We start from the raw sequence: 128,385 nt of genomic DNA, 5'->3' as shown, positions 1-128,385 counted from the left end.
CTCAGAGACACGAAGGCATTCTGAGATTTGTCCAAAAGGCGAATAAAGGCGCAGCTCAGATCATCCCGTGACGGCTGGTGACACCAAAGTATAACGTCACTCGCTACGGCATGTGCCACCCCGTCCTCCTAGAAGCTCTAGGATACACGCACCAAGATAATCGCTACGATCTTGACGTGTCTCACCAGAAATGCCGACCTCGATACCTTCCCCGATGTGGTATCTAGTGGTACCGTCCGTACCGATTGAACCCTTTCATTCATATCCGCCGACACGGGAGATGCCTGCAACTAGTCCAATGACAGTGGGATGACGATACAGTTCGCGCATCTCGCCCAAGAGCGGATGAAGCCGGCTATCAGACGTACGTCGCCCACGAGAATACGCTGTGCCAATGCGACGCAGGGAATATAGGGGGACTGATTCTATCGTATGTACTGGAACACTACACTACTGGTCGAACAACAAACCCCCCAGGGCGGAAGAGAGGAAAGGCTAATAATTTCTTTTTCCATTTGCTGTGTCCAGGAATCAAATGATATACCCGCTCGCGACCAACATCAGACAGTACCTCCGGGAGCATCACAGACCTGAAGCAAAGGCAAGCAGCACCGCTGCCGCCGCCTCAGCATACGAATATGCTATGAGGGAGACCGTGTGGCAAACCTTGGCGAAGAACGCGGACTGGAAGAAAGGATTCAAAGATAGCATGACCGGTCGCAACAAGACCCTCTCCATCCCGTGCCACTTGAGATATCCGGTCCAGGACAAGCTGTCCGCGGCGGACAAGCCTCTCGTTGTAGTTGACATCGGTGGTAATCAAGGCGTCGACCTTCAGCGTTTCACGTAGAGCTTTCCGAGAGCGCCTACGAGTTAATCCTGCAGAACTTGACAGAGACCTTGTGAGGGATATCGAGTCCCATGTCCCCGGGAATCCAAGCTATGGCGTATGACTTCTTGCCGCAGCAGCCAGTGAAATGTGCGCTTTTGTTGCTACGCTGCATGCTTGACCAGAGGTAAAGCTAACTCCGTATAGGGGCGCATATCTGAAATTGGTTCTGCATGACTGGGACGACGCCGCAGCGCGAAGAACCCTTTCCAACACCGCCAAATCCATGGAACCCCATTCCTACCTCTTGATAAAAGAGATTGTTCTGGCAGATACCAATGAAATCTTAGCGAGGGTTAACATGGACATCTTGATGTTTTTCTTATGCAACGGCATGGAGCGGACTAGAACGCAGTAGGCTGAACTTCTGGCTACAGTGGAGCCGCCATTGAAGCTGGTTGAAGTGTGGTCCGTACATAGAGATCAGTCGAGCGTGATGGAGACATGCTTGAGGGATGAGAAGCAAGACTAGGCCAGGTGTATTTGACCTCATTATTCTTATTAATCTCTGCATACGACGGCGTAGCTCACAAGACGGAAGGGCAGATGAGGGGGGTTGATGGAGAAGGAGGGGGTTGGGGGGGGGGGGGGCGCGTCGGAAACACCATCATTTGAGAGAGTACAGTACAATGAACAAAATGTACCACAACATTATTTGCTGGCAGTGGTGATCGTCAAACAATTCCTTGAAAGAAACTGGAAATGCATTTCTGTATCTACTCTTCTTTCAGTTTTCTTCACCTACCGAGGATCGATTCTGCGATCCCTCAGCACGGCCGACTGCACCGCGACTCCGGACCATCGGCCTAATGTCCGGAGTATGCTCCAGCATTGTTCCACAACACAACATAAATCTGTGTTACTTGGCTGATACCGTAAAGTCTACCCTGTGTTCCGCATTCTATTCAAACTCAGTGGATCAAAATGTATCTGCGGAACACTGTCAAACCTATTCTGATTGCTATTGCTTTTCTACATGTTACGCCGGGCATAACTGCAGGGCAGAAAAGCACCCTAGGTCAAACCCCACAGATGGGTTGGAACTCGTGGAACGCGTACAAGGCCAACATCAATGAATCGGTAACCGTTCAGAGTGCACAGCTCCTCACTACCCTGGGGCTGAAGGATGCTGGGTATGACTACGTCCTCGTGGACGACGGATGGGCCGACTACAATCGCACAGCGGACGGCTACCTGCAAGCCAACGCAACCTCCTTCCCCAGTGGAATCCCCGCTCTAGCGGAAGAGATCCATGCTCGGGGTCTGAAGCTAGGACTGTACGGCGACAGCGGCATGCTGACGTGTGCATTCCGCCCGGGCAGCTGGGGATACGAAGAGCGCGACGCGCAGACCTTGGCCGACTGGGGGGTGGATTACTGGAAATACGACAACTGCGGAGGCTACCAAGCGATGGCAGAGGCGCCGCAGGTCCGGTTTGGGATCATGCAGAAGGCCCTGCAGCTGGTTGGGCGGGAGATCCTGTATTCCGTCTGTGAGTGGGGGTATCAGTTTCCCTGGCACTGGGGTGGAGGTATGTACTGTCCCTATGTTCGCATGGACTCTACAGTGCGGGGGTGCGCGGTGGAATCACATTTTCTGATTGACGCACATTTGTCCTAGAAATTGGTCACTCCTATCGCATGTCCGGGGATATCACGAACCTCTTCGCGAACGAAACGGGCTGTCCCTGCAAGACCGCCTACTGCTTGAACACCGGCTACGCGAGCTGCTCGGTAATGAGCATCATCCGGAAGATGCGTGAGATCAGCCAGTACCAGTCCCGCGGGCACTGGATGGACATGGATATGCTCGAAATCAGTAACGCGGAGATGACGCTGTACCAGCAGCAAACGCACTTTGCCTTCTGGGCGGCGCTCAAATCGCCGCTTATCATCGGAGCAGATTTGTCCAAACTGTCCGACGACGCGTTGAAGGTGCTTACGAACAAACAGATCATTGCAATCAATCAGGATCCACTTGGACAGCCGGTCGATTATGTCCAGAGCGCCAGCTCCGAGGGTTCTTCGCAAGTGTGGGCGGGCAGCGTGGACAATGGATACGTTGTTCTCCTGCTGAATGAGAGGAGCTACGCACAGGAGTTGATGGTAGATTTCGAGACTCTCGGATTGCAGCTATCTCGAACTGTCAACGTTACGGAGTTGTGGTCCGGAAGGTCTCTAGGGAAGATCGGGTCATTTTCAGGCACACTGCAGGCGTATCAGACTCTTGTATTCCGACTATACATGTGAAGGACAATAGTAGAGCTCGAGGATTGTTAATTTGACGCACGACCTCTTGCTGCATCACTGACAACGACCCGTACCACGATCTGCGATGACCTCATAGGAGACTAAGCGACATGCTCATATTGTACTTTGCATACTCAAAATCACAAGAACACTTTTTTGACAAAGAAAAATGCTTGCTGTGATGGAGCTTTTGGGTTCAGCATTTCCTGGCACCATATTGTGTTAATGAGTTGAACAATGTGGGTTTGGCGAGGATATCGCTAGCTACATGATGACAACATCAGTCAATTAATGAATAGGGCAGCCATTTCTATACCATTGATAAGTAAATGCTTTCAAAGGTCACATAGTCACTCTTCACACGGAGAAGTAGAAAGGTATATTCATCGACTATACATAAGTTTTTGCCGCAAGATATTTCTTCTTGTATAAAATCTACTCGATGTGTGGCATTGACTTTCTCTAGCAAGCCATTACCGTAGTGGCATTTCTTGTCTCATCTTGTAGGTTAATATACACCCCATCGCAAAACAAACGATATATGGTGCTAAATGAGCACACCTGCATATGCAACCAATCTCTTGTCGGGAATTGGCTGTACCCCACACGAGGTTCATCCATCAGCAATATGACAGATCCTGATTCGAACAACTTCCAGGAATGAAACTCTGAGAGACTTTTGGCAGGTCCGTTTCGAAAACCTGGGCTGAAGGGTCGAGAATGCGATCAATGATGTGGATTGTTCCCTTTGTAAAACGGTTAATGCGTCGAACCGAAAAGGAGCAAAGCCAAACCAGCTGAGACTCGCCTTTGTGACTGAGATATCCTTTTCCACCACGGTGGCCACGTCGTTCAGGATGATCGCACCATCTTGAACCTGCGAACCGACATAGAGGTAACTTGCAGTCTGGAGTGCATTGTTGTCAGCTTGACGTAAGGCTCCATGGTTCGTGTGGCCTACTTGAAATCGTTGGTAGGTCTCATTGAAGCTACTAGAGTTGAGATTGGTGTTTGGCACGTAATGTGAGAGGAGCGTGTTGCCCAGCCACCATTTGCCCTTCCTGGTCAGATGTCAGTATTCTGCATAATCGGCCGAATTTCTTTCGATGGATTGAATTGACGAACGGAGTGGATTTGAATTCGTTGAAGTATGTGCCAGTATGAAGGGCGAAGGCATCGTTGTTCGGCGCGAAGAAAGTGAAGCTCCAGCTTGGTTCAGTATCAAAAGCCATCGGAAAGCCGCCGATTGTCTGCAATTCATCTGCGAGAACACTCAGATCTGACCGGGAATTGATGAACTCCAGAAGCGTAGTAACGTTGGGCGACTTGGGAGGGACATAGCTTCCACTAAGGCTCCGATAGCTAAGAGGGTCTGGGGTGGTGGCGAAGGCTCCAGTGATGATGGGGAGGAATAGGCAACTCGCAAGGCAGGGGAGTTTCATGGTGTCGTCTGCAGCGCTGTTTCTTGAGATGAATGAAGAGATAGACGTAATACCGGAGATAGTCATGCGCCTAACGATCGAACATGAGAACACACCATTATGCGCGAAATTGGATATGACCAACATGATATGCTGGGTTGTTCGCCGCGATACACGCAACAGACTCAGGTTTCCACCCGGCACTTCCCCTTGAGCAGGAACGGCGTAAAGTACGGCCCGCACTCCGGCTTCAGACTTGCATTAGGGCACCGCGAAGGTCAGAATAGTCGGGGAGCTTTTCTTCCAAAGTTCCGAGGAGCGACCACCATCCAGGGAGTGTAGAGACCACAAAGGGATTATTAGATCTAGAATCAGGCTACGCTCAGTTTGGTTCTCAGCAAGTAGAGCACAGGGCTCACTACCATGAAGGTGCGTATGCTGTCGTGAAATGCCCCTCCTTACCGGTATCTTGCACATTGACTCACGTTCTATTTTCTCACTGGTAGGAATTGCTGTTGAGTATATCCGCAATAGTCGCTCTATCCATCAGAGCGGCTCAATGTACGGTACAAGATGTGCCCGCAATCTTCGGGCCCGTACCAAATGTCGCGACGTTCTCCGGCGTCGATTCCACCAGCTACCTGAAAAAGCGACCGAGTGACTTCGTCCATCCCGGGATCTGGCACACTCACGATGACCTGGAACTGATCCGCACCAAGGTTCTGGCTGGTCAGAACCCGTGGGCTTCCGCCTACCAGCAGTTCAGCGCCGACAGTTACTCCCAGGCCAGCTACGAGATGCAGGGCCCAAAGGAGGTGATTGCCCGCGGGCAGACGAGCAATTACACCAGCTTTGCGCACGACGCGCGCGCGGCCTGGCAGAATGCGCTCATGTGGTACATCACCAAGAACGAATCCCACTGGACGCGCAGCACCACGATCCTCGACGCGTGGGGGACCAATCTGACCAACATCATCGGGATTGATCGCTCCCTCATGATCGGTCTGGACGGGGATTTGTTTGTCAACGCAGCGGAGATCATGCGCTGGGAGGGAAATTGGACCGAGGTCGGAGCCCGGTGGCAAGGGGGCTCGGGCTTCAGCACGCAACTGTACTGGCTGTTTGCGCGCCAGTCCGCGGTGGTCGGCCAGGCCAACTACGGCATGGTCAGCGTCAAAGCAATGCTCAGCTTTGCCGTCTATCTGGACGATGTGCAGTTGTATAACTACGCGATGAATGCCTTTATTCAAGACAACTGCGCTGGCATCTTCGCACAGTACAACGCCGAAACGGGCCAGTCGGTGGAGGCCGGTCGGGATCAAGGTGTGTATTGCATCAGCTACTGAGAGTTCCCTGCTGGTTTCTTTCCTTACCGATCGTGTCGAATAGGCCATACCATGTCAGGAATCGGGTAGTCGGCATACGGAGCCAGGGTCGGCTTGAGTCAAGGGGTGAATCTCTTTGAGGTAGGGGACAATTTGCTGTTAAAGGCCGCGGAGTATGCCGCCGAATACAACCTCAACTCGACCGTTACCTATGACCCGAAATGGTCACGCTGCGAAGCAGTCCTTGTCAACGGTCCCTGGGAGGCCATCTCGGCGGAGAACCGCGGCGTCAGCAACAAGATTCCGATCTGGGACCTTTTGTATTACCAATACGTGGTCAAACAGAAGGAAACTGCACCCTGGACTACCAAGGCCCAGGATTACGAAGGCTTCGAAGGGGCAGTTTCCAGCAACGATCATCCGAGCTGGGGTGGTCTTATCTGGGCGGCAGAAGCATGAGAAGCTGGCGGAAGCAGAGCGACATCGAATCGTCCCATCCATACGGAATCGGCTTTTTTGCCCTTTGGGAATTCTCAGTCCCTGCTCCAGTTGTGCAGACCAAGAGTGAGTGATTGGTGGAAAATTGTCCACGAGTCGAGTGATAAACACTGTAAGTTACATACTGTATCTAAAAATACTTGTTCTTTTAGGATGAAAATTCCTCCGGAGCGAACGGACTCCGGACCGGCGATTAGGCCGGCCGCTGTTTTCTCCCACGGAGGTGAAATTCTTCATTTCGATTGCCGCCTTAGCAAAGGTTCTCACAAGCCGAACTCTTAGCGAATATCATCTTTTTGATGCCAGTCTGGCGAGGTCTATTAGATATCTCCTGTATCTTTTGTTGGATCCCTCTATTGCAGAATATGCAACATAAAAATTTATTACATCAAGTAGACAAAAAGGACTGTACCTATGGACAATTTCTGAAGTAAAAGTTGGATAAGGAAAAATAAGGAATCGATTGATAAAACATGAAGAGAAGGAAATAATGCGGCAAGACTCTATAGGGAGGCAATAAATAAATAAACACACGTGGTGCTACCTGGGATTCTAGGCAATGTGGCATAGTTACCGGGCTGTGACAGTATCTGCGAATCATGCAATGCGGGGAAATGGCGGGGTAATGCCACCCGAACCCCGGGGTGAATGCAGCGTGAACGATTCTTGAACCTTCCCGGGTACCTGATACGATATCTCATATCTTGGTCTTCCAGGCAACAGTCTCTGTTGGCACCCGTGATAATGGCAGCCGACGAGGCCGATCAGCCAGAATTCGGAAAGGACAAGTCCCTGGCCTGTCAGTCATGTCGGCGCAAGAAGACGAAATGTGACCGGGAGCAGCCGTGCGCACAATGTACCCGCTTCAATACCATCTGTCTTTATGATGACTGTCGCTCGAAGCCGGGTTTGCGCGCTGGCGCCGTCGAGAGGCTGCAGCAACGGGTCGACACGCTGGAGAATATGTTTCTCGGCCAAGGCCTTCTCTGGCAGAAGATGTGGAGTGCGATGGTGAATGGCGTGTCGCCGAATATTCCCCCTCCGACCCAGAATGGTATCGAATCAGCAGGTATTACGGCGAGTCTGCAGCACTTATCCGAGGAGGTCAAGCAAAGGTTGCTGCAAGAGGCAGCAGGGACGGCTGACCCAGATGGCACTCAAATGAGGTCGTTGGGGTTAGAGCTAAGAACGGGAGGAAGAGAACACGAAAGACGAGAGGCCAACGACAAAGAAGAGCAAAATGAGGAGAGGAACAGCATGTCCCATCAGAAACCACCCGAACCACGGCCTGAAAAGCGCCGTAAACTGCATCTTGACGCCCCTCGGAAACAGCAGGCGACCGAGACGGTGGACGACTTGTCTGCCTCGCAGCCCTCTGCGCAGGGGCTGCTACCACATGCAGTCATGATGGAGTTGGTTGAATTCCATTTCGCCAATGTCCACCCCTGGATTCCCATCCTCCATGTCAGGAGATTTCGCGAGCAGCTATACAGTCCCGACGGTTGGCACAAGGCCCTGCCGATTTTACATGCAATCCTAGCCACCTCCATTCGCTTCACATCCCATCCTGCGGCTGGGAGTCTCCAATCAAAAGGAGAGATGGCGGCTGCTAGCCGCCAGAGAGTGATTCTCAACAGCATGGAGTCATTCTCGGTGGAGAATTTGCAAGCATTGGTGATTATTGCTTTCGATATAGTATGCATATGCTCATTCCCATTATATGTCAGTTCGTACTGATAACAGCTACCATGCAGATTGGGAGTGGTCGGGGCCCTTCGGCGTGGTCGGTGGTCGGCAGCATGACGCGCACTGTCGAGCAACTCCAGCTTAGTGTCGAGGATCGGGACGATGATGAGGGAAGAACAGCGAAGGGTGAGTATCTCATTAAGCGAATGGTATTTCTGAAACCAGCGCAACACTGGTGGCAGACCGAAGAGCGAAGACGGGTATTCTGGACTGTGTTCCTGATGGACAGGTTTTGTAGCGTCTCGACCGGATGGAACCTGAGCCTGACGAGCGCGGATGTTCGAAGGCGCCTGCCCTGCGAGGGAGCATTATGGCAACGGGAGCAAGAGCAGACCACGCCGTTCTTTGGCATCGCCAATCATTTCAGCCACGGAGCCAGCGGTTCAATATTGAACGACAGTAAGCACCCTGGGCAAGACTCCATCGGAGGGTTTGCCTACGCGATCGAGGCTACCGAGTCGCTGAGCCTGGTGGTCCACTTCTTCTTGCATAATGCCCTTGACATCGAAGACGTACAAACGACCAAGAAGTGGCTGCTGAGATTTAAGGAACTCGATTTACGGCTTGTGCAGTGGAAGCTGCTGCTGCCCCAAAAGTGGCAATCGGCTGCAGTTCTCAACGTGGACGGAATCATGGATCCGAATTTGACTCTGGCACATTTTACTCACAACACAGCACTTATTCTACTCCATCAGAGTATGGCCTATCCTCCAGCGCACTGGAAAGATTGTCCGGTGCGACTCCCGTCGGCAACTTCGCTCGAGACGTGTATCGAGGCGGCCTCAGAGATTGTAATGCTGGGTAGCCTGTTTCTCCAGCACTCCTCCATTCTTGCCAACCCGCAGTTCTCTTTCTGTCTATTTATTGCCGGACGAATGCTACTAGTACACTCTCAGCATGCCAGGCTTCCTGTCTCAGATCAGCTCGATAGTATCGTTGGGAGTCTGCTGGAGATATCCCGTCGGTGGGCTGGTCCCGGTGCCTCGGATCACCAAAATCTGGCGTCGGTGTTTGGCGAAAGGCTCATGAAAGCTCGGCAATTCATGTGCTGCAATGCGACATCACCCTCGACGCCCCTCGACATTCGACAAGCCGCTTACTCCGAGTCTGTGGATTGCGCCGAGGCGTCTTTGGTCGATGTCCGTGATCGCTGTGGGAATGGCGTCGGGACTTCCACGGGGTCATTATCACACGCTCCGCAGAGCTCTTCGGCTGAACCCCATACACATTGGATGTCGATTGAGACGCACTCCTTGCTTGGGGGTCTTGGCGAGCAAAACCGTGTCGCGAATCATATATCACCTAGCGACTTCTTTAATGATACCCTGAGCCTCGCATTTCCACCGCTTCCCCAATCGCTGCAGGTGCAATATGACCCGCTGGCGGAAATGCCAATGGTAGACCCTTCCTGCCTGAGCAAGGAAGCACCACTACCAATCCCTGCCCGACCTGCATCAGAAAGTTCTCAATTTTGGGACCACAATCCACATTAGACATGCCCTCGTCGGTCTACTCCGTGGCTCGTTCTAGGTAATGGGTCCGGTATGCCAAGGGCGTTCTGGCCAGCCGTCGTGGCACGTGAAAATGTGCATTTATCTATGTCTTTGGTCTAATACTTCGATGTACAGTATGGTTTAGACCTCCCATCGTCTTGCAACTTGATCTCTCCGTGAGCCAGTTTGGCCTAACTGCGGCCTCGTTCTAAAATCCATCTTCTTCATGATAACAAGAACATAAGATGGCTCATGCTGCCATCCTAAGACCCAGGCTTGACCAAGTCCAGTTCCAGTAACATATTTCCCAAAAGCATGAAGTAGTAGTCCGCATAGACCAATCCGTGATTTGCCCATCGTCGCGGCGCAAACTCATAGTTGTTGATTGTCGCACCGTCAAGAATCGTCTCTTTCGGCGGATGATGGGCCTCCCCCGTCTCTGTCCCGTCATCAACCACCAAGAAGCCAGATTCTTGCTTTGGCTGGTGCCCGGATGGCGCTCCATCCTCATACGTCTCAAGCTGCTTTTCCGAGAGTGAGACGGCAAAGCGAAACGTCGGGGGGTTCAGGCACAAGGCGAGCGTGCCTTGGACAATCTGCTTGACAGCTCCTAAGTAACGATCCGCAACTTCCTCCTTGCCCTGTATCCGGAAAGCTTTGTAGAGTAAGAGCATACCGCACGAGGCGATCATGGCGGCCGAAGTATCCCAGGGCGTTTCAGCCGTGACGGGAGCATGAAAGTCCCAGTACGGAACCCCGTCGGGCGGCAGATGCTCGATGAAATAATCCGCGAGCGCCTGCGCCGTCGCCAAGAAGGATGGATCCCGTGTCCAGAAAAAGGTCTGCGCAAATCCCAGGATCCCCCATGCTTGGCCGCGAGACCAGCAGCTCTCGTCATTGAATCCTTGGTTGGTGAATTTCTGTTTTGGCTGTGCGGCCATATCGTCGAAGTTTACCACATGGTAGGAGGAATTATCGGGCCGGATGTGATGCTGTTGGGTGGTGCGGGCATGAGCGACCGCGATGTCGAATAGACGGTGGTCGTTTGTCGCTTTCGCAACCCAGAAGAGCATATCCAGGTTGAGCATGTTGTCGATGATGACTAGAAAGTCCTCCGACGGATTCTCGAAGGCATAACGTTTGGTGATGCACGTGTCCCAGCTCCGGATCGCCTGGACTCGGGGACAGAACCGCCGCGCCACCGTGTGGGCGGCGAGAACGAGAGTACTGAAGGCGCGCGCGTCGTGCTGAAGCTCCCAGGCCTTGATTGCCCACGGGGCAATCATGAACCCCAGATCATGCGTCGTGCTCAGCAGGGCGTTTTGGTGCAGATTGGTAGTCCACCATTGGCACAGATGTTCGAGTTGCAGATGGTGGGGACCGGGGGTTCTCCCGCCGTCATGGCGGTGGTCGTATTTTATTTGCCGCTCGAGTAGCAGGTACAGAGATCCGGGGAAGAATCCCGAAGTCCAGAAACTCAGATCTCGATAAACATACCTCCCACCATCTCGACCGGTATATTCTGGGTAGAAGGTGGGTGGTTCTGCCTGCGGAAGCAGTTAGTCAGGCAAAGGCCAGCGGCAACACCCGCAATTTGCTTCCCGCGCGATATTAGGGCTAGTTCGGCCACTTGCCTTTCCCAAAGCCTGACTCGCCACATACCACAGCTTCGCGGCCACTGACTCGGAGAACAGACTGTCCGTCAATGATCTAGGTAGAGTACTGCTTATATGAGGCGGATGCCAGATGCCCTCGAGCTTTTGCGCTGATCCTGTGGATCTCTGTTGGGTGTCATCTGACTACCCTCGATTAGGACCGTGTCGTTAAGCGCCGGGGAGGTAAGATGGGGCATATTACAAACTCACCAGCATTTTTTTGTGATCAACACGAGAGAACATACACAGTTAGGTTTTGGTCCAGTCTGTGACGAGTAGATTAAATAGTGGATCCTATAGTGGCCCGGTCGTCGACTTTGCCGAGCTGGAGATCGGGTATGATTCCACTGACACTCACTTCCACGCGTTGCTCGTCTTTGCAAAGCGACTACAGAGTAAAAAAACTGTAGATATATAAATATCTAGGAATTGGGTACTTGCTCAAGTCTCGTGTGATCCAATGGGGAAAGGGCCGTTCAATGGTCCGGCGAGTGCCCGGATACTCGATGTCTTGGTACTCAGTAGTCGCCAAGAGAAAACCCTGCGGGACAAGTAGCGGCAGCTGCACCGAGACGAGCAAACGCGGCCCCTGTCCCCACTTAATTCTTGCTCCTTTTCTGATTCTGAATGCAGAGAGCTCAATAAACCCCTGCCGGTTCTGATTCTACAATGCAGTATCCTCTTCTTTCTGCACATCCGTCCAGGAAACGGCCCGTTTCATCTGCTACCAAAAACAAATCCGCGCGATAATCCCCAGTGCTCCTTTTCGCTCGGGAATATATAGGGTAAAAATGGTCAGGGAATTATCCTCACTAAAATTTGTAATCTCATCAAGCTTGAAGCCACCCAGCAACCTATAAGATCGAAGCTTGCATTGCATCTTCCTCATCGAGCTCATTTAACCTGTCTTTTTCTGGTCTCACACCCGCCTCCACGATGAAGCTGACGCTTCCGGTTGCCTTGCTGTCACTTGGTGTGGCATCAGCCTCCCACCATGCAGCATCTCATGCTTTGAGTCACGGAGCATCTCGCAGTACCGCCGCCACCTTCAACCATCCGGGCCTCCTTCATTCAGCCTCAGACTTCGAGCGCATCGTGGACAAGATCTCAAGCAAGACTGAGCCGTGGCTGACGGGCTGGTACAAGCTCAGCAATAGCTCCAACATTAACTTGGACTACACTCCGTCGCCCAAGACGACCGTCTATCGGGGGGCGGATGGGGTCCACTCGGAAAATTATGCCTCGCTGTTCAGGGACATCGCAGCGGCCTACGCCATGGCCATCTACTGGAAGGTCACCGGGAATTCGAGCTACGCAGATGTGGTGGTGAATATCCTCGACGAATGGGGCACCACCCTGACCAACATCTCCGGCACCACCGACCTCTATCTGGCCGCGGGCATCTACGGGTACCAATTTGCCAACGTCGCCGAGGTGATGCGCGTCTATTCCGGCTGGCCCGCAGCCAACGTCACCCGCTTCATCGACATGATGGTCGACGTGTTCTACCCGATCAATCATGATTTCTTGGTCAATCACCACGGCGCCGCCGTCGACCACTACTGGGCCAACTGGGATCTATGCAACATCGCCTCTGTCTTATCAATCGGCGTTCTAAGCGACAACCAGACAATGTACGACGAAGGACTGACGTATTTCAAGTCCGGTGCGGGGAACGGGCAGATCGAGACGGCGATCTGGAAGCTGTACCAGGCGGACGGGGAGACTCTGGGTCAGGGCCAGGAGGCTGGGCGAGATCAGGGCCACTCCATGTTGGATTTCGCTCTGCTCGGCCCTATCGCGCAGACGGCGTACAATCAGGGAACCGATCTCTTTGGATATCTGGATAACCGAATCCTGGCAGGGTGCGCCACGAGTCCCATTCCCCTTTCCTTCCCCTCGAAGGGTATCATATCTTTCTTCTTCTTTCATCAGCTAACAGGTGATCGTCCAGCGCTGAATACGTAGCCAAGTATAACCTGGGCTACGATGTCCCCTACACGACATACAATAACAGCGACGACGTGAACCAGACGGTCATCAGCAATAGCAGCCGTGGCGATATCCGGCCCATCTGGGAGCTCTTCTACAACCACTACGGGGTTCTCAAGGGGTTGAATGTCACCTTCACCGAAGCCTATCGCAACATGGTCGTGGAAGATGGTTCTGGTGCGGAGGGCGGTGGCGGTGATTATGGAACCACAAGTGGCGGGTATGACCAGTTGGGGTATGGCACCCTGATGTACACCCTTGCTTGAATATTGGTATAGGGGTGTTATTTTGCAATGTAATATGGAAGGCAAGATACCAGAGTGAACTAGCGATCTACCTGCTTGCTTCTGCTTGTGCAGCAGGTTCGTGTTGGTAGCGTGCATTGACTACTACTTATGAAGGTTCACAAGTGTGCAGTAGTCTGCAAGAGCCCAATCATGAAAGCGCGTGTTTTGGCCCGGGGCGCTGCTAAGAATTAGGGATAGGTCTGGGACGAGATACTGTATACTCGACAAGGATGCAAGTGATGAAAGTACCTCACATTTACTTCCTTTTCTTTTTCGTTTGTTGTTTTTCAAGCACATTTCTCAGAGTCTTAGCATCAGTCGTTAAGAGGTTCTGCTCTCTTTGCATTCGACCTAAAGATTTTAACAATCTATCGTCCATAACAATGTGCGCATCGACGCAGTACATGTATTTGTTGAAGTCGGAATGGAGTCGGATCAATATGTTGAAATAAGCCCTGCTGTAGGCACTACAGCAAGAACCATTACCAATAAATTTTGCTTACTCAGAAGTATTGAGTGTCAGAAGCAGATACCCGAATCATTCTCGCAATGATTATACATCCCAGTCATCCTAGTCCGGGATTTCCTCCTCAAAATACGTTTCCTGGACCTCCGCAAAGCCAACATCAGGTGCATGGGGCGGCGAGGGCATTCCAGTCCCGGCCTCAAACAGTGCGAAGCTGGCGCCGGCGAATACAAAGTAATTCTCGGGCGCGAAAGCCATCCACGACGACGATATTGCGGCCAACCATGTTGTCGGACCATTCGTACTCATACTGTACCCAAGATGGTAGCACAGAGGCTCAGCTCGAATGTGAATCGTCAGGTCGGATGGGATCGTCGACGAATTTAGCGGCACCTGGGTATACTTAGGCGCAAGAAGTCAGATGTAAGAAACAGCTTGGTGCAGTTCACCTTTTTCAATGCATACGCACCTGGGTCGTGCCATTCATCGTTAGCTTGGTGTAGATACACATTCCTGTCCTCTTTACACAGCCGGACACACCGATATCCTGGTGTTGCAGCTCACTCAGATAGGCGCTGATTCCGACAATCTCACCGTACCCGAGGCCAGAGGATGTTGGCAGCAGTCGTGCACTGAAGGTCATATTCAAGGATCTCTGCTTGCGTAAAATAGCAGCTGGGGTGTCGCGATGGCCAAACACATTCGGTCGGAGAACGAGGCCCCCGGAGCTACTCTTCTTGAGCTCAAAGTTCCGAGTATAGGGAGTGCGAAGTTGATACCAAGAAGGGTCGAGGATGCCTTCATCAAAGGAATCCCTGGACGATGATTCTTGCACATCATATGTGTCCGTCAAATTGCCAATTGGCTCACTTAGGAGCACTGGTTGCCAAGTGACTGGGGATAAAAAAGTCTCTCTGCCTAATGGAGAGGATCCATTGATCTTGCGACGTGCCAGGTACGCAATATAAGACAAGCCGTCCGGCGTATCGAAAATGGTACCGTGGCCGGTGGACTGCACCGTCAGATTGTCATAACCGTACTGACCGTTGAACAGGATTGGGTTGTTTGGGTTCAACTCCCAGGGACCCTCAGGCGACGATGAACGCGCTGTTGTCGCACGATGGAGATCATCAGTACCACCTGTTCCAGAGACAGGTCAGCTGCCAGGGGCGTTACGGATCTTCTCCGAGCTACTTCAAGTGAACTTGCCTTCAGCGATCAAGAGATAATAGACCCCCTCACGCCAGAACATTTCTAAGCCCTCCGGTCTCGCAGAGGGATTGTTCGTCATAGACCCATTCCATAGGGAGCGATACTGCCCCGTACATCGCCCGGTGCTGAGGTCGACCTCGCACTGGTAGATCCCCAGATTCTGTCAACGTCGTTATTCGGCGCCATCAGGTTGAGGTAGACCTTCTTGGAGACCGGGTCTTGAAACAAGGATGGATCAATCCCCCAGCAATCGGGCCAGATCGGATCGCTCCACGTCTTGAGATCCTCGGACACGGACCAGATCACGCGGGGCCATACACGAGCAACAGGGTCATAGGTCCATCGAGTCATGGATGCCAGGTAATACAGTCCGTTGATATATGACAATGTTGGGGCCCATGTACCTACACTTCTCAGCAAAAGGTCTCGGGCGCTGCAGGAATGAAACGGGGTTCAGCATGTATGAACATACCAGCCCCCGTAGGGACGCCGTACAACTGCACTTGGCTAGGTCTCGTGATTGCATGAGCGTACAACGTCCAATTACCGAGATCCGTGGATGTGTAAATTGGCGTACTTGGCCGATACTCCAAAGAAGAGGTGGTAAGAAAGTAGTTGCTACCAACCCGAAGAATCGAGGGGTCTGGGTTCCATCCTGGAAGAATCGGGTTCTTGAGTCCGGTGGCTACCTGAACAAGAAGCTGACTGACGACGAGCCGAACAAAATTAGGGCGCATTGTAACGAGGTGCTGAATAGGTAGGTCAGTGGTCTGGAATGTCGTGCCGGAGGCCTCTTTCTTTCAGACCCGGGATGAATGTAGTATGTCGAAGTGGCTTATATGTGGCGCTTCCTATATCTTTTCTCGGGGCTGGCGAAGGGGGAGGAGGATGGGAACTATCGGGGCAAGGTTCGCCGTTATTTTGCCTGCAGCAAACCCCAGAAACATGAAAACGATTTTCTTTTGTAAAACGAGAATCAAGAAGTAAGACAAGAAAGACGAGAAGAAATGGGGTACTAAGGGATAGAGAGAAGAAAGTAGTTTGAAAGGGAAAGAGGACAAAGCTATCGTTCTTTGAAGACAACTATTGAGTTTACCACGTATTATCCCATTGAAGATGTCGACTCGCCAGGTTTGTTGATCAAGGACTTCAGTATCAGGCTCCATCACTTCGAATCCTCGATTACCCCGAATACAGGAAAATCCTGACAGGAGTCTCAAAGGTATTCCAGTAGCACCATTACAGTCAGGGAACCGAGAGCGAATTATGAGTGGCACCATGCGTCAATTCCAAACGGAGGGCAAGATCGCCGCGAGCCCGAGCAACACCGGACAATCGGGGCAATTGCCGGTCGCTCCTCCGATCAGCGCTCTCGAAGTGCTCTCAGATGGCTTTGACCGTCCTAGTGAATTAACTACTAAGTTAGTACTCAGGAATACTGACTCAGCAATGAAGTCTCGAACTAATTAGTCAGGGATACTAAGTTAGCGAGCAATTAGATTAGAGATAGCAGATGTTGCCGTACTTATATAGCCGCAACATGGCTCCCTCCCAACGCGGCATTTGGCCATCCTCAGCCATTCATTACCATGTCCGCATCAAAGAAAGTCGACACTGGAGAGTTCACCCACCATGAGGTTCTCGACACGACTCATGAAAAGGTGACCCATACTACCCGTATGGAGAAGCTGGATCCCCACCCAACGAATTCGGCCATTGTGATCACCCCTGCCACCAACAGCCGCCTCTTCTGGAAGATCACTCGCCGAATTCTGGTAATTCAAGTTGTTACCTATTTTTTCCAATCCCTCGATAAGGGCATACTGAATTATGCGTCCATCATGGGCATCAAGACTGATACGCACTTGGTTGGGCAACAAGTAAGGGCCCTACCCCGTCGTCGATGTCATCTACTGAACATTCCTCCCAGTATTCTTGGCTAGGCTCAATCCTGTATTTCGGTATTCTCGTGGGCGAGTACCCACAGAACTTCCTTCTACAGAAACTCCCTGTGGCGAAGATGCTAGCCGTCAACGTTTTTATCTGGGGAGCCATCGTGGCCTGTTCAGCAGCAGCTACCAACTTCGCATCTCTTATGGTAGTACGGTTTCTATTGGGGTTCTTTGAGAGTTGCGTTCAACCAGCAATGATGTTATTGTAGAGTCCCACCGTTCTCATATGATCGACATTCGGTCTGAGCTAACAACCACCTAGGACATCGATGTGGTACCGGCGCGAGGAACAGTCTGTCTTAAACTCAATATGGTACTGCATGTATGGAGTGCAGCTAATGGTACGTTACATGATCTTACGCAGCTGATATATGGACCTGATCATGTCAAGGTTGGTGGCTTGCTATCCTTCGGGGTCTCCAAATTCCAGGGAGGGCCGATCTTCAACTGGCAGCTCTTATTTCTCATTCTGGGATGTGCAACATGCGTCTGGTCCTTTTTCATCGGCCTCTTCCTGCCCGACTCACCATACTCCGCCAAGTGCTATACTGAAGAGGAGAAGGCATTAATGATTGAACGTGTGCGGGATAATGAGACAGGGATTTCCAACAAGGAGTATAAAAAGTACCAGGTGGTGGAGGCTCTGACTGATCCGTTTGTGTGGTGCTGTGTGCTGATGATCCTGGTGGCCAATTTCATCATCGGGGGTCTGGGTGTATTCTCCAACCTCATCATCGAACAGTTTGGCTTCACGCTCCTCCAGACCCAGTTGCTGAATATTGCGCAAGGTGCATGGACGATCGGTGTCATGGTCGGGTCGGCTTGGACTGCCCAGCGAATCCAGAAGACTTGCTTGGTTATGCTAGTAAGTTTCAGTCTTGCCTGCACCTTTCTGATTATGCCATCTTTGTCTCAAAATCTTGACTGACGTGGGAATGCTCGAACAGCTCTGGGCAATCCCCGCCATTGCGGGCACCATCTGCATCCTTGTCGTGACGCCGTCCTCATCGAACAGCGGAGGCATGCTCATCGCCTTCTACTGCACGCAGTGCTTTCTGGCCGAGGGCAACCTAATTATCTCTCTGGTCACACGCAATATCGGGGGACAGACCAAGAAAGGCATCACCATGACCATGATTTTCATCGGGTGGGCGGTTGGCAATCTGGTGGCTCCGCAGGTCTTCCAAAACTCGGATGCTCCCCGATACCTGCATGGATTTCTGGCGCACATCGTGATATACGGTGTTTATGGTGTTCTGGTGGTGGGGACATGGTTGTTGCTGCTGGCTCGGAACCGTCTCAAGACTCAAGCTGCGCCGGATCTGAATCACGAGTTGGCCTTTGACGATCTGACGGACAAGGAGAATCCGAACTTTCGCTATGTGCTCTGATTCTCTGTCCAAGGTTCGGGGGTTGATAACCACCCTCTGGGGGACCTGTAATTTTTCTAGTTCCTAAAATGTGGCGTCCTGAATGCATCATAACGAGGAATTAGATTCTTTCTCATGAAATGGAGAGCAGAGCAGCGCATCTCGTTGTGAGATGCTTTCAGATGGAACTTAAGGATTGTGGTTTTTATTTGAAATCTAGATTGCCAATTCTTCAGGCTAGATGACACTGGATGCCACTGTAGACTCAGCCCTCAGGATAGAGAGCTAGTGCAGTAAGTTACTTCAAAGCGGTCCCAAGTAGATGAGCTGATCGCATGGGTGGTTGGAGGCCTCAGGCACAGGTTGATACCAATCACCACCCGCCACGAATCGATGCCAACCGTTGACGGAATGTACACACTATATCCTTTTACCCAAATACTTTGACATCCCCAGACTACTACTGGGCGAGAACAACATCCTCCTCGAACCAGGAGCATAATATCAATTTACTCTAACGGATTCTCTACAAGCTGGAGTCCACAGCCCACGGGAATCTAGAGACGAAGTGTCTTGACACCCTCATCAGTCATCCACAGGGTAGGATCACACCAATTCTGTCGGGCATACACGTCTGCATCTTCTGCGATCAGCCGCGATGTCAACCGGTAGCTAGCATGCGGTATTGCGGCTCCGAGCATGGTCTGTTGCAGCTCTTTCGCAGGCTGCGATGGCTCACTAGCATTGCCGTCATTGTCATCGCGTCTCTGCTCCTCGTCCTCCTGTCCAACATGGAAAACATCCGACCCACGAACCGAAGACCCCTGATCTAGTAGAAAGTGAATGAACTCCTCATGCTCCGCAAAGCCCACCCCCGCCTAAGCCCGCTGGCAGCGCTGAACAGCGGCGTGTGGCTGCGGGCATCCCGATCCTGCAGCGTCGCCAACGGGGGATCGTGCTGCAGAAGCCAGAGCAACATCTCCCGGTTCGCGGCAGCACACGCCTCGTTGATGGGCGAGAAATCCAGTTGCGTCATATATTGGTCCAGCGGCAGTTGCTCGGGGTTATTATACGTTGGATCCGTTAGGTAGATCTCGATGAGGGCGCGAAGGGCCTCCCAGCTGCCACACCCGGCCGCCACGAAGAAGGGGTGCCAGTAGGGGGCCTCGTATCCCTCCCAGAACACCCGCGTGTTGGGCGACGCGTGATAGAGTCGGAGAGCCGCGAGGTCGTTTCGCGCCACGATGCGGCCGCAGAGCCCTCCCCACCCGTCCTCGTACACTGGGGAGCCGTCGGTGTCATGAAACGCGAAGATCCTGTGGCGTTCGTGGAACTCGGGGTATGACATTGTGCGTCCGAGGTATGGATGGGAGGAAACAGTCAAGACGGCGAAGGGGGAGTGGCTGCAGGGGTAAGTGGGTGGGTTTTATAGGTTACCCGCAAAAACATTTTGCAGCGGGCTCCCGATGCGGGAAGGCGCCCTTGTGAGTGCGGGGAGACGTGGAATTACCTCAAGGTTATATTGCACTGTATTGCCACGTTGAAACCCTGAGACCATCCTACCATCCTCTAGGTCATTTGTGAATTATCTGTATATAGCATTGAAAGCATGCGGTGATCTCTCTTTCTCCCTCTCTTACTAGCGTAGAAAGCCAGCTCGTTCTCCAATGACGACTTCTGTCAGGTGGGATATATACAGTCAGCAGGTTTGCACCTAGTCGAGGTATCTAGAAAATCTTTACTTACTGTACCTTGATTAATTGTCGCCGATTTTAACTTCGTCCTGCTAGATCTAAATGCCTTTCTAGCCGATCTTGAGTCTACAAAAAAGAAAAGGTATCTTCGCGATGCGGCCACCACGGACTTTCACTCCTGTAGCACTGTGGCAATTCTTCTGATTGATGAATCAGATGCTACGAGTGTATGAGACAACGAACTTGCAGTACTGTAATACTAGTATCTTGCCTTTGATTTCCGCTGCCATTATTATGTCAACCGTGTGCGTACTGGAAGAGAGAGCTGCAGACTTCATGTCATCTGAGGCGTGTATACCCAGGTGGTGAAATAATATATATTCAGTATTGCTGCTCTTTAGATGTATAAATGATGGAGTATCGACCGAAATTCGAGGTGCTTTAGAATATCCGATGAGATACTAACGGTGATATTGCCAATGCTGAAACCCACTGGAAACTGGTAATCCATGTTTGTAGTGAGGCCAGCAGGGTACCTACAATACCACTGAGAGGCCAATGGGGGCAGGCGTTATGCTTGTATAGATGACTCAGCATTCTCATCGTGTGTGCACAACTGTCTGTGCGGGCCTCTGGATCCTCAGATGCATCCATGCTGAGAGATATGATAGTTCATGATTTGGCCACATAAGGCAGACACTCACATGTGATACCTTTTGCTATTGTTACAGGCGATAGTCACAGCAGCCACACAACTGACAGTCAGCACCTTTTAGTCTGTGCAATCTTCTTTATGTTGGAACACATGCAAGGACTACGAGCCGTGGCTGCATTCTCAGGGACTGTAACTCATGACGGAAAGAATTCTGTGGGAAACTCTCTCTGAAGCCTTAGAGGTGTCTGTAACCGACAGAATTGTATGGTGGGTGGTAGTCCAATGCTTTGGTTGCCCGAAATCTCAGTCAGGAGATCGACAGCCGGTCGTCAACGCCACAGGGATCGTCGCTCGCTCCATACCGTGGCTCAAGGGGGTTGCACAGTACTCCAGAGATCAGCCCTTCTCGACTTTTACCAGCACGAAGACGAAATCTTCAGACCGGGAGACCTGAACCAAATTTGAGATATAAAAGCCGATCTCTTGGATCTAGGAAAGTAAAGGGTGGGCAAATATCAATCCCAACGGCAAGACAAAGATTCGTTCGTCCAACGTAGCCTCATCTGGAACAATCTTTGAAGGCCGCTCCTTGAGACAATCCCTGCAGCTGCTCTCAGGTGGGTAAGACAGAGGCGCTCTCGCACTTACCGAGACTATGAATAACATCATGATGCAGACTGACGCAGAAGACACTGCCACAAGCATTGGCCACTTGATTATAAAACCGCCCATCTTTCCTAGTCGATTGCATTCGCTTTTACCTCTTGCTTAGGCAGGGCCCTCAGCGACATAACAATGAAATATCCTATCGCAGCTGTCGTGTCCGCACTCGCAGCCAGCGCTGCAGCTCTTCCCTTCCCCTCTTCGTATACTCTTGTCGCAGATGGAGGCTGGACTGTGGTCACCGACGGAAGTATGCCTCCTTCCCCTCCCATTCTCTAGCATCCGAGAGTCTTGTTCTTTATCTGACATCGGTCTAGCCCATGCCTTCATCGGCACCGGAGACATTGACAACTACCCCGTCCTGATCTGTAAGCTTCATCCACTCAATCTAACCCTCATCCGTTCCAACTACTAACCATGCGGATTGAGGAACAGTGAAAGGGGGTAACAACAACAGCAAAATCACCGGCGCAGCGCAACACCGCTCCTCCGCCGGCGTACAACATCTCTACGTCATGGGGAGTACGGACGCGCCCGTGACGCTGACGAGCCCCGACGCCGATGCCCCCAGCGGTGCCGTCGTGGCGGGATTCGGGGTCGACAATCAGAATTACCTGACAGTCAACGGAAAGAGCAGCGCCTTCGGGGTGGATCCCAACTCGGGCCAGATCAGGGAGATCTACCATCTGGGGAAGGGATCGGACTCCCAGTACCAGCCGATTTCGTTGTGGGTGAAGGAATGCAAGGGGTGTTAGGTGGTGTTGCATTGGCATTGTTGGGGCGAGAAGGCTTGCTGTGGCGGTGTGGTTGTGGACAAGTAATTTGTGGGTAGGACACTGTGGCTTTGAAGGGTGATTTTGGTGGCGTTGTGACATTGTGGAATCATGGAGAAGAATGCGTTTACTGTGTATGGCTTGGTGGATTCGCAAGGGTTGGTTGATATATTGTATTGTACTACGTCGATGACTGCCTTGAAACGCTGGCTACACGGGCTTAAGATGGTCTCTCAAAGGGCAGTCTTTGGTTTAATGTCTGATGTAAAGATTGTTGACTTATGTAGAGGATCATAGTCTTAGGAAAGAGTTATTCGATACTATACACATTCTGAAAGACGGTGGCTGGTGCTTGATGCCTTAGTTTATAGGCACCGAGGCCAACAGGTTGATCTCGTGATCTGCCGCTCCTCCTCCTCCTCCTCCTTCTCTTTCTTCTGGCTCACTTTCCCCTTCCGCTATCCCATTCAATCCACTCATCTCACCCATCGCATTAATTCCATTGACCATCTGTTTCACAATTCCGTTCACCAGCCCATTCGCCATATTTTCCCGGGGCTCAGGTAACGGGATGACAGCCTGTCGCGACGTGAGCTGCGCCTCTGAGGGCAGCGGGGTGTTGACATCTTGGCGTGCGATAGCCTCCACCTTGGCGCACAGCTTCTTCAACGTCTTCTCCGCGAACGACTGCGACATGGCGTGAGTCGAGAAGATCATCTCGATCCGCACCTGCGAGCCCACCGGGGTGGCCAGAATCGACAAATCACAAGCATCGGGGGCTGGGCAGATGAATCCCGGGGCACATTTCAAGGTTCCTTCCATCGAGACCGGCTGCGTGGGATCCTCTTCCGTCCCGAACTCCTGGTACTGGAAAACCGAACTGAATCGCGTCCCGGCAGGCCAATCAGTACACAGGTCAATAATGTGCTGGAAACCGAGGGACTCGTGTGGAATCGTGTCGGTCTGCTGTTGCTGGATCATCTGCAGCAGCTCGAGGACCGTGCGCACAGTCTTCATGTCCGCACGGACGGGCACAATGTTCAGGCACGGTCCCATGACGGACTCGACGTTGTCCAGGGCGAGGTTGCGACCCGACACCATGTGGCCATAGACCACGTCCGATGTGGCGGCCAACTCTCCCAGCACCATCGCCCACGCTGCTTTGATCACCGTAGCGGCGGTGATGCCATAATCCTTGTATGCGACCAAGGGGACCATGTCAACGATCATCGTATTAAGCACGTTTGTGATGGACGGCCTGGTGTGTTCGACCACCGCGGTCATCGCGGATCCGGCCAGCATCTGTCGATAGAAGGCCTCGGCGCCCTCGTTGGTGAGTAACTGCATGCGCACGAAATCGGCGAACTGGGGTCTCTTCGCAAGAGACTCGCCTCTGTAGGCGTTGCGAAGGTCTTGCATCAAGAGCGGCATGGAGGAGCCGTCGTATTGCCCGTGAGAGATCCGCATGATCAGACGGTGTCGGATTGCTCCGTTCTTAACCACTATGAATCGAACAATGGGTTCGCCTAGATGTGGCGGCCGAGCAAGATCTTCACGAACAAGTGTCTCGGATGGGTCTTGATCATCCTGGATATGGGACGTGTACTCGGGGATTACTGAACGCAGCACAACTTGCAGCAGTTGCGAGCCAGACTTCACAAAGACCGTGCGAAGAATTGCGTGGTGTTTCAGCAGCTCCTCACAGGCCGTCTGCAAGCGTCGCAGGTCAATCGGCCCGGTAAAATCGAACACCAGGTAATTGCTCCAACCGCGGGTCTTGTTGAGCCCACCACCAATGGCAAGCGATTGGAAGTCGGTGACCTCAAGCACGTCCTCGATGTTAAAGGCAGGGCAGTCAACTTGTGGCAGCACGATCTCGTTCAACAGCTGATCCTTGGTGCAGGACTTGAGCGTCGAGAAAGGTTCGAATGTCTGAGGTCGCTGTTGATGCGACAAGGTTTCTGCAATAGCACTCATTGCCTCCAGAGTCGGGTGCTGAAAGACGGTGGCAGTCGAGAGAGGAATGCCTTGAGCACGAGCCGCGGATGCTAGTCGCATGGCCGTGATCGAATCCCCTCCCAGCCGGAGGAAATTGTCATTAAGGCTGATCTGCGCGGCCGATGTCTTGAGAACCTCGGCCCAGAGTTGCTGCAACGCAAGCTGCATCTCTGTAGTCGGGGGTTGCGCCTCCTCGGTTGCCCCCGTGTATTCGGCCATTTGTCTTTGAGTCATCTCGCTACCACATCGGATCAATGTCTTGCGATCTGCCTTGCCAGAGGGTAGTTTGGGAATGTAGTTTACTGGAAGGTAAGCACTCGGAATCATGTGCATTGGCAGGAAGTCGGCCAGCCGGTCCTCGAGTCCGGACACTGCTGTCACATGGCGGTCGCTCGGTGGGGGAATAATGGTGGTAGCAGAGGAAACTTCTTCAATGGGCACGGGAAGAAATGCCACCAAGCGAGGCTGGCTGGAAGCATCCTTAGGAGAGAGGATGTCAACGATGGCGTCCGGCTTGTTGGGTAGGCTTTGCTTGATGCGATACTCGATTTCGCCCAGTTCTATCCGCTGGCCCCGCAGCTTGACTTGGGTGTCCTTGCGGCGCTGGAAGCTCAGTGTACCGTCGGGATTGTAGCGTACCAAATCACCAGTCTTGTACACCACCGGAGGCCGTGTAGTATCTTGCTTATTGAGCCACCTCGGATTCTCCACGAAGGCAGCTTGTGTCTTGGCTGGCTCTGCGAGATATCCCCGACCCACGTTCCAGCCTTCCATAACAAGCTCTCCAACGCTTCCGACCGGCACCAGTCTGTGGTGATTGTTTGGCATGACGACCCAGGTGGCTCCAGAGCATGCCCGCCCAATGTTCCTTGGGCTTGACTGGCTGGTGATCTCGAAGTTACTCGTGCTGCAGACACAGCACTCACTGGGGCCATAAGCGTTCACCAGTCGAAGTCGATGGGCCCAGGTCTCGATGTGCGATTGAGACATCGCTTCACCGGCCAGGATCAGTGTCTTCAGTGACGGGACATCATCGGGGTCAATGAGGTTCACAAAAGACGGGGTCAGAGCGGCCCAGTTGCAGTTGGTCTCTCGGATTGCCTCAGTCACATCGCGCTTGCGCTGCTCCTCCGACGCCACGCACACGCAACCGCCGACAACTAACGTGGTGAGGGTCTCGACTAAGCTAGCGTCGAAGGTGAAGGAGGCAAATTGCAGCGCGCGAGTCTGGTCATCCATCAACATCGTCGATGCATGGGTTGTAGATGCGGAGGCGTATGCACCGTGTTGGATCACCGTACCCTTAGGCTCTCCCGTACTTCCAGATGTGAAAATGACATAGGCGGAGTTCTGAGGAGTGACACTCGTCACAGGAAGACCACTGATGGCAGGCTCTTCCGGTGTGTCCGCAGAGAGAACCACTACATTGTATTCGGGAACCAGAGATAGGCACAACTCGTGTTGCTCGGGTGAGCATACAATTGTCTTCGACTTGAGTTTCGTGATCATCAGCTGGATGCGACTTTTAGGCTGTGACGGATCAATGTTCAAGAAAGCACCACCAGCACGCATGACACCCAGCATGGCAGCGACTGGCCACCGGCTCTTTTCGAAGCAGCAAGGCACAAAGTCTTCAGGCTGGACATTGAGCTCAGCAAGGCGATGTGCCAAGCGGGCAGAGTGGTTGTCCAAGTCCGCATAGGAGAAGGAACCATCCCACGAGCAGACAGCTTCTTTGCCAGGCTGCTCTGCGATGCGCTCTTCGATCAACTGATGGATGGTCTTATGGACCGGAGCCGGAATGTCTTGGTTCCACTGACGGATGCTCTCTTCATCCTTGGCACTGATGAAGGTGAGATCGTCCAACTTGGTGTTTGCATTTGAGGTGCAGAACTGCTGAAGGAGGTGTTCCAGCTGAGCAAGGATCCGCTGGACGTAGTCGGCTGCGATGAGACTGGAGTCGAAGTGAGCGGCACACTTCACTCCCTGGGTCTGCAAGGTGCATTCCAAAGTGAGGGTGTATGTTCCGAAATTGGCGTCAGCGTCCGACACAGCTGTCAAGTCCGGCTCCTCGACGGTAGCCGACTTGTCCTTGGCGGGCTGGACAACCAGCAGCGTCTGGAAGTCACAAGCACTGGCTGCCTCTGTGCTCAGCCGACCGATGTTCTGCAGTCCCAGTTGCTCAAAGGCAATCATCTTCGCGGCCTCAGCCTGCAAGTTGCCGACAAACTCTTTGACTGTAGTGCTAGCATCACTGGGAACTTTAACGCGCACCGGGACGGCAGCAATTCCCGGACCGACCAGACGATCGATGTCCGGCACAGGAGCATTTCGACCAGAAACAATGTTTCCAAACACCACATCCTCGGATTCGGAATGGGACCCGATCAGAATCCCCCAGGCTGCACGAATCATCGACGCCACCGTAATTCCCGGCAGGTTGTCCGTGCGAGGAAGAGTCATCTCGTAGATCGAAGTGGTGTCTGCCACCGGTTGCTTTGCGGTAGAGACAGTGCACGGGAACTCGTTCCGCATCGCGCCAGCGAGATATTGTTGCCAGAAGTCGTTGGACGCCTTGGCGTCGGTCTGGACCACATGGTCCATGAATGCCTTGAAGGTCACATCTCGAGCCGGCCGCTGACCCTTGTATGCCTTGTCAATACGTTCAAAGACAAGATCCAGTGTCCAGGCGTCGTAGACAGCGTGGTGAGCGGTCCATACGAAGATCCATCCGTGCTCCCCAGGAGCAAGGCCGTAGCGGGTCAAAGCATCTCCTGCCCCCATAGGCTGCTTTTTGTCATTTGCCAAGTACTCCTCGAGGCTTTCGCCAGTACGCCAGTCAATATCCCCCCGGATCACAGCCTGTAGCGATACCGACTGCTGGCGGTAGATGATGCGCGTCCGCAGGATGGGGTGTGCGGTGACTACGTCCTGGCATGCTTGCTTGAATCGTTCCAGGTCAATGTTCGGACCGAGAGCAAGAGTGTGCTGCGCCATGTATACTCCATTGCGACTATCCGAGAGCGCCATCAGACCTTCCTGCATTGCGGTGCAAGGGTACAGGTCCTCGATAGCTGATTTGTCGACGCGGCACTGCTCGGCTGCAGCGTCGAGCACGGTGTTGAGATTCTCGCTGGTGTCAAGCAAGGAGAACGGCACATCCTCGAATGGCTGGATGCTGTCGAGCAGAATGGATGCCTCTGCCATATCGTCCAGACTTGGATGGGTGAAGACATCTGCCACACTCAATCCGATATTCTCACACCCGCAAAGGTTCACGAGTTTCATGGCATCGATGGAGTTGCCACCCAGCTGCAGAAAGTCATCGTCTGCTGAAATTGATTCTCCCTCAACCTGCAAGACTTCAGCCCAGATTTTGCGAAGCGCAAAGCCAATCTCGGTGGCAGGCTCCCGGTGATTCTTCTTGGTGGCACCGGTCAGCTGAGCAACAGTCAACTGTGAGGCGAAATCACTGATCGCCTTGCGGTTGGTCTTGCCGGATGGGGACAGTGGCATATGGTTCAGCTTGACCATTGTCGAAGGAACCATGTACGCGGGAACAGCAGCAGAGAGTTTGCTCTTCCAGCCTTGGGTCAACGCCTCGAGATCCTCCGCTGATGCGGGGTCGGGAGTCTGGAAATTACCATCAAATCCCTTCCTGAGTGCCACAAAAGCCGCAAGCATGGGTCGATCCTGCTGATCGACGGGCTTCACAAGGCCCACTGCAGTCTCCGTACCGCGGGGCAACGCCTGGCGCAAGTGGAATTCCACCTCCTCCAGTTCAATACGCTGACCGCGCAATTTCACCTGCATATCTTTGCGTCCGACCAAGTTGATCTGGCCGTTGCTTCCCAGTCGCACCAGGTCACCAGTCTTGTAAGCCCGAGCGGATGACGCTGCGCCCCGAATATCCTTCAGCCATGAAGTGTTCGAAATGAAGACAGAAGCCGTCTTCTCCGGCTGATGGATGTACTCTCGTGCTAGCACGGGACCTTCAACCACCAGTTCACCGGTTGCACCGAGCGGAGCCAGTCGATTGTGATTGTTGATGTCGGCGACCCAAGCAGCGACGCCTGTACCCCGACCGATCGTTGAGCGTTCGACGGTTCCCGAAAGATCTCCCGTCACGCAGACGGAAGCTTCGCTTGCCCCGTACATGTTCAGCATCCGCACTCGACTGCGCCACGTGTCGAGGTTATCCTGTTGGACTGGCTCGCCGGCCAGGAGTAACGTCTTGATATCCGGAACGTCTTCTGGCTTGATGGATCGCAGGAAGGAGGGTGTCGTGCAGAACCAGTTGGCTCGGAGTTCACGCATCGCGGCCGTTGTTCGACCCAACCGGTCCTCCTTGGAGGGCACACAGACACAACCACCCTTAACCAGCGGGGTGAACAGCTCGAAGGTGTTGACGATGAACGTATAGGCTGCGAATTGGAATGTGCGGGTGTCGCTGTTGATGTTTAGCGGTTCACTATGTGCGCTGACACTAGAGCATACCGCGCGGTGTTCATGCACGATCCCCTTTGGCTTTCCGGTACTACCGGAGGTGAAGATTGCGAAGGCAGCATCGCGCGGACTGGCGCGCTTGGGGACGTTGGGGCAGGGAGGCAGGCGGTGGATGAAGTCTGCGTCCACGGCGATGACTTGCGACACATTCGGCGTCACCATGTCCACATAGCCCGGCGCCGTAAGCACCAGGTTGGCTTCTACTTCGCTTATGATAGTCCTCAGACGGTCTATCGGCTGGGCGGGGTCGATGCAGACAAATGCGCCGCCGGCCTTGAGAACTCCCAACATGGAGACTACGGCCCAGAGGGACTTGTCGAAGCAGACGGGCACGAACACCTCTGGTCCGACGTTCTGGGAAATGAGGAAGTTGCCCAGTCGCGCAGTGTAGTCTACCAGCTCCGAATACGATACGGACCCATCCCAGCATTCCAGCGCCGTGCGATCCGGGCAACGCTTCGCCGCTTCGTCGATCTGTTCATGCAGACAAGCATCGATGGTCGGAGACACCGTCGCATTCAGCTCCTGGAATCGCGTCCAGGAGGACGGACCAAGAAGATCCACCTCTCCGATTGTGGTATGGGGTGCGTCGCGGATCGCCGCTGTCGCTTTCGCAACCGCTTCCGCAACTGCAGCGGCGATGCTGTCGCCGATGGCCTGCGCGGCATAATGAAGGGTCACTTGAAGCTCTTCTGTTGCATCGGTGACTATGAGTATAAGGGGAAACTAACCAGTCAGCAGGGACGATCGAGTGATGAATCGAGGAGTCGGTTGACTTACATGAGAGGGATCGACTTCGGCAAGGTGTGGTTCCTCAGTCTGCGTCGACTTCCAGACGAGGGTATTGAATGATCTGCTCAAGGCCGCCCAGTCCTTGAAACTCTGGACGATTGGTACATCCTGCGCCGGCTGTTGAACCGACGGCTGAAGTTGCGCCAGAGCAGTGTCGCCAGGGATCTCACCGTGGCACACCGCGAACCCGAAGGCATCGGCCACCGTGCTGTCCGCCAATCCAAAGGAGAGGACATCACTCCCCGTGTAATATCGTAGTACGATCGTCCAAGCCTCTAACACGGCCTCAGTGGAGGATGCGCCCGCGCGCACGGAGATAGACTTGAACCCCGGCGCATTGCGTTGGAGATTCTCGGTCGGGAAGTGGCACAGTGCTGCGTCGAAGGCACCAGGCACGATCTGCAACATGACTGCGCGCGTCAAGTGGAAGGAAGGGTGGTGATTCGAAAAGGATGAGAGGTATTAGGCAAGCCGCGCTTGCTGATTACATATAGCTATAGGTGGTGGAAATGGGCGGTTGTTGAAGCGACAGAGGTTGATGTGATTATGCAGGGAGGTAAGTTCGAGCGAGAAATTGCGACCGAGAGAAATTTGGGGAGAACAGCATGAGCTTCAGACTTTCGCAGCTCCAGATTGACAAATGTTTCTTGTGGTTGATGATTTGCGATCAGTAGGTCACTCGCTGATTGACTGATAAGACAGACACGTGCTTTCTTTTCCAGATCCGGCTATGCTTCCGGCTGTGGACACACAGTATGGAGCTGAGTGTGCTGCCGTACCTGAGCATCAACCCTGGGTCCCATTCATTGCCTCGGGTAAGTCTGAGCTGGGGCTGACTCTGATCTTCTGTCTCCGCTGTAGCATTGGTATGAGTATGTGCGTGAGGATGTGGATGTAGTGGTGGCAAGACGTGTTCAGGGCTGCACTGGCTGTAAGGGCTGGTAAGACAGCTGGCAGCTTGTGTTTCGATACGGTCATGACAGTGACGGTGACGGTAAGCGATTAGATAGAGTTCTCTCATCTTCTTCATCTTCTTCATCGACCCGCAGTGGATCTCATCGTGGCCTTGGCGCAGGCTACGTCATGGGCCAAATGCCCTGGCAGGGGAGAAGCTTGGACTTCTGCTCATCTTCCAACAGGGTCGCATAGATTACTGTTTGAGTACTCCGTCTACGCTAGAGATATGCCGAGTCTTCGGCACTTATTCAGGATCTAGATGACTGCATTGACGGATGTCTCGTCTCTGGTTGCAACGTTCATTGTGTGCTGTCAGAATAGTTCTATGATGGTGCATGAGTGAGTTTGGAGGGCTCTCTTCACTGCTGCTTCGTTCTGTCTTCATGTTTGTGTTGATGAAGAAACAGACCGACAAATTGCGTGTAGAAGAATCATCCATGGAAGAGTCTCGGGCATAGATCGGGAAGTACCGTGGATTCGGGACAGGCTGCTTTTTCCCGATCGGGAAGTTGATATTCTTCACTGGCACCCGCTGCGGCAAGGAAGCTCCACTCTTTTTTCTTTTCTGTTTCTCAGGATTGATTTCCCCTTCCGAACCCTTCCGCCAAACTCTTCATCGTCAATCGCAGTTCTGCTATTTCTGGACATCGTGGATATCCTATACTTACGGAGCATACGTATTCTCAAGCGACGATCGGCACAGCACCCACAATCTCCTGGACCCTGCGCTGCACTCCCTTCCAGCCTTCATGTCAAATCAACCACCGGTACTCTATACTTTCTAGATGTTTAGTGTCTCGACACGTATCTTCCTTCTCCGGCAGTGTTCGGACCCTACTCTCCGCTGAGGGTCTTTATCCTGGGTTTCGCGAGGCATCCAAGATTATGATTCCCTGTGCAGTGTGGTTTGGGAAGCTGCCAAGCGTAGAAATGGAGTCTGTAGAGATGATCCGTATAGACAGTCAAAATAAGTAGTACGACCCTGGCACTCATCGACGGTGACAGGCGTTATCGCGGTTGTTCTATCATTGTCACCCCTTTGGTTATTGTTCTTACTGTTGTCTTGTTCTTCCGTCATCATGAAGGATACTGAAAGCGTGTTGGTGCAGACCAACATCGATCGACGGACCTGCCATCGTGTAAAGCCGATGCAGGTCCTTGTTCTGGGCCTCTGCCGCACGGGAACACTGTGTAAGTTTGTCACATCCTCCTGCGCAATTGCACGGTTGCTTTCGCATCCCCGTGCGATACTATCCCCTTCCGACAAGCACTAACAGAACCCCAGCAACATGGCTCGCCCTCCAAGAACTCGGCTACGAGACCTACCACATGACCTCGATCATGCAGAACCCCAAGGACGCCGTGCTGTGGACGGAAGCCTTCCGCGGCAAATACCACGACGGCCGCCCCTTCACGCGCGCCGACTGGGACCAGCTCCTGGGCCACGTCGAGGCCGTCACGGACTTCCCCGCCGCCGTCTTCGTGGAGGAGCTGGTCGCCGCCTACCCCGATGCGAAGGTGGTGCTGACCCTACGCGACGTCGACGCCTGGTACGCCTCGATGCAGCAGACCATCATGGCGCAGACCTACAGCCCCCTCGCGACGCTCCTGGGGTGGATCGACCCCGAGAAATTTGGAGAGGGCAACCGCATGTGCCGCCTGGGTTTTGACGCGATGTTCGCCGGCGACTTCGCCCGCAATGGTAAGCAGGCTTTTCGCGAGCATTACGATCGCGTCCGAAGCGTCGTGCCGCGCGATCGCCTGCTCGAGTGGAACCCTGCCGAGGGCTGGGAGCCCCTGTGTGGCTTTTTGGGGAAGGATGTCCCGGCCACGCCGTTCCCGCGTGCGAACGAGAAGGCGATCTTTCAGAAGAAGTCGGCGGCGGTGGTACGGAGTGCTTTTGGGAGGTTCTTGAAGAAGATGACGTGCTACGGGGTCGGGGTTGCGGTGGCATATTTGGTGGCTAGGCATGGGCGCGAGGTTTGGTTGCGTGTGTCGCGGTGGGCGTAGTTCGGTTGGGGGGTGTCTACAGTTCGTTGTGTATATTCTAGGCTGGTGCGTCTTCTGTCGCTTGGGATGTATGTACATAGATAAGTTTGTGTTTTATAGATCATGGATATGTAATCTTGGTTTCTTGGGGACGAACCGATCGATACCCGATCGATTTTTGCCGACCCGTTCTTGGCCTGTGAGGATCGGCGGCAATCTGAGAAGAATCAGCATGAGAAAAAGCAAAATAAGACAAAGAAAAAAGTAGAATGGAAACGGGAAAAAGAAAATATATCTCCGGCATGGAAAATGAAAAACAATTAGGGTCTCTTCTTCTGGAGTTGATGTCATTAACGCGGGCACTATGGCACGCTGCATCTATATGCCTGATGTTGGATCAGTCCTTGTCCACTGGTTTCTGCTCTATGCTACCTTTCTGCGGTCAAACTTGATATTGATATGCTATATCCTGAATCTGGTAGTATTCTATGTCAAGTAAACTTTTCAAGTCATCAACCTTGGACAGCTCTTTCGCGGGTACTCCGCTGGAACCCTGTTTCAATCAGTATTCAGGAAACATGGTTGCGTTGACCCTGATCCGATCGGTCCCACCTACTGTATCTGGGGAAGATCACCTCGAGGCCGAGATCCATCGATCGTCGAACCGGTGGATAGGCTGTACGGCCAGTGTGGAGACGACTGACTCGCGGCTGGGTGATAGCATTTCTTGCGGCACATGGCGGATGGGAAATTGAATGTTGATTGAATGCGACCGCAAAGGACTATTCAAACTGCTATCTAATTTTCGCAGTTACGGTGGGTATAGAGTCTTGTAGTCCACAACTCAACACAATAAGTAACTGGTTTGTGGATAGGTGATCTCGAGACGAAACAACCTTGTAGTGGAGCCCCGCCGGTGATGTCAGGGCTCTGCCCGCGTCTTGCCCTAAGTGGTAAACAGCAAAGACTGCCAATGTCAAGGATCATGACTGGCCATGGAACGAGGGTGGAACTCCAGGAGAATGCCTGAGTATCATTATCTTCCGTGTTCCCGCATCTCGATCCTGATTTATGCCGATGGGTCCTGTCGATCGATCCGCTGATCGTCGGTACTAAAAGACTAAAAGGTGGAGCCCGGGAAAGAGCACCGGCAAACCGGTTCGTTTGACTCGCACTCCAGGGTATTCAGGAGAGGAATTGATCAAAGCTGCCCCAGTCAGTCTTTCTTGGCTTTACTTTCCCTTGTCTGGCTGTTCGCCTACCGTCACCGTCACTACCTGCTTCTTCTTTCCTCTAACCTTTCTTTCTCTCAATCTCTCTCTTCCACTCTCTCTTTCACTTTGCCTCATCACCTGCCCCTCTTTTTCCACACCCTGTCTTTCTAATTTGTTGACTCGAACACTTCAACTGACTCTTGCGCTCCATTCCCACTGATACACTCTTTCTTTCCGGTTTCACTTATCCATCATCCTTGCTTCATTACACATCATTATGCGCTTCGCACTGTGGTCCGCTGCCCTCTTCGTCGGCTGCATGGCTGCCCCCATGCTTCCGACGCACCCGCTCATTGTCCGAAGAGAATTGACAGAGGTAAGGATCGCTGGGCTGCGTCAACCTGGAACCGGGATGGGTCTGCTCAAACTAACTTTTTGCTCATCATTACTGCATAGAATGGTGAAGTGGTAAGTCAACCCTGGTGCATGGTTCGGTGTGTCTCGGGGGGTTGGAGCGGCTGACAAGACGTCCAGGATGTATGTATCTGGATCCACTGATGTGGTAACATTATTCCATTGCGCGTGCTGACGGTTCTGTGGTTTGCCCGCCTCAAGCCTGTAAGTTCACCTACCGGTTTGGGAAATGTTGATGCTAAATGGTTGTCTAGGTTGTATGTTGTTCTTGATCTTGTATAACTTTGTTGACTGTGCAGTGTAAGACTGATTGCTGGGATAGAATGTGAGTCTCCCTTGTTGCTACGGTTTCAATGCTTCGAAACTAACTCTGGATCAGAATGTATGCTCTTTGATTTCTCTGGATAATGTTTGAGGTTGCTAATCTGTGCAGGGCGTGAGTACTCTTGTCTCGACTTGACCTAAGATTCTGCTGCTGAGAACTTGGTACTTGCCGGCTTGTAGACTGTAAGTTTAATTCGTTCTTGCTCTTTGACATGACTGACACGAGCAGGTGGTATGTATCCTCTTTCCCGATGATGGTTGACCTCCACTGACGTGGATCTTTCCCTGTCATCAGAACGTGAGTTTGCCCCTCCATTCTAGAACCATCCCAAGCTAACGTACGCAGAACGTGAGTCTCCTCAATCTCTTCATTCGAGTGGCTGATAGAGTATCGATACTGATATGGAAAACAGAATGTAAGTTGATTTTCCGCAGTGCCATCTTGTCCACTAATTATGTTTAGGTTGTGAGTTTTCTTGTCCTACCAAACAGCTGATTATCCAAATCTTACTTTTTCATCACAACGCAGAGCGTAAGTCTCTTCCCACAACGTATCGGTATATACTAACATTAAGCAGCTTGTGAGTGCCCTAACTGCACAGCTTTCGGCATTTGCAGATGCTAACTCTAAGCCTCTCCTGGTGATTAGCTGGTAAGTCCAAACCAATGTTGGAAGCTTGAATGAGGTCCCCGCTTACAAACACCAGAGCGTAAGTCCCAAGTCATACTGATGAAGAATGGCTAATGCTGAGTGCATATCCCCTCAACATAGTTTGTACGTATCCCACGCACCACAGGAAGATCCTACTAACCCGGCCAGTGTGTAAGCAAACCCCACCTACAGCCCACCGAACAGCATTAACGCATACCCCCGCGACCAGAAAGAAAAGGTAAGGCCCCTATCTCGCGTCTTCGGTGCTGCCTATCTGCGTGAACGACTCAGGGATAACCGATCAGCGCTAACCGATCAGCGCGACAACGACGAACCGTTGACCTCCGATGGCGACGTGGACCCTGTCAATGACGGCGAGGTCAACAACAACATCTCGCTGATCCGGCTCTGCTAGACGATCGTCAGTTTCCGGCCGAGAGCCTCCACGGCTTCCCGAGGGTTCAGCGAAGGGTGGACCCTAAGCCGGTCGGGACCGAGTCCCTCTGCACTCCCTCCCACTTGCTATCGTGTGGTTGGAGGTCGCTTGGAGGGGCAAGCATGGCACCGGGGACGAATTGGGGCTTGCCGACGAGGACTTGCCGAGCCATGGGTTGCTGCGGTGGATGGTAGTTAATAGGCTGTCCCCCGTTGGATAGGGCATGTCATACGATTGCATTCTTCCCGTCTTTATCCACTGTGACTGTAGATCTAGCTTCGGTATATCCACGTAGACGTTGGGATCCATGTACTGTACGTAGATATTGCGCTATGACGCATGCGAAACTTGAGATCTTGTTTCGTGGCTGCGTGAGGTGGTGCTTTGATGGTATGGAAGAGATGAGGTTCTGGTGCTGGGTTGGTGTCTGGGTGGGATACTGAAGCTCATTCGCAGAGAGCATGACCATTCGACATCACCAGACCCGAATCATCGTGCCCGCCGCACTTTGTCTGTTGTCGCCGGCTTCGATGAGGCTTTGGGAAATACGAACATCCTCAAGTCTACGTGCGGGTATGCCCAGAAGCAATTCGAGGCCACACGATTCATAAACCGGTAGACATGTCTACACTGATAACAAGTTTATGTAGCAGCTGCTTCCTCGACAGAAATTTATACCCGGCTCATTCAGTACACCACAACACATACAAATCACTTTTATCACGACATTATTTTGCGCGCAAATGATTCAATTCAGCCAATCTTTATTATATATTACTACTGACGAACAAAAGACACCATACGCCAAACAATTCAACCCGGAAAAACGTTTACTGCTTCCCAGCCGTTACACGAGCCCGACGCTCGCGCACAGCATCGGCCAGCGAGCGCAGTGAGGATTCGGTGGTCTCCCAATCGATGCAAGCATCCGTGATGCTGACCCCCTTCTCACAACCTTCCAAACGCGCGACCGGCTTCTGGTTGCCCTCCTTGATGTTGGACTCAACCATCACGCCGATGATGCCCCGCTCGCCCTGCCGGAGCTGCTCCTCGATGGTACACAGAACCTTGGGCTGGTTGCGGTGGTCCTTCTGGGAGTTACCTGGACGCTTGTGTTAGCGGGATCATACCTTTAAGATAAGGTTTGACAGGAATCTAGGGACCTGAGTTAACAAGTCAATCAGACATACCATGAGAACAATCTACCATAACGACCTCCCGCTCCCCCTTCTTCTGCAGCATCGCCTTGGTCTCCTTGACGCTCGCAGCATCATAGTTGGTCCCACGGCTCCCGCCGCGCAAGATAACAAACCCATCAGGGTTTCCGCTGGTGCTGGTAATGGCGATGATGCCCTGCTTGGTGGTGCCCATGAAGTGATGCTTCCCGCGCATCGACTTCAGCGAGTCAGCCGCGGTGCCGACAGACCCATCGGTGGCGTTCTTGAAGCCGACGGGGAACGACAGCCCCGAGGCCAGCTCGCGGTGCAGCTGCGACTCGGTGGTGCGGGCCCCGATGGCGCCGACACTGATGAGATCGGCCGTGTACTGCGGGGAGATGGTGTCGAGCATCTCGCAGGCGACGGGCACCCCCTGGTCGGTGATGTCGGCCAGCAGCTTCCGCGCGACCTTGACCCCCTTGTTGATGTTGTACGAGTCATCGACGTCCGGGTCGTTGATCAGCCCCTTCCACCCCACCGTTGTGCGCGGCTTCTCCAGGTATGCCCGCATCACCACGCACAGGTCCTCCTGCAGCTCCGCGGCCAGCGCCCGCAGGCGCGCCGCGTACTCCAGCGCGTTCTCCGGGTCGTGGATGCTGCACGGCCCGACGAGCACGAGCAGCCGGTCGGACTCCTGCCGGATGATGTTGCGCGCTTCGATGCGGCTGTTCAGCACGGTCAGCAGGGACTGCGCGCTCAGGCCGATGTCGTATTGCACCAGTTCAGGCGGGGCGAGAGGGGTGTATTTCTCCACTGGAATGGGAGGGGAGGTCAGAGATGATTACAATATTGGGAACAGGAGATCAATTGAAAGGGATTGGGGCTAGGCTACTAACCTCGGACATCCTCAGCGAGCTTCTTACGCAGAAGGTCGACGTTGGTGGCATCCAGCACGGGGGTGGACGTGAGGCTAGGCATTTTGATATGGATATATATGGTAAGCAAAGACGAAAGGAATGTTAAGATTCGAGCGCTAGGTAGAGGGAAACAACACAACACTGGGACAATGGGACAACGAAAGAACAACAGTCACTGGGTCTTCTTCACAACTGTCTGGAATAACGCCATGTGCTATATACCCTGCTGAGGACGCCGACTCGACTTCCCTGCTATCCCGTCTCTCCCCCTCTCCTCAACCTTCCAGTCTCACCGAACCTGAACAGGATCTTTTTCCGTGTCAGCACGGCTCGTGAATGTCAGACCTCCTGCGAGCGTATTCTCTGCCGCGACTTAGAAGAGAGGGAGAAAAAAGTTTGATTGGAATACTCTATCGTGATTGTCTCGGTCCACATCCACTACGTCGTCGAATCGTCACTGCACGAACAACTCCGAGCGATGAACGCTCGGACTCCATTACGTATTGCGGTAATGTCTCCGTCAACCCACCTCGCACGGAGAACAGCTGAGTTAGTTCACAGCTCTGGGAGTCTGGGATTGTCGATCAAAGTCAGGTTCAAATGGAGGAAGCGAAAGGTTTGAGTCTTGGTTGTTTTTCCCGCAGGGTGGGAGGAATCAGGAAGCGTCGGGACGTGCTCCGATGATCGTCGTGAATACACTCCCGGAGTGGGTAGCTCTTGAGCTCTTCATTTTCTGTGTTGGAAGTAGGCATGATTGTGGTGGGTTGCAGTGGGTTCGCAGAGTGGAGGGAAGAAGATCTCGAGGGTTGATATCGCCTTGGATGGATGGTAACGCAGTATCAGACATTACATACCGAGATCTGGTTTCATACGCAGAGCAATACGAATGGTACCGCGTCAAAATTACCGCTGGACCCGCCCGACCCGCCGAAGCTAAGCCCGAAGAATGCAAGATCGCCCGTACAGCCGCGCTCCGATAAGCGAAATTTTTCGGAAATGCTGAACCTGTACCTTCACAAACCCCCCCTGCTCATATCCATGGGTAACTCCACGCGGCTTCCGGAAGCATGCAATCAGAACCCATGGAACCACCATGCCATCGTTTCACCTGCGATCTATGGGCTGAAACACCTCGAGTTGTTTGTTGTTGTTCGTGCTGCTCCACGCGAGGAACACAAATACAGATACACACACGGAAAACACACGGGTTGAGCCGACTGGGTCTCTCTTCCCATTGCTGATCATGACAATTTGCCGCTGGATGGGTCAGGAACATCTGAATCTGACCAAGACGGAATGGCAGAGCACGCAGACCCCACCGCCCACCGTCCACAGCCCACGTCAGGATGATCGAACATCCACCGCATCGATACAACCCAACTCAACAGGGCTCTTGCACTCGGAGACCCCCTGTCTACCTTTCTCGCGGCATCACCATGTTGTCAAACATCCGGCACTAGGTTGCTATACCCACACTTTCCGATCGAGGGTTCATCGCCCTTCATTCTACATGTAGACTAGCCGCCTCGAGATTTCACTAGTTCTGATGCTCGAGACTGCCGGTTGGATCGAGGACGATGAACTGGAGTTCAGCTCGGGGTCCTGCTTTTCCAGCTTACTGGGTCAGGTCCCAGCGCGGCTGCTTCGCTTCGGGCTCCTCCCACGGAATTTCCCCAAAGGGGATATGATAGAGTCCGTAAAGATTCGTCGATGAGAATTGTCGTAGATGCAAGTGACGAGCCCCAAACCCTGCTACACATAATAGCATTGTTGACCGGGTCTCTCCCTTTCCTCACTGTTCTTGATCGTTTTCTCAGTTCCCCACGCTATCTTCCTACTTGCATTCTCAATCTCTTGCGCGTCGCGTTTGCTATTTGCGTTTTGTGTTCTCCCTCCCCCTCCAGCCTGTCAGACTTTTTCTCTTCCTGCTGGCTCTTGCTTTTGTCACTCTTTTTCTGTCGGATTTCTCCTCCTTGAACACACAATGCCGTCTATCGTCCTAGATGATGCTGACCGGCTACGTCAGCGTTGGACGGAGCTGGTCACAGACGTGACCCCTTCACACCTCCCTACGGGTCTTTTTTCGAAACGTCAGACCAAGACTCCCGTAGGGAAGTTAGACGTCGACCTCGATGCATCCCTGATGCAAGCATGCTCTCAGGAGCACGATGTGTCTCCCTTGAACCTCGTCCAAGCGGCATGGGCTGCCATGCTGCGCTTGTATTCTGGCTGCGATGACATTACATACGGGGGCATCGGTCTCCAATCCTCCAACTCGAAGCAGCAAGTGACCGACGCGGCTCTGTGCCGGGTACGGCTGGAGTCAGACGTATCGATCCTCTCGATTCAACAGCAGACCCTAAAAGAAGGGCTGCAAAACGCAGAGCTGCTGCTCTCCTTTCCAGAAGCCTTGCAGGTCCTCACCAGTCTTGACCCAAAGCCGTGTAATACCGCACTCTGGCTGCGGGACTCTACCTCCAAGGCTGAAATCTCTGAGAATGAGATTGTCGGTGACAAGACTGTGTGTCTCTTCTTTGAACCATAGTTCTGTTCGGTTGCTAACTTTCTCTCGCTAGTTTGACTACGTCCTACAGATCGATCCCTCCTCATCCACCCTAGACTTAATATACCACAAACCTACGGTCTCGCAAGCCCAGGCCGAATATATCGCTAATACCTTCGCCGATATCTTACATAATGTCTGCTCTGATCCCTCCAAGCCGGTGTCCACTTTCTGCCTCCCCAGCGAATTGGACGCGCTTCAGATTGGAGCGTGGAACCGCATCCTTCCGAAAGGGAGTGCCGTGTGCGTTGACCGGCTGATTGAAGAGGCCGCACAGCGCACCCCCAATGCCCCAGCCATCTTCTCGTGGGATGGCCAGATGACGTACGCCCAGTTCAACCAGACCGCATGCCGTGTAGCCAACTATCTGGAGTCAGTCGGTGTGCGTCGGGGCCAGCTGGTTCCAGTCTGTTTTGAAAAGTCCCGCTGGACCATCATCACTATGATCGCCTTGTGGAAGGTCGGTGCCGCCTGGGTCCCTCTAGATCCACGACATCCCCGCCAGCGTATTGAGACGATTGTCCAAAGCGTAGAGGCCACGACGGTCATCACCTCCGAGGCCAACCAGGCGCTCTTGGCCGGAATCGCCCCGCAGGTGATTACAGTAGACGCCGCTCTGATCGAGAGGATTGAGACGAGGTCGGATGTCGAGTTCGAGTCACGATCGCGGCCACACGACATCTCCTTTGTCATGTTCACGTCTGGAAGTACCGGCAAACCCAAAGGTGTTGTTCATGAGCATGCGTCTGTGGCTTCGAGCGCCCTCCACCATGGTCCTGCCATGAACATCAACAAGGATACACGTGCCTTGCAGTTTGGTGCCTATACCTTCATCATCAGCACTTTTGAGATCTTCACCACCCTCATCTTCGGTGGATGTCTATGCATCCCTTCTGATCACGACCGTCATACCGATATCCGTCCTGCCCTCCGCTCCATGGATGCAAATTGGGCGATCTTCACCCCTAGTTTCGCCCGGTCTCTCGAGACAGAGGATGCTCCTACCTTGAAGACACTCATCCTGGCTGGTGAGGCAGTTGCCCAGGACATTATTGACCGATGGGCTGCCGTCGCTCGCTTGATCAACATCTACGGTGCCAGCGAGTGCTCTGTGTGTATGATCGGACCCATGGTCACGGACACCCCGCGCAGCTGCATCGGCCGAGCCGTCGGCGCCCTCTCGTGGATCGTCGATGCGAACGACCACGATCGGCTGGTCCCCATTGGAGCAGCTGGAGAGTTGATTATGGAGGGTCCCACCCTGGCGCGTGGCTACCTAGCCGACCCCGAGCGCACCCAAGCGGTCTACATCAAAGATCCCAAGTGGGCACAGCAACCGGGTATCACCCGTCAGTTCTACAAGACAGGCGATCTTGCTCGCTATGGCGACGACGGCAGGATCCATCTGATCGGCCGGAAGGACTTGCAGGTCAAGATCCGTGGCCAGAGAGTCGAGCTGACCGAGATCGAGGCGCACATGCGCGCCATCAATAACCAGGTCAAGACTGCGGTGTCGATGGTGCACCCACAGGGCAAGGCCATGCTGGTCGCCTTCATCTCCAGCCAGAGTGGCTTCGGTCCTGAGTTCCAGCACCCATTCCATGCTACGCCTGCGGACCATGCCGAAATTTCGAGCATCGCCTCGCAGATAAACAGCGAGCTTGTGCAGAGACTTCCGCCGTACATGATCCCTTCTGCGTTTATCCCGCTCACGTACATGCCCCTGACAGCCTCAGGTAAGACGGACCGACGCATGATTACTACGTTTGGCACCGGTCTGTCCTTGTCGGAGCTGGCGGCCCTCGCTGGAGGCGCGGCAAAGTCCACACGCACCATGCCTTCCACCGCAGATGAGAAGCAGCTCCAGCAACTATGGTCCGAAATCCTGCATTGTCCGCCCGAGGAGATCGGCGTGGAGGACAACTTCTTCCATCTGGGCGGTGACTCCATCGAGGCGATGAACCTGGTGCGGCGATGTCGAGCCGAGGGTTACCAGCTCCAGGTCAGCGACATCATGGATAATCTCGTGCTGCGCGACATGGCCAAGGTGATGGTGCCGGGTCGCCCCTCGACTGAGCTTCCCCCTGCACGTCCCTTCGAGCTTCTCGGCCAGGACGAGGAGAGCATCCGCTCGGAGATTCAGGTTGCCAGTGGATTCAAGGATGCAGAGCTGATCCAAGATGCGTATCCTTGCACACCGCTGCAGACTGGTTTGATGGCTCTCTCGGCCAAGATCTCCGGATCCTATATCGCCCGCCACACGCTTGAGTTGCCGGCGAACCTGAGCGTCGATCGCTTCAAGGAGCTGTGGGAGATTGTCGTCGCGAACAATGACGTGCTGCGTACGAGGATGGTGGAGACGGACCGCTACGGCACCGTGCAGATGGTCTGTCGTGACCGCATCCAATGGGGCTACGGTAGCGACTTGGAGCAGTATCTCCAGGCTGACGAGGCGATCCCCATGCATATGGGCGATGCTCTCACCCGACACGCCATCGTCGAGTCTGCCACAGATAAGATCTATTTCGTCTTGACCATCCACCACGCCATCTACGACGGGCTCTCCCTGGAGATGCTGTTCAATGACCTCCTGGACGCTCTACAGGGCAGTGTGCCCCCCGCGCGTCCGCAGTTCCGGGATTTCGTCCAGCACGTGGTAGATAAGAACAACGACGAGGCGACGGAGACGTACTGGCGTAACGATCTCGCTGAAGGCGACTTGATCGCGTTTCCCACCCTCCCCTCGGCTATGTATCAGCCTCTCGCCAACGAGTCGCTCATTCACAACCTCACGATCCACCGCAATGGTCCCTCTGACTTCACGACCGCAACTCTGATCCGTGCGGCCTGGACCCTGCTCCAGGCCCGCTACTGTGACTCCCCCGACACGGTCTTCGGCTGCACCGTCAGCGGACGCAATGCATCTGTGCGTGGTGTTGAAGACGTGGTCGGACCGGTCATCGCCACGGTGCCCATCAAGGCGCACCTGGAGCCCCAACAATCCGTCAATGACTACCTCAAGGCCATCCATGCTCACTCGGTGGAAATGACCCCTTACCAAAACTACGGCCTGCAAAACATTGCCCGCGTCTGCGACAATGCTCCCTCGGCGTGCAGCTTCCAGACTCTGCTTGTGATCCAGCCCGCCAGCTCGGTGCCCGAGGCCAGCCTGATCCAGCCTTTCTCGGCCCCGCGCGCGAGCTTCAGCACCGTAGCCCTCACGCTGGAGTGCAGCCTCTCCGCCGACGGGGGAGTTCTGGTGCACGTCCACTTCGACAACGCGGTCCTGCCCCGCGGCCAGGTCGAGCGCATCGTGCAGCAACTCGAGCATGTCTTGCAGCAGCTGGCGCAGGAGCCTGCCGGCCGCACGCTTGCCGACCTCGAGCTGATCAGCCCCCGCGACATGAGCGATCTCCTACACTGGAACCGCACGATCCCCGAAGCCACCGAGGACTGCGTCCACAACCTCATCGCCAAGAACACCATGGTGAATCCGACCGCCCCGGCCGTGTGCGCATGGGATGGCAACCTCACCTACGCTGAGCTCGACAACATCTCCTCGAAACTCGCCGCCCACCTCATGAACGCCGGCGTCGGGCCCGAGGTGTTCGTGCCGCTGTGCTTCGAGAAGTCGATGTGGACGATCGTCGCCATGCTGGCGACCATGAAAGCGGGCGGCGCGTTCGTGCCCATGGACGCGTCGCAGCCGTCCAGCCGCATGCAGCTAGTCGTCCAGGAGGTCAACGCGCATGTAATGCTGTGCTCGGAGGAGCAGCTGGGCCGGTGCCCGGGGCTCGTCGAGAAGGCGATCGCCGTCGGGCCGGGGATGGCGCAGGCGTCGATGCCGCAGATGTCGCAGACCCCCGTGGCGCCGTCCAACGCCGCATACGTGATCTTCACCTCGGGCAGCACGGGCACGCCCAAGGGGTCGGTGGTGGAGCACCGCGCCTTCTGTACGGGGGCGCTCGCCCACAAGGAAGGGTTGCAGATGGGGCGGCGCGTGCTGCAGTTTGCGTCCTACACGTTCGATGCGAGCGTGCTGGAGATCCTGTCGACGCTGGTGCAGGGCGGCTGCGTGTGCGTGCCCTCGGAGGCCGAGCGCCGCGGCAACATCGCCGAGGCCATGACTCGCATGAACGTCGACTGGGCGGTGCTGACCCCCTCCTTCGTCAGCACCATCGACCCGACCACCGTGCCCACCCTGGAGACCCTGTGTCTGGCCGGCGAGGCCATGACCGCCACCCACGTGGCCACCTGGACCCCTTATGTTCGCCTCGTCAACGGCTATGGCCCCAGCGAGTGCTGCGTCTGCAGCTCGTCCAACCGCCGCGTCATGCCCGGCACCGCGCCCAACGACATCGGCACCGCCGTCGGCGGCGCCTGCTGGGTGACCGACCGCGACGACCACAACAAGCTGGCCCCCGTGGGCTGCATCGGCGAGCTGCTGGTCGAGGGTCACACGCTGGCGCGCCACTACCTCAAGAACGCGGAGAAGACCGCCGCAGCGTTCATCCCGCGGCCCGCCTGGCTGCCCTGGTCGCGCTGCGACCGGCTGTACAAGACGGGCGATCTCGTCAAGTACGGCGCCGACGGGTCGCTGCAGTTCATCGGCCGCAAGGACACGCAGGTCAAGATCCGCGGGCAGCGCGTCGAGCTCGGCGAGATCGAGTACCACCTCTGCCTGCCGGCCGCGGTCTCGCAGGCGATCGTCTCGTACCCCAAGAAGGGGATCTACGCCAACAAGCTCATCGCCACGCTCGAGCTGACCGCCACCAGCGACGGCGACAAGCTCGCCCCGGTGGCTGGTCCCACGCTCGAGAAAACCGGCTTCGACGTGCCTGCGCTCTCTCGGTCCATGAGCGAGACGCTCCCCGCGCACATGGTGCCCGTGATCTGGATCGTGGTTGAGAAGATCCCCAGCTCGTCGTCGACGAAGATCGACCGCAAAGCTGTGGACACGTGGCTGGCACAGCTGCCGGAGGACTTCGCGCCGACGATGGGGCTGAAACGCAACGAGCCCACCGTGTCAATGCTGCGGCCGGACGAGGGCAAGGCGCTGGCGATCAGCAACAAGATCGCCAGCCTGGTCAGCCGCGACGACAGCAGCAGCATCCCCCTCCAGGGCCACGACTTCAACATCGCCTCGATGGGCATCGACTCGGTGCAGGTCATCAGCCTGGCCAGCTTCATCAAGCAGACCTACGGCGTCAAGGTCGACGTCTCGCGCATCCTGGACGGGCAGATGACCGTGCGCTCGCTGGCCGCCCTCCTCGACGCCGAGCTCACCGGCACCGCCCCGGCCTCCGCATCCCCGGCCTCCACTTTTGATGCCATGAAGGAAGCCACCGCGCTCATGAAGTCGATCATCACGCGCAGCCCCGTCAAGAAGACCGTCTTCGTGACCGGCGTCACGGGCTTCCTGGGCACGCAGATCCTGCGCCAGCTGTGCGATCGCCCGGATGTCGGACGAGTCATCGCGCACGTGCGCGCCGCGACGCCCTCCGAGGCGTTCATCCGCGTCAAGGACGCCGCCGTGCGCGCGCAGTGGTGGTCGGACTACTACCTGACCAAGCTGGACGTGTGGGCGGGCAACCTGGCGCAGCCGCGTCTGGGTCTAAAGCCCAAGCAATGGGCCTCACTCACCGGCGAGAGCCCCAACGAGGGCGGGCTGGTGCACGCGATCGTCCACGCGGGGGCGGCGGTGAACTGGAACGCGGGGACGGAGGTGCTGCGCGCGGCCAACGTGGACTCGACGGCGGAGCTGATCAAGGCGGCAGTCAGCTCGCCGGCGCGGCCGCGGCTGGTCTACGTCTCCGGCGGCCACCGGTGGCACCCGGACGAGGACGACCGGGAGATCGCGGCGGAGGTGGCGCACGCGAACGGGTACGCGCAGACCAAGTACCTGTCGGAGCTGCTGGTGAAGCAGTTCGCGGCGCGGTACGCGAGCCAGTTCGCGATCGTCAAGCCGGGGCTGATCCTGGGCACGCCGGAGGAGGGCGTGGCCAACACGGACGACTTCGTGTGGCGGCTGGCGTCGGCGGTGGTGGACGCGCGCTGCTACAGCCGCGACGTCGGCGAGTCGTCCTGGATGTTCGTGACCAGCAGCACCCGCGTCGCCGAGGAGACCATCCACCAGGCCTTCTGCCCCGCCGACGCCATGCGCACCGTCACCTTCATGACCGACGGCATCACCGAGCGCGAGTTCTGGGATATCTTCCACCACGAGCTCCAGTACCCGCTCCGCGCCGTCGACCATGCCACCTACCTCGAGACCCTGCAGCAGGCGATCCAGCGCGACGCCACGGGTCATCCGCTGTGGCCGGTGATGCAGGTGTTCGAGGCGATTGACGGCCGGCTCGGCGGCGGGGATGTCCTGCCCGATGCCAGTGTGGTGACTCCCTCGCAGCGCCAGCATGTCAAGGCTACCGTTCGCCGGAACGTGCAGTTCTTGGTGGACGCGGGGTTTATTGCTAGCCCCACGGGCAAGAAGATGCGGTATATGGCGGAGAAGGTGTTCCAGCGGTCGGGGAATGTGTGGGAGAATGTCAAGGGGATGGTTAATGGACTAGCTTAGGATGACAGTCCTATAGGATGGACTGGAAGGGATTGTAGTGTTTAGTGTTTTGTATGATAGCGTGATGTTTGGAGTATTGGGTACTTGGGATCTGATTAGGATAGCACTTAATGTGATTTTGCTCGTTCATCCTTCGTTTTCCGTCAATAGTCAGTGATTCCACTACATACTCAGACTAGACTTGAACATCAGGTGGAGCAGCTGAACCTCCGTGTAGGATGTTAGCTCAACCAATCTCGCATCAACCAGCCGATCCATCGATGGGTAGCGTCGAATATTGCCGATCAGGGCTAAGCAGGAGGAGGGAGGGTATAAGAAGGCGCATGTCCCCAGCCTGTCTCTTGTTCTTTTTCCTCTCTCACTCCTCCACTCAGCCCTAACTTCCCCTTCCTTCTCACCACATCCCCCCCCCAACCACACCCACGACCACAACCACACAACTATAAACCCAACCAACAGCCTCACACAACACACCGCAATTCTATCATCACAAACAATCTCCGACAAAAGCAAAATGGACATGTTCGCCCCCGCGCCTCCACCGCCCACCGCCCTAGGCCGGTACCGCACGCTCTCGTCGACCGCCGGCATCCGAGTCTCCCCTTTCCAACTCGGCGCGATGTCCATCGGCACCGCCTGGTCCGGGGGTCTGGGCTCAATGACCAAAGAAGCCAGCTTCGCGCTGCTAGACGCCTACCTCGCGGCCGGGGGCAACTTCATCGACACGGCTAACAACTACCAGAACGAGGAGTCGGAGCGGTGGATCGGAGAGTGGATGGCCCTGCGCGGGGTACGCGACCACCTGGTGGTGGCGACCAAGTACACGGGGCTGTACAAGCCGCCCAACCCTGCGCCTACCCCCTCCTCCCCCAACCAAGAAAACACCAGGGAGAGCAGCTACCACCCCTCCTACCCGAAGATCAACTTCGCCGGCAACCACCGGCGCAGCCTGCACCTGAGCGTGCACGACTCGCTGGCCAAGCTGCAGACCAGCTACCTGGATATCCTGTACGTGCACTGGTGGGACAGCACCACCTCCATCGAGGAGGTGATGGACAGCCTGCACATGCTGGTCCAGCAGGGCAAGGTGCTGTACCTGGGGATCTGCAACGCGCCGGCCTGGGTGGTCAGCGCGGCCAACACGTACGCGCGCCTGCAGGGCAAGACGCAGTTCAGCATCTACCAGGGGCGGTGGAACGTGCTGCACCGCGACTTGGAGAGGGAGGTGATCCCCATGGCGCGGCGGTTCGGGATGGCCGTCGCGCCGTGGGATGTGCTCGGCGGGGGCAAGTTCCAGTCCCCCCAGGCCATGGCCGCGCGAAGGGAGAATGGGGAAGGGCTGCGCAGGATGATGGGGAGCGGGGAGCAGAGCGAGGATGAGGTGCGAATGAGTGAGGCGCTGGCGAAGGTGGCGGCCGAGTTGGGGATCGAGTCGGTGACCGCCGTCGCGTTGGCGTATGTGCTGGCTAAACATCCGAATGTGTTTCCCGTGGTCGGCGGGAGGAAGGTCGAGCATCTCAGGGATAACATCCAGGCGTTGGAGGTGAGGTTGTCTGATGAGCAGATCCGGTTCTTGGAGAGCGTCAAGCCGTTGGAGTTGGGGTTTCCGCAGAATATGCTGGGTGAGGAACCCGGGGTTACGGGGAGGGAGGGCATGTCACTCGCTAATGCGGGGGTGGTTGATTTTGTCAAGTTTGAGAGGCCTGTGGGGTATGCTCAAGTTTAGGGGACGGTATCTTGGTTGCTGGTAAGGCACAGTGTGTCTCATATAGGTAATCATGCTAGTATACATAAATGAATTCGTCATTCTCGCGGTCCGTCAAATCCATCAGCCCCTGCTGGCCGGTCTCCTCTGTCGACATAGGCGCGTTATCGTCCTCATTCTGTGCGCCGCTCCGCATCGACAGATCCTGCAGTTTGGCCGGCTTGCCATTCTTCACGCGCCGTTTCTCCTGCATGCGGTTCAGCACCACCAGGTTGGCCCACTGCATCAGCGTGACTCCCACCAACGCCACAAAGATCCCCAGACACGCCTTCAGCCCCGGCCGATACGTCGGAGCATCCTTGGCATCAAACAGCAAGGGCCCGATGATGTTGCCCGAGGAGGTCGCAGCATTGAACAAACTCATGCAGACACTCTGCTTCGTCGTGCCACCGGTGTTGGAGACAATCCACGCCACGATCAAGGGATTGCCCCCGAACAAGAACGCCAGCAGGTAGAAACCCGCCATGAGCGCCCCGTTGGCACTGCTATCCCGGGGCAGCGCATACAGCATCGCCAGACCGGCGACCACGGGCAGCACCAGCGCCGCCAGGATGACCCCCTTCATGCTCGCCTTCTGGGCCAGGTAGCTCGCCAGCAGGATGATGATCACCTGCACCGCGCCGAAGGGCATGTTCAGCAGCGTCACATGGTCCGTGCCGAAGCCTAGCCCCTTCAGGATCAGCGGGCCGAAGACGTTGGTCACCGAGGCCCCGATGTTCAGGAGCAGCGCCAGCCCGATCCAGAGGTAGGTCTTGGGCTCCAGCACCGCTTCGACCAGGTGGCTCATCTTGTACTCCCGGGTGCCCGTGCCCGTCTGGTTGGCGCGCAGCCGCTCCACGGCTTGTTCCTTCTCGCTCTCGGTGAGGAAGCGGGCCGTCTCAATGTCGTCGTCGAGGCGCCAGTAGATGATCGGGCTGGTGACGATGGTAAGGAGGCCGACGAAGAGGAAGATTCTGCCCGCATTTCTTGATTAGCATTGCTAGTTGGATGCAATGGATGCAGGAGGGGATCTCACATCTGCCACCCCTTCAAGACATCGGACTTGATCTGACTCAATCCATAGGACAGCGCAGCGGCGATGACGGTCGCCCAGCCGTTGGTGGAGTAGAATGCCGCCACGCGGATCGGCTGCTCGGCGCGACGATACCATCGAGCCACAAGGATGGAGAACAGTGGCAGACAGCCAGCCTCAAACAGTCCGAGGAAGAATCGCGCCGCGAGGAGCTGGCTGAAGTTGTGGCACGCGGCCATGCAGGTCTGAGCGATGCCCCAGCCGAGACACAGACTGGGCATGAGGATCCGGGGTCGGACCTTGACGATGACTATCAGGGGTCAGTTATCACCCCCCAGTTTTTATTCGTTGTACTCACGCCAAGAAGAACACGGCTGCCAGGCCAGCTGGGCGATGGGAGCGATCGACCCGATCAGCGAGTACTGGTTGCCCGTGAGGTGCGTGTCCTCGGTCATACCGTAGGTGGCCCCAAACCCCAGGACGGTCTTATCCAGAATCTGCAGGAAATACACCCAGACCAGGATGGTCAGGATGGCCCAGTCGGTTTTGCGTTTGATTCTCTGGCCATCCTCTTCGGTCAGGGGGATGCGCGGGCGAGGAACGGGGTCAAAGTCGGGAGATGCAGGGTCAGAGCCCTCGATGTGAAGAGCAGCAGGCTTAATGTCATTGTCCATGATGTCGGATGGAAGTATGGATGAGAGAGAAATCTGGGGAAGGGTGGGGAGGGGAAAGATCTACCCCATATAACACCGACAAATGCGGGAAGATTACTAGTCCATTCAGCAAAGTGCCACCCCCACGGACCTGATGAGCTGGTGGTACGATAGGAGCCCTTGCCGGTTTGTAGCAGAGGTCGAGTCGGACACGGCAAAAAGTCAAGGCCAAGCAAGGCCCAGGCAAGGACCGAGGCAAAATGGGCCGACTTCCCCGCTGTCGATCCCCCGTCATTCGATTTCCATCTGCCTCTGGTTCTCGCCCCCCCCCCCCCACCGTTGCACGGGGGCCTCTGGGTTTAGCCTTTATATGCCTGATAGCCAGGAAATTCAAGGTTCCTAGCTTGTTGGTCTGTTTGTCTGGTCAGGTCAGATGATGATGATGACGACGGTGCATCTCATGCAAGGATCTGCTTGTCCCTCACTGGATGCGAGCGCGGTTGCATCAAGCTTGTGGCTTGTGGCGAAACACCAACCCCCACGTCCACGACTGACGGAGGGTCCAAGCGGCCTTGCATCAGATACTCTCCTCATTCTCTTACTTCTCACAAAAGAAGCGATCACAGAAAGACAGATAAGCTTGTCTCTCGGTACGGCGGGCTAATGCACCAGTAGATATTATCATAAACCGATCATCATCGGTATGGTCCCATGACAGGCTCTAGAACAAGATGAGGCGGTCAGGTTCTTATGATGGCAACTCATACCGGACCTCTCCAGGACCCTCCATCTCCGCGGGTACTGATGCACGCGAGTATTTGGGATTCTTCGAGAAAGCCGGTAACTCATGCGATGGCCCAAACTCGCTCCTCGTATCCATCGGGATCATTGCCTCTCGGCTAGCTACCTTCCTACGTCGCCAGAGCAGGTACCAGGCCAGTCCGATCGCCAGTAACAGCGCACAGCCCAGACCCACTCCCACTCCCACTCCGATCTTTGCTCCGGTACCCGACCCCGAAGTCATCGCGGCCGGGGTTGTGGTCTCTGCCGAGGCCGATGCGGCGGTGACAGCCGCTGATGCAGTCAACGCCACAGAGGGGACGGATGTGGCAGACGTAGATACTGCCGTTGTCGTTGAGGTTCCGACTGCTGTCGTGGTAGTCGTACCCGCAGAGATATTGAAGTAGTGGCTGGCGAACACCCCGTCCCAGTCTTCCAGGTCGGTCGCATCGCGGATCTGAAAGAAGAAGACTACGCCGTCGCTCAGGTTTCTTTGCGTGCTGACCACCCAGTCGTAGCTGGTGACCCCGCTGAGATTGGCTGCCGTTGATAGTGGTTAGCATAATGACTACGGGACTCATGGCTGTCAGGTTGCGTACTTTGAAGCCACTCGTAGTCGGAATTGTCATTCTGCCAGAGCATCAGGGAGAGGTATTGGAGGCTGGTCGCCCATCGGAGCTGGACGGTCTGTTCGAGGGTGTAGACGGGGTCCTCCGAGTAATCGTGGATGGGGCCGCCGGTCGGAGGATTGTAGAAGATCCCTGCCTCTGCTCTCGCATGATTGATAAGGAAAGTGTATAGGCATAGGTAGAAGACGCATTTGACCATTTTGCTATGCTATAGGGTGGTGATTTACTCGGAACGTTGTTGCGAGTGTCTGATGCGTGGCTTCTCCCGTCCCAGGGAACAGAGTGAGTGAGAGAGAAGGATGCAAAAGGAGTCATACAGTGAGAGCGGGGAACTCGCTTGACCCCAAAAAAGGGCTTATCATTGCTACAGAGATCCCAAGGGGATGGTTCACCAATGATTACTATCGCTAGTAAGGTAAGAAGTGTCGCCATACCAACACATCGTTTTCTCTGTTGCTATTTTGAGCCCTTTCTCAGGGATAGTTGCATTGGAACGAATCACAGGCATAGTGTGCTGGGCTGAGGGCCGTTAGCACAAACGGTGGAGAAGTCTGACTCGCACCTCTAGGGGACTCCATCATGTTTTCTCTTTGGAGACATCACAGGCAGGGCAAGCCGACACAATGTGACCCTTGGGATGCGTGATGACGGGATGGTTCGACCGGGGTTAACGAGGTTAGCGCTAAAGCGCCGTCTGTCACTGGCTGCAACCAACCCTAACCATGCAGATAAGCTGCGCCGCCATCTTGGCCATGGACTACAATTTGGTGGACGTAAGGCCTGTCAGTGTCGTTATCGCGCCTGTGCGTTCGATCCGCATGGACTGTTGCCGCCCATGGCTCGACCAGCTGCCTGATAAAGGCTCAACCCTCGAGGCTCTCTTACCTGAGAGACATGTAGGCTAATTCGATATTCACCATCTGTTCAATATGCTTTTGGCATCACGACAGTGCCTCTGCCTCACCGCAGCAGGCTGCATTCTCTTGATCATAGCCACCTTGTACCGATATTCCCCGATCGCGTCCTATACAAAGCTAGAACACTCAGCTTCACCCTCGTCCGATGCTTCACCAGTCAGTGACGCAGCCAACTCGACATTAGGCGTAAGCCGTCCTTCTCCTATACACAGGACCAGTAAATGTTAACCTCAGACCAGTTCCAAGCGATCTTCGCCCTCTCCGCCGGCCCCTCCTGGCGAACACGAGGCCTCCTCGCCGCCGCCAACCTCACGGGACTAGAAATCACCCTCCCTCCCCAACCCCCCATCTCCGCCGCCGTAGTCACCGCATTCCAAGCCCTAGGCGACGGCACCCACCCAACCCAAGGCGCCAGCAAAGCCTGGCTCGCGCACCTCGACCTGATCAAACACATCCACCAATCCCGTCTGGACACCGCCCTAATCCTCGAAGACGACGTCGACTGGGACCGGGCCCTGCGTAGCCAAGCCCCGCGGATCGCCGCCGCGGTCCGCAACCTCACCCACACCCCGCCCACCGAGGACAACAACAACGACGCCCCCTACGGCCGGGCCTGGGACCTCCTGTGGCTCGGCCACTGCGGCGAGTTCTGGGAGGACAGCATCGAGACCGTGGTCTTCGACGACCCAGCCACAATTCCGCACGCGCAGTACTCCGGCTGGGCGAGGGAGTATATCGCGCGGTTGCCGGACCGGCGGCGGGCGGTGTATCGGTCGTATAATCCGGTGTGCTCGTTCGCGTACGCGCTGTCCCGCGACGGGGCGCAGAAGGTGCTTGAGCTGGTCGGGGGCGGTGGGGATGAGGCGTTTGATATTGCGGTTATGCATCATTGTCGTGCGGGGAGGCTGGAGTGTCTGTCTGTCGTGCCGGAGGTGGTGCATCAGTATTTCCCGGCGGAGCGGTTCGGGGTTAAGAGCTTGGTGGATGTGGGGAATGGGGAGGTGGATGGGCCGGGGAAGGGGGAAGAGGAGGGGGAGGACTTTGAGGCGGTGATGGGGTCGACGGAGAATATACTGGAGAGTGCCAGGTGTTGGGCTTTATGGCGGCAGACGTGTTTGAGGCTGTAGGTTTCGAGACTGGATATGGAATGTATCGGATACATGGCTGTTTTGGGTAGGGAAAAGAGAGGTCGGACCCGCGGGGTTTATACTGCACCTGGCGCATCTCGGAGTTGACCTCCGATGATTTGGGCGAGTGCGCTGTGTCATGTATGATAAGGTGTGTGAGTACTGGTTGTATAGTACCCTCTTCCTAAAGCTGTTGGGGGTGAAACGTATGTGGGTGCTAAATTGTGCCGAAGAAACGCCCTGACGGGAACAAAGATATATATGTGGACCCCGAGGTTTGACCACTGATTGACAAAAACCAACGGGGAAGTTTTTTCTGGGGGATTGGACACTTCCTGTACACCGAGTCAAGTCTCCAAGAAGCACTGACTGGATTTAGAGATAGTGAGATAGGGAAAAGGCTCGCTATGAGTTGATAGAGAACGGTTCTGTCGTGAGGTTGTGACTGCTGGTTCGAGGTGAAAAGATTTATTGTTTAGCCAGATATACATTAAGATTGAGGCCACTACCACAACAACAGGTGCTGTGGTCTAGTGGTATGACGTCACGTTGTGGCCGTGCCAGCCCCGGTTCGATTCCGGGCAGCGCCACTTTCTTTTTTGCTTTGTATTTGTTTTGCTAGCAAAATTCACTGAATGCCGATGTATTCGTGAGTAAACAAACCCATGATCTAGAATCCCACCAGATTAATCTCCAAACGGATTCTCAAACCCCAACGTCTCGCCCGCATTGCTATAAAGCCCCGCCGGCATTGGCCAGAAGCGCAACTCCATCCCCTGCACAATCGCCCGCTCCCTCTCATCCAACGCCGTAAAATACCACTCCTCCACGCAGTAAAGCAAGTCCCGTATCTCCTCGTCGAACAAAGCATTGCTCGGTCGGCCCGCGCGTTGGACTTCTACCTGAAAGCAATACGCCGGTTCACCCCACGGCTGCTCCTGACCCCCCGCTACAAATAACCCACCCCTCCGCGGACGCCACGGTACATAATCACAATCATCCTCCTCATCCCTCTCAGCGCCCAAGTCCCTGACCAACCCATCCACCTCCGGAACCATGCCCTCGCGCACAGCCCACAGCCAATGCATCGACCGCTCAACCGCCCAGTCCGCGAACGCCGCCCGCTCAAGCGCAGCATTCTCGGGACACAGCTCGTACTCCTCCCCGAACTCATCGACGACAAAGTACCGCCCACCCCCCGCAAGGAGGCGCAACCGGTCCGTCAACGCACTGATCGTGCGCGCGACATGATCGAGCCGGGCGCGCACCGCAGACGCCACGACCGGCCCATCACACAGCGCAACCGGGCTCGTGAACTCGTACCCGCCGTCCGTGGGGGCCACCATCCCCACGAACCACGGACGGTATTTATCCTTGACCACCTCGCTGCGGATCAGCGCGGCCATCTCCTCGGGCGTGCGGCGCCCCAGCGCGACCAGCAGCGCCGCCTCCCACTGTCGGCGCTGGGAGCGCCAGTCCCGCAGCCGGGCGTGGTAGGCGTCCGCCGCGGCGGTGAGTTTGGCTTGGTAGTCGCGCAGGGCGTTGCGGGCGACGAAGAGGCGGGTCCGCGGGTCGGTGAAGGGCGGGTGCAGGAGGACGTCGTCTGCGGGCAGGGCCTCGCCGCCCGCCTGCAGGAGGCTGTAGGTGCTGGAGTGGGTGTTGGGCGCTAGGTAGACGGGCTCGTAGGCTTGGTTGGTCAGGTAGTGGGCGTCGAGTCGGTGCGGGGGCAGGTCGCGGCTGAGGCCGACGCGGATGCGTTGGGGTGAGAGGTCGTCGAAGGCTGGGATTGCTGGGGGGAGGGGCTGGGTGCGCCAGGTGAGGAATTCATTTAGGGTTATGGGTTATGTGGGCTTGGTGGGGGAGGAGGCGGATCGGGCTGATGGGGAGAGAGCTGGTTGTCGAGGGGGGCCGCTTGCCTGCCATTTTGATATGCGAGATTACCAAAAATTGCGATTGTTGAAGAAGGCGGATGGTGGACACGGAGGTGTTGGTGCGCTGAGAAGGACTTTAGGCTTGTGAGAGGAGATGGTGGATCGCGATAACAATATTGCTGGAGAGAAGAGTAAGAGGGGAGAGCAGGTATCTGGAACCAAACTGTATGTAAGATTCAAGTGAGAGGATTATGGCGAGAATCAGAGCAACGGAAAGAAAGCCGCGAGCCAGCAGAGGAAGCCTGGGTGAAGAATGGCTGTTTCGACTCGTTAAGAAGTAAGATCTCGACGTGCCCTTCTCTTGACCCAAATAACCCAGCCCGCAGAAATGCCTCTGATGCCGATCAGGCTCTGGGGGCTACATTTTTGGAAGCGAAAGAGTATAAAGCCGGAGATTTCAGATCAAGCCTGAGGACCAAGCTGATCTCGATCATGAGATGCCTTGGCTATTCGCAACAGTCAACAAATCATCCGAGTCCTGACTATGTGAGTGATGCATTGGGTAACGATGCGAGAAAAGACACTAATTCATCTAGTAAGCTACCACTACAAACAAACAAGAAGTATAGACGTGGCTGATGCATCCACCAGGCTGAACACGGAACGAGCAGAAGCAGGAGCAATCTCAAACAAAGGTATAGTACAGCACCGCGACTAGCATCCACAACATAAGCATTCCACGATCTCGAAGCAGCACTCGCAAGCCTCCTCGCAGAGAAAACAACAGCACATGGTCAAAAGACTGAGAGCCGTTAGCCAAAGTCAGGTCAGCTCGGGTCCAGGTCAGCACATACCAGGTGGTGAGACACCCACGGTCCTTGGACTGCGACTGCTCTTGCGGGGGAGCATACTGCATTTGCTGGGGAGGTGGGTATTGACCACCGGGAGGTGGGTAACTAGAAAGATCTCATTAGTAACAGATTCGCCTAGTAGACTCGGCTACTCCTCTGCTAACGTACTATCCCTGTGGTGGAGGTGGCGGTTGTTGTTGACCGTAGTATGACATGGTGGGTTTTATGGGGGGATGTGAGCACCGACAACAGGAAAAAAGCTGGGACTGAGCCGGGGGATGGGCAAAGGGCAGTAAGCCCGCCTATTATTATAATTCAAACGAGCCCGGACAGCCTAGGCAGAAAGGATTGGCATTTGCCCAAGTCAGCCCTGCCGAGAGGAGAAATCAAACTGGTTCCTCTTGGCCCTGCAGTTGTCGCTGGGGGGTGGTTCCACCCTCCCGGTTGCCATTGGGCCCAGGGACAGGGTAATCGTCGACAGTAATCAATAGTCGGGAGCCGATGTGACGGAAAGAGGAGGTTCAGTCATCCTCAATGGCAGCGTTGGCGCGTGGGGAGGTTACACGTTGGGAGTCCCAGAATAGATAGGTAACACCACACGCCGAGTCTCGAATTGCTTTTTGGGCGCTTGCATTGTGATCGTGGCGGCTGGGAAAAAGTCGGCGTATGCGACAACGACTGGACAGATTAGCCATCTGGGTGCATGAAGTGGATTTGTGCCAATGCTCTATGGTGTTTGCCAAGCAGTCCCCAGCAGTCGTGAGGGTCTCCAGGGTCATGGGAGCAAGAGGAATCGGCGGCCGCGGAGCGAGATTGTGGATGAAGACCGTCAGAAACGCCAAGACTGGCGCTTCGCCCCTTAAGGCTGGACTGGAGGAAGACATGTTTCCGCCCCTCTTCAAGCGCCAATTGGCAATGCAGCCAAGAAGGACTTGCTGCCTCGAGTGTGGACAAGGGGGGGGGGTTGCATCTTGCATGCAGAAATAGTGCTGCCTAGTAGATGGGCCAATCTTTACAAGACGCATGACTATTTGCCACCATACATCAGCTTGGGCTTGTAGCTCAGTGGTAGAGCGCTCGCTTCGCATGCGAGAGGTCAGGGGTTCGATTCCCCCCAAGTCCAATCTTTTTGGCCCTACGCTTCCTTTTTAGCTTCCTTCTCGGCTGCTGTTTAGCGACTGGGCCAATAGTGTTGTGGTCTGGGGCCGGCGTGGTTGCGCCCTTCCATGGTGTGTCTGTTTTTTGCCGCCTTCTTCCAGAAACGACTTGGTGGCGTCTCTCTACGGCCAGCCCCATTCTAATACACATCTTTGTTGCCAAGTGACCTCTAGAGCTATGTACAATCCAGGGACTTTCAAGACCCCGTAGTTACGCTGACCGCATATCACAACCAAGCTCGCCATAAAAGGACGGATTTCAGTGTGAAGACATCACCCACGACAGCCGCGCGATATGCATCGATGAACCTCAGTACCACCATCCACCACAGGCACGTGGCTTGACAGGCCGCACGTAGCATCAGCTTCGGACCGTCAATCCGTGCTACTCAGCCTAGCCAATCCGCTGCTTTCGCCTCACCCAAACCTCCTGCTCGGCAGGCCCCGCGGCCCCCTCCTCCGATGCCGGGGGATCCCGCAATTGCACCTCCCAAACCTTCAACTTGTAGTTGCCACGGTCTGCCTGCCCTGAGAACAGATCGAACGACCACCCGTGCTTGGGACAGTTGATGCCCGCGCTGAGAGTGACACCGAAATCCTCGATATCAAAGACGCTGCCCCAGGATAGTGGATATAGGGCGTGAGGGCATTGCTGGGGGGTATATATGCATCAATGCTTGCTGGTCTACACAACACTCTTAGGATCTAGAATAAAGAAAGAAGGCTTACATGATCAATGGCGTGGAATTTGCCCTTATACCGAAAGACGAGGACCTGCTCGTTGATGTTGCCCGGCATGTCCAGGTCCGCCTCGACGGGGGTGTCGGACGGGCACTCGTCCGTGGTGGCCGTGGTGGCCGTGGTGGGGACATGGAATGCCTTGCAGCTGGCTTTGATCCGCGACTTGGCATCCTCGGAGTCGACGTCCGGGAAGTCGGATGTGAGGCCGACCTTGCGCCAGGTGGCTGCTGTCTGTGATGGTCGGTGGAAGGGGTTCATTGCTGGTATGGGATGGGAGTATAGTTGGGAAAGTGACAATTGAAGTCGATGTGACTCGCTCGCTTTTTCGCGCCTGCCGGGGGAGGGGGGAGGGGGGAGGGAATTTCCGAAGGGCGATTAGTCATCCACCTGAAGTGTTTCTCCGCACCCCACATAAATTTCCCCAGCACAAGAAAGAGGGCTGTCGCATTCCTGTGGTGGTGTTCGGGTTGGATCCAATTGAGACTCAATCCGATATCGGGCATCGCCAGTTCCACTGTAGCAATCGCAAATACTTTCTCGTTCAATACACATACACAGTATAGCACAGGTCCGGCCGGGAGACGGAAATCACAAAACAAAGCTGAGGCAGGTCCAAGCGCCAGACCATACGCTACCAAAATCAACCCGGAAACCACAAACATCCATAGCCCCTATGACACGTCAAGAGACGACAGACAGGACAGGCACACAGCTCAGCGGATGCTCAGACACATGCCGTCCTTGAGCGCCTTGATCATATCCTTGGTCAAGGGATCCTTCTTGTTGAAGCTCTGCGCCTTGCGCTCGGCGGGCGAGTAAGTGGTGATATCCAAGGAGTCTCCACCGATCGACGCCTTGCCCCGGCGGCCCGCCCCATAGGCAGTGGCCTTGTTCTTGCGCTCGTACGCCTTGAAGCCCGCCGCCCAGCCCCAGGGATCCTGGGCGGCTGCGGGGAGTTCCACGTTCTGCTCCTCGGCCTCCTCCTCGGCCTCCTCCTCGGCCTCAGCGATGATGTCGGCGATGTTCGACGGCCCGTACATGATGATGTTGTGCTTGGCGCCGTAGGCGAGCAGGTACGGCACAAAGTGCTCCCCGGCGTAGGCCTTCTTTTTCTCCTTCTTCCCCTCTGGCGCCTCGATGAACCAACCCGTCCGAGCGCATGGCGTCGGCTTCCCGCGCGACCATCCCCATGACCCAGCCGAGGTTGCGCACGTGGGCCAACTGACCCTGTTGCTCGAGTTCTACCAGCACGCTCAGGAACATCAGCTCGAGGATGATTATGGTCTCCCCGAAGAGGCCGCCGTCGTCAATTCTGGCAACTGATAAGCACCGCCCATAGCATTTGTATCAGCAGAGAGTGAGTCCTACCCAACCATGGGGTCGAGCGAGTCGGTGTTGAACAGCAGGGCGAGCGCCTCGCAGATGGCCCACTGCTCCTTCCAGTTGCCGGCGGCCTCGTGGAAGTCGAGCAGCATGTTCTGGGCCACTTCGATGGCGCCGTAGCCGGCGTGGTCGTTGAAGGTGTACATGTCAAAGGCATCCGGGTTGCGCAGATTCAGCATCTCCTGGTAGGTATTCAAAGCGCTGCATGCCGGCGCGCGAGATGGTCCAGCGGTGGTCGGGATGGTCGGCCGCCGGCTTGCGACACATGCAGCTCTTCCCCGCGTCGCAGTCGGTCGTAGGCTCGTCGTTCTCGTTCTCGCTGTCCTCCTCGTCGTCTTCGTCCTCTTCCGCCCTGGGGACCCGGCAGATGCAGATAAACTCGTAGGGGTTGGGCTTCTGCTTGATGAAGAGGTGATAGGCGACATCGGCATTACCGGAGGCGGAGACCGCGGCCCAGCGCTTGTTGCGCGGGATGTTAGCTGTTTCGGATGCCATTGTGTGTTGAGGTGAGATGAAAATGAGATGAAATGAGATGAGCTGTGGAAGGAATGAAGATGGGATGAGAAATGGGAATGGGGGGGGTGAATGGTAAAATAAAAGGAAAAGGATAGAATTTGAATGTGTTGAACGTGATCATCGATGGATTAAATTCCACCCATGATAAGTTAACTAGGCGTGTTTGTTTGTCACAACGCGCGCGGGACGCGTTGTTTGCTTGTGGTGTCGTCATTTACCACCTAGAAAATTAAAGAAACCTCGGCACCGTTAAGTTACTGTCCATCACTCATGTTTAGTGCCACTTTCTGCCGTGTCTCTACATCCTGCACTCTTTCTGAAGCAGAATCATTTGTGCCGGAACTGACTTTGTGGCAAAAGTAAGGGAGTCTTTGACAGGCATGTCATGGGTGGAGCGCTATGTGGGCCCCTGTCAGATCACCTTCTGTACAGTACGCGGTATGCATCCTCCCTACCTGTCGATCAAAGGCCTCGGAAAGACCGGGAGTGAAGACTACAATCAATTCCAACCGTGATATCGAAGGAGAGATGTGAATGGAAGGACCCCCCAGAAACCCGTGCCCGTGGATGGACACTGCAAGAAAGAGGCCCGATTAGGTAAGCTGGCTCTTTGCGCACGGCCAATCATGGCCCGAGAACTCATTTCCTCAGCTTTGACTGACTGCATACTTCCAGCTGAAGAACAACCACTGAAGAGCCTGTTATGTATGTTTCTGGAACCTATAGAAACTGCTTGTCTCCAGACACAAATCACTGTTGAGGCTTATTGGTCTGTGACCAAGTAAGCGGATGTACTGTGCAGCAATGCTACCCTGTACCTCACTTATCTCCGACCCAGCTGCCCAGCACAGCATCAGATACCCAATGATCAAGAGCGATGGATGTCTCGAAACTACGGACCTGAAGGCATATTGCTTGAGATGATACTACGTCAAGCATTACAGTACAGCGATTCGAACCAAAGACCTTACCAGATGAAAACATGTGTACTGAACAGCAGACGACCGCGTATATCAAGAAGTTCTCCAGAAGAAAAGATTCGGCAAGCATAAGATACCAAAGCTATGAATTCAGAGCCGATAACTTGATTACTGCATCGAAACTAGTTTCCAACTGCCCGTGAGTCCCTGGCAGCGACCCGTCTGACGGACACAATCCCTACTGTGCAATCAGCTGAGCAATGTCTACATCCTGTTTGTACGTGCAGTCAGCATCCAGTCAGTGCGGTCACAGGCGAAAAATGCCACCATACCTTCTCGTTGAAATCGTCTCGTCCCGTGTAATACCGATCTAGGGACTCATAGGTCATTGTCGGCATACCAGGAACCAAAGCAAGGTCCCACCCCGCAGATATCGCAGCTGCATCACCGCCCTCGCGCACCCTCTCTGCAAGCTGCGCATCCGACGGCACGTTGAATGCAAAGCGTTGAAGAATTTCTTCTTTCTGCTCTACGGAGCCCCGCATCCAATCCAAATAATGTGGCTTGTTCGGCTCGTCCATCTCCTGTCGACCCCCACGACGCGAGACATTGTCCGCGACCAGCACGGACTTACCAGGCTTCAGCAGCCCCAATCTCTCGGCCAGCCAGAGATCAGGGAGATAGCGATCCTTGAAGTGATCGAGGAAGAGGACATCAATCCCATCGTCGAACACCCCTTGACTCATCAGCCGGGCCAGAGACAAATGCGCCGGGGCCACCAGCAGGGTGATAAAATCCTTCAACCCGGCCAAGTCGATCAGAAGACTTGCAATGGCTGCGTTGACGGGGTTGATCTCTAGACTGAAATAGTGCTGGCCTCCGGCTTGGCGCACCGCGTGGCCGAACAGAATGGTCGAATACCCGACGTACCCGCCAAGCTCGACCATGATTTGCGGCTTTCGCTCGGCAATAAGCGAGGAGACCACGGCGCCTTTCTCCGGGCCAATGTGAATCAGATGGGACTGCTCTCGGGCGAACCGGTCAATCTCTGCCAAGACTGCTGCCGGGTTGCCACGGAGGGAGGTCTCCAGATGAGGCAGGGAGAAGATGTGTTGCAGGAGAACGAGCTCGCGGCCGTCCTGTTGCCACGCAACTATTTAGCTCCTGCTGCTTGACTGTGACTGGGAGGTAGGTGACATACTTCACGGTTATACCTGGGATTACCCATCTCGGATGCTTGAATTTATGCTTGATGCTAAAGATCGAAGGGAGTGTCCTGCGGAAAAAAAAGGTGATTACATGCCTACTGCATTCTGGACCACAGCCGACCATTTTATCCCTGGAACGCCCGCCCCGATATCCATGGTCCTTGGATTGTATGATTCCTATCAGATTACTGCCGAAGTCCGAGGTCTTGGCTCTCGCAAACCGGTATCGAATCGGGGCTAGCGTGGCGGTAGAAACCCGATGGAACCGGGTAGGGCTCAAGTCAAGCCCTAATCAGATACATTCTTTCGCAGACGCCTTCATAGGACAATCACATTAAATAAGCGCCGAGCCATGCCGATTTTGATAATCTGATCATCTGATAAACTCTGTTTCTTCGCCATCGTTTGCATGCGTGCTACTCAGCCTTGTCGAGATGGTTTTTCCAGGCAAGCTAAGCTCCGGCTGTGTACTCTGTCGGAAGCGAAAGGTCAAGGTACGAGGGAACTTGTTCCTTAGTGCTCTACATTTTTTCGGCAATATTTGTACATATACTGACAATCAAGTCCAGTGCGACGAAGGCAAGCCGGGCTGTCAGCGCTGCAGCACGCACGGGGTCTCTTGTCCAGGCTATCCCGACTCCTTCGCTTTCCGAGGATATGAGCTTGCGCAGGGAAGCACTGCCGGGAAGTTGAAAGTCGTCCGAAACGCGAGGTCATCTCCCTCTAGCCCACGTGAGCTGAAGCAGAAGAAGGTCGACTCCGCGAAGATGCAGCCAAGAAGCACGATTGCTTCAATCATTCCAGAGGACAGCGAGCTGATGTCACTATGCTACTTTCACCACCACCATGTGCTGAGAGTCCAGCGATCGCCCTGCGAGGGCCATCTGGCCTTCTTCCCGGACCTCTTCCAAGAGCGGGGCAACGATCCGTGCTTCAAGCATGCCGTTCTCTCGGTGTCCTACCTGACGCTCTTCCACAGGGCGCGGGTGCCCAAGTTCCAGATCAATGCACGAAGGCACTATGGTGTGGCCTTGCGGCTGTTGAATCAGGCGCTGAGCTTCAGCCAGGCGCAAGTACGCGATGAGATCTTCGCCGCCTCGTTGTTCTTGAGCATGTTCTCGGTAGGTAGGCCTGACAAGGATATACAACGAACACTGATACCGAACGTGACTAACCGAGGACCTGGCTAGGATTTGAGCGGGGAGGGTGCGACGACAGGATCCCTGAACCCCCACATCCCCGGCATCTACTCCCTCATGCAACTGCGCGGCGTCCCGTCGAGAAGCAACAAGTATAGCCGGCGCCTCTGCGGCTGGGCGTACACCCAAATGGTGAGTACCAACGCGCCCTCCCGTTGCAACCAACAGAGCACGCCCTAAGCCCACCCCGCAGCAAGTGCAAGCGATGATCCGCCGGGAATTCCGATATGCCTGCATGCCGCCCTCCTTCGACGGGATCACCCGCCCGTGCACCGTGATCCGCTCCTCGATCCTGACGGGCAAACTCTCCGACTTCTGCATGCAGGTCACCGTCGCTCGTTGTCGCACGAGCGCCTCGTCCCCGATCCCCGCCGACACCCTGCACGCGCTGCTGGTCCAGGCGTGCACCCTGCTGATCGAGCTCCACAACTGGCAAGCCACCATCCCCGACCACTGGCGCAACCAATATGAGAATCCTACACCCGCACCTACACCCTCGCCGCTCTCCGAGCACGCCGCCGCCGATTCTCACAGCACGTCCGAATCCAGCGCGCGGGATCCGTGGACCACCTGCTTCCTAGCCGGGGTGCAGGCGGCCCAGATCTCGTTCTACCAGCAGTTCCTCGACTGCTGGGAGGAGTGGTGCTTCCTGCAGGGCCGACACGCTTCCCTACCCGAGTTGGCGGTGCTGGGGCTTCCGGATGATCCGGCGATGTTCCTGCTGGATGGGATCGCGTATCTGGTGGAGGTGATCTGCGCGACGGTCACGAGTACGCTTGGCGGTCTTGATGCAGAGGCACGCCACCGATTCCGGTTGCATGAGCATGCCAAGCTGGCCAATGGGTATACGCTGCTCTGGCCGATGTGGGTGGTCGTCAACTGCCCCTTCGCCGACCCGGATCAGATCATGCTCTGTCGGGCGGCGATTGAGTGTGTGGGCTCCACCATGGGGTATAAGCTGGCCTTGCATTTAATTGAGCCGGGCCGTGGGGGTGGGCTGACTCCTGACTGAAGCATGGGTCTCACTGTTCGAGAAGGTAAACGGTATCCTATCGGATACCTGACTGGTTGCTTGTGCACCCGACTCGGCGGCCTGGAGACATATTACCTGAATCCTAATCATACTGCTCCAGTCAAAAAGGCCTACGGGTATAGCATACGCCGAGCTGACTGACCTCGACCTCAACACGCAGTAATCCCCATTGAGCATGTCTTGTACAAAGATATGACCGCAGCTCAGTACGATGGTGAGAAGTTTTGTCGCACCCAGACACGGCAGAAACTGGAGTTTTCTACAATCTGCTTTGATCTACACGAAACACGATGGCTGTCCTCGAAGGGATCAATCACAATGAATCCGCCACAATTCCCGATCCGCATTGTTTCGATACGCGGTGCGGGTATGCAGCATGGCCGTGTTGTCGTTGACAAGCACATCGCCCACCTCCCACGCGAGCCGCAGACACACCCGATAGTCATACAGGAGCCGGTCGATGATAGGGATCAGCCGGGCGCCGCCGTCCGCGGCGTTCTCGATCGTCACCACGCAGGTGGAGAACTTGGTCTTGCTGGCGTCCCACGGCTGGTGCCAACGCAGACAGGGGCGGCCGGTCACCGGGTGCGTGACGAGCAAGGGCAGCTGGTGGATCTGGGCGTCCCAGAAGCCGTCGTTGTCCATGCCCCAGGTCAGCGTCTGCAGCTGGTCGACGGTCCAGGGGTGGGGCAGGTGGCGGAGAAGCAGCCGCGAGCTGGGCCAGAGGGTGAATCCGTCGTTGGGGGAGGTCACCTGGCAGGTGAAGAACTGATACCGGGGAAAGGCCTGGCGCCGCTTGGTCGCCCCGGTGACCGGGTCGGTGACGTGCTCGAACTTGAACATCCCGTCGAAGTGCATGGGCATCGCCTCGCTCGACTCGACGTTGTTGTTCAGCTTGTCCACCCGCTTCGAGTCCTTGACCTTCTTGATGATCCCGTGCGTCCACGGCAGGACCTCCCCCAGCGCCTTGGCGGATTCGATGAAGACGGCCTCGTCCTCGGTGCGAGCGAATCCCCGGCAGAGGATGCGAGAGAAGTGGTGGGAGAGCTGGCGGACCTTGCGCATGGGGATGGACTGAATGGTGGGGGCAAGCGCACCATTCTCCATGGTGGGACGGATCACGAGCCCGCAGGGGTAGAGATTCTCGAACTGCACGTTCAACCCGTCTTGCGTCTAGTCGAAAAGCTCCGAGCGCTCCCGGTAGCAATACGGCCGGCCGTCCCTCTAGACGAGCTCGTAGGTGTCGCGCACCTGGTCGGCGTGCGCGGTTCGGTAGGCGCCATTCAGCCCGACCATAACGCAGGCATGCCACGGCGTGTGGCCAGTCGAGCGCATCTTATCCTGTGGAAGCAGGGAGACGGACAGCTTGCGGCTGGCCGTCGACTCGTGGATGGAGAGGCGCACATAGTTCCCGCGCTGGGCCTTGTTGGCGGAGGCGTAGATCTGCCCGCGCGCAAGCATGCGCCGCGCCGTCTGCGAGATCTCTTCGGCCCGCGCCCGTTTAGACTTGGCCAGCTTCCGGCGATGGGCGAGATCCTTGGTCAGGAATTTGAAATACCCCCGATACGTGAGGAGGAGGTCCATGTCTGCTTTGATGGCCTCCCGGGGATCGAAAGCGGGGTCCTGAAAGCGCAGGGCGAGCTCGCGGCGCAGGCAGGATGCATGCGCCACGTAGAAGAAGTCTTTCGTGGATCCGGGATGCCCCAGCAGGTCGGCCAGGCGAATAAATCGAATCTGAGCATGATAGACACGATGATCCCGCCATCAACTTCTCCCTGTAAAATGCGCAAGGGTTAGACTACCACCCTGCCAGATGTCTCATTCCATGCCCCGCAACATCTTCAATCTGAGAGCTACTATGCACAGATAACACCCCAAGAGATAAATCCCCTCGTCCAGGACACGGTATCAGTGGTAAAACCCATAAACCACACTTCTCAAGCTCCCTGGCTTCAATCCTCCGACATGACCGTACCCAACCCCCCAACCGATACGATGTCCTCGTAATCGGAGGGAGCAACGCCGCCCTGGTGGCCGCCCTCTCCGCCCACCAAGCCGGAGCACGAGTCGCCATCTTCGAGGCGGCCTTGCAGGCCGCGCGCGGGGGCAACAGTCGCTTCTCGTCCGGCATCTTCCGCATCCCGCACGACGGGCTTGACTCCTTCAAGCCCCTGCTCCACCCCAAGGCCGCGGCCGACGTAGCCTACTGCCGCATGCGGCCCTAGATGTACCGGGGCGACGTGGAGCGCACGAGCAAAGGGCAGTGCGACCGCGCCCAGCTGGCCGTCATGCTGTCTGGCGCCTTCGAGACGGTGACCTGGATGTCCCAGACCCTGGGGGTCAAGTGGCAGCTGCCGCTGGGCAAGTTCTTCGACCGTGAGAAGATCATCCGCGCGCAGGCGACGGTGGACATGCCGCCGTGGGACACAATCATGGCGATTGGCGAGGGAATGGGGCTCATGGCCGACCTGTGGGCCGCCGTGGAGCAACGCCCCGAGATCACCGTCTTCCACTCCGCGCCTGTGGCGGATCTAATCGCCGAGGGGGACACCATCCGGGGCCTCCGCGTGCGCCACCGCGAGACCACCGCGGAGTATTTCGGGCAGGTCATCCTGGGCTGCGGCGGGTTTGAGGCGTCCGCCCGGCTGCGCCGGCAGTACCTGGGCGAAGGGTGGGATCCTGTCTCGCTGCGGGGCGGTCGCTTCAACACGGGGAGGATGATGGAGAAGGCCGTGGCGGCCGGGGTGGGCGTGGCCGGCCACTTTGGGGGCTGCCACGCCACCCGCATGATATTCACGCGCCCAAGATGCTCGACCCCTCGGACCGCGACAAGATGAGCCGCTACAGCTTCCCCTACTCCGTGTTAGTCAACACCGAGGGCCGTCGCTTCCTCGACGAAGGGGAGGACCATTTCAGCCTGACCTACGCGAAGACCGGCGCCGCCATCGTCCGCCAGCCCCAGGCCACCGCCTTCCAGGTCTTCGATCAGAAGACCCTTCACCTGCTCGAGCCGCGTTACGCGACCTCCAAGCCCATCCACGCCGACACCCTGCCAGAATTGGCGCAGAAGATGGGGGTCGATGCGACCAATTTTGCGGAGACGATTCGCCAGTACAACGCCGCCACGCCCCCGGATGCGGTCAAGAAGTTCAATGCTTTCACCCTCGATCATGTCTCTACAGGCACTGCGCTGGCCATTCCGAAGAGTGACTGGGCTCTGCCCATCAACCAGGGCCCGTTCGTGGCCTATGGCGTCACGTGTGGCATCACGTTCACCTACGGCGGGTTGCGCACGGATGATGCGGCGCACGTCTTGAATGAGGAGGGGCTTGTCATGCCGGGTCTCTGGGCGGTTGGAGAAATTTCTGGGGGCTTCTTCGCCTTCAATTATCCGGGGGGCTCGGGTTGACCAAGGGGGCGGTCTTTGGGAAGTTTGCCGGCGAGGCGGCGGCTCAGAGGGCGAAGACACTCCATGCGCCCCGGTGTTTTCCAGTACGAAAAGCCCAGTTACATGAGTATGAACACTGCCAAGGAGGATTACACAAAGTAACAGATCGGGGAAGCGGCAGCTGGACTTCACGATTGCGTATGAGAATGATCTGCATGAGATGAGTCGATTCTCGGAGATCCGTGGGGCAGATCCACCCAGCATGACTCGCTGTTTGCGCGGTAACCAAGATTTGTTATCAGCTGAACTACCCCACCATCGATCGATTTCTCAGATGACGTAAAGAACGCAGATCCAATTCAATTCTAGCTCAAGCTGAAAACTACATGAAGTAGAAAGAGCCAGTCAGCTCCTGACAATGGGGAGAGCCCCACGAGCTGAGAACTTTACTCAGTCGGATTGCCCACCCAGCCCCTCCACCAAAGCCGATGTGATAAGACGACAACAAGATCGATCCACATAACGTGGCTGGGCTAAGCCGCAGCTGAAAGCTTACGCTGTATTCCCCAAATGCTTCTATAAATTGAGCTTCAGGCGAGGTTTCTGCTTCCGGTTTGTTGCCAGCATCCCAGCACATCCATCAACCCCAAGACCAAGACCAAACTTAGGATCTATATCAATCAAGACCATATTCGAAGCCTAAGACTGCCACAAAATGCCTCTCAGAGTCCTTGAAGAGTACGCCTGAGCTCACCCTCCCCTCCATTTACTCGCCTTTGACTGACCTCCGTCTCGTCTTTTAGTCCCGGCGAAGTAATCGAGGCGATCAACGAAACCCCGAAGCCAGTCGTTGTACATTACTGGGCGCCCTGGATGGGGCCCGAAACGCCTTTCCTTCCAGTCTTCTTGGGGGCGGATGAGAACCGGGGAGATGAGATTGACTTGGTCATTGTGAACAGTGGCTTCATTCTCCCGCCGCATTCCCCCGACGAGATGCCCTTGACGGTTCTTTATAGGGGCGGGGAGGAGGTGGAGACTGCACCCTTTGATCCCGACCAAATCCAGCAACTTATTGATAATGCGTGAGGGATAGGGACTGGAAGGGTCTTGTTGTGCGTGAATAGAATCTTAAGGAAATTGCATTTCATTTTAAAAACACATTCAAGGAATACACCTATGGTTCAGCTTGAGTAGAGCAGGGAAACAGCCTCTGTATTCACATTACAGCGCTGGAATAGCCCTCGGCTCACAAGGGGGGGGGGGGGAAGCCCTATGCCGAGGCCAGTAAAGAGGAACACAGACATAAAAGGAAAGAGAGTAGCCAGCGGGGCAGAAGAAAAAAGCCCGATTATTCCGATAGGAGTCAGTACCGATCAGCGAGAAGCCGAGCTTGTCATTCTCGTCTACCGCCCTGCCCTGAGCGCCAGTGAGGTAGCCGGTCCCGAATCAAGGCATTCAGGCGGCTGACTAAATGCCGTCAAAGTGCTGAATGTTCTTGGTTGGTCAGTTTTACCAGGATGGACCTAGAACGAGGATGACGTCGCAAATATTGGCAAGGATGGAGAGTTCGATCAAGAGGCAAAAACATACAGCAGAAGGGATTCGCTGGTGGTCACCCACCCAACTACTAACCTCCCGGCGTGTGGCTTAAGTACGGCTGAGCGGACGGGAAGCCCTGTTTTCCACACCCTGTGGTCGTATGTACTAGCTTAAATAAAGGGAGGAAAAATATAGCCCTAATGCAACGAGCTTGCCAGAGCCAGTCGCCTCTAAAGCGGATGATGTAGTATCAAGGAAGGGTATTTATCTGAATCTTAAAGGTAGTATTGAATTTACGAAAGAGAAATCAAGTCAGCAAGGCCAGCCACGCCGCACCCATCACTGAAACTGAGCTCCAGGAGGCGGGATCCAAAGCGGGTTCCGGCGGCACCGGTGCTTAAATTGTGTCAAGAGGTGCGTGATCTGAGCAGATTCCAGCGCAACACTGTACGCGTGCCCCTGCCAGCGGCCATTGACAGGGGCGTGCAGGGCCAAGGGGTCGGCGGCCAGGCGCTTCGGCTCACGGTCGCGGTACATGGCGTAGAGCCGACACTGGCGGTTGACGAGCACAATGCCCTTGAAATCCAGGGTCCGCCCCGCCGTGGCCGGAGCCAGACTCTGGAGGTGCAAGAAGCGCTTGCGCCCCGGCCCGGTCTCCTCCGGCACCCCCGGACGGGTGTCCCCCACCATGGTGAAGAATGTCCCGGAGCTGGGGGTCGAAATCTCGACGAACTCGTTCAGGACCTGGTTCTCGTCGTACGTGTTGGTCGACCACCCCCGGAGGTAGATGTATCCCTCCGCGCGCGGGAAGACCGAATCCAGGATGGTCATCACTTGGTCGAACAGGGTCGGCAGTTGCGGCTGCGGCTGCTGTGGCTGCGGCTGTGCCATGGCTACGGTTTTGATATAAGTGATAGATGACTCAAAAAACACTTAATAGTCTCGTGCTTTGTGATGTCGATCAGGTAGTCTTGTCACAGAGGCGGATGGGGATGATGAGACTTCCATATAAAATTACGAGATGTGAGACGTACTTATATGGCCTCGAGGGCATCAGAAAATCTCGGAACTCACTGCATGCTGGCTCTTCAGCACACGGAATACTTCTGTTATGCTAAAAGAGCAATTGGAAGTCCCCGGTCACTTAGCTACATAGGATGCAGTAGATTTCCATTAGCGGTTATATGGGGAGATTTCATGAGGTGTTCCATAAGATGCTGAGACATGAAAGCAGTGGAGAGGCATATGCCGCTGCCGACACTCAATGTAGATATGTACCATTTCAGCAAGACACTGCGTAGCCGGAGACTATCAGAGGTGTATGGTGGGTGTCGCAGATGAATGGCATAATAAAGCATCCGGCTCATAATACTTGCATGTCTGGTAGAAGCGAGTGTTATAGATAGAGGCAACCATGGGAGGGGGAAAGAGATTGGAAGCTTGCACTTGCAATCCTCTGATATCTCCATGCGAGCAGGGTGGATGAGGATGATGGACGGCCTAGGGCTTGGGTTTTGCCTCTTTCGCCGGTAGGGCGAATAGATTTGATTTCCACCTCACATGGTCATAGTCACTTTAGTTACTACCTACTTACAATATACCACATATCACGTTCAGTACGCAGAAATACTATATCCCGACACTCCCTCCAACCGCAACAACAACTCACTTCCCCTCCGCATGCACGAAAGTCAACCGCCCCGGTTTCTCATCCCCGTCCAACTCCTCCATGATCACCCCGGCCCGCCTGCGCGCGATGAAACCCTTGGTCTGCGACCCCGGTACCAGCCAGGGTTCATGCTCGAACAGGGCCGTCATCTCCTCGAGGGGCCGTAGGGCGGTCTCGGGCAGCACCAGCCAGAAGAAAATGGCGTTGGTGAAGTTACACACACAAAAGACCACGTAGAAGCGCCACCCGCCGATGTTGTCAATGGCGATGTCCGTGACCTGGCCGATCATCGTGTTGAAGGCAAACGAGGTCATGGTGGCGATGGAGACCCCCTTGGAGCGGGTCTTGGTGTCGAAGATCTCGGCGCAGATGATCCACGTCAGGGGGCCGACGGTCGCGCTGTAGGAGAAGTTGTAGCACCAGGTCATCACGATGAAGGCCCAGCTGGCGGAGGTGTTGTTGGAGACGCCGGGCGGGAATTTGGCGATGAGGATGGTGGGGATGACCTTGATGATGAGATTTGTTAGCGCGGTTTATACTTAAATCTGTGTCTTCTTGGATCTGTCGCATTGAAGAGATAGTTGGTGGAAGGGGGCGCATACAAAGAACAGGCAATTAAACAAGTTGCCAATGATCTGGGGCCAGCGACGGCCCGTCTTATCGATCATCATCATGCAGCAGAACTGAGCAATGATGGCGATGATGGAGCTGATGCCTTGATACTTGAGAGTGTCGTTGGCGGCGATGCCGATCTGCTCGAAGATGGTCGTGCTGAAATACTGGATGGCGCTCACCCCTGTCATCTGGGCTGCAGCCTGGATCGAGCACGCCAGAAACAGGCGGCGGAAGCAGGACGGGTCCGTGAAGAGCTCCTTGTAGGATTTGGCCTCGGCCTCGTGCTCGTGGGCGATCGAGACGGTGATCTGTTCGTACTCGGCCTGTACCCAGGCGTCGGAGGTGTCGCCTCGGGCGTGGAGGCGAGCCAGCGTCGCGAGGCCCTCGTCCAGTCGGCCATGGTCGATCAGCCAGCGAGGCGACTCCGGGAACAGCAGGATGAGTGCGGCCAGAAAGACGGCCGGCACCATCTGGATCCCCAGCGAGACGCGCCACTGGCGGGAATCATCGTCCGCGAAATTGATGAAGGTGCCCCAGGAGATCCACGATGCAACCAGGGAGCCCACGCCGAGCATCAGCTGTTGGAGGGATGTGATCCGGCCACGAATGTTCGGATGGGCCAATTCCGCCTGGTAGATTGGGACAATCATGACCAAGATTCCGACTCTTCAACCCATGAAAGAAACCCATTCAGTCAGCTCATGCAATTCCTTGGACTTTAAAGATATGCTCACCCCAGCCCTGCGACGGCTCGACCAGCGTACAGATAACTCAAGCTCTGCGCACCTGTCTGCAAACCTCTGTTCCCGTTAGCCTCCTTGCTATGGTCCAGCGCTGCTCAAAGATCGCGTACCCGCCCAGCAAGAAGATCAGGGCTCCGACGAAGATGGTCCATTTCCGGCCGGCATAGTCGCCCAGTGAACCGGCAAAATAGGCACCAAAGAAGGCGCCACCGGTGAAGACGGAGGTGACTGCTCCGCGTTTGGTCGCGTCGGCGTCAAAGGCATTGATAAGCGAGGGACTGGTGAGTGCCTCGGCGATAACACCCAGATCATATCCGTACAGCACCGATCCCAGCGACGCAAAGACACACACCAGAAACTGATACCATTTGGGAGGGAGAGCCATGGTGAACCCGGGCCGTGCGGACAAAGAAAAAAAAGCAACAGGAAAAAAAAAGCTTGACTGTGCCACATTAATTCCTCCCCGATTGTCAAGCTTTATGCAAAGGTCTTGGTGGTGGAAAAAGAGGGGGAAGAGGAATCCCCCGCAGGAGTTTTTCCCTTTTGCACTCTGATGCGTCTCCGGGATGGCGCCTGAGCCGCCGAAGGTGGCGTGGTGTCGCTCACTCACACGCCAGCCTTCATGAACCAACGCCGCTGGCTTATCAGAGTTAAGCCTTGCGGGTGGCTTTGTACAATAACTGCTTGGTCCTATGCCGGGGCCCCAGAATTTCACGCCCCCCTCCCCGCCGGAGTCTGTCACTGTTTGTTTGTGGGGTGATTTGGGGAACTGAGTCATTTGACTGATAGGTTATGAAGCGGCTTCGCTCATTCGCTCGTCATCATGGTGCTTGCCACGTCCCTCCAGATTATGGTTCATGGCATAGTCAAATCATAACTCTGATCTGGATCCATTATGAGAACCGAACCTCCCCAGCTGTTGGCGAATTTTCCGGGAATGAAAGGCCGGTATACGTGGTGAAGTTTTGTCATGACGCGGAGAGGCCCTGCAATACATTTTCTAGTCAGGGACTCGAATAACACCTGGTATCATGATCGGTAAGACAATAATCGTTCAAGGTGGGACATCAATCACGGTGACTGTGGCTGAAGGTGGCGTGGCTTGGCCCTGAAGAGTATGAATATGTCAGCGGGAAGGCCGAATGCCGGGCGGGCAGTGCCGGACTTAACTATGGAATTAAATAGGGCTGAGTCGGCTGAAGCCGGAACGGCCACGCGGCCTCTGCCATTCCACCCATTCGACCTCAATCTAGACTTTCAAACTGTGGACACAGCGTTAGTTCGGGGAAATCTACCCGGATAATCTGGTTGGCTCTATCCAAGAAACAAGCGTTCTTTTTTCATGGTACGTGGAACGCGCCCGCGCATACACACACACACTCCCATCCACAATTTCACACTCAGGCACACCAACAAGATAATGGTACGCGATCTCCGGGACGTCGAAGCGATTTCTACTGGTCTGGATACCCTGAATGACCTGGACAAAGAAAAGAAAAACCAGAAAAAAAAATAAAAGAGGAAGGAAGAAACGGACGAATGAGTCAATTGAAAAGTATGTATTCCAACTATGAGATCTATGGTATGGGTATCGCATCTACCGGTGCGACGCGGATGTAGCCTAGTTGGAGTGCTGCACGGGGGGCAACAGCGCGATCTTAGAGTCCAAGCTGAATGTGAAGGAGTCGGAGGAAGAGGACTCCGACGAGGAGGAGCTGGTTGCCGAGAAGGAGGACTCCGACGAAGAGGAAGACTCGTAAGAGGACGACGAAGAAGTGGCCGAAGAGGAGGCTGACGACGCTGATGACGACGTAGACGAGGCAGAAGAGGAAGAGGTAGAGGTGGAAGTGGAGGACGACGAGCTCGACACATAGACATCGCCCACGGAGTTGACGGCATCATCGGTGAACATGTAGTTATTGGCGCAGTAGAAGAAGGCGTAGCGTGTCACAGAGGACTGGGAATCGAGCCAGGAGACCGCCTCATCGAGGAAGCTCACGGTGGTGTCGGCGTCGGAGACACCGCTGGTGTCGGCGCTCAGGCCGAATTCGGTAAGCCAGACCTCGGAGATGTCGTAATCGGCGGCGGCCTCGATGGCTTCGTTGACAAAGGTCTTGAGTTCGTCGACCGAATCACCGTACCAGTGCACAGCGAGGGCGGAGATGTTGCAGCTGGAGCAGTCGCTCATGAAGCTCTTGAACCAGTCCAGTCCCTCGCCGCTGCTAGTGGAAGAGGTCACGGCGGGACTGACTAGCTTGGCGCTGTTGGCGTAGGGGGTGATGTACTCCGCGTAGAGTTCCGCCGCGGTGGCAGCGGTCATGTCAGCCTGCGACGACATGTCGGGCTCGTTGAAGCCCAGGATGTACGAACTGCCCGACGAGAGTGCGGTCTCCACCGCGTCGGTCCAGCCATCGACATAGTCGGAGCCAGAGCCCCAGAGCATAGGGACGTAATCCACGCCCGAGGGCATGTCGCCTCCCATAGAGCTGCCCCAGTTGTACGACCACGACACGGTACCAGCCTCGTCGTTGGTCAGGGTGCTCACCAGGGTAGCATCATTGTACGCAGCACCGCGCTTGCTCGTAGAGCGCTTCTGCAGGCTGGTTCTCCGAGTTTGAACCGGGAAGGCAACAGCCGAAGCAGCAAGCAGACCAGCGGTCAGAAGATGGGCGAAAGAGGGCATCTTGCGGACAATAATTGGACAGGGTCAAAGGATTGAATGAATGGGTTCTCGAATGAGAGATAGGACTGGGAAAGGACTGTTTTGGGACAAATGAATGACCTGACGCAGTAGAAGGAAAGACTGGGTGCACAGCACACGATGCGAACAAGGAATGAATGAATGATGAATTCAATTGACCAGGCGATGGAGGCATGGGTGATGAAGCAGGGGAACGTGTGTTATATAGGCAAGCGAGCTCTAAGTTGGCAGGTAACCGCCGGTCGCCCGGCATTGCGGCCATGGACGACGGTGCCTGAGTGGGCGCATGGCTGAGAATCTAGAATCGGTATACCAACTGCTGACAGCCCCGCTGCTGCGTAAGTTAATGATGGCCGCCTATCCAAGCCCTAACCGCGAGTGTGGGGTGGTACTAGGTGTGGTCAGAGGACGCACTAGCAACTAGTCACTACCATAGACAGGCTTATGCCGTACTGACGGGCATAGTACCCATTGGCTTGAAAGTTGACGCCGGCTCGTTGGATCAATTTTAGTCGTCGACCGCAGCAGCCGGTGGATCCATGGCGACGTTGTCTTCATGGCTGTGGTGGGTCTGTCACTAGTCCAGAACTCTAGATCGGTCCGAACAATGGACGGAAATATCTTCTATGCGATAACGATTGGACTATTTTCAGGCATCAAAAACTAGGTTAGCCCCGACAAACATGAAACACATACGTAAGCCTTGCTGAAACACCAGGAGTCAATGCACCGGCCATGTGTTCCTGAAAGACTACCACCTGCTGAAGTTGCGAGATGCTGCCGGAATATACCAACAATTCGCTACAATTCTCAACTTCTCTTCGCCTGCCGTAGCTTTACAAATCAATTAATCGCTCTTCACTCCGTGCTTCAGTTCTTGACCTTTTTGAGAAGTCATGCGGTTTATTCACCGCGACATCACCGACAAACAGTAGTCTTTCCCAGGAACTCTATAAGGAGTAGAAAAAGTACTGAACAACACTTTCAACTCTTCCACATTGTCTAGGTCATACCACATCTCCAAAGCCGTTGCAACACTCGAGTTGGCGCAGTCGTATTTGGAAGACTCATCTGCCCTGTGGGGCAATCTGGTCCAGTGGGATTATCTTCCGGTCAATCCCCGTCGGCCTAGTATGAATCACGGCCAGCCAACTAAAGAGACCACGGGCATCAGGGAGAACGCCCTAGAGTAGGCGTAATCAACGATCAGTTAGCGCTGGGCCTGTTCTCGTCGACCAGGTTTGAACTGTACACGGCGCTCATGCTTCAATAGCCCAATTTTCGTCCGCAGACCTCGGTTGCCTTGCGCTTTTGCCACCGTCACATCGCAGGAGGAGAGAAATATACATTCCCATGCCACCCTTTTTGCTCAAGCAATAGGTAATCCGACCAGTAAGTAGGCCTATCAGCTACGACTTCCACCTCTGGCATATTCCGGGGAAACACGGTACCTGTACAGCACAGACGCTGCGATGCGCGTAATAAACGACACGACGGGCGGATCCACAGGGAGACACCCACATTCGATCCGTCCGCAGCCTAATATAGTCTGAGAATGTATTTCTGCCGGATGCTGGTCGATTCAGCGATCAAGTAATGGCACACGGGCTGGGCTATAGCAATAGAGGGGTGTATGCCGAGTTCGACGAGAATCGACTCCGGAATTTCGGGTTTGGGCGCGCATGGTGGTAAGCTATGCTGTAAATCTGTGCTCATCTCGATGCCATGTTCTGGGTGGTTTTACACAAGGCTCATGGCGAGTTTTAATTCTTTATTTCAGTTTGGTGTTGACGGAGATTGACCCCCGGGTTGACATAACCGCCGCCGGAAATATATAACCACTGTGGTTGACATTCAGCAAACTATGGAACAATCTACATCCAATCTTCTAGCCTTACCGGAAGATTGAAAACCATCATATAAGTGTATTAGTCTAAGAAAGATACAACAATAAAGGTTTGTGCATGTACAATGTCCAGGTTCATCTGTTTTGCAGCCCGACCATAAAAGTGGATCTTGCACGGTAAGCTCTACGAGAGCGCAGAGCGTTACATGTAGGATATCATTACATAGAGAGTTACAGATATCACCCACATGGGCCTATGGCGCAATTGGTAGCGCGTACGACTCCAGATCGTAAGGTTGCCTGATCGAGCCGGGCTGGGCTCATTTATTTTTTCCTTTTTCCTTGTTTTTTTTTGTTCGCCGCCCCCTTTTCCAGATCCCCATATCCATGTTGATTGGTCTAGACCGCGCGGCCGGCTCCCCTGTTGCCGTCGGACTCTAGTCCTCTTTCGGGCAATACTTACTACGCTGTGAGACCTTCGTGAAGCTGAATAAGCACTGGACTGTGCCTGGCTGTCTATCACTCTTCCCTTTGCATTTGACTTCCTTCTCAAAAGAGACATCAGAGCGTTGTCATTGTGGACCAGTTATACTCCCGGGAATAAGCATAACTTGCACAGCAGCAAACCCGAAACCAGTCTAACATGCTCCCGAGCACACCCAGCGGACGAAGCCTGTACCGACCCTGCAAAAATGTGAATGCGATGATCGCGAGCCACCAGAACTGTAGATAGTATGAGCCTTGAGTCGCAAAATCACAATCATGACCGCCCGTGCAGAGTCTGATAGTCATGAGCTCTTTAAGAAAAGGCTCCCAGCTGTGAGAAGTGGGGGTGTTTTGAGATGTGTATATTGTACAATACGTGGAAGCTTGGCGGATATGATGAAGTCCGAGGTAATGTGACCTGAGGCATCTCACATCAGTCTTACAGAGACCCTTCCTGCATGGTCATTTACCCAGGGAAATCCTCTACAATCGGCTCCGACAGGAACCCCCGTGCAAACCATTTTAATCTCTGACACAGGAAACAAATATGCTCGCCCAGATTCAAGTATGCCTGACCCGATGGGGAGTGCCATACCCCAGAGGTCCCTTCCACAGGAGCAGCAGTCAGTCGTACCTTCTGTATACATAGAGAACCCCAACTCACAACAAGACTGATCAACTTGAGTATCGCAAGACTTGATCTGTACTGTACAGATCCGAGTCTAAATCGTACCTACGTATTCTTATTGTTAGCCCTTCCATTTTACTTCATCCTCGAAAGAAAGAACGGAACGGAAACAGAAAACCACAATCATGACAGGCGGCCCAGCGGCGACTCAGCCCGCAGCTTCTGCGTCCCATTCACTTACAGGTCGGTGGGAAGATTCTTCTGTTGACCGTGATGCTCTCCGGGCCCACGAGTACTGCACTCAACTATGCCTGCTGGGCCTGCAGCGCCGTGATAGGCTGGACGAGAAGTGTCCCAACGTCGAACGGCACCGAGTCAACGGCGGCACCCACCATCCCACTACTGTGGAGGAGCTGGTGGAGCAGATCCAATTGGGACTGGACCACAACCTGGAGCGAGCGATGCCCATCGTTGGGCCCGGCTACGGACGCCCTGCCCGCCCTGGCGGCTCCGGCGCCCCTTTCAAGGTCGTCTCTCCTCGGTTCGGATACGCGGTGGTCGGAAAAGGAACCCTGTGTTGTATCTGGCCGCGCCTCGAATGGGAGGCGGATGTGTACACGCAAATTCTGGTGGCAGCACAGGGGTCCGCGGTGCCCGTGTTCCTGGGCAAGATCAACCTGCAGCAGCCATATGAGCTAGAAGGCTTCGGACGGGTTCGCCACATGCTCCTGATGGGCTATGGGGGTGAGGAGATTGGTATGGTGACGACCATGGATAAGTGGGACAAGTACAATCATCAAGCGAGGTCCGCTCACGAGATCGAGGACCTAGGGATTATGCACAAGGACCTGGCGCTTCGGAACGTGCTGTGGAATACGGAGCTGGGCCGGGCCATGATCATCGACTTCGAGGCGTGCGTACTCGTGCTGGACCGGATCGCCGAGCGGCCTGCGTGGGTGCTAGAGGAGCTGGCGAGTCGCCCGTCGCAACAAATGTCTTTGGGTAGGTTTTCAATCGAGTCTCGTGGGCACTGCAGATTCCACCAGGTGTGCTGCCATTATGACCCGGACGAGACTTGTCCCAATAGAAAGTATGGCTTACCACCATAAAACTTCGTCTATGGGCGATCTAATTTCTATTCAACCTGGGTTGATAGACTAGTTTAGCCAGATTCTGTTCTTCGTGTAATAGAATTCATGTTTGACAGCAGTGTGGAGGGGGAACTCTTCAAATGCTACACAGTAGTCTTTAAATACTATAGCAGGCGTCGTGGTGACGCGGCCCCGCAGTAATTGAAAATGCACTGGTCATTGGCTAGTAGGGGATGCTAAGCTCAATAGTGAACAGTGGTTAGCATGCTTGTCCTCCCCGCATCCCTAACAGTGGTGCTCGGATAAATCGGGTCAGCATGAGTCCCACCAGTTAGTGCAATAATTAGCGCATACATCTCATCTCCTCAGCTTTGCAAGACATATCATCTTCTTGTGACAGATATTGTCCGTTATTATAGATAAATAACGCATACTGGAGGTCTACGTGTTTGCTGGTTTGCTCCTCCCTTAGACCTTCTGTGGCTCAGGCCTACCTACATGTTGCCCCGAGCTAGTGGGGTCTGGGTGGTGGTTATTAATAGGCGAACTGTGATAAGATAATTTAAATGCCTCACATATCATCCATTTTCCACTGGATCCAAGAGAAAGTCTATCCTAGAGTTCTCTTCAGGTACCTATCGGGAGATGATGAGGCAATTACATGAGCAATACTGCGAGACGTCATGATCGAGCTCAGTCTCCTGTAAGTAAGCCCTACGATGAAGTTCCAAGGTCAGCTTGTCGAGCACAGACAACATTAATTCACTCAGCCTGTCAAATGCTACGATATGGCATCGAATTGAAGAGCCAGCGCCTCGTACTTATCAGGTATAAATCCATGATGGCATGCTGCTGGATTCGGATCAGATTCCATTCCTAAACTCGAATTCTTTTCACCCTCATCTCCAGAAGGTCGCCAACATGATCCGAATTATCCTAGCCTCCATCTCCTTCTTCCTCAGTCTCGGACAGACAGCAATTTTTCCTCTGCCTTCGAGCACCGGACCATGCGACGTCACGCTTTAGGCAAGTGAACTAGTCGATGTGTCGCGAACCGATCCTCTTGACCCCCAAGGAGGAAAACGTGCTCTCATGATCACCACCTTTACCCCGGCAAACTGCGGAAGTGTACTTTCCACATCATACATACCGAATGCCACAGCCAGGTATGAAGATGAGAGTTTCCAGTCGTTCGGAATACCCTCAGGAACGTTCGAGTCGTTTCGGATCCAAACCCAAACCCAGCAGCAGCCACCGCTTTCCAGTCTTCAGGGAAATTATCCAGTCGTGCTCTTCTCACCAGCTTTGGGGAACTCACGGTTGACATACACATTGCTGCTCCAGGACCTTGCCAGCTACGGATTTGCCGTCATCTCCGTCGATCATCCGTACGATGCCAACATCGTGGAATACCCCGATAGCCGCACAGTGGTCGGAATCCTCGGAAACGTCGCTACAGATGCACAATACATCTCAGCAATGAACGTTCGCGTTCAAGACATGAGATTCGTTCTGGATCAGACTCACAACAGCACGGCGCTCGGAGATATATTTTCGTCAGTTCGGGGAAATTCCCAGCTACTCTCTCTCGATCGAGTTACAATCTTCGGCCATTCCCTGGGCGGAGCCACCGCTGCGCAGACTATACTGGCCGACTCTCGATTTGTCGGGGGCGTCAATATGGATGGTTCATTGTGGGGATCTGTCGTGGACGAAGGACTGTCGCGCCCGTTCCTGATGTTCGGGAATGCGAACCACACCCAGGCAACCGACGCCAGCTGGGCAGCGGTTTGGCCGCATCTGCGAGGATGGAAACTCGAACTCAAACTCGCACAGTCGAAGCACTATACGTTCTCGGACTTTCCAGTGCTTGTCGATGCTCTGAATATCTCGGACGACGCCAAGCAGATTGTCCAGGCCGGGTATATTGGGACTATAGGCGGGCTGCGGGCCAGGAACGTGATAGTTGCGTACATCCCCGTCGCACTGCAGTACTTCGTCTATGGGCGAACGTCAGACCTACTGAGCGGACCCTCAGCAGCTTTTCCTGACGTGACTTTTGTGTCTTCTTGACCTGGGGGGTAGTTTCTTGAACGATCTGGCTGGCGGGAGAGGTGAGTTGCCAGCTAGCCCTATGCTGTCGCTGTGGTTGAGCATGATTAGGCAAGATCGGGCTGCATTAGGTCGGGAGGGGTTCCGATTCCATCAATGAGCACCCCGGCGTGTGCGTAAGGCACTCCTTTCCGCAGCGGTCTTTTCGACCAAAGCCAGTGGTCGTCCCTGACAGTGGGAAAAGATAAGTCAAAGGAGCCCTATACCACAGCAGTTTCGAGCAACATAATTGATTCTGCTAAATTACCTAGCACATACGACCACAGGGTGTGGAAAACAGGGCTTCCCGTCCGCTCAGCCGTAGTTAAGCCACACGCCGGGAGGTTAGTAGTTGGGTGGGTGACCACCAGCGAATCCCTTCTGTTGTATGTTTTTTGCCTCCTTTGACTCGAGAGTCTCTAGGTCGCACGCATAACCCAAGAAATGTGGTTTCTTTTTTACGATCCGTTCGAGTGGCCATATCGATTGCACTGTACTCTACCCCTCAATCTGATCATTCTCCATGTAGGAACAACAATTGATCGCGCGATATATGTACAGTTCATTTTATCCTCCGTGCAGTGCATCTACGATCGATCCTGGTAATGTCCAAGATGTGATGGACCTGTTAGAGAGTCAGAGACTGACAGGGCGGGTGGCGCATGGCAGGTCCCTTCCGAGGTTTCGGCCCGCATCAACGGCAAAACTCCCCACTATCGGACCCAAGTGACTATACTGTCAGCGACCTCAATCTTGTATCTCAGCCTTCAAAGTAACTACGGTGTAACAGCGCAAGGGAAATCGAAGCCCCACTGCTTGTTCTGTACTGAGTGGCTTGTAGTATTTTCACGGATCAATATTGTAATTGGTTTGAATCCTTGTTTACTCCACAATTGGAGCGACCGTCTGAGATAAGTACTTATAGTGTGTGCAACTGCCACCGACCCCCCACCTGCAGGTGCATATTAGAATCTAGTACCCGAATAACCTCTTACCTCTTACCGGCACCCAATGAGCACAGTACTACCCAGGCCCAGGTATGTCCATGTATTGATATCCTGATAGGGTACAACACCTTCATAGACGGGCGTGGTCCTTTTTTGGCCTACGGGCAAGTAACACAGCCAATGTAACCTGGCAGGCAGCTAATTGTGGTTGCGTGATGTCTTAGTATGACATGCAGCTGAGACCCAGCCTAGATTACAAATCTGCAGAGGTTCAGTGAAATGTTGTGAGATTAGATAAGTAACAAAAACCATGAAAAATGGCACTAACTTAACCGAGACTAAGTTGCTTCTTTAGCCATCCGGACTTTTCAGCCTCTTTCTTGTCAGCCTCTTTCTTCTCAGCAACAACACCCACCATAACAGAATCGCAACCTGTTTTCCAAGTCAGAATCCCCTTCACTATGTCTTCAGCGAACCTCCCGGTGATCGTTATCGTTCCAGGTGCCTACGGCACCCCCGAAGGGTTCGAGAAATTGCAACCGTATCTGAGCCAAGCCGGATACGCAACACACGCCGGATCATACCCCAGCTGCAATCCCTCTGATCCGGCCAACGTGTCCTCCGCTCAGGATGTTGCTTTCTTGCGCGACAACGTCTTACTCCCTCTTTTGGACGAACAAGGTAAAGATGTCGTCATCATCGCGCACTCATACGGGGGTGTAGTTGCCGGCGGCGCAGCAAAAGGACTTGCAAAGGGGACGAGAGGAGCCCAAGGTCAAGCAGCTGGCGTCATCGGCCTTATCTACGTGGTGGGCAATATCACACTTGAGGGAGAGTCGCTCTTGACTGCGGTAGGCGGCGCTTACCCTCCTTTTATCAAAGCCGACAAGGTACGTAAGATCTACCCAGAACAACCGCGATCATAACCATAGGCTATTATATTAATACTGTTTGCCATGACCATTTGCTCTCAGCCTTCCCAGGGACTTTCTGTCATCGAACCAGCAATGGATATTTTGTACAATGACTGCGAGCGTGCCCTGGAGCCGGAATTGGCGAAGTTCATGCAGCCACACGCACTCCGAGCCTTTGAGACCCCCGCCACTGCCCCAGCCTGGGCGGAGAGTGCGTTTGATGGGAGGAGAGCGTATGTGCGTGCGCTAGACGACTGCTGTAACCCTGTATCGTTGCAGGATCTGTGGCTGGAGAAGTCCAAGGTCAAGTGGGAAGTGGTGGACTTTAAGACCGGACACATGCCATTTGTGAGCCAGCCTCAGGCTTTGGCGGAGCAGATCGTCAAGTTCATTGATGGGTTTATTGCAAAGTAAATAGTGATGAATTCCGTGCCCACAGCGTGGTGCAGAAACCCAAATACACATCGGTCAAGTTGTTGTGCTCGACAAACTATTGCTACCAACTGACACATTTTCATTGAAAAACGAACGTGGTCAACTTGAAAAGCCTTTTGATAGGAATTAACCCAAGAGAAGTGACTTTTATGCGATCCGCCGAAATGGATGTGCTAATCTCCACCGAATGTCTCCTACGGTCTGTAGCTGTCATTAGTACCTATCCAATCATAGGATTCGACATGCTAATATATCCTCACTTGCCTAGTAGAGAGCCGTGCTTCAACGTTGGTACTTTGTTCAGACCGCACGCGCAATCAGCCATTCATATTCTGGGTGCCTCAGGTATCTATGAGCGGATGCCTAACAGGCCACCAAGGCGCCCTTCATCCGCACGGTGCCTGGTGATCGCTGCCACATTTATGCGGCTGTATGTTTCTTCCTCCCTCTTCTGCCTTTTTCCTTTTTCAACCCCAGTGGACGCTCGTTGGTGCAAAGGACACTGGATTGCCTTTGCCTCCACCCTTCGCGCAACAGACACTGGAAGAGTCGTAAACGACCGCAGTGAGAATGCTTGGTGAGGCTCCCAGATCTAGTGCAACACCATTCCGTCGCGGTAGCTTCATGGATATACGTGTGACGAGCCAGGTTTTCAGGAACCCTGTACACTATAAGTGCAACGGTACCTTTTTCCGAGAAGAAGAACCCCACCCTCTGGGGTATTCCCTGATATAGAAGTGTATCCTCTATCACGGACTGGGCTTTCGGGGCCTCGGACATTCGGGATCCTGGCAATGGGGGTGAGGAAAGTGAGTCTGGGCGGTCAATACTTGGGATATGACGTCATAGGACACTGGGCCAGTGTCAATGATACTATCACCAGGACATGGCGCCGGTAGGGGAATAGGCACAAGAAATTGTGGAAAAAAAAGGGAGCGTCTGACTAACTGGATATCTGGCAGGCAGATGTCTTGAGGTCGTATCGTTCGACCACGAAAAGAGACAGAATAGCTCAGGAATGGGGACTCTCGGTACGACGGACCACATGAAATCGTCAATACTGCTACCCTAGCTCCAGTAGATATAGTTGCATACGAGGACAAGGCGAAGGGTGCGGGACTTGGTCGCCGATCTCTCGGGATCGGCATTTCGGAGTCTCGGAACACCTCCCGATCGATCCATGACCGGGCTGTCGGGAGGAGACAATTAACCCTCTGGCATTCCTAGACGTGGACCATGGCAGCATGATACCCAGAGGATTGCCGGTTGATATGCCGCTGTGGGGTTGCAGGTGCCAACCTCTTGAGTATATAAAAACCTTCGATCTCTGACCGTCAAGGCATACCAGCAAACCTTTCACACACAGCCAAAGAGCCCTGCCAACGAAATAGATCAGCAAAGATGTTCTATCAACCCGGAGTCACCGAGCATGGACTACCGCATGACCCCTTCAAGGTCTGAATACGCTCACAAACTCAGTCAGTCCACCTCACAGCCACTAACCCGAAGAGAAATCCAGGCCTGCGTTGTTCCCCGCCCGATCGGCTGGATCTCCACCAAGAACAAGAAAGGCCAGTGCAACCTGGCGCCGTACTCGCAGTTCAACAACCTGACCTTCGACCCGCCCTACGTGATGTTCTCCTCCAACCAGACGGCCCAGGGGATACGGAAGGACACGGTCATCAACGCCGAGGAGACGGGCACCTTCGTGTGGAACCTTGCCACCTGGGACCTGCGCGAAGCCGTCAACATCACCGCGGAGCAGACCCCCTACGGCACCGACGAGTTCGAGCTCTGCAAAATCACCAAGGAGCAGGCCACGTTGGTGGATGTCCCCATGATCAAGGAGTCCCCCGTCAAGTTTGAGTGCGAGTACCACACTACCGTCCGCCTGCCGGGCAACCCGCCCATGGGCACCGTCGACATCGTCATTGGGAAGGTGATCGGCGTGCACATCGCGGACCGCGTGCTCACCGACGGCCTGCTCGACATCAAGAAGACGCAGCCCATCGCGCGCTGCGGCTACTACCAGTACACCGTGGTGAAGGATACCTTCGAAATGATCATCCCCAACATGTCGGCCGACGTGCTGTATGGGTTAGAGGGGAATGCGGCGAGGAATCGCAGCAAGAATGAGGCAAATAAGGCGGAAGCAGGTCAGGTGTTTGAATTTCCGGAGAAGGATTCCTGAGTGGGTGAAGGATTTGAATGAGCGATGGATCTGATTGCGTCAGGGTGTCTGAGCCGAACTTTCAATACGGGTGAGATAGCAGACTTACCGTTACACTCTCTGCCGTGCTGAGTGTTTTTATATAACCATATCAAGAATATAACAATCTACTGAGATAAGAAAAAAAGGGGGCTTTTGTTTCCCTCTTGTTTTTCACCCAAATTCCTCGGGGTTACAACGATCCACCTCTTTGTCTCACGAGTCGATAAAATAAACATACAAGTTTCAAGAAAAATAATTTCTCTTATGTTCATCTTGTGCGAGTTATGTCCGTTTATTCTTCGCTTTACCTACTGGAGATAATTTTAGCTACGTCGGCCTGCCTGCCACTTTCCCGCCATCCATGATGAGATTCATGTCTATTCATTCATTTGCCATCTTAGCATTCTTCCCTATCTCTTTCTACTCTTATTTGAGAGTTGATTTATCTACCTAGTATCGTTTGCTACCTGTATATGTTCAGTATGGAGGCACCGACCATCGGACCAAACCCGATCGAGCCCGAGTGAAGTGGAACACCCCCCACTGATTTTGCTCCATACACTGCATAGTGGATCATCACAAACTCCTGTATAGTTGCTGTATTAAAGAGATTGTTCAACACTGAAATCTGGAAATCTGGAGGATTAAGCATCAACCAAGAAGAGAAGGATAAAAGAGAAAAGAGGTATTTTGGGGATGTGGAAATCGTACGCGTACGGTGCTCAGTAGGTATGAAACTCAGAGCTACAGTCTTCAGCTTGTCTTCTGACTCTCAGGCTCCCAAACCATGGAGTTCTGCTCGATTCGTGTGGAGAACAAAAAGCGGCAGTGCTGCGGATGCCATGTCAACTTCTTGCCAAAGGGAAGCTTTCACGAAAGTGACCATAACAAGCCTCGAAAATGGGCCGATTGCAGACAAGGTACATACTCAATTTTTAAGTTCCGAATTGGTGTTTTTGGGGGCCGTGAGGGCAGTAAGGCAGTTCTGGGACATATTGCTGTACACTTTCTGAAGCGCAGACATTTTGTGACATTTGTCTGATTGATACTTGACCGACAGGCTTAGTCTGTGTACAGTACAGTTTACTAAGAAGATAATTTATGCTTCAATGTGGATTGCTACCCGTGCCTACAAAAGAGTCATGGAGAAAAGCAAGCAGAGCCTGTGACTTCGCTTCGAAGTGCAGGCAAGAAAAATCAAGGTAGTGAACTTGTGCAAAATGCGGTGAAGCAAATCATGCGATAAATCAAGAAAACCACTTCAAAGACACAGACAATCACGTATTCAGGTGCAATCCATACTCAAATTCGAGTCATCTTGCGTTAGCCAGGCCTTCCCCTGCTGATTTCAGATCCATTCTTTCCGGAAGGGAGGATATACCTCGACCAAAGGGAGAGCGTTGAAGCTAGTTCTCATTGTCAGCGGCTTCCCCATCGCGTTTCTCGGCGCCCTGATAGGCAGTGTAGTAGAAGCGCTTTTCAACAGTCTCGTCCTCCGCCTCGCGCTTCTCGGGGGCCGTGTAGGAAGTGTAGTAGAAACGCTTGTCGAGGGCCTCGTCCTCCGCCTCGCGCTTCTCGGCGCCCTGATAGGCAGTGTAGTAGAAACGCTTGTCGAGGGCCTCGTCCTCCGCCTCGCGCTTCTCCGGGGCAGTGTAGTGAACGTAGTAGAAGCGCTTGTCAACTGCCTCCTCATCACGCTTCTCTGGGGCAACATAGTGGGTGTAATAGAAACGCTTGTCGAGGGCCTCTTCGTCACGCTTCTCCGGGGCAGTGTAGTGAACGTAGTAGAAGCGCTTGTCGAGTGCCTCCTCGTCACGCTTCTCCGGAGCAACATAGTGGGTGTAATAAAACCGCTTGTCAACTGCCTCCTCATCACGCTTCTCTGGGGCAACATAGTGGGTGTAATAGAACCGCTTGTCGAGTGCCTCCTCGTCACGCTTCTCCGGGGCCACGTAGTGAGTATAGTAGAATCTCTTGTCTAGATCCTGAGAGGACGACTCAAGCTGGTCAAGGTTGCTGGAGACAGGAAGAGCGAAGGTGAACCCTGTGGCTCCCAGGAGCGCAAGAAGGCAAGAGAGGTGCATCTTGACAAGCAAAGTAGTCCAAAATATTCAGAGGAAGTGTGGTGGGGGTCAGGTGTGGAAAGATGGGAACAAACCGCCGATGTAGACAGGAAGTCCTTTATAGAATCTTGGATGGGGGTTTCTGGTGGTTTGCCTGTTTCCGCGGCACTGAAAGCACCCCGACTAGCATAGTCCCCGCTGGCCCAGGTCTCGGGGGGTTTCTGCTGCCCTGTAGCGGGCTGTATGTCAGAATTACCGAATGAAGAACTTCTGTCATCACATTGCAGACGAGTTTGTTCCTCAGAAGCAGTATCGATGAACCTTGCTGATCTCGACGCCATGCATGATGCTACATCTTGGCATTGCCATTGGAGAGTGGTATGTTGCTGAGCTATTACTTCATTGGGATTTCATGCGGTCGATTTAGAACCAGGCGTACCGGTACTGATTGTGAGCTATTAAAATTCCCATGTGCAACAGTAGAAGCCACTATTGTTGTGCAACCAGAGTAATAAGCTCAGCTCCGAACCCACGTCTCTGCTAGTGGTACGGCATGACCAGAACCCTTACTCAGGCCCATCATTGCCGAAAGAAGTAGTTCGAATGGACATCCATGCAGCAGCGTGTGAAGGTGTTGTGAACCGCAAGTCTTTGTCCCATCATCATTGCCAATTTGACTGCAGGGGAGCTGAACATCAGCATGTGACCCTGTAATACTCCAGGTCTGGGCCGTCCCGGCTCAAGTATGATAAGTCACATATGACCTCACTGTGTTTATTGCATGCACTAAGTCTGTGATCGTCGCTTCAGCCCCGCCATTGCGGCTGACGATGCACGAGACCCGCTGTCGATCACTTCTGGGGCTGCATGATGCCATATCCCTGCTCTCATGTCTGACGCCCTTACTAGGTACTCCGGATTACTGTCATAGGCACTGGAAGTATTTTCTCCTATCCTGAAAGCGATTTCTGCCCACCTAGTTCTCATCTTCAGCATCTTATGGTAGAACCGAGTTTCTAGAGTATCACTCGCATCCACAATGGTGTTCTCTAAACTTCTCAGAACCTTTCGTCGAGATTTCAAGTTCCAAGCCCTACAGACCGAGAGTCGCGATAGCGATGAAGAGAATATCGAGTCAGAGGAGCTGCTTACCAAGAGGAGCCCGTCGCAAAACCCCTCAAGAGCCTGGATACACTTGACAATCGCAAATGCACTTCTCCTGAGCATTACCATAAGTCTAGTCCTCAGCGCTAAAGGCAGCTTTTCGAGTGAAGAGAAAAATGCGATTCTAAGGCCAGTGTCATGGTGGTGTGAGTCTCCATACTCCATTCGAAATGCTTCCCCGGGCCTAAACCAGCGGACTAAACAACTAAAGCACCCATCCTGGATGACATTGAGATTCCAAGGTACCAAACCACGCTGAATGGAACGCTCTTCGCTCTTCCAGAAATATCCATTGCCCGCGAAGAGCCCAGCGCTGCCAACGATGCCGCTTGGGCGCGATTCGAAGACGTCCTGACTCATGTTGTCACTCGCGAGCAAATTCTCAAGCTCGGTAAAAACCCCGACACCGTTGCGCGCTTTGATAATGATTATTGGGGGATGGGCGATGATGCCTACATGGTTCAGCTGGACGTGATGCATGTAAGAATACCCGTTGTCTTCGTTTCTCTGGTCCTTCAGCCGTACAAAGCAAAAGTCCTAACCCCATGGAACCATAGCAAATCCATTGCCTGAACATGCTGCGTAAAGCCGCTTTCGCCGACTACCCCGGCTACGAACCCGAGCTGGATGTCAAAGATAAGATGTGGTGGATTCATCTGGGCCACTGCACCGACATCCTGCTACAGAATCTTCAGTGCAATGCCAACACGGAGGTCTTGACATTGGACTGGGTCGAAGATCGTCACGCTCCATGGCCCGACTTCAGTGTGAACCGCAAATGTCGCGACTTCAATGCTCTCTTGGACTGGCAGCACGACAATGCGGTCGACACCGCCAAATTCGATGCCATGCCCTTACCGAAGGATGCATTCGTGTGGCCAGCCCCGTGGAAAAAGCAAGACTATGAACTCGGCATAAAGTTAGGCGACCATCATCTGCAAGAAGGGGAACCTCTTAGGGCCCCACATGAGCATCATGCTCATCAACCCAATGTGACTTCCGAGGGCGGGTGATCTTGAATATGGCCGCAAGGGTCTTGGTTTAGATGGAGTATTCTAAATCGGTCTACGAAAAGATGTATGGGAGCATCGACAGGGAACACTAGTAGTTTGTTTAATGGCACACACATACACGCACACTCCCTCTCTTTCTCCACCGCTTGTGACAGGTTGGATAATCTCATGCGTAGGGCTACTTAGGATTCAGAGTAACCTCAAGATAGGGCTATGACGTGATGTTTGTGCATATGCCGAGATATTTTCTCGACTCGGCCTGGGTATTTCAGCTCAAGTTCATGATACCCACCAATCATAATCTGGACAGAAGTGGTCAGGCGGTCGAAGCCACCTTGGAAGCAGCTGTACGAGGGCGGAGACAAGCGGCCATCCTGCACATGCGCAATCTTTACCATTCCTAGTCAGCGGAAAAAACAAAACATCCCTATTCCCAAAGTGGGGACGGATACATCCGAAAATCGATTGACTCTGATTGGTATATTTATTACTATCCAATCGGGATTTGTATTCTGTCTCAGATCATACCTTAGATCCGAATGTAAGATGTAACAACTTGGGTAGGTATGTAGTTAAGGGCACTAGGTAGTTATCTACGGAGTACTGCGTCTCTGTACTCCGAGTGGATATTCGCCAGTTACAACAAGTCAGATAATGCCCCGCTGCTTTGCAGGTGGCTGGCTGGAAAGGTGCTCATATTCCAAATCGGGAAATGATCAGTCTTACTACCGTCGGTGAAGGGACTTAGTGAGACAAACTGCATTTACAGGATCACCGCTAACTTTCTTATTCACTGATCATTCGCCTACGACATAGGTGCACTAGTCTCAACCCCGCTGTTCATTTGCAATAGATGCAGGGACTGTCATACGGTCGGAAGCAGCGTCCCAATTGAATAATGTGCGCTGCACTACACGTAGGTGGTGTGTTATTCAAGCATACCGTGGTAGAGCTGTCACATTCCTCACGCACTGAGTGAGTGTCTGTGCAGAAATATTCACCGCCATTAGTCCCTTCCCGAATGCTAGTAGAGAGAGAGAAACTATTATCCTGCTTGTGCAGAGAACCCCCCCGTATCAGCCTTCCATTCCAGCAACCGAGCCATCCTAAGGGCCTTTTTTGCGTTCCACTTCTACCTCGGCTCTCTGCCCGCTCCTCACAATGACTTTTCCTGACGTGTCTTTGGAGTCAGGCAATAGTCCCCACGGCGAGGATGAACCGTTCCTCCCTAGAGGGCAACCTGACCCCCAGGCTGCCTCTAGCGGGCCCCCAGAGCCAAAGCTGTCACCACGTACCCGTCTGCGCCTGGTCATCACAGTGATCGCGATTCTGTTGAGCTTCCAAGTCGGCGGCCAGATGATCGGGGGTCCAATGGTGCGGGTGATCGAGATGATTGCCTGCGATAACTATTGGCGTCGACACGACCCAGCTCGACTGCCCGCCTCCGGCCATCTGCCCGAGCACCTGTGCAAGATAGCAGAAGTGCAGACCGAAGTCGCTACGGTGAAAGGATACTCCGACCTGCTCGAGGGACTACTGTGTTTGTCAAACTCCAAACCTTAAAAGAAACATGCGTTAGTGCTGACCTTTCATGCAGGCGCCATTTGCGCCATTCCCTACGGACTGCTGGCGGATCGGTATGGTCGCCGACAAGCTATCCGCCTCACTATTCCAGGGTTTCTGCTCAATGCGATCATCACGAACACCGTTCTATGGTTTTCGGGCACTTTCCCCCTCCGTGCGATCTGGCTCGCCGCACTCAGCTGGATCATCGGAGGAGGACCAGCCGTGGCTCTCGTCGTGATTTGGGCCATGCTGGCTGATCTGGCCACCGATGCGCAACGTGCAGCGCTGTTCCTCCGGGTCGGACTTGCCAGTCAAGTGGCAAGTTTCCTGGCCAGCCTGATCAGCTCGGGACTCATGGCTCTCAACCCATGGATCCCGCTGCTAATTGGGTGTGGTACGGTGATGATAGGCCTTGGCTGTGCGCTGTCACTTCCCGAGACCATGAATATGCCCCAGAGAAGCAAAGAGCCAGCAGCACCAAGCCCAGACGAGCCAGCATCGACATGTGATACATCTTCGAAGCCAGTGCTGACACCCTTTTCACTGCCGAAGAGGCTGGCACGTCTCATCTATCCTTACCTGTTCGTCTTCAACCAGCAATCACTCTTGCTCTTATTCTCCTTTGCAACAGTTGAGCTCGTTCAGCGATCCTTCCCATTCCTGACCCAGCACATTTCAAGACGCTTCGCCTGGACTTTGGCGCAAGCGAACTTGATCGTTGCCTTGCATGCGGGGATCACCATCCTCGTCTTCCTGTTCCTCCTCCCGTACCTCTCCCAAAAGGTTTTGCACTATTTAGCCCTCCCCCAACGAGACCTGCAGGTCTCGCGTGTCAGTCTTATAGCTCTGCTCCTGGGGTCGCTCGGAATTGCTCTCTCGCCATCAGTCTTCTTTCTGATTCCCAGTGTAAGTGTTTATGCGGCGGGAGCGGGCTTTGCCCTAACCATGCGGTCGCTGGCTACCGCGTTGGTCAAACGCGAGGAGACCGCGCGACTGTATTCCGCAATCGAGATCTTGCAGTACGTGGGCAATATTCTAGGTAGCCTGTGCTTTACGAATGCGTTCAAGCTGGGATTGCAGCTTGGCGGACTGGGGTCTGGATGGGTGTGGGTGCTGGGTAGTCTGCTCTATGGGTTAGTGGGAATTGCATTGACATTTGTACGGTTATAGACCTGCATACACCTTGCGGCACCAAAGGACCGGTTCTTTATGACCGGGTGCCTGGCCGGCCTCGGCCACCGAGTGTATTTAGCCTCACATAGCCTTCAAATCTTTCATTTCTTCATACTAGCTATTAGGTTATAAGCCCTTTGTTCAATTAGTTTATTTTATCTTTGAATAGTACGGTAGTCATAATCTATAAAATATGGCATAGTCAGGCATTGCACTAATCCCTTCAAAACCTTTGGTCGCATCTAGAAAAATCAGACGAACTGTCCTACTGTGCCTGGTCCCTGGGAGATTTGCCATGTGGTCTCAGCATCTGATTAGCTCCCTTCCATTTTCAACATTACGGATAATCCGAGAAGCACTGGGTTGAAGTGACTTTTGTTGTTTGCACAAGATTGAGTATCGCTGCTGTCCTCATAACAATACCTACACGGCAGGTAAGTGCGTGGAGTGCACCGGCGGGAAGAGGCGCGTCGGAAACGACTGTCGCTGCCCGGAGGGCATGGCATGATCGAGGGCACCCAGGGCACCCAGGGCGACTGCCAGCCGCCGCAGACCTGCCCCCCCGGGCAAACACCCCGTAGCGGGAAAATGCGCGTGTCCCGCCGGAATGGCGGAAGGAGACAAGGGGAACTGCGAACCTCCGGTGGAGTGCCCGTCGGGAGTCGATCTACTGTGTAGGTAGGTTCTCTTCTTCCCGCAATGCCAGAGCAGAGAGAGAAGACGAAAAGGCACAGTTCTGGGCTCTGGTTCGGCAATTGCTACCTGCTGTCCCGTCAGGATGGGCAGTACTTGTGTCTCGGAGACACCGGCGAATACTCTTTTGCGCTACCCGACGGCCGTCGTCTCATGGGTCGCTTCCAGGTCTGCACAGATGAAAGCTGTAGTTCTTCCAGCAATTCCGTCAAACCCGACGACCCAATTTATCTGCGGGACACCTTCAACGCAGGCGTCTGGTTTGGACGGGTCATCTGACGGACGACACATCTCCAAGGCCACAGATTTCCAGAATGCTGGCAAGTTCAGCCTGAGCAGATGGGCGCTAGGTCTCTACTGTCTGGGCGGATCCGGAAAAGGTATCGGAGCGGCCTGCTCCAGGGACACGCCAGGCATCACGTTCCTCCCCGGCAGTCCGCAGACCAGACCTGTTTCCCCGTGATTCTCACTGAGGTCTCTTGCGATACGAAGAGTCATTACCATAATTGTGGGTGGTCGGCGGGATCTCTGAGAGCTGGGAAAGTGGCTGCAGATGAATTGTAGTGGTGTTGTCAGTTCAAGGCATGTCAGACGTACCGGTAACCTCCGTCTGTCTGCTTTGAGTATGGAAAGCCCAGAACCATATCGCGATGCGGATTATGGTCAATGATGTCCTAGGAATTGACTGTTTTCCTTATCCTGTCCATGCTCTCTTCCTCAGTTCTCCTCTCCTCTACTTGTAACACACTCTCAGAGTTTTCTATTTCACATTCTCTCTCTGTTTACTGGCATACTCGTGATTTCTGGTGGTTACTGGTTGACAGCTGCTGTCATCGAACTTAATATGAGCTTTACCGGATCCTTGGGTCAACAAAGAAAACTTTACTATAAATGAGAAGAAAAGTAAGGAAAAAAAAAAAGAGAGAGACATTGAGATCAGGATGCGGTCCCAGCCATTCGATAGAAATGGCTTCGGACATCCGGGGGTTGGCTCCCAGTAGAGGGAGGAATGTATGTGCCGCCTTCCTTAATTGACCTGTTTGGAACGACACCAGATACTCTTTTCATTCAACCGTCGATGTGCAATGTCACTTCTTCAAATGGAGCGTCTGGACCCTACACGCTATTTCAAGTGGGGATTGGGAATGTTCGGACACGGAACCCTTATGCGTGGGGCATTTTCTTCTCTGCATTCCTATACCAGGCTTGTCCTAACATCGCGGGACTTAAGCTACATCCCCCGCATCTATTGCTGGTGGACACGTACCGTGGCCTGTACTGCCAACACATTTGGAGCAATCAGGTTTTAAATAGGAATGTGACACAATGATGCAGTCTCCAAGCCCCTTGCTTGCTTGCGTGGAGTTAGTCCCTCACAGATACTCATCTGCGTGACTACCGTAGCAGACCTCGAAACTGTCCTGAAAGGACAATCGATCCGACCAGCACACGCCCTGAACGGTGGGACCTTTTTGGTCTTGCAAGACATCGCGGTCCTGCAGATAGAACCGGTTGCTGAAGTCGCGGAACGTAAAGGTCTGGTCGTCGCCTTTGGAGACGATCAGCCCATTGTCCTGGTCGTCGAGCCCCACGCGCAGCAACTTGCCCTTGGTGTTGGACCACAAGATGGCGACATGGTCGGAGTGAATAAGGGGCACGCGCTCCTTGGGCTTGGGGGTCCAGGGCTTGCCTCCGGCGTCGGTGATGGCGACGGTGAAGCGCGACCGCTTCGTGTCGGAAAGGTAGATCATGCTGCCGTCGCAGTACCAGTAACTAGTGGGGTAGCCCCGGCGCCGCACGAAGAAGCTGTAGCCGGACAGGACATCGAAATCCTCCTCGTCGCGCTCCAGTTCCGGTAGTATCCGCGACATGCCGCTTGCGTAGGCCCCCATCCAGTAACAGAGCACCTTGCCACTAATGGGAGCAAAGACGTCGGACTTGTCGCCAATGCCGGTCGTGAAGGCTCCTGCCGCGCCCAGCGCAGAGATTGCTTCGGGGTTCCCTTCACCAACATCTACCGACCAGAACCGGGGCGATAGCCGCTTGACATTCTGCGGCGTGAACTTGACGGCGCCGTAGCTCGGTCCGGGGGGGACCGTCAGCGTGGTGCCTTGTTTATCGTAGAGGATTCGGAACAAGTTGTCGGCGGTGTTGCGGTCTGCGGAGATGAACAACCACACATAGTACGGGGTAGTGCCCCCGGCGTTGTAGTGGCCGGCGGCAATGTAATGTGCGTAGACCATCTTAGCGATACTGGATTTGTTGACTTTTACCTGGGGTAGTGAATCTGATCCGAAAAGAGCAAAGAGTTTGTGGGGTTTGGTTCGGAGATGCACCCAAAAGAGGCACGGACGCATGCCTGCACACAGCAAGAGTGGTTCAATAAATAAAGTACGCATAGTCCACTGGCTCTCGACTGAAGAGATGTGGGCGTCACGACTATGGCCTCGCCCAGCTTGAGGTCATCTCATCGCTGCATTCAATCTGGGTGAAGACTAGTGATGTCCCACTCGCGGTCTAGATTGTCTTCCCTCCGCAAGCGGATGCTTTTGCTGGTACGCTGGAAGCCCACAATCGTGCGTCTTATACCATCATAGAGTATCAAGGATTATAGCATAGGCTATTGCAGTCCCGGTGCCGCACCAAAATGTAACCCCACAGCCACGAAAATTTTGTCATATGACAGGAGGATGAGGTGATAGCGATGACAGGCCGACATGGCAATTAACCGACGAGGACCATGACATTCCTGGCAAGAGACATTCCCAACGCTTCCATTTTAGATAACCCCTCCTCTGACTTGGTTCCTCTCCCTTAGTTGCACTGCCAGCATGCGGCCCATCCACCTGCTTCCGCTATTCTTGTTCAATTACACGCAACTGATGGTCGCGGCCCAGTCTTGCCCCGGAACCCTGCGCTGCTGTCGAAACTTCTACGCTGCCGACAATCTCTCCTCGCCAATTCTCAACCTCCTCGACACTTACGGGGCTGGTACGCCCGTTGGCGCAGGAGTGGGTACGCTGTTTGAGTTCTTCCTTCACCTCATCCCCCACCGTCTGCCTCCCTCGCTGCAGCCTTCCAGCTTGAACCCAATACCTTTCACTCCTGAGAGTCTCCAAGGATTGGTGGCTAATATCACCAAGGCGTTAATTATCCTGGCAACGAGACCTGCGAGCAGAGTTTGGACCGCTGCCTTCAGTCTGCCTGTTGTGCAGCCCACCAGAATCGAGCATTGCAGGTATGTCCAAGCCCCTAAGTCCAATGTTCTTGTGTCCAGCTGCTGGCCCGGACTGATGTAGCACTTGGTAAGGAGAGAGGTATTTCGCTAGACTGCGCTTTGGTGCAGTAGATGGGTGGTGTGTTAGGTCCCCATCGGCTTTTTCGCCACCGGAGTTAGACTGGAACATCGTGTTACTTCGATTGAAGAGTGCTTTATATTAGGCAAAGGACTTACGTTTATCCTATGGAGTTCAATGAGAACTGTTAGCCATGCGTTCCAGAGATCCATATTGAGGGAACACCAAAGGCGTGGCAACAACATCATCTACCCGAGATGAGCCGATGGTACATTTTTTGAAAAAGGTTTTATCCCAAGCACTCTTTCCACGCCTTTGTTCTTAGCTGGATATTATCCCACCTTGTATCAAGACTATATCTGTCACGGAATGATGGAATCTGTCAGCAGCTAGCGAAATCGAGGTGAATGACTCCCTTCGCTATCCTACCAAGAAAGACAATAAACGCAAGACAACGTCTCAAGGGATCCGGGATTGATGCCGGAAACGCAGAAGTAGTAGAGAAAACTAAAGGATTAGATATATCAATATTAGTCTTTATAGATAGATTTCTCAGATTCTAAAATAGATAGTCGTAATATTCTACTATAGTCAGTATTTAAAATACTAGACGTTAGAAATAGAAAGTAGCTCTACTTTTCCTTGACCCATTGCGGAGAAGACATAGTTCTGGCCCTTCATCAGCTGTACACAATATGGTCGATGTTCTGCATAGCCTCTTTGGTTTTCTACACAATAGCCCAGTACTCTTCTCCTCGTGGAGAGTGATGCTCACGGTAATGTGTCCTTGCGCGGATGGGATAGATGTGGACAACGATGTTGCTGCGTGCCTCCCTGGAGCTTTTCGGATGGCAAGGGGCGGGTCAGACTTACTCAATATGTCTATCCAGACCAGATGATTAAGGCGCAATATGGTAGCTCCGAGCCACCAAGAGAATGTTTTTTAAAGCCACTGACAGGGACCTTACTCTTCCCACAAGTCTATCTTCTCATCAGTTCTGGGGTCTATAATTAACTGGACTGAAACCCTCCAGGCCAGATATTTCTGTCTCAGAAGCAATTGCTAACCATTACACAGAAACAGACAATCATTCCTCAAACGAGGATTTCGAATACTTTGCGCTTCGCTGAATTTAGCTTGAAGCACTGCTTGGGTCAATCTCACCGGTGAGCGGCAGGCAAGGCCATGCACCCCACAATCCTAAATGTCACAATGCTATCGCAGCCCTTACCTTCATTTCGGCAACATTACGTCTGCTTTCTTCGTGGCTGAAATCACCCACGGCGGCTGCTCGGCTGGCGTCGGGTGGATTGAATTGTAGCTGGAGTTGGAGGGAATGTTAGGACTGCTTGTTGTCTTGTGTCTCGGAGTAGGATGATCTTTACTCCGCCACTATTCGTTGGGGTGACACAACCTTACCCACTCACTCGGTCTCGATGGGGCATGTCCCGGTATTTGTTCTGGAATTTCCGTTTTCTTCTCTCTTTGTTTTTATCCCCTTTCCCAGGAGAATCAAGTTCTAATTTGGGACTATTACCGTTGGCGAGACTTGAAGTAGATCATCGAGGTCGAATGCATAAATGCATTCAAAAAAGCTTCGTACATGTCGAGATATAATGTCCCAGAAGCTTCATCTTGGCTGCATTTGTTGCATGCATCTTTTTACTGATTTGAATCTTCACTTGTGTAGACTGTCACTGGAGCGAACAGTAAGAGGGAAAGAGAGGGATTTACCCACTGGCATGTGTGTCTGAAGCATACCACCCTCGATGCTGGAAACTGTCGATATGGAAGGATTGTTGTGAGGCAGATTTATTACACAGGATTGCTAGTAATGGCGGATGCGGACTCCGTACAGTACGGTGTGCGCAATCGGGATTGAAAGTGTCAACCTTCAATCATGTCCGTACGGTACGGGACGCCGACATTCCTCGCTCCGTGCCGGCATGTCCGTTAGGAATTGGGGCCTTAAGGATAATCAGTAACCTAGTCGGAGTCAAGAATTGGATACTAAGATAATTATTCCTGAAATTAAACCAGATTTCCTCGACGAAATCTTCTACAAAGGGGAGTCAAGAATAAGATCCTTTCTCTTAAAGCCCTGTAGTAATCTTGGTTAACAAGATATCATAGGTCGTATCCAACTCGCTTGCCACTTTCTGAAATTTTCCTATGGAAATTGAAAATTCTTATAGAAATCGAAAATTCATGAAATACAATACGAGGGATCTTCGATGGAGATCTCAAAGCTATATCTTTAGTAGCAATGCAGTTATCCTATTCAACTTTCAGAAAACTAATTCGTAATCTCTCGGTCGCGACTCTGATCGACTCCCCCTCAAGGGGATTGTTGACGAAGCGATGAGTGGACCCCCTTCTCACACCATTGATGCTCCGCCCCTGCCACCTCTCAATTGTATTCCTGCCTTGTAGAAGCAGTGGACATCACGGGCCGCATTCGCCTTGAGATCTCAACCTCTCCTGGAGCCACGCTGATGATCAATCAATTAAGGTGGTGATGCATTCGGTGACTGAGACTAATAGTCCTCGTTTTCCACCGAGCCCCGACTTGCGGTACTCGGCTCAAATCAATCAATTATTTCTCAAAACAAGCTGTGGTCGAACAGACAGCTCAACATATCTGCACAGGTGATATCCACAAATACTATGTCGACAAAGAGCATGTCGACAAAGAGCGTGAATGCATGCTATTTCACACCCGGGAAACTATCTTCCTAGTCACCGAAAATCCCCTATGCCAAGGCAGGAAACTGTACCCACCATTCTAGACAAAAGCAATTGAAGTAATTTGCAGCGTTTCGACTATTGTGGTAATTTTCCGTTCAGTAGAACAAGTACGGGAGCATCTTGCCTGCAAGAGAAGCAAAAACAGCAAACCGGGTCCCGTTCATCCATTGTCGAGAGGTCACGGCAGCTCCCACAAGGCCAAAATTTCCTCGAGGGGGGAAGGGGCTTGGTCTAGAAATTGCAGAACAGATATTAGAAGGCTTCATAAGGATACCTCGGGGAGGAGCCTTCTAGTCCTGGTAACTGGACTTCTTCTGGACCGTCGGTGTAGTCCGACCTTGAGACTTGTCCACATAGCAAACTTAGTATGATCAATTAGATATCTGCATTGGAATACTAAAGTAATGGCCAGGATTGCACGCGTCACGACTTGAGCTTTCCCAATATGCCAAGCTACGCGATATATGCATCAAGTTAGGTCGTCGATCCTTCGGAGATCGTCGCGTTGAGATTACGCTAGGACTAATGGCGCTTCGGCTCTTGACTGAGAGATTAGCTCTGTCCAATTGAGGGCTGGAATATCTATAAACGGCTCGAAGGTTGAGCATCAGTTGGTGGTATCATGAGTCACACCCGGAAGCGTACAACCGTGCTTTGCATGATATCATAGACTATGTGAAAAAGCGTCCACATATCTCAGATTGACGCGTGCTGGTCTCCTCAAGCGGAAGCATCTGCTCCCGAAAAATTGAGTCTGGATCTCAAACCCTCCAGCCAAGAAGTTTCGACGGCGTTCAAGTTGAATAACTTGTGGTAACTGAGGCATTATGTGGTAGTGTTACATGAAGCACAGGGAGCAGCACACATCCCTGGAGAGACTCACGCTACCAGAGTTGCCCTCAATTGAGGAAGGCCTCGAGCAAAAGCACTGCTAACCAACCAACCCTCTGAGTTATGCATAATGGAGTGGCACGGCGACGAACGGGCAGTCAACTCACGTCCCACTTCATTTATGGGCAGATTGTTAGACTGGCCGGCAATCCCACCCTTCGCTGCATCATCGAGCATCATCGAGCATCATAGACTCAACCGCCAACTGTAAGCTCGATAGGACGTTTGAGTATATTTGCGGAAGACGCAAAAAATCTAAGAGCATTATTCCCCCCCCCGGTTCAGGGGTAGATGTATACATCTATCAGCATAATACCTATCGTTCCCCATCCCAACCTCCTCCCTTCTCATCTCGAAAATCGTCTCCAAATCCTATCATCTGCTCTGAGCCCCTCGCCGAACAGAAAACTTAAGCACACATGCATCTCGAAGCAACACCCACTTACAAAAGCCCCTTTACACCCACAATGTCAGTCGACGGCGAAGACCACTACATCCACCTCGATATTCACAACGCCTCAGATCCCAGTGACAACCCTCAAATTCCTCTTTTGTTCTGCGAACCTTAATTGTGGCAATCCATGGAAGAAGCATGACAAAAATCCACGAATTCTCATATATGTTCAGGGACCCGTGCGTTCCGCGTCCGATCACACCCAAATTCCGATGAACGAATACTACAAGATCTCAATTGCGCCCGGAGCAACCCAAGCATTCTACATCTCGGGCATCAACGCGAAGCAGATCGGGTATCCGCTCAAAGCCCCTGGGGCGACGGGCATCCGGGGCCAGATGACGCTCGGCACCGAGGGCGACGGGGCCGTCCTAAAAATCAGCTGGAACGACCCAATCAATAATATCATCCAGGACAACCCGGGATATCTGGCTCCAGAACCCAGCTTTAGCATTGTTCACTTGACATCCAAGTGGGTGGCCTTGGGGGGTGAGGTACTCCCGTCTACCGGGCGCCCAATTAGGCCTCAACATCTTGAAATTGTGAAGGCGGGATGAGGTGGAGAATATGAGGTTTGAAGGAAGAAAACCCAAAAGTATCAGGCCTCATTCTTTCAGTCTTTCTATATCTCTAAACAATGTAATAGCAACACTGTCGTTGACTAGGAAAATACTCAAAGTATGGTTTGTCAATTAAGCAGCATCTGCGCCGTTTTTTACTTAAGCCCCTTGTATAATAGTATTCTTTTGCCTTATCTGAGTCTGTTCAAGGAGAGCTCTGATGGCAGACTCAGCTAGAAGTTTGTGACAGCTGAAGCTGGATACCTGGTACCAGCGATCTGTTCCAGTAGTGAGAAATTCTTTAACGGAAAAATGAGCCAGCCTGACCTCGTTATCCCAATAGTCATCACCCGTACGGACGATAGTGACGAAGGAAGTCGTGCAAATGTCGATGACATGCTCCATAGCCGGGAAGCCTATTGCAGAAGCGACTTCGTTTAAACATAGGGGTCTAACCGCAAAACTCAGCCAAGCGAAGATTGACAGTGCAAACTCTCTTTCAGACGGCTTGATCCCTCAATGACAGATATGTACTGATCTTGTAGTGTCTTGGGTATAGTCTTCAAGGCTTCCAGAATCATCGTTCCCGTGTGATAGGCTTCGAAACGCTTGGGTTAAAGATCTGCCCAGCGAAAGCGTCTGTGCAATACGTGTCATGACGATAACTCAAGTCGCACGGAGTATGGATCATACCTTTTTCCCATCTGCAGTAACTCCGCAATTATCTGTTCTTTGAGGTCCTGGTTTGCAATTCTCCCATCAAGACCCTGGACTTTGACTCTTGCAAAATCTGCCACATCATCTTCAAGCTTCTCTTCCAAGTCCATATCTGCATGTCTCTCGAACCGTCTGCTGATATCTGTCTTTGGTCGGCTAGTCACCAAGATGTGCAGTTTGTCGCTGTGCATTTCTTCAAGCTCTTCAAGCAGGAAAAGCAGGACACTTCTTTCATGGCGTTCAGGAGACTCGGGGCATTCATCCAACGCATCTATTTTTGCTTGACTTCGGCCGAGTAATTCAACATTGCTGCGTAGACACAAGAGCACCTTACAACTGCGCGTTGCTCTCGTGGCCTTGGTATCGGCATTATTTATCGAGGACAGTAAAATATGCAAGTTGCTCAGCCAGATACTCAGAGGCTTCCAGAATAGCATCTTTGCGCTTGATATAGTTCTTGGTCATCTAGAAATCAAATTCTGTCAGTTGCGACCAGTGCAGCTTTGGGTGAAGGGGCGAATTCTTCTTAGGGCTGGGTCTCCGTACCGACAACCCCAACGAGACGATCCCTCAGGTAGTCGATGCGGTTTATTGCTTGAGCATCAGCCTTTCTATTCTATGACTATTCGGTCTCCGGAGGCAAACAGCCAGACTCACCATGTCCAGTGGGATCAAAGGCTACCACCGACTTCACGATTTCCTGCGCGTTCAACGCCGAGGGGAGGATTTGCTGGGCAATGTCGCGGACCTTGATCTCTCTTCCGTCGCGTCGTCGGATCGACAGGCTTTTGTTGCGAAACTCGGGGTATTTCTCTTTCGTGTCACTGATTACCTTCTCAATCATCCTATCTGGGGATTGTTCTGTCGACAGCCAGCGCTTGCGTTCCGGATCAAGGCTGTCGAACGCAACCTGCGAGAGACCCCTCGGCTGCTGCACCGTGGCCCCCGAGACTGAAGGCGCGATAGCTTCATTGCTACTGATCTTGCTCGTTGGCTCGGGGTCTATCGCACTGGCCGCGGAAATTGCAAGATATGCAGCTGGTTTCACCTCGTCGGCATCACCATCGGCCTGGGAGCAGCAGGGTTTCGCACGCAGCTTAACCAACATGCTGATGTAACCAAGGAAATCAAGAATCATGAAGAATGTGAGAAGAAATGAGCCTGGCCTGGAGCGTCAGGACTGCAAATTATTGTCCATATCCCCCCTCCCCCCTCCTGCGTCTCTGCCTGATGCGCGTGACTGTACATCTCATCACGCATGAAGCTTTCTATATAGACTATCCTACTCAGAGGCGTGAGTCTGTCAAGCAGTACTACTGCGGTATTGACTCAATGCATCCCTGTATCTTTGCTATACACAGCGACCCCTGTGAGATGGATGGTCTCTCGTCATTAGAATGAGCCGTCCGTGCTCTCGCTACTGGATCTCTAGAGCCCGTATGAGACTCTGAATGAAAGATCTGCAAAACATCCATGGAAATCTTCCATGACGTACGGTGGATTATCCTCCAGTGCCTGAGTCTACAACCACAAGACAGTGTTAATGCCAAGCTGCAAGATAAAAGGCCTAGGTGCGAAGCCAAACCATCCTATGACCACAGAACGGTGTATCAACATGAATATTATGTAAAATAGATCAAGTGTATAATAGTAAACGCCCTTAGGCACTCCCCAGATAAAATGGAGACCTACCTGGGCTCAATTTTGATTATCGTTTCCTAACCGTTTTTTCTTTCTTTTTCTTTGCATGTTTACCTGTAACCCCTCTCTCAAACTGAGAAGCTACAAACACAATAAAAAATACTCACCTTTCCTCAACCGCTTACGCCCAACCACAATTGATCGAAATGTGGCCGGGTCCAACTCCACTCAAACCTCCAGGGCCATGTAGAACCCGCGCATGACATGCGTGTAGGGAAATCCCGAGTACCACTCGAGCTCATTGTCGAAGACGAACTCGACCGCCTCGTGCATCCCCCAGCAGTCCTCGCGGAAGAACCGCACGCGGTCCTCGTAGATGACCAGCGCGCCGCGGCGCCGATGGTCCTGCGGCTCGCGGCTCCAGAAATACTGGAGCACGCGTTTCGCGAACCCGACCCAGCGGTCACGCGGGATATTTGCCTCCTGGAGTAGGAGGGTGTGGACCCGGACGTGACGGGGCGTCTGGGCGGGGTTGTTTTCCACAATGACGTACGGGACGTCTTCGAGCATGCCGAAGATGGGAGGATTTCCTGTTGCTTCCATTGTGACTGGGTGTCGTTTTTGTCCGGGTGATTTGGCTGTAGATGTTAGTGTAGACTTGGCTTTGTGTCAGGTCTGGTGGGTTGTGGGGAAGATGGGAGTCGAAAACAGAGTGTCTTTGGGGCATATTTATAGACATTTATGTTGGGAAGTGCGATAAGTTTAGTGAACTTGTCTGTGGTATATATTCCGATATGTTAGGAAGACTTCATTATGTTTGCTGTGGACAAAATACAGCTCAAAGAGTTTTTGACGGAGATCTCTAGATGGTGCTCACAGGGACAAAGACTCGGGGATGGAGTCGCTCATGACATTGAAATCGAGAGACTTTAGTATCCTTAAAAGCGGATGAGCCATTTCTATAGATGAATGTATCCTATTGCCGACGAAATTCGATATGGACAAAGGATTCAGCACACGGACTCATTCTACTAAAGAATTCCACACAAGATCTTCAGGACAGAAGGTACTGGTCGCCCAAGGAAGTAGTTAGGATTGAATGGAAACCCAAACATATGAGAGATATTCCGCTTCGTCACAAGCAAATAATGAATCTGCCGGGAGACTGGCCATCGAAGACAAAGGTACGTCGGGGAAAAAATTCTGGAGTCCAGGTCTATTGACCGAGATGTTTAGCTCGATAACCCTAGAGACAAGGGGTGATTACCAGGAAAGAAAAAAGGTCACTGTCGAACATAGAATTCCAGGACTACATGCCAGAAACTCATGCTTCCCCAAGGCTAATATTTTGATCCTGATAGATCTATAGATCACCGATTGATCGACTCCAGCTCGTCCTTCGTAGCTTCCCGCAAGCTCATAGCTCTTCAGCAGGCCGTCCAAGGGGTCATCAATGTTTTCGTAATCATGATCAAGGACTGGCTCCTGTGTGATAGTATCAGTTTACTGGATAAAGACACGGTTGCACAAGAGCTACTGTTAATATATGCAACTTGACAACATGACCTTGAATAGAGTAATGTAAACAGATGGCCCTGACTAGAAAGATGAGAACTTCAGAGATAGACTGTCGATGGCCCCGAGTGTCGCACAGAGAAAGAAGAATTGAGGTGCAGAAATAAAAAATGCCACCTAGGGACTCAAAGGGGAAAAGAGGCGGCAGTCTCGGCTTAGGGCTGCACATCCTATCTAAGAAGGTAATGTAAGTGGTGATAGTAGGATCGGCAGTACTCGGTTTGCAAGCCTTGACATTGGAAAAAGGCCAACTTCGCGATTAATGACTTGCTGACAATCAAGACAGGCAGGTCTTTGGACACAGGGTGACAGAATGGACCAGAAAGCACTTCCTTCTAAATTGGTAGAGGATGCGTCGGCGCCCGAACAGAGCAACGAATTCTTTTGTCAAAATGTCATTGAGCCTAGCGGAAATAGATGGAGCACCCTGAGTTGCGTAATGGTCGGACGTGTAGTATTATTGCCATTAAGATTGAGTATTATAAGCACGAGAGGTAAAATACAAGTGGTGTGGATTCTAGCCGGCCATGCGATATAGTTTTGGATGTTGAAATATATTTTGTGGTCTGTACTTCCTGATAATAGGTTTCAACTCGCTGTCTTGTCTGTTTTCAAGCAGGACAAGGGACATTTGCGTGCTGAAAGCCCCACTTTAACATGGGTATGGACAAGTGGAACGAAAAAAAGCAAAAGAGAAAACCCAACGCGGGGGTTGAACCCGCAACCTTGAGATTAAGAGTCTCACGCTCTGCCGATTGAGCTAGCCGGGCTAATTTGTTGAAGGCCTTACTTACTTGTGCTTACATATACCAAAACTGACGGAAGGAGAAAAGATAGCGCTTCGACTCAAGGGATCGATGTCATTCTTGCGTTGACACACTATACAGAGCCTTGGGTTCGCTCATGCGGTCGCATATATGTGGGACGTGGTCAGACCGAAGTTGCTTTTCATTCCCATATTTTTCTAACGCACCTTCTAGGGACGAACCTGCCTACATGTGACGCCATTCTCCTACGCTCTTTGGCAAGATTCCTTTTGTTGGCGCTGGAAATATATTCCTCTCTTCTTTCTTCCTGTCGGCAACAACGAGTCCAACCAGGGTTCCGCTCCGGATTTACCATCCTCGGAGCATGATTCGACTAGGCTTGTTCTGCATGTGCCCTTTTCGGCCGAGCAACTGCATGAGAAGACCTCAGCATCGCCTCCTTGCTAGCCCCGGCCCAGCACATCGCCACGGGAAATACTTCTCTTGACTCTTATTGCGTGCCCAAAAGACATGACCAGAGAACGTATTGAAGATTGAGCGGTTTGAATTTTACCCACCCTTCCCCCCCAAGAAAAACGGCCCCTCACCAAGGGGCAAACTACAGAACCGCCTCTCACATATAAGGGGTTACGGCTATAGTGAAGGGAGGAATGTGAAAGCCATGACGGCAGGGTAAGTCAAAAACACAAAACAAAAGTTAATCCATCGAACAGGGAAACCCGGAAGACTGACTGATCAGCAGATTAATCCTATGTAGCTGGTTCTGAGTCAAAGAGGTGCATGCATCATGACCGATGGGCCACGGATCTGAGTGAATGAGACCTGAATTGCCGGTTGAGAATCGCCGGCCGAGGCTCCTCGTTCACAAGGGATCAATGCACCTGCTTGAACCCTGACAAGCGCGCAATACTGAAGGACGACACTGAGGACTCGACTGCCTGTTGATCTCTGAAAACGCTGTATATTGCACCGATTCAATGCTGGCAGAGAGCATAGGACGGTGATATCACAGATGACAAACCTTAATTAACCCCAGGGCACTTAACCACAAGCGATCCAGCTATCTTGGACTCTTGGAAGCGCTGTTTCCGATGTTACCGAAGATCCGGGGGTTGAGTCAATCTTGGGGGGGTTTTTTTTTTCTTTTTTCTTTTTTCTTTAACTTTCTCCTTGCGCCTATTAGCAATTCCCGTGGGTATGAGACAAAATTCACAGCTACTGACCCAAAGTCCACCATATTGTCTCACGGGCATTCATTGTCCATTGTCCATTGTCTATAATAGGCAAGGGTGCAGAAGGGGGGGCAGGCTGAATAGAAAAGCTCGAGGCCTTAGGCTCCCCATCGTGCATGGACGACCGTAGATTGTGGATTCTCAGCCTATCAAGAACCTCCGGAAAATGCATCCGCTGAAGGTTTGGGGCGGGCAGGCCTTCCAGAACTTTGCAGTGGCGCCGACGTGTCATAGTTAGCGCATGAGTTTTCATCTCCGGTTTCCCCTAAACCAAAACACTCGCCGCTTATCAACGTTATTGATGGCACTATTACTAGCACTACAACAACCACAACAAAGAACCCATCTACTCCCACCTCCTTTCGACCCTGTATGACCCACCTTTCTTTCTCAGCTCGCCAGTGAGTCCTTGTTGTCCCTGAAGTCATGGCCCAACAAGGATCCGGCTCCACGACCGCCTACCGCCCTCTCGCCCCGAAGCCGACCCTCGTGCCTTCGAAACGGGGGGCTTCCGATCCTCCAGAGCCGCCAGGGCCTTCGAAACCGGGGAATGCCAAGAAGGCAGTCAAACGGTCCCCATCGTCCTGCGTGAAGTGTAGAGAGAAGCGCACCAGAGTAAATGCTCCCTTTCCCACCCCGGCTCGAATGTTATTTGTTGGTGCACGATGAGAGAGAGAAGATGAGAACTCCCCGTGAGGGGTTCCTCACTGCAGGCAAAAGCAACTCCCTCCTTCCCACCCCCAAATCCCAATTTCCCCCTGTCTTTCATTATCCTGTTAATCGTCTTCATCCCATTCCTTCTCTACTGTTCTAACCAGATCTTCCCCCGGATCCAACGGGGAACTCCACCTTCCAACAGTGTACTGCCTATGAATCCGGGGTCCCATGCACCATGTGCCGGATCCACCAGGTGGAATGCATCCTGCTCCCGCACAGCGACCGGCGCCGGAAGACCACCATGGAGTACATGCGGCAGCAGGCCAGCTACTACCGGGAGTTCCTCGAGCAGTTCATCCGGCTGGCGCGCGCCGACGACCCGGCGCTCATCTTCGCGGCCGTGGAGATCATCCAGGCCAATCATCCCGAGGATGTGACTCGCGCCCTCCTGGATGCCCTGCTCCCGGACGACCGGACGCCCATCCTGCCCGAGGATGAGGAATTGATCAAGCCGATTCGAGAGAGGGAGGCGCAGGCCGCCGCCGCCGCCGCCGCCGCCGCCGGTGGCAGCAGCAGCGGCAGCAAAAGTAAACATGGCGCGGAACCTGGCCTGGAATCAGTACCTGAATAGGATTGATGGGGGGGTAAATCTGGGAGGGAGGAGTAGGTGGAGGATGAGAGCTTCGCTTTCGTTCTAGTCCTCCTCTTTCGATCTCGCCCTACCCTTTGTGAGGGAACTGCCTACGATGGCACCATATACTACACTTGTGTCGCTGTATGCCCTTTCTTGCTGGAAGGGCTTGGGGAGGGGGGTCATCGCTGGAGAAATGGATAGAGGGTAGAACAATGGAGAAAGGAACGCGGAGGGAGCAAGAGATGAAGCAAGATGGAATAGCGGCGGAAACAGCCGACAGGCAGAATGCACGGAAAGTGGGACTGTGCCACGGAGAGGGAGCTACTACTTTACTTCTTTACTGAATGTTGAGGAGACGCGAGCGGGAAGTGGTGAGGGGGGTGTGTGTTGATTTTTTTGTGAGATCGGCTCAAACAGTTGCTTGCGCATAAACTGGACGGTTGAAATGCTGAGCTTCTCCATTCTGAGAGAAGTTGTCACTTGTCCATGTGGTGATTGTATTGTCTAGCCCGCATTCGATAGACTGTCTTGTGTATGTTATGTTCAGTGTATGCTGATGCTGCCTTTATGCTCTTCCGGGAAGAGACTCTCGTTTCTGCACCGTCGAAGCTTCGACTTGGACTAGATAACCAGACATATAAGCTGCACCTATACCTCTTCTCAAGAAATCCTATTCGAATGTATTTTTCAACTTAGGAGAGAGTTTGCAAGGCTGTGTGTGGTACATCGGATTTAACAGGAACACCAGAAGCGGTCTGAGAAGGAATAAAAAAGAAACCACACGAGGCATGGCGAGAGAACCAACGCTGGGAGATCAGAAAGGTTTACACAGCAGGATGTAACATTTTTGTTTTTCTTGCTTTCTCATCTCCTTTTGCCGTTTTTAGTTTGTTTTTTGTTTTCCTTGCCCCCTCCCCTTTTCACACTGCAGTCCCGACCCAGTCATACATCTTCTCATGGAGCAAGACAGTACCCCGGATATACCCGACGAGAGATGGCGCGTTCGAGAAACTGCCCTCCTCCCTCAAGTATTCGTACGTGGTGTCGTCGCTGAAGGCGAGATATCGCAGCTCTTTCCCGTAGCCCTCGCGCAGGGGACCTTCGGCGACGGACAGGAATTCCGAAGTGGGCGCCGAAAAGTCGTCTTTGATGTCGATGTAAAGGACTTGCAGTTTGGGGAGGGAGAGGGCGGACTTGATGGCTTCCTGCGGGTGGTGGGAGAGATGAAATCTTGTCAGTCTGTGCTTTCATGAAAGCTGTAGCTGGTGAGTATCGTCATGAAGGGGAGAATTGAGGGAGGGGGAAGAAGGAGGAGGAGGAGGAGTCAAAGGGCGAAGGGCAAGGGAGAAGAGCAAAACAAGAGAATTTTTCTCACCAGGTCGACCTTATCTTGTCGGATGCGAAGCTCTTCCAATTGCGGAAACCTCGATGCAATCAGGGTCAGCAACTTTGCGCAGGAGCAGGGTCGGTCCTCGTGGCACGGCAGGCTCAGACCCAGCACCTTCAAGGTGGCGCCATGCTGCGTCTCCAGCACCTCCAAGAGCGAGTCACAGACCACCAGCTGACTGGACGTTTGGCCGCGGATCGGGATGCCATGGAAAGCCTCCAGCCCACTGAAGGCGCGCAGGAATCCGTCGATCGAGTTGTCGAGGATATTGGTGGTGAGCCGCACAGGGCGGAAGTCCGCCTCGAGCCCGGCGTCCCAGAAGTTTCGGACGGTGGTGGCGAGCGAGTTTGGGTCGAGAAAGTCCAGGGTGACGGTGGTGAGTTTGGATGGTCGCAGCATGGCCCAGAAGTCGGCAGGCGTGACCCCTAGGGCAGCGAAGCCGCGCAGGTCTAGCAGGTGGAGTTGCGAGGCCAGATGTGTGGGCCAGCTCTCGAATAGGGTGCTGACGCTGATCCCGGAATTATTATCCGCCCAGATCGTGAGCTCCCGCAGGTTCGTCGCGCTCGCCACCGCCGCTCCCACCGATCTCATCACCTCCGCGTCGTCCACCTGCACGAGGGAAAGCACCGTCAGGCTCATCGAGAGCTTCATGTTCAGCGGGGGTCGGAAGAAGGGCTTGGGGGTGCAGTCGGTGCCCATGCGCAGCTGGAGAGTCCGGAGCATCGGCCGCAGGACGACATTCGAGACCAGGTACTGGGTTAGGGAGACCTGCATATCCCAACTGTGGGCGTGGGTCACCCGCATCGGTTATCGAAGAGTCCCTCAAGACATGTGGTGCAGCGTGCTCGCTTACACGAATTCCTCCAGGTTCGGCATACGGACTACGCAGCTGCATAGAAGACTGCTAAGCAACCGGGCTGCTGGGGAGAGGATTCTCTTCGGCGCTAGCCAGGAGTCGATCGAGGCATACGTCGAATACCAGGTCCCGGACACGATCACTCGCTTGATGAACCCCATCTTGTTGAATTCGGGGTGGGCAAGCGTGTCCAGCTTCATCAGGAGTTTGTCGTGGGCATCGATGTGCCCGGGGCTATGCAAGCGGACCGTGTGGTAGAGGTAAGGATTGACGAGATCATTGAGCTCTCGCGAGACACGAGCCAGGGCAGCCAGGTCCCCATAAGTCAACTACCACTCATCAGTACTCATCAGCTGTGCCGGGTGGGAAGCATCACTTAGGGCGAAGTAGCTCACGTCTGACCATAACTCATCCATAAACAGCCGGAATATGATTGCCATTGCAACGAAGATATTGTACAGATGGGGTTACGGAGGACAAAAGGTCTAGGACAACAACCTGTGCTGTGAATAGTATCAACATTCAACAAGACTTTTTACACAGTTTAACTACTCAGACTTCATCGTGATGTCATGAATCATCAGCTAAACCATACGCACTAGCACCTCCCCTATTCTGACAAATGAGTAATTGTTCATTCACATGTAACACAATGTATCTGCTCCACGTCCCTTGACCGGGAGATTCCCTGGATCCGGCTTCGAAACCTGAATGCAGCACCAAAATAACAGTATTCAAGGTTTTAAATTCAAACCAGAAGACATGCGTCCACCACTAGTTCTCACAAGGAGGGGAGTTCCAACACCCCAGGTGAGGTCATGTCGTAACCGAACAACCGAACAACCGAACCCACACAATAAGGCTCGTCCCGGAAATGATATCAGCGTAGCCTGGGATTGGTTCACCCAGACTTCCAACTCGAATGTTCACTTACACAACCATTGGGCCAGCTCCTTTCACAAACCCCACACTGTCTTCATTTGGATCTGGTACAAGTTGATGTAATCATTTATGTAAGGAATTAATGTGTACACAAAGACCGAACCCAGGAACTGTATGTGCACATCTAGTGTGCACCCCCTGAGCCCAACCACCCTCAACCCACAGCCCTAAACAAATGCTACAGAGCCACTCCCTATCCTTCCCAAACCCCGCCTCAACCCGATCGCCAAAGTCTGCGCCATACCAATTCCCCTCCTCGAAGAGCCCATACGTCCCCAGCATCGGATACGCCCGCGTATCCCAATCCCAGAGCCCCCGGGCCAACTCCACTGAAACTGACAGTGGTCAATGTCCTTGATGATGGCCTTGCGAATTGTCGAAGGACTGAGGGGTACTCTTCCAATGCCCGCGGTATGACAGTAGAACCCGAGGCCAGAGAAGCTACAGAAGGGATATCTGCCTTTGCGACCAACGATTTTTGTATATTGTACTCTACCTAAATCCACAGACAACAAGCATTATATGACATCGCAACGAGTACATACACAAGGCCATTTTTATCGTCATCATAATCGGAAATCAAGAAAAAGTTCCAAGGTGTAGTCGTGATGTTTTCTCTCCTTATCGGCCACCCGAGCATTAGGAGTCATACATGTTTCGCGGTGGTGCAATTTGCTGGCGCTGTATCGACCAACGATGCAAGTCACATCCACCACCAGAGCAAAGAGAGCCCTAGCGAAAGTCCGAGTCGACCCCGTTCTCCGCATACACCTGCAAGCTATACTTGGCGAAGTTGCTCTTCTTGCGCATCCGCTCCCCGTAGCGCGACAAAAGCGGTGGCACGATGCAGAACAGCGTCGCGACAACAGCCAGGATCGACATCCCGACGTTCGCGCCCAGCCTGTCGAACATGGCACTGCCGAACAGCGGAAAGGTGGCAGAAAGCAAAGACCGAACGATGGAGAGGGCGGCGAATCCGCTGGCGGCATAGCTGAGGTACGAGTCCGCCATGTACTGCGAGACGACGACTTCCATCTCGTTCAGGCCATAGCCGGTGAAGAAGAGAGCGACCACGGGGACTAACCAGTGGATGGCCGCGCCGACCGGGGGAATCGTCCAGGCGAACCACCACAGCGACAGGGCGAGGACGGGGGCGCCGATGTAGATGCCCGTCAACTTGTGCTCGGGCTTCACCTTCAGGCCCTCCTTCAGGCGTCGCTGTGTTATGCGGTAGTCGAGAATGCGGGTTGCGATGTTAGGGATGAACCCCAACCCGAGGGCGAGGAAGGGCAGGCTGGAGTCCTCCGTGCTGAAGCCAAAGGCCTCGAAGATGGGTGGAAGAGCCTCGGCGAATAGATAGATGAGGGCCACGCAGACAGAGAACACCATGGTCACGACGAAGACTATCGGCTCGGTGAAGAACAATCGTAACGGGCGAAAGAGTCCCACGTGCGCAAAGGTGCGAAGGTCCGGCATGAAGTCCGGGTTGAGGGCAAGCAGCGAGTCGTTCCCGGTCAACTTGCGCAACGCTTGGACTTCCCGGGCCAGGATCAATGACGGCCGGGACTCTTTGATGCACATGAGCATCGCTGCAAGAACACAGGTCACGATTGCTCCGATGTTGAAGACCCATCTCCTGTAATTTGTGGCGTAAGCAATCGGCGCCAGATGTAGAACTGGAATTCGAGCTAACATACCATCCGTATCGATAAGTGACATAGGAGCTCATGATGGGACCCGCACTGACCCCGAGACATGCCATGGCAACATAAAAGAGCATCACCCATATGCGATCCTGTGAATTGAACAAGTCCTCGATGCTCCCCGTAATGACTATGGTTGGAATGGCAGACAAGAATCCAGTGACCAAGCGTCCTATCACCAGAGCGCTGGCTGAGGGAACGGCGCCGATCAGAAGACAGAAGACACTATACAAGAGAGCACTCAAGACATAGAGCCGTTTCCGACCAAACGTTTCCGAGTATGGTGGGAAAATCACACCGCCTAGACCCTGACCCAGAAGGTATCTAAGACATGTCAATACAACGCCAGATGTGGAGAGCATCAAACCCACGTGGAAACGTATAAAAACAAAGTGAAGGTCTTTCCGGTGCCTAGCTCGAGCTGTGCGGCTTTTGCAGTTGCGGCCTGTAGACATGTTAGCTGACGGTCCCCCACACAGTCTCGATCATTGCAATGTATTGACTCACCCCTGAAGTACTCATCGCAGTCCTATAAACCTCCATTAGCAGACGCCACGGATTCGGCTAGATATGCTCACGTGAAGAACTCCAGAAGACCGATCACAGTTATGTCATAGGTCTTGCGTGCTGGATGCCAGTTGCGTGGATGCTTCCTGTTGGTCTTGCCCCATCGCAGGTGAGCTCCGTCTGGAGTCAGCTCCAACTCATGCTCCGCTGCAAGACGATCTAGGTCAGTATAATCTGCAAGCTTCAATTCACCCATCGTGAAATCATTGATAATTCTTGGTCATCACCCTGGTTTGCTAGGTTGATTTTAAACGCCCGGCACAAGAGCCCTAAACAAGGGATACATACCTCTTACACTGGGCCAAAGGGGTGGTCACTGGTGCCAGGCAGATCAACATTCACCTCTAATCGATAATCGCTAGGAGCCAGCTGCCTAAAAAGATCCGGAAAAGACATCAAAGTACAGGAGCGTAGCCGACGGACGGACAGCGACCATGCACCAAGTGCCCTGAGCTACTCGAAGTGTTAAAGTTGAGATGCCGGGCTGCCGGCTACCATTGGCTCAGGCACTAGCAGTTAGCTCCTTTGCATGTGCATCAAAACGAGACTGAGTCGTATACACGCCACGCGACTCACAATCTTGTGCTTGTACACATCAGCATCGTCGCGTCCACGAAGACAAGTGGGTCGCCTGATGATGGCTCGTGGTCACGAAGACCTGGCGCCGGCCGAAAGGGTCATAGCTTCAGCTTTTGTAAGACGGCGCTGGGATACGGGTACACTGGGCCTGGAATGTGAAAAAGCGAGGATCAAGTACCCGACAATTATAGTTTGCACGACAAAAGCAAGCTTCCAATGCATTCGATGTCGGGGTGATGTCGGAAAATAATTGGGCGTCAGGAAGAAATGATATCATGCTGCCCCTTGGGCGTTTCCCTTTCAGGTATGGGATCATAGCTGAGGATGTAACATGCGACCAGCCAGCGCGCACAACGTGATGGTTCAGCCCTTTGGCGCGCTTCAGCGGCCCCAGCCGGGATTTGTAATGCTGTTCGCAATCTCTGGATGGTTTGATCACCCTGAGACGAAGGGAGGATGATCCCCATTCTGACTCGTCATCACTTGGAGACGGCACCCCTATGGGATGAGGTATTAGCTAAAAGATTCATAACGCGTGGATAAAGGGCCGCATGGTTTAGAGAGCGCAGCGCATCCCAGAGAAGGGAAGTCGGACTGACGACGTACTGTAGATACAGCACACGTAAATGTCGGTGGTTGGGAGAGAGAGAATGAAGGCCTGAGGCAGCACATACACTATTTCCCAGCGGGCGGTCACCAAGGCGGCATCCGATTTATCCGTCCATGGAGCGCCATCGCTGTTTTAGTCGCTCATGCCGCTTTTGCATCGGCCATGCGTTTAATTCTTGAGCTCGATGGATGATTTCTGCCACCAAAGCATCTCGTTCTTCAGCCTCCGTGAAGTACTCCCCGTATAAAGTCACAGCAATTACACCATTGACCAGAGCCGGTTTGCAATTGATGTGATTCAAAGCAATGCCACAGATCTTCAAAACCATGGAGCGGACTTGGGATTCCGTCCTGCGATGTGCCGCCCGGTTTGCGTTCCTTGTATTGTCAACAATTTAGCAAGCGACTATGCGGTTGGTGATACGGGGTAGGCTCACTCAAGATGCGGACTCTCGGCAGTCAAGATCATTCTAGATAGCTCCAGGTGCTGACTGGCCGTTACTTGATCCTCAGAGCTATACCAGATGGTCGGAAAAATCTGGCCCTGCAGCTTTTCCGCTCGCTTTTCGAGGATAGGCACGAGTTCGCTTCGACACGCGTCCACCAGTTGCCGCTCACACCGCACAAGCCGCTCTACACGTGTCAGCTATGCTCGTTCCTCTGGGTTTTTCAGGTGACAGTGAGACAAACCCCATTTATCGATCGATCGGTCTTCCCAGAACCACTTCGTGACCTCGCTAGCGAGCATGATGAACTTATTTGCGACCGATGCTCTCCTCCAGTCCTGGGGCTGGAACTGCATGATCGGTGCACGTTGTCTTGTTAGCGCGTAGTATACCTCCTGTCTGATCGCGATCCAGTATGCTGCTGTTGCCAGCGACTGTTCAAGGCGATGTGACATCATGGACTCGATGATTGTTTGAGTAATAGCTAGAAAGTTGACTCGGCTCTGTGCGGCAGTTTCCGCAGGTCCGTCGTCGTCCATGTCTTCCTCCATCTCCTCATACTGGCGAAGGATGACTGCAGCGACCATAATATTCTCTTGATTGATTGGGTCCGATACGTCGGGAAACTTGACAAGGTCGGGTATACACCTCAGTGTGTATTCAACCGCGGTGGCATCTTCCATATCCGGGAGTAATTGTCCCTGGTACACAATTCCCCGCGGGGTTTTGTATCGGGGAAGGCGCACGAGATGCCGTGCCGACACAGCAAAAATAGCGTTTCGCACGGTCGAGCAGTGCCGTGCTCGCCGAGGGACTTCCAATCGAAAGTGCCTGAGATGATCGCAATGATCGAACTGCGCTATGTTAGGGGTTGACTCTCGATGCAAATGGAGCTCAACATACCCAGGGTGAAATCTCCTCAATGAAGTATCGAAGTAGACAAGCTTCTTGCAAGAATGCTTGGTGTGCGAAATAGCTTGGTGACTCCTCGCCATGCCTGCGTCTGAGTTCACTCGAAGGACTTGATACAAATGCTGATCCACGGGCTCCTTGGCGAACCTGGCCAGCCAGGGCCGAACGCGCGTCGGATGATCCCGTGCTTTCTTGCAAATGCCCTGAGCTTAAGCGTTGCAGCGTGGTATCCCCTTGCGTCGCGAGCAAATGCCCCTTGTCCACTTCACTTTGCCCAACCTGAGTTGTTGATTGTGAACGAGGAGAGCTCGACGATGACGAGCCAGTTTGTATCCATGCTCCTCCACTAGTCTCCGCCGGGGACGACAGAACCCCGTAATTCTCCACGTAAGCAACCTGAACGAGGTGGCGTGTCGGCTCCTCCAGCCCATCAGAGGTCTGCTGCTGGCTCAAGAGTGACTTCCACCGCTTGGGCTCACTGCTCACCCAAGCCTGGTTTCCTGAGAAGCTGGCGTCCAAGCCTGCCGTAGATCCCTGGCGGAACGGCGACTTGCGTTGGACCGGCTGGCAGGTCCAGCCTTTTTTTTGCATCGCGTACAAACTGGACGTAGCCTATCACCTAAAGCCTCGCACAAGATCAGAGTTAGTGTAAAAAGGTCTGAGAAAGATATGTTAGCCTGTGAATCACTCACAGCGCACGTGCTTTTCTGGATGGTTGATTCAATCGCTAGATTAGCAAGAGCGCCTGGGTGAACCGATGTGGAGGTCAAGGCATACCTCGACAGTTGGAGCATGGGGTCTGACCATTAGATGCCGTGGCTGTGGCTGACATCATATTGGTAGGTGGATGTGATGAAGTTTTTCTTTTTGGTTTGTTGTGGAACTGAGTCGACGGCGGCGGTTGCTCTTCGCAGTCAAAATGGGAAAGCGGGGAGCTTGACCCCGCACTCCATTTTTCCCCACATCCAGGAAAAAAACACTCCGATCGTTGCTTTGGAGGTCACACTTGGGAGTCTTTTCATGACATCTTTGATGATGCACTTGGAGTACACTCTAAAGTGGCATTACTCAATGTTCATTGCTCAATCGAGAATAAAGCAGTATAGGAATAAAGGTAGTATCGTGGTGTGTGCTACGCCTGTCAACAAGAGGGAAATGATCTCTCTTCATCCGAGCTTTTTCTTAGACCAGTGTCTAGATGACCGAGCACATCTTTGCTTCTGAAGACCGAGCCCTGCAGGTTGATACTCTTGTTAGTAATGTCGCTTGTGCGCCGGCGCCGCGACGAAGAATATATTGCCCGCTTGGGCAAGTAGCGGCGGGGTCACTTCCGGGGACACGGCGGGCTCAGCATTACCCGATACGGTAGGTGCCGGCGCTCTCAAGGGCTTGGTTATCTTAGGTTATCTTACAGTATTCCGACTCATGCTTCAAGGGTACTTGATCAAGGGTATAAAGAGAGCGAAGACTTCTCATGAGATTCGTATCATGCTTCTCCTCTATTATTCACACTCTCTCTAACAGCTTCCATCCTACGAAATCTTCCCAACATGACCCGAACACTGAACCCTCTCAAGATTGCAGTGGTCGGCCTTGGTCGCATGGTATGACTTGATTCTATCACCCGAAAGATACGACTGCTCACACCAGCCCAGGGCAAACGCCATGTTCACACACTGCTGTATCGCGTCCCCCACGCCCAGGTGGTAGGGGTATGCAGCTCCGACGGGAGCGAGGTCAAGTGGGCCCGGAACAACCAAGAATACACCGACTTCGGCATCACCGTCTACGACAACTACGACCAGATGCTGAATCACCCGGGCTTACAAGCAGTCTGGATCTCCAGCAGCACGGACGTCCACGCCAGTCAATCTCTGGCGGCGATCGCGAAGGACCTGCACGTCCTCTGCGAAAAGCCGCTCAGCACCGATCTTGCGGAGGTACAACATCTCCCCCCACCTACCCCTTCCCTTCACACGTCCCTTGACTAACCAGAATACCGCAATCAGGCGCAATCCGTCGTCGACGCCGCCCGAGCCAAGCCCTCGTTGAAGGTGATGGCGGGCTTCTCCCGCCGGTTCGACGCCTCCTACCGCGACGCCAGCGCCAAGATCTACGAGCAGGGCGCCATCGGGACCCCGTTCCTGGTCCGTTCCAACACGTGCGACCTCCGCGACGAGACGGGGTTCTTCGTGCGGTACGCGGCCCGCAACGGCGGCATTTTTGTCGACTGCGCCATCCATGACATCGACCTCTCCCTCTGGTTCCTAGGGAACCCGACCCCGAAGGCGTGCTGGGCAGCCGGCACTCTGCAGCATCACCCCGAGCTCCGCGAGCTGTCCGATGTAGACAACGCGGTCGGGGTGGTGGAGTTCTGGGGCGGCAAGATTGCCTACTTCTACTGCTCGCGGACGCAGGCCCACGGCCACGACGTCTGCACGGAGATCACGGGCACGGAGGGCAAGCTGATGGTCAACGTGGTGCCGCGGCAGAATAACGTGGTGCTGGCGGATAAGCTGGGCATGCGCCACGAGGTGCAGCCGGAGTACTGGGAACGGTTCGAGCATGCGTTCGCGCTGGAGGCGAAGGAGTTTATTGCGGCCGTGCGCGAGGATCGCGAGGTGCCGCTGCCGCTGGAGGCGGGCATGAAGGTCATGCTGATCGGGCAGGCGCTGCAGCATGCTTTGTTGTCTGGGGAGGTGGTGCGATTTGATGAGAGTGGGGAGCGGTTGAACTAGCCTGGGGACTTGGAGCGGTTTTCTGTAGAGAAGATGTGGCATGGTTCTGCAATATAACTTTTGACTTGTTCCTCAATGACTGGCCTGTTCTGCGGGGCGCGTTCCAGTCTGATTCTTAAGCTACCTGATCCTCCTCGTATTAATTGGTTGTCTTATAGACCAGCATGATCAGAGCCTGAGTATCAACACGGCACCACTACATAAGCAGTCTTGTTTTGTTGAGCTGTGCGAGATGTCATCAGAGCGAGTCGTTGCCTGAGGCAGGAAACCAGACGGTGACAGATCGGTGTTTGCTGGGCTGAGACCGCGGCATCTCGGGGAATGCTTTGCAACGATAAATTGTGGTGCTATCGGCTGTATTTCCGGGCACCCACTCACACTTACCACGCACCGTCACACGGCGAGTTGGCTATACCCAGTACTAGCTATAAAGCATAAGCATACCCCACCTACTCAGTACCATAAAACCAACCTCCGCCTCACACCATCTTGCCATCACCCACCACCACCCCCACCACTCAGCAAAATGTCCACCACAAAACTAGCCCAAGCCTTCCCCTGGCTCCAGTCCCCAATCATCATCAACGCCCCAATGAGCGGCTTCGCCACAAGCTCGCTCGCGATCGCCGTCACCCGCGCCGGAGGCCTAGGATACATCGGGTTCCTGTCCTCCCTCCCAGAACTAGAAACACACCTACAGAACGCGAGACAAAGTCTACCTCCTCCGCCTGATACAGACATCCTGTCTCATCCCGACGCCCCCTCCCGGTCCCATGGATCGATCCCCGCGTGGAGTTCGTGGCGATCGACTTCCTGCAACCAGTCGAGGAACTCATCGCGCAGCTGCACGACTTCTGCGCCCCGGTCACGCACGCATACTTCACCTCGTACGTCCACGACGATGATTTCCGCGTCCTCAAGGACAAGAACGTCCCGCTGTTCTGCAACTTCCTGGATGCAGTGGATGCAATCTGTCCGGCGCTGCAGCGCGTGAGTCTGCAGACTGGCGGCAAGGTGCGCATCTTTTCCCTCCCGTGGCTGACAGCTTTCCTGAAGCAAACGCTCACGCGAACACAGTACTACGGCGTCCACCTGGGCCCCGTCAAAGTGCCGCTCGAGGAGTCCTTCCCGCGGTACGAGGACCAAGGGTACAACTTCTACTATAACCAGGAGGATTACCTCCGGGAGGTGCAGGGCCGGCGCAGGAGCTGGTCGTACAACATTATCCGGCCGAATGCGATTAATGGTTATGCTCCGCATGGTGAGGGGTTTCCACATACAGATTCACTGTGGCAGAGGAAGAAGGAAGCGGCCGGTGGCTAATGAAGCATACAGCGAACGGCATGTCCGAGGCCCTCACCGTCGCGATCTACATGCTGATCTGCCGCGAGCTCGGTCAGCCGGCCACCTTTCCGGGCAACGAGTACTTCTGGAACTCGATCGACGATAACTCCTACGCCCCGAGTCTGGCGGACCTCACCGTGTGGGCGTCGACGCACGACCACTGCAAGGATGAGGTGTTTAATCATGTCAACGGCGATATGTTTGTCTGGAAGCACATGTGGCAGGATGTGGCTGCGTATTTCGGCGTGGAGGTGCGTTTGCCCTTCATTGCGAAAAAGAAATGCTGTGCGGAAAAATTGACAGTTCTGCAGGCACCGGCGCCGAACTTCGAAAAAGCGTCAGGGCAGGCCAGAACCCTCAGTAACGAGATTGACATGGTGGAATGGGCGAAAGACAAACAAGAGGTCTGGGAGCGGGTCGTGCAGAAGTATGGAGGCAAGGTGGAGGCTTTCGGCTGGGGCACCTGGGGTTTCTTCAACTGGGCGACCGGGAAATCCTGGTTGACCATCTCTTCCATCCACAAGGCGAGAAAGATGGGCTGGACGCGACACGATAAGACGTTCGATACCTGGATTGAGACGTTCCGGTCATTCGAGAATGCCGGAGTTCTACCTCCGCATAGGGCTTTGACCGGAGGAACGAATCGGGCATAGTGGTCTGAGCCCAGTGATAGCTGGGAAAAATGATTCAAGACGGTAGCTCCATCCTGGGGAGGGTGCTATCTTTGTTGATCGTGTAATGTTCAACATTCAAATGCCATGTGTTGGCGCTCTTTTCTCAAAGTCTGGTAACATTCCTTGTGGTGGTGCGGGGAGTGAGTAGAAGAACAACGAAGCGCCCCCCTGACTATCAATAGGCCAATTGAGGGCGTGACTTCGCTCAAGGGCAACTAAATGCAATCGAGCACCGTCAAGGAAGTAAAAGAGGTGTCTATAAGGACTTCAAGGTATTTTCGCATAACTCCAGCCACCTCCAAAAAGTCACGCCAAGTATAATCAGCCAGCGGCAAGAATGGCACCAAGATCTTCAGGGAGATAGCCCTGATCCGCCCTCACATTCCACGACCCACGCCTTCCCGGATCATCAAACCTCTTCATCCTGGTCCATACAGCACGAATGAGGATATATACTACACGCCAATCCCACCGCGTGGTTGCCTTTCAGCCAACTGTCAAAGACCATTACGCCCATCACCCTCTCTCCTGAGTACTGCATCACCCCAACCACCAACATGTTCTTCCCCCCCAAGCACATCCTCCCCCTCCTCACCACGCTCACCACGTTCACAACCCTAACCACCGCCTCCCCCGACCAAAAGCCCGCCTACCGAATCACCTCGCCCGCGGCCTCGGCGATCCTGACCCCCAACACCCCCAGCGTGATCTCGTGGTCCACCACGCAACGCAGCTCGGCCAAACTCTCCATCCACCTCGAAACCACCACCAACCACACAAACCTCTACACCATCGCCACCAACATCACCAACTCGGGATCCATCTCCTGGTCCCCGCCCGCCCGCATCCCGCCGGGCGAGGAGTACATCATCGTCCTCGACCCGACCACTTCCCCCGACAACGATACCAACACCACCAACACCACTTCTACATCAAACACTACCCAAGAAGCAAAACCAACCTACAAATCCCCGGCCTTCACCATCACCGCCCCCGACCCCTCATCCAAGAATTCCACCACCACCACCTCAGAAACAACAACCTACTACCCGACCGAAAACCAAGCCATCGCCCGCGGCAAAACCACCATCGTGACGTGGCCCGTCGCGCAGGACCAAAAGTCCGGTCACGTTAGCATCTACCTCATGGAGGGGAGGGAGGCGGAGTCCACCACCGCCAAGAATGTCTCGACGGTGGCGACGCACGTGGCCAACTCGGGGAGTCTGGCGTGCGTGCTGCCGGGGAATCTTACACTGGCGGAAGATTATCGGTTTGCGGTGGTTGGGGTGGACGGTGGGGAGGAGGTGAAGTATTCGGCCATGTTTCGGGTGGTTGATGGGGATGAGGGAGAGGAAGATGGAGATGATGATGGGAGGGATGAGGTGGAGGATGTGCAGGAGAAGAATGAGGAGGAGGAGGGGGGTGAAGCTCATGCTGCGGAGACGAGTGCTACGCCTACGGAGAGTGGGTTGGCCAGTAGTTCGACGGGGGCGTTGCAGTCGGATTCGACGTGGATTGCGACTGCAGGGGCAGCGAGGCTCTTGACTGGTGGCGGGTGGGTTGGGTTTGGGATGGTGGTGGCTGCGTTGCTGGTGTAGGGTTTGGCTGCAGGGAGGACCTTGCATCTTTCGTCGATGTATTGATTAGCGTAGATTATTTAGCCATTGGATTATGATAGTAATATTTCCTGAAGCGTTAAATGTGGTTGAAAATGCCTAATTTCCGACCAACGTTCTCACCGTGCTCAGCTTTAGTGGAGTGTAGTCATCCGGCACTATTTGCTGCTATCTTCAGTTCATCCTGCCAATAGTAACCCCGCGATATCTGAATCCAAAAGACAGCAATCAGATTCGTGGACTTCAGCACCGAGAGCCGTCACAATCACTTGACGGTCTAGTTCCCAGCCCCGCTTGAGGTGCGATACGATGGCTAGGCCTCAATCGAGATTCTGTCAAGCAGACCATGGGGTCCGAGGCTAGGCCTTTGTCCTAACCAAATGCGCCAGATCCGGGTAAATCCGCTGCAATAGGTCATCTCACTACTTCACCACAATCTCAAATTGTTCCACGAGAGACCATTGCATGCCAAGAGCCAGGATAACAAAGAGAAGAGGCGATATGGTGATCTTAGCCCCTAAGACAGCATGGCAGGCACGCAGAACACGACCTATGACTCCACCCACTAGCAAGAAAGTCTCCCAGAACGACTGGCGAGGTGAAAGGCAGGATGCTCCACCCTCGCTTCTCTCTGCTCAAAGCAGGTACTACAGGCGCTAGCCCCACGCTCAGATTACTTTCTCTCAGGTGGGACGCGGGGTTCGTATTGGTCGCGATCATTGACCCCGGGGGTACCAGACATCACCTAAACCTAATCGCAGAGCCTTATCAAAACTTAGCTCAGGAGTATCTTGGGGCTTGATTCGACAGACCCATCGTGCCGGGTATCCAAACGACCCATGTGGCGATCCCGGCAGGTGTAGTAGCCAAGTTTACGAGGCGGCGCACCCAACACGCCGGGCAGCTGAGCGGCTATAGTATCCGCTATCACGGCCATGATTTACGAGAACTTCATTCCCCTTCTCGAGTCGGTCCTTCTCAGTTCGTGAATCTCATCTAGATCTTCCTCAAGCATTCAGTCGTGAGATCAGAGATCGTATCCTTGCAAGACGAAGGACGAGGTCTAGACCTCAACATCTTGTCTATAAAATGGCCGGTTTATCCTAGACAACCCTATCCCTCAATTCCCTCATCATCAGTATCAGACAATCACAGAGCAATACAGAAAACTTCACAATCAATTTTGGACCACCCCTCCTCAAATCAACATGCAGTTGAAGAACGTCCTCGCCGTCTTTGCCGCCTCGCGGAGTGGATTTCCGAGTTCCGGTGACCCCTCAGTGGGGAAAACGGCCTGGAACAATCTTCTTCTATTCATCCTATTGTTCCTGTTCAATAGGAATTTGTTCATTTATTTACTTTCATGTGTTTTTCATATGATCGCGGAAAGCCTCGGAAAATCAATATGGCTATTCAGCTATAAATAAGAGGTCAATTCCTTTTGTTCTTTTAGTTAGTTGAGCAAGCAGTTTCAGTTCAGTTTCAGTTTACTTCATTCAATTTATTCAGTTCAATCAGTTTAATCAGTTACTTATTCAAGAAATTGATTTTATCTATCTTTTACTTTACTTTTACTTTCACTTTACCTCTTACTTAAATTTTGTATGGAATCCCATATAAAGTTTGAGTGAAAAGTAAGGTTTTATTAAAGTGGAAGTGAAGGTATTCAGAATTCTTCTTAAACCGTTTGGAAAAGTCTTCTACAGAGATCTTTATAATTATTTAAAAAATCCGATTTTTTTTATTTAAAAAAGTATAGATTATATACTTACATACAAATTAGTGATTTATCTAAAAAAATAAATTAAAATCTAAAGTTTTAATTAATTATTTAATAAGCTACTAAGCTTCTAATATTTAGAAGATTTGAATACCTAATCTTAAAAGAATAATTTCTATCTAAGATATTATTTTTAATAAAAATTTCAACTATAAATAATATACCGAATTAGTAAATCTATTAATATATTAATAAACAACTGAATTAGTTAATTCTATTCAGTTAAAACAATCAGATATTCTAATTTCTAAAAAATCTGTATTAGAATCTAATTTAAATAAGAAACTTCTGGATTTAGAAATATTAAAATAAATATCCAAATCGGAACTATACTAATTAGATAACTAATTAGAACCACTATCTAATCAGTTAGTTTTAAATAATATTATTTTTAATAATATATTATTAATTTTATTAGATTTACCGTCTTCTTTACCGCCTCAGACCATAGTTCTTATCAATAATTTAATAAAGAATATTAATAAATTAATTAATAAAACAGAGTATTTAGATGTTGAACCAATCAGAAGTCTAAAATAAAACTAATTATTATTATTTAACTAAAATTCTAAAAGGACTAGACTCGCTTTTTAAATAATTTAAATAATAGTTATTATATTAATAAGAATAAAATATCTTATATTAATCAAAAATACTTTCTATTTTTATCTACTAACTGGAAAGAAATAAAAAATTATATATATAATAATTAGTTTATTCAGATATCTAAAACTGAGATTAACTAGTTGGAGGCTTTAGAAATATAGACCGTCTATTTAATTAATATAATTAATAGAACCGAAGTATTACTATTAAAATAGATTTAATTATATAAATTTAATAAAATTAATTATCTAATCAGATTTAAAATTTAAATATATATTTAAAATAATCTATAGATATCTGATTAATTAGAAACATATATTAGTATACTTACAGCTAGATTTATAAGAATTCTTTTAATTCTAATTATTATATTTAATTTTAAAACTAACTAATTAAATGTTGTTACCGCTTTTCTTAATAGTCCTATTAAAAAAAAATCTATATAAATTTAATTCCCGGATTAGAAAACAAATAAACAGTCTTTTTATTATAAAAAGTCTTATATAAATTAAGACGTTTATTATTTCTTTAGTAAAATATCCTAAAACAAAGATTAATAGTCCTAGGGCTTAAACCTATTTAGAAAGATTAATATATATTTATTAATAAATTTATTATTTTAATAATTTTTATAAATAATATGATTTATAGATTCTATAGATTAAATCAGAAGAAATTTAATAAATTTAAGCAAGAATTAATAATATTATTTAAAATAAAAAACCTTAATAAAGCCCATTTATTTCTGAATATTTAAATTTTAAATAATCGCTAAAATTAGAAATTATAGATCAAACAATTAATTTATATTAACAAAATTGTTAATAAATTTAATTTAGGATTTTAAAAAAGCCTTAAATTTTTATTTTTATATAAAAAATTAATTCAGAATCTATTCTATTAAACTATAGTTAATTAAATTTATAAATTTTAATAAAAAGTAGAATCAGTTCTATATCCTACAGTCTGAATTAGGCCTGATATAACCAAATCTTACCAGTTAGTTTTAGAATATCTAACTAATCTAAATTTTAAATATTTTAGAATTGTGAATCATCTTATTTTCTATTTAAAAAAATAAAGAATTTAATTATTAAATTTAATTCTAATTCTATATTCTTTTATATAGCCAGTAACGCTAGTTTCGCTGATTATTTAGATTATATTAGTTTAATAAAATATATTATTTATTTATTTAATAAATCTATTAATTAATTAAATAAGAAATAATATTATATAATTTTCTTAACTATTAAAGCCGAATTATTAGTCCAACTGCTGCAGCTAAGCAGTTTTTTTAATAGAGATAATTTTTTAAATAAATAAAATTTAATTCTAGCTATTACTTCTTTATATTATATAATAATTATTAAATAGTAGAAATCTTAATTAATTCCATCTTTTTCTTTCAAACTAGCTTAAAATATATTAATATAGCTAATTACTGGCTCAGACAGAAAGTCCTTAATAAATCTATTAATATTTAATAAATTCTAACTAATAAAATAAAAATAAATAGTCTGACTAAGCAACTTCAGAATCAGAAATATACTAAATTTATTAAACAGCTTAATATAATTATTTATTAATTTATTGATATTGATCAGATTATTATTATTTTTTATTTTTTTCTATTTTAGTATTTTATTTACTTCAGTTTTATTAATCTTTCAAATCTTATTTAAACTGCGGGGGTGTATTAACTATATAGCTAATTAGTAGTCTCAGGCTCGCTAGTTTGCTATTTTAGGCTTTTTAGTTTGCTGTCTTAGATTAGCCAGTTCGCGGAGTGGATTTCCGAGTTCCGGTGATTTTTTAGTAGAAAAAACAGTCTGAAATAATCTTCTTCTATTTATTTTATTATTTCTGTTTAATAGGAATTTATTTATTTGTTTACTTTTATGTGTTTTTCATATGATTGCGGAAAGCCTCGGAAAATCAATATGGCTATTCAGCTATAAATAAAAGGTCGATTCCTATTGTTTTTTTAGTTAGTTGAGCAAGCAGTTTCAGTTTTTTTATTTAATCAGTTTAATCAGTTACTTATTCAAGAAATTGATTTTATCTATCTTTTACTTTACTTTTACTTTCACTTTACCCCTTACTTAAATTTTGTATGGAATCCCATATAAAGTTTGAGTGAAAAGTAAGGTTTTATTAAAGTGGAAGTGAAGCTATTCAGAATTCTTCTTATCTGTTTATATAAAACTTTTTTATATAGATATTAAGCTAATATTAGTTTAATATATAGTGTACAGAACCTCAGATATTAACTAATATTTAAAGCTAAGTTTTATATTAGAATCTTAATTTTATAATAAAAGTTTTTTTATCTTTTTTCTATAGTATAAAGGATAAAGAGGTCAGTTAGATATAGAATAATAGCAGTCTATTGATTTTAAAACTAATTCTTACTATTCTAAAGATTTAATAAGATTCTAAAAATTAAATACTGAAGAAGATCTGAGTTATTGATATTATAACTATTATATAAAAAATATATAAATAGATTATTAATAATTTATTATAATTATAAGAATTATTTATAATAATTAGACTTTTTTATATATATAATTATTTTAATAATATAATAGCGGTGTAGTACTGCTGCTTCGGTATAAAAACTAATTATTTTTAAAAATATAATAATAAATAATAAAAAATTATAAATTAGTTCTATTAAAAAATATATATTCTAAATAATATTATTTTATTTTAGAAATACTGTAGTTTTTTAATAATAATATTAATAATATAAATATATTTTTATATATTTTTTAATTTTTTTAATATTATTAGTATTATTTATGTTATATTAAAAAGCTTATAATTTTTTATTATTTTTATATTTATTTATTTATTTTAATATATATATATATAA

The 128,385-nt window shown here is 52.8% G+C and overlaps 48 protein-coding genes and 4 non-coding genes across 52 annotated transcripts; 29 read left to right on the top strand and 23 right to left on the bottom strand.

Moving 5' to 3' along the window:
* Nucleotides 1-535: 535 nt before the first annotated feature.
* On the top strand, nt 536-850 carry ASPACDRAFT_47507 (uncharacterized protein; the record flags this gene model as incomplete). Its single annotated transcript, XM_020201973.1, has 1 exon — nt 536-850. The coding sequence occupies one exon, from the start codon at nt 536-538 to the stop codon at nt 848-850; it is 315 nt and encodes a 104-aa protein (XP_020051957.1).
* A 963-nt stretch (nt 851-1,813) lies between these two features.
* ASPACDRAFT_54946 (glycoside hydrolase family 27 protein) lies at nt 1,814-3,138 on the top strand (the record flags this gene model as incomplete). Its single annotated transcript, XM_020202940.1, has 3 exons — nt 1,814-1,831; nt 1,895-2,420; nt 2,510-3,138. The coding sequence occupies 3 exons, from the start codon at nt 1,814-1,816 to the stop codon at nt 3,136-3,138; spliced, it is 1,173 nt and encodes a 390-aa protein (XP_020051956.1).
* A 613-nt stretch (nt 3,139-3,751) lies between these two features.
* ASPACDRAFT_47505 (uncharacterized protein) lies at nt 3,752-4,580 on the bottom strand (the record flags this gene model as incomplete). Its single annotated transcript, XM_020201972.1, has 3 exons — nt 3,752-4,045; nt 4,100-4,199; nt 4,264-4,580. The coding sequence occupies 3 exons, from the start codon at nt 4,578-4,580 to the stop codon at nt 3,752-3,754; spliced, it is 711 nt and encodes a 236-aa protein (XP_020051955.1).
* Nucleotides 4,581-4,982: 402 nt separating this feature from the next.
* On the top strand, nt 4,983-6,343 carry ASPACDRAFT_47504 (uncharacterized protein; the record flags this gene model as incomplete). Its single annotated transcript, XM_020201971.1, has 3 exons — nt 4,983-4,988; nt 5,066-5,882; nt 6,030-6,343. 3 exons carry the CDS (start codon nt 4,983-4,985, stop codon nt 6,341-6,343), a joined length of 1,137 nt encoding a protein of 378 aa, XP_020051954.1.
* Nucleotides 6,344-7,066: 723 nt separating this feature from the next.
* ASPACDRAFT_1859870 (putative C6 transcription factor) lies at nt 7,067-9,838 on the top strand. The gene is made up of 2 exons (XM_020197706.1): nt 7,067-8,077; nt 8,137-9,838. The coding sequence occupies exons 1-2, from the start codon at nt 7,127-7,129 to the stop codon at nt 9,619-9,621; spliced, it is 2,436 nt and encodes an 811-aa protein (XP_020051953.1). The 5' UTR covers nt 7,067-7,126; the 3' UTR covers nt 9,622-9,838.
* A 46-nt stretch (nt 9,839-9,884) lies between these two features.
* ASPACDRAFT_35660 (glycoside hydrolase family 88 protein) lies at nt 9,885-11,348 on the bottom strand (the record flags this gene model as incomplete). The annotated part of the gene is made up of 2 exons (XM_020200143.1): nt 9,885-11,164; nt 11,252-11,348. Coding segments are annotated over 2 exons (1,377 nt in total), but the record flags the coding sequence as incomplete, so codon positions are not given.
* Nucleotides 11,349-12,212: 864 nt separating this feature from the next.
* ASPACDRAFT_47501 (putative GPI anchored protein) lies at nt 12,213-13,534 on the top strand (the record flags this gene model as incomplete). Its single annotated transcript, XM_020201970.1, has 2 exons — nt 12,213-13,141; nt 13,231-13,534. The coding sequence occupies 2 exons, from the start codon at nt 12,213-12,215 to the stop codon at nt 13,532-13,534; spliced, it is 1,233 nt and encodes a 410-aa protein (XP_020051951.1).
* A 592-nt stretch (nt 13,535-14,126) lies between these two features.
* ASPACDRAFT_47500 (beta-xylosidase) lies at nt 14,127-15,970 on the bottom strand (the record flags this gene model as incomplete). Its single annotated transcript, XM_020201969.1, has 4 exons — nt 14,127-14,423; nt 14,491-15,161; nt 15,338-15,637; nt 15,706-15,970. 4 exons carry the CDS (start codon nt 15,968-15,970, stop codon nt 14,127-14,129), a joined length of 1,533 nt encoding a protein of 510 aa, XP_020051950.1.
* An 820-nt stretch (nt 15,971-16,790) lies between these two features.
* Nucleotides 16,791-18,576, top strand: ASPACDRAFT_1875721 (putative MFS transporter; the record flags this gene model as incomplete). Its single annotated transcript, XM_020198065.1, has 5 exons — nt 16,791-17,113; nt 17,164-17,390; nt 17,448-17,526; nt 17,577-18,050; nt 18,133-18,576. Exons 1-5 carry the CDS (start codon nt 16,823-16,825, stop codon nt 18,574-18,576), a joined length of 1,515 nt encoding a protein of 504 aa, XP_020051949.1. The 5' UTR covers nt 16,791-16,822.
* A 536-nt stretch (nt 18,577-19,112) lies between these two features.
* ASPACDRAFT_126406 (uncharacterized protein) lies at nt 19,113-19,903 on the bottom strand (the record flags this gene model as incomplete). The annotated part of the gene is made up of 2 exons (XM_020196926.1): nt 19,113-19,320; nt 19,428-19,903. The coding sequence occupies 2 exons, from the start codon at nt 19,901-19,903 to the stop codon at nt 19,113-19,115; spliced, it is 684 nt and encodes a 227-aa protein (XP_020051948.1).
* A 1,755-nt stretch (nt 19,904-21,658) lies between these two features.
* On the top strand, nt 21,659-22,560 carry ASPACDRAFT_81757 (uncharacterized protein). Its single transcript, XM_020205950.1, has 3 exons — nt 21,659-21,817; nt 21,885-21,935; nt 22,003-22,560. The coding sequence occupies exons 1-3, from the start codon at nt 21,700-21,702 to the stop codon at nt 22,320-22,322; spliced, it is 489 nt and encodes a 162-aa protein (XP_020051947.1). The 5' UTR covers nt 21,659-21,699; the 3' UTR covers nt 22,323-22,560.
* Nucleotides 22,561-22,700: 140 nt separating this feature from the next.
* Nucleotides 22,701-30,044, bottom strand: ASPACDRAFT_64101 (uncharacterized protein; the record flags this gene model as incomplete). The annotated part of the gene is made up of 2 exons (XM_020203964.1): nt 22,701-29,501; nt 29,625-30,044. The coding sequence occupies 2 exons, from the start codon at nt 30,042-30,044 to the stop codon at nt 22,701-22,703; spliced, it is 7,221 nt and encodes a 2,406-aa protein (XP_020051946.1).
* Nucleotides 30,045-31,672: 1,628 nt separating this feature from the next.
* ASPACDRAFT_1859863 (sulfotransferase family protein) lies at nt 31,673-32,615 on the top strand (the record flags this gene model as incomplete). Its single annotated transcript, XM_020197705.1, has 2 exons — nt 31,673-31,784; nt 31,879-32,615. The coding sequence occupies 2 exons, from the start codon at nt 31,673-31,675 to the stop codon at nt 32,601-32,603; spliced, it is 837 nt and encodes a 278-aa protein (XP_020051945.1). The 3' UTR covers nt 32,604-32,615.
* A 1,458-nt stretch (nt 32,616-34,073) lies between these two features.
* On the top strand, nt 34,074-35,601 carry ASPACDRAFT_126403 (uncharacterized protein; the record flags this gene model as incomplete). Its single annotated transcript, XM_020196925.1, has 3 exons — nt 34,074-34,172; nt 34,881-34,913; nt 35,506-35,601. 3 exons carry the CDS (start codon nt 34,074-34,076, stop codon nt 35,599-35,601), a joined length of 228 nt encoding a protein of 75 aa, XP_020051944.1.
* An 851-nt stretch (nt 35,602-36,452) lies between these two features.
* ASPACDRAFT_35979 (3-deoxy-7-phosphoheptulonate synthase) lies at nt 36,453-37,757 on the bottom strand (the record flags this gene model as incomplete). The annotated part of the gene is made up of 3 exons (XM_020200166.1): nt 36,453-36,724; nt 36,813-37,592; nt 37,676-37,757. The coding sequence occupies 3 exons, from the start codon at nt 37,755-37,757 to the stop codon at nt 36,453-36,455; spliced, it is 1,134 nt and encodes a 377-aa protein (XP_020051943.1).
* A 2,749-nt stretch (nt 37,758-40,506) lies between these two features.
* ASPACDRAFT_394 (uncharacterized protein) lies at nt 40,507-45,258 on the top strand (the record flags this gene model as incomplete). The annotated part of the gene is made up of 5 exons (XM_020200583.1): nt 40,507-43,560; nt 43,600-44,336; nt 44,433-44,682; nt 44,743-44,952; nt 45,079-45,258. Coding segments are annotated over 5 exons (4,431 nt in total), but the record flags the coding sequence as incomplete, so codon positions are not given.
* Nucleotides 45,259-47,246: 1,988 nt separating this feature from the next.
* ASPACDRAFT_1875712 (uncharacterized protein) lies at nt 47,247-48,559 on the top strand (the record flags this gene model as incomplete). Its single annotated transcript, XM_020198064.1, has 2 exons — nt 47,247-47,664; nt 47,731-48,559. Exons 1-2 carry the CDS (start codon nt 47,348-47,350, stop codon nt 48,557-48,559), a joined length of 1,146 nt encoding a protein of 381 aa, XP_020051941.1. The 5' UTR covers nt 47,247-47,347.
* A 55-nt stretch (nt 48,560-48,614) lies between these two features.
* ASPACDRAFT_35823 (putative MFS transporter) lies at nt 48,615-50,284 on the bottom strand (the record flags this gene model as incomplete). The annotated part of the gene is made up of 3 exons (XM_020200157.1): nt 48,615-49,551; nt 49,614-49,920; nt 49,969-50,284. 3 exons carry the CDS (start codon nt 50,282-50,284, stop codon nt 48,615-48,617), a joined length of 1,560 nt encoding a protein of 519 aa, XP_020051940.1.
* Nucleotides 50,285-50,600: 316 nt separating this feature from the next.
* ASPACDRAFT_126400 (uncharacterized protein) lies at nt 50,601-52,119 on the bottom strand. The gene is made up of 2 exons (XM_020196924.1): nt 51,643-52,119; nt 50,601-51,583 (listed from the first exon to the last, which is right to left on the bottom strand). Exons 1-2 carry the CDS (start codon nt 51,869-51,871, stop codon nt 51,012-51,014), a joined length of 801 nt encoding a protein of 266 aa, XP_020051939.1. The 5' UTR covers nt 51,872-52,119; the 3' UTR covers nt 50,601-51,011.
* A 482-nt stretch (nt 52,120-52,601) lies between these two features.
* ASPACDRAFT_64094 (glycosyltransferase family 25 protein) lies at nt 52,602-53,716 on the top strand (the record flags this gene model as incomplete). The annotated part of the gene is made up of 2 exons (XM_020203963.1): nt 52,602-52,775; nt 52,829-53,716. The coding sequence occupies 2 exons, from the start codon at nt 52,602-52,604 to the stop codon at nt 53,714-53,716; spliced, it is 1,062 nt and encodes a 353-aa protein (XP_020051938.1).
* Nucleotides 53,717-54,235: 519 nt separating this feature from the next.
* On the top strand, nt 54,236-54,306 carry ASPACDRAFT_t294. Its single transcript has one exon. It is a non-coding gene; the product is annotated as a tRNA-His (tRNA).
* A 96-nt stretch (nt 54,307-54,402) lies between these two features.
* On the bottom strand, nt 54,403-56,653 carry ASPACDRAFT_47487 (uncharacterized protein; the record flags this gene model as incomplete). The annotated part of the gene is made up of 4 exons (XM_020201968.1): nt 54,403-55,518; nt 56,329-56,389; nt 56,442-56,543; nt 56,607-56,653. 4 exons carry the CDS (start codon nt 56,651-56,653, stop codon nt 54,403-54,405), a joined length of 1,326 nt encoding a protein of 441 aa, XP_020051937.1.
* Nucleotides 56,654-57,489: 836 nt separating this feature from the next.
* ASPACDRAFT_t295 lies at nt 57,490-57,561 on the top strand. Its single transcript has one exon. It is a non-coding gene; the product is annotated as a tRNA-Ala (tRNA).
* Nucleotides 57,562-57,989: 428 nt separating this feature from the next.
* ASPACDRAFT_64092 (Rieske (2Fe-2S) protein) lies at nt 57,990-58,594 on the bottom strand (the record flags this gene model as incomplete). Its single annotated transcript, XM_020203962.1, has 2 exons — nt 57,990-58,247; nt 58,325-58,594. 2 exons carry the CDS (start codon nt 58,592-58,594, stop codon nt 57,990-57,992), a joined length of 528 nt encoding a protein of 175 aa, XP_020051936.1.
* Nucleotides 58,595-59,049: 455 nt separating this feature from the next.
* On the bottom strand, nt 59,050-60,214 carry ASPACDRAFT_47485 (uncharacterized protein; the record flags this gene model as incomplete). The annotated part of the gene is made up of 3 exons (XM_020201967.1): nt 59,050-59,577; nt 59,710-59,920; nt 59,985-60,214. The coding sequence occupies 3 exons, from the start codon at nt 60,212-60,214 to the stop codon at nt 59,050-59,052; spliced, it is 969 nt and encodes a 322-aa protein (XP_020051935.1).
* Nucleotides 60,215-61,240: 1,026 nt separating this feature from the next.
* On the bottom strand, nt 61,241-62,420 carry ASPACDRAFT_81751 (O-methyltransferase). Its single transcript, XM_020205949.1, has 3 exons — nt 62,357-62,420; nt 61,488-62,294; nt 61,241-61,426 (listed from the first exon to the last, which is right to left on the bottom strand). Exons 1-3 carry the CDS (start codon nt 62,381-62,383, stop codon nt 61,394-61,396), a joined length of 867 nt encoding a protein of 288 aa, XP_020051934.1. The 5' UTR covers nt 62,384-62,420; the 3' UTR covers nt 61,241-61,393.
* A 377-nt stretch (nt 62,421-62,797) lies between these two features.
* Nucleotides 62,798-64,574, top strand: ASPACDRAFT_47483 (Zn(II)2Cys6 transcription factor; the record flags this gene model as incomplete). The annotated part of the gene is made up of 4 exons (XM_020201966.1): nt 62,798-62,857; nt 62,933-63,484; nt 63,554-63,694; nt 63,756-64,574. 4 exons carry the CDS (start codon nt 62,798-62,800, stop codon nt 64,572-64,574), a joined length of 1,572 nt encoding a protein of 523 aa, XP_020051933.1.
* Nucleotides 64,575-64,854: 280 nt separating this feature from the next.
* On the bottom strand, nt 64,855-65,702 carry ASPACDRAFT_1859853 (uncharacterized protein; the record flags this gene model as incomplete). Its single annotated transcript, XM_020197704.1, has 1 exon — nt 64,855-65,702. One exon carries the CDS (start codon nt 65,700-65,702, stop codon nt 64,905-64,907), a length of 798 nt encoding a protein of 265 aa, XP_020051932.1. The 3' UTR covers nt 64,855-64,904.
* Nucleotides 65,703-66,054: 352 nt separating this feature from the next.
* Nucleotides 66,055-68,004, top strand: ASPACDRAFT_1883270 (uncharacterized protein; the record flags this gene model as incomplete). Its single annotated transcript, XM_020198325.1, has 4 exons — nt 66,055-66,173; nt 66,538-66,717; nt 66,850-67,339; nt 67,402-68,004. The coding sequence occupies 4 exons, from the start codon at nt 66,055-66,057 to the stop codon at nt 68,002-68,004; spliced, it is 1,392 nt and encodes a 463-aa protein (XP_020051931.1).
* A 412-nt stretch (nt 68,005-68,416) lies between these two features.
* Nucleotides 68,417-69,155, top strand: ASPACDRAFT_126392 (uncharacterized protein). The gene is made up of 2 exons (XM_020196923.1): nt 68,417-68,721; nt 68,787-69,155. Exons 1-2 carry the CDS (start codon nt 68,699-68,701, stop codon nt 69,067-69,069), a joined length of 306 nt encoding a protein of 101 aa, XP_020051930.1. The 5' UTR covers nt 68,417-68,698; the 3' UTR covers nt 69,070-69,155.
* A 706-nt stretch (nt 69,156-69,861) lies between these two features.
* On the bottom strand, nt 69,862-70,413 carry ASPACDRAFT_47478 (uncharacterized protein; the record flags this gene model as incomplete). Its single annotated transcript, XM_020201965.1, has 1 exon — nt 69,862-70,413. One exon carries the CDS (start codon nt 70,411-70,413, stop codon nt 69,862-69,864), a length of 552 nt encoding a protein of 183 aa, XP_020051929.1.
* Nucleotides 70,414-70,846: 433 nt separating this feature from the next.
* Nucleotides 70,847-72,985, bottom strand: ASPACDRAFT_126389 (sugar porter family MFS transporter). The gene is made up of 4 exons (XM_020196922.1): nt 72,660-72,985; nt 72,541-72,606; nt 71,794-72,472; nt 70,847-71,697 (listed from the first exon to the last, which is right to left on the bottom strand). Exons 1-4 carry the CDS (start codon nt 72,932-72,934, stop codon nt 71,188-71,190), a joined length of 1,530 nt encoding a protein of 509 aa, XP_020051928.1. The 5' UTR covers nt 72,935-72,985; the 3' UTR covers nt 70,847-71,187.
* A 1,098-nt stretch (nt 72,986-74,083) lies between these two features.
* Nucleotides 74,084-75,291, bottom strand: ASPACDRAFT_81746 (glycoside hydrolase family protein). The gene has a single exon (XM_020205948.1). The coding sequence runs from the start codon at nt 75,230-75,232 to the stop codon at nt 74,171-74,173; it is 1,062 nt and encodes a 353-aa protein (XP_020051927.1). The 5' UTR covers nt 75,233-75,291; the 3' UTR covers nt 74,084-74,170.
* A 2,055-nt stretch (nt 75,292-77,346) lies between these two features.
* Nucleotides 77,347-77,419, top strand: ASPACDRAFT_t296. Its single transcript has one exon. It is a non-coding gene; the product is annotated as a tRNA-Trp (tRNA).
* Nucleotides 77,420-78,395: 976 nt separating this feature from the next.
* On the top strand, nt 78,396-79,502 carry ASPACDRAFT_64083 (uncharacterized protein; the record flags this gene model as incomplete). Its single annotated transcript, XM_020203961.1, has 2 exons — nt 78,396-79,212; nt 79,402-79,502. The coding sequence occupies 2 exons, from the start codon at nt 78,396-78,398 to the stop codon at nt 79,500-79,502; spliced, it is 918 nt and encodes a 305-aa protein (XP_020051926.1).
* Nucleotides 79,503-79,962: 460 nt separating this feature from the next.
* Nucleotides 79,963-81,374, top strand: ASPACDRAFT_54929 (PAF acetylhydrolase family protein; the record flags this gene model as incomplete). Its single annotated transcript, XM_020202939.1, has 2 exons — nt 79,963-80,004; nt 80,328-81,374. 2 exons carry the CDS (start codon nt 79,963-79,965, stop codon nt 81,372-81,374), a joined length of 1,089 nt encoding a protein of 362 aa, XP_020051925.1.
* A 1,327-nt stretch (nt 81,375-82,701) lies between these two features.
* On the top strand, nt 82,702-83,872 carry ASPACDRAFT_1883266 (alpha/beta hydrolase). The gene is made up of 2 exons (XM_020198324.1): nt 82,702-83,229; nt 83,314-83,872. The coding sequence occupies exons 1-2, from the start codon at nt 82,801-82,803 to the stop codon at nt 83,665-83,667; spliced, it is 783 nt and encodes a 260-aa protein (XP_020051924.1). The 5' UTR covers nt 82,702-82,800; the 3' UTR covers nt 83,668-83,872.
* Nucleotides 83,873-85,030: 1,158 nt separating this feature from the next.
* ASPACDRAFT_1907203 (flavin reductase family protein) lies at nt 85,031-86,014 on the top strand. Its single transcript, XM_020198840.1, has 2 exons — nt 85,031-85,143; nt 85,208-86,014. The coding sequence occupies exons 1-2, from the start codon at nt 85,090-85,092 to the stop codon at nt 85,877-85,879; spliced, it is 726 nt and encodes a 241-aa protein (XP_020051923.1). The 5' UTR covers nt 85,031-85,089; the 3' UTR covers nt 85,880-86,014.
* A 987-nt stretch (nt 86,015-87,001) lies between these two features.
* On the bottom strand, nt 87,002-88,029 carry ASPACDRAFT_81745 (uncharacterized protein). Its single transcript, XM_020205947.1, has one exon. The coding sequence runs from the start codon at nt 87,982-87,984 to the stop codon at nt 87,307-87,309; it is 678 nt and encodes a 225-aa protein (XP_020051922.1). The 5' UTR covers nt 87,985-88,029; the 3' UTR covers nt 87,002-87,306.
* Nucleotides 88,030-88,887: 858 nt separating this feature from the next.
* ASPACDRAFT_126383 (oxidase ustYa family protein) lies at nt 88,888-90,269 on the top strand. The gene is made up of 3 exons (XM_020196921.1): nt 88,888-89,273; nt 89,339-89,607; nt 89,685-90,269. Exons 1-3 carry the CDS (start codon nt 89,003-89,005, stop codon nt 90,138-90,140), a joined length of 996 nt encoding a protein of 331 aa, XP_020051921.1. The 5' UTR covers nt 88,888-89,002; the 3' UTR covers nt 90,141-90,269.
* A 796-nt stretch (nt 90,270-91,065) lies between these two features.
* Nucleotides 91,066-93,015, top strand: ASPACDRAFT_126382 (MFS transporter). The gene is made up of 2 exons (XM_020196920.1): nt 91,066-91,680; nt 91,738-93,015. The coding sequence occupies exons 1-2, from the start codon at nt 91,302-91,304 to the stop codon at nt 92,874-92,876; spliced, it is 1,518 nt and encodes a 505-aa protein (XP_020051920.1). The 5' UTR covers nt 91,066-91,301; the 3' UTR covers nt 92,877-93,015.
* Nucleotides 93,016-94,945: 1,930 nt separating this feature from the next.
* Nucleotides 94,946-95,815, bottom strand: ASPACDRAFT_64078 (uncharacterized protein; the record flags this gene model as incomplete). Its single annotated transcript, XM_020203960.1, has 1 exon — nt 94,946-95,815. The coding sequence occupies one exon, from the start codon at nt 95,813-95,815 to the stop codon at nt 94,946-94,948; it is 870 nt and encodes a 289-aa protein (XP_020051919.1).
* A 517-nt stretch (nt 95,816-96,332) lies between these two features.
* On the top strand, nt 96,333-96,871 carry ASPACDRAFT_1859843 (uncharacterized protein; the record flags this gene model as incomplete). Its single annotated transcript, XM_020197703.1, has 1 exon — nt 96,333-96,871. The coding sequence occupies exon 1, from the start codon at nt 96,404-96,406 to the stop codon at nt 96,869-96,871; it is 468 nt and encodes a 155-aa protein (XP_020051918.1). The 5' UTR covers nt 96,333-96,403.
* A 5,737-nt stretch (nt 96,872-102,608) lies between these two features.
* On the bottom strand, nt 102,609-103,347 carry ASPACDRAFT_47466 (uncharacterized protein; the record flags this gene model as incomplete). Its single annotated transcript, XM_020201964.1, has 3 exons — nt 102,609-102,704; nt 102,790-102,833; nt 102,897-103,347. The coding sequence occupies 3 exons, from the start codon at nt 103,345-103,347 to the stop codon at nt 102,609-102,611; spliced, it is 591 nt and encodes a 196-aa protein (XP_020051917.1).
* A 2,805-nt stretch (nt 103,348-106,152) lies between these two features.
* ASPACDRAFT_t290 lies at nt 106,153-106,225 on the bottom strand. The gene has a single exon. It is a non-coding gene; the product is annotated as a tRNA-Lys (tRNA).
* A 1,507-nt stretch (nt 106,226-107,732) lies between these two features.
* ASPACDRAFT_1891459 (Zn(II)2Cys6 transcription factor domain-containing protein) lies at nt 107,733-109,193 on the top strand. Its single transcript, XM_020198624.1, has 2 exons — nt 107,733-108,069; nt 108,314-109,193. The coding sequence occupies exons 1-2, from the start codon at nt 107,881-107,883 to the stop codon at nt 108,740-108,742; spliced, it is 618 nt and encodes a 205-aa protein (XP_020051916.1). The 5' UTR covers nt 107,733-107,880; the 3' UTR covers nt 108,743-109,193.
* Nucleotides 109,194-109,665: 472 nt separating this feature from the next.
* ASPACDRAFT_64075 (uncharacterized protein) lies at nt 109,666-111,428 on the bottom strand (the record flags this gene model as incomplete). Its single annotated transcript, XM_020203959.1, has 4 exons — nt 109,666-109,950; nt 110,121-110,913; nt 110,986-111,317; nt 111,384-111,428. The coding sequence occupies 4 exons, from the start codon at nt 111,426-111,428 to the stop codon at nt 109,666-109,668; spliced, it is 1,455 nt and encodes a 484-aa protein (XP_020051915.1).
* A 1,234-nt stretch (nt 111,429-112,662) lies between these two features.
* On the bottom strand, nt 112,663-114,396 carry ASPACDRAFT_35770 (uncharacterized protein; the record flags this gene model as incomplete). The annotated part of the gene is made up of 5 exons (XM_020200153.1): nt 112,663-113,566; nt 113,628-113,957; nt 114,005-114,054; nt 114,141-114,162; nt 114,212-114,396. 5 exons carry the CDS (start codon nt 114,394-114,396, stop codon nt 112,663-112,665), a joined length of 1,491 nt encoding a protein of 496 aa, XP_020051914.1.
* Nucleotides 114,397-115,492: 1,096 nt separating this feature from the next.
* Nucleotides 115,493-117,337, bottom strand: ASPACDRAFT_47461 (uncharacterized protein; the record flags this gene model as incomplete). The annotated part of the gene is made up of 4 exons (XM_020201963.1): nt 115,493-115,766; nt 115,826-116,021; nt 116,079-116,688; nt 116,738-117,337. The coding sequence occupies 4 exons, from the start codon at nt 117,335-117,337 to the stop codon at nt 115,493-115,495; spliced, it is 1,680 nt and encodes a 559-aa protein (XP_020051913.1).
* A 916-nt stretch (nt 117,338-118,253) lies between these two features.
* Nucleotides 118,254-119,524, top strand: ASPACDRAFT_1875687 (Gfo/Idh/MocA family protein). Its single transcript, XM_020198063.1, has 3 exons — nt 118,254-118,350; nt 118,402-118,686; nt 118,756-119,524. Exons 1-3 carry the CDS (start codon nt 118,297-118,299, stop codon nt 119,482-119,484), a joined length of 1,068 nt encoding a protein of 355 aa, XP_020051912.1. The 5' UTR covers nt 118,254-118,296; the 3' UTR covers nt 119,485-119,524.
* Nucleotides 119,525-120,010: 486 nt separating this feature from the next.
* ASPACDRAFT_1883260 (uncharacterized protein) lies at nt 120,011-121,675 on the top strand (the record flags this gene model as incomplete). The annotated part of the gene is made up of 5 exons (XM_020198323.1): nt 120,011-120,144; nt 120,222-120,498; nt 120,562-120,745; nt 120,820-121,079; nt 121,140-121,675. The coding sequence occupies 5 exons, from the start codon at nt 120,011-120,013 to the stop codon at nt 121,479-121,481; spliced, it is 1,197 nt and encodes a 398-aa protein (XP_020051911.1). The 3' UTR covers nt 121,482-121,675.
* A 128-nt stretch (nt 121,676-121,803) lies between these two features.
* Nucleotides 121,804-123,118, top strand: ASPACDRAFT_126370 (uncharacterized protein). Its single transcript, XM_020196919.1, has one exon. It carries the CDS (start codon nt 122,060-122,062, stop codon nt 123,098-123,100), a length of 1,041 nt encoding a protein of 346 aa, XP_020051910.1. The 5' UTR covers nt 121,804-122,059; the 3' UTR covers nt 123,101-123,118.
* The last annotated feature ends 5,267 nt before the right edge of the window (nt 123,119-128,385 follow it).

This window comes from Aspergillus aculeatus, assembly GCF_001890905.1.
Source record: "Aspergillus aculeatus ATCC 16872 unplaced genomic scaffold ASPACscaffold_19, whole genome shotgun sequence".
In the NCBI taxonomy this organism is placed as follows: domain Eukaryota; kingdom Fungi; phylum Ascomycota; class Eurotiomycetes; order Eurotiales; family Aspergillaceae; genus Aspergillus; species Aspergillus aculeatus.
Note: the sequence above shows the minus strand (reverse complement) of the source record. Positions and strands in the feature narration are given on the sequence as shown.

Excerpts from the sequence above, each read along its gene's own strand:
- ASPACDRAFT_126382 (XM_020196920.1), top strand. The coding sequence starts at position 91,302 with ATGACTTTTCCTGACGTGTCTTTGGAGTCAGGCAATAGTCCCCACGGC. Across the intron at positions 91,681-91,737 it reads CCTGCTCGAGGGACTACTGT|GCGCCATTTGCGCCATTCCC; the intron begins GTTTGTCAAACT and ends CCTTTCATGCAG.
- ASPACDRAFT_81745 (XM_020205947.1), bottom strand. The coding sequence starts at position 87,984 with ATGCACCTCTCTTGCCTTCTTGCGCTCCTGGGAGCCACAGGGTTCACC.
- ASPACDRAFT_126389 (XM_020196922.1), bottom strand. The coding sequence starts at position 72,934 with ATGGCTCTCCCTCCCAAATGGTATCAGTTTCTGGTGTGTGTCTTTGCG. Across the intron at positions 72,607-72,659 it reads CTGATCTTCTTGCTGGGCGG|AGGTTTGCAGACAGGTGCGC; the intron begins GTACGCGATCTT and ends TAACGGGAACAG. Across the intron at positions 71,698-71,793 it reads TGTTTAATTGCCTGTTCTTT|GTCATCCCCACCATCCTCAT; the intron begins GTATGCGCCCCC and ends CTCATCATCAAG.
- ASPACDRAFT_1907203 (XM_020198840.1), top strand. The coding sequence starts at position 85,090 with ATGTTCTATCAACCCGGAGTCACCGAGCATGGACTACCGCATGACCCC. Across the intron at positions 85,144-85,207 it reads TACCGCATGACCCCTTCAAG|GCCTGCGTTGTTCCCCGCCC; the intron begins GTCTGAATACGC and ends AGAGAAATCCAG.
- ASPACDRAFT_1883266 (XM_020198324.1), top strand. The coding sequence starts at position 82,801 with ATGTCTTCAGCGAACCTCCCGGTGATCGTTATCGTTCCAGGTGCCTAC. Across the intron at positions 83,230-83,313 it reads CTTTTATCAAAGCCGACAAG|CCTTCCCAGGGACTTTCTGT; the intron begins GTACGTAAGATC and ends ATTTGCTCTCAG.
- ASPACDRAFT_126383 (XM_020196921.1), top strand. The coding sequence starts at position 89,003 with ATGGTGTTCTCTAAACTTCTCAGAACCTTTCGTCGAGATTTCAAGTTC. Across the intron at positions 89,274-89,338 it reads AAGGCCAGTGTCATGGTGGT|CACCCATCCTGGATGACATT; the intron begins GTGAGTCTCCAT and ends AAACAACTAAAG. Across the intron at positions 89,608-89,684 it reads TTCAGCTGGACGTGATGCAT|CAAATCCATTGCCTGAACAT; the intron begins GTAAGAATACCC and ends ATGGAACCATAG.
- ASPACDRAFT_1891459 (XM_020198624.1), top strand. The coding sequence starts at position 107,881 with ATGGCCCAACAAGGATCCGGCTCCACGACCGCCTACCGCCCTCTCGCC. Across the intron at positions 108,070-108,313 it reads GTAGAGAGAAGCGCACCAGA|TGTACTGCCTATGAATCCGG; the intron begins GTAAATGCTCCC and ends ACCTTCCAACAG.
- ASPACDRAFT_81746 (XM_020205948.1), bottom strand. The coding sequence starts at position 75,232 with ATGCCCTCTTTCGCCCATCTTCTGACCGCTGGTCTGCTTGCTGCTTCG.
- ASPACDRAFT_126392 (XM_020196923.1), top strand. The coding sequence starts at position 68,699 with ATGCCTCTCAGAGTCCTTGAAGA. Across the intron at positions 68,722-68,786 it reads CCTCTCAGAGTCCTTGAAGA|TCCCGGCGAAGTAATCGAGG; the intron begins GTACGCCTGAGC and ends CTCGTCTTTTAG.
- ASPACDRAFT_126400 (XM_020196924.1), bottom strand. The coding sequence starts at position 51,871 with ATGGTCAAATGCGTCTTCTACCTATGCCTATACACTTTCCTTATCAAT. Across the intron at positions 51,584-51,642 it reads CGACTACGAGTGGCTTCAAA|CCAATCTCAGCGGGGTCACC; the intron begins GTACGCAACCTG and ends TATCAACGGCAG.
- ASPACDRAFT_81757 (XM_020205950.1), top strand. The coding sequence starts at position 21,700 with ATGAAATATCCTATCGCAGCTGTCGTGTCCGCACTCGCAGCCAGCGCT. Across the intron at positions 21,818-21,884 it reads GACTGTGGTCACCGACGGAA|CCCATGCCTTCATCGGCACC; the intron begins GTATGCCTCCTT and ends ACATCGGTCTAG. Across the intron at positions 21,936-22,002 it reads CAACTACCCCGTCCTGATCT|TGAAAGGGGGTAACAACAAC; the intron begins GTAAGCTTCATC and ends ATTGAGGAACAG.
- ASPACDRAFT_1859870 (XM_020197706.1), top strand. The coding sequence starts at position 7,127 with ATGGCAGCCGACGAGGCCGATCAGCCAGAATTCGGAAAGGACAAGTCC. Across the intron at positions 8,078-8,136 it reads TGATTATTGCTTTCGATATA|ATTGGGAGTGGTCGGGGCCC; the intron begins GTATGCATATGC and ends GCTACCATGCAG.
- ASPACDRAFT_1875687 (XM_020198063.1), top strand. The coding sequence starts at position 118,297 with ATGACCCGAACACTGAACCCTCTCAAGATTGCAGTGGTCGGCCTTGGT. Across the intron at positions 118,351-118,401 it reads TGGTCGGCCTTGGTCGCATG|GGCAAACGCCATGTTCACAC; the intron begins GTATGACTTGAT and ends ACACCAGCCCAG. Across the intron at positions 118,687-118,755 it reads TCAGCACCGATCTTGCGGAG|GCGCAATCCGTCGTCGACGC; the intron begins GTACAACATCTC and ends TACCGCAATCAG.
- ASPACDRAFT_81751 (XM_020205949.1), bottom strand. The coding sequence starts at position 62,383 with ATGGGTAATCCCAGGTATAACCGTGAA. Across the intron at positions 62,295-62,356 it reads ATCCCAGGTATAACCGTGAA|GACGGCCGCGAGCTCGTTCT; the intron begins GTATGTCACCTA and ends GCGTGGCAACAG. Across the intron at positions 61,427-61,487 it reads GAGACGATTTCAACGAGAAG|GATGTAGACATTGCTCAGCT; the intron begins GTATGGTGGCAT and ends ACGTACAAACAG.
- ASPACDRAFT_126370 (XM_020196919.1), top strand. The coding sequence starts at position 122,060 with ATGTTCTTCCCCCCCAAGCACATCCTCCCCCTCCTCACCACGCTCACC.